Raw genomic sequence first — 144,179 nt, forward strand, 5'->3', positions numbered from 1 at the left:
ACAGGGGCTTACACCTCCTTCCCTGGCAAACTCAGGCATATCCATTTGCCTTCCTTTGGATAGTGAAGTGTTTAACTCAAAGCATTTCCAATTTTATCTTTAAGTGTAATGGGTTGAGAATAATTTGCTCTCACACTTGTGTAATTCTCCATATTTTCTGGACTCTCTTGCTTTTTACTTCTGTTTGGGAAAAAGACAGCTCTGTTCTAAGCACATTTCTTAAAACCACTAAGTTATAAAATTTCCCCATTGGGAATTAACCCATGTTTCTCATCAGTTTTCCAACATTTTAACCCACCAGCCATCAGCTCATTGAAGTTACTTTTCCTCTCCCATCTTTCACAGGTAATAACTTCATAAAGTATTTGCCAATAAATAAAACAGAAATCATGTTTGCAACCTCCATAAAAAGTCTACTCAATGTCCATTGTCCAGCACAAAATGCAATGTCATCTATCTCATTACTTTTGTCACTTTTGTTACTATTTCTGACTCTAATTCCTGTAGCAGTCAGGATAGGCTAAGTTATGCTGTTGTAACAATTTACATCAAATCTCAGTGAAATTAAAAAAAAAAAAATTATTTCTCATTTATACACCATATCCAGCCCTGACTGGTTGTAGCTCTGATCCACTTTACCTGCATCCCAGGATACAGCTGACAGAGAAGATTCTACTGAAACACCGCTGATCCCATAGCAGAGAGACCAGAGAGCTTGCAAAAGTGCATACATGCTAGTTCATACAACTCCTGCTCAGAAATTACACTCGTCACTTATGCTCATTTCATTGGCCAAAGCTGGTCTTATGACCAAACTGAGTTCAGGAACTTAAGAAGGTACCACATAATACCCCACAGAGAGATGTTTTGGAGTGTGAAGAGTGGTAGAGTTTTTAGAGTTTTGGGTGTTTACATTTGACAAGTGAGGAAACAGAGTTAGGGAAATGCTGAGTGAGTTGTCCAAGTCAGCACTGTCCAGTAGAATTTCCTGCCACGGTGGAAACTTTCTAGCTCTGCCCTCTCAAATATGGTAACCATGAGCCTGACGAACCCATTAGGTAATGAAGTGCAGCTGGTGTAAGTGAGAAATAGAATTTTTAATTAACTTAAAAATTAACTTAATTTTAGACATAAATATCCACATCAAGCTCGTGGAGACTATACTGGACAGTGGAGATCCAAGGACCAAAATTTGAACAGAGCCAAAGGAAGGCAGAGCCAAAATTTGAACCCGACACTCTGGTGAAAGAAAGGACGTTATTATACACTCACCTATGCTGCTGTTCTTGTCTGTTTCTCATGCCCATCTTAAAAAGGAAACAGTACAGTTTGTATCTGACGCTTCAAAAGTACTCCCTGGGGGAATAAATGAAGAGGGATTTATTATGATTTCATGTGCTTTATATAAAGATTAATTACACACCTACTCTGGTCAAAATCACATTCTGCTCTTTGGTCAGATGCCATATGACTGGGTAGCAAGGTCTCTGACCTCTGAGCTTAGAATGTTATTCATCCATCAGGACAATCATCTGAGGCCTGTGCAACTGCTTTGTCTAACATATGGAACCCAGAAGCACAGAGATGACACATCTAGCCATCTGTCCAGCTGAGTGGCATATCAGGACTCAAAGCCAAAGCCTTTCTAATAGCTAAAAACATGCTCTTTTAGACTTGTAGTTCTGAAACAGGTGCTTTTGCCCTCCACTTCCCAGGGCAGATTTGCAAATGTCTGGAGTCTTTTTTGTGTGTCATGACTTTGAGAGTAGGGTTCAACTGATGTCTGATGTGTGGAGCCCCCCAAAGTGCCCTGACATCCCACAGGCGCAGAACAGCCCCCCCAAAAGAAATGACTCCATCCCCCTTTGTCAGTTTCTGACATTCAGAAACCCTGTTCTGAACTAAATCTTCACATGAAACGGTTGCAAAGGGAACAAGCGTTTATCCCTCAAGACGTGGCAGGGGAACTGGCATTTTTGGAAAGAAAATAGAGGAATTCAAGATAATTCGAACTCCAGCGTTCAAGCAGACGACAGGTAAGCGCACCCCTCCCTGGTGGGGTTGGGGGAGGGCAGATCCAGGACGGGGACACTCTGGGGAGTTTTGGTCGCACTTCCCCTTGGGCCTGAATTACTGTGCTTATTGTTGCTATCATAAGACTGACAGTAGTAGTCGGCCTCGTCCTCAGGCTGCAGCCCCGAGATGGTCAGGGAGGCGCTGTTGGAGGAGCTGTCGATGGAGCCAGAGAACCGATCGGGAACCCCGGATGGTCTTTCGTTATCCCTATAGATTACGGTGGTGGGGGCACCGCCCGCGCGCTGCTGGTACCAGTGCACATATTCACTCTCAATGTTGCCACTGCTGCGGGTGCAGGAGATGGTGACCTTCTGTCCCGGAGACCCAGACACAGAGCGGGGCTGAGTCAGCACAAACTCAGCCGAAGACCCTGAAAGGCAGGAGGGACACAGAGATCAGTGAGGACAGGACAGGCCCCCTTCCCAGGGAGGTCATCATCCCAGGGGACAAAGAGGTGCCCTCCCAAATTTCGCTGCAGGCACCACCTGTGCAGTAAGCGAGGAAGGTGAGGAGGAGTGGAGCCCAGCCCATAGTGGAGATGCTCCCAGGCTCTGCTTCCTGAGCCACACAGCCAGGCCTGAGCCTTCAACATTCTTTCTTATATGTCGCCCTGATCCTGAGAGAGGGAGGTCTCCATGCAAATCGTCCCCTTTCTAGAGGCTGTCAAACCCCATCGTGGGCCCACCTGAGAAAAAGAGAGACTGTAGGAGGGGGGCCGTCATTTACCATGTGAGCCACAGGCGCACCTTCAAGGGGATGGGGAAACTGCTGAGAAACTGGAGCTCCTCAATCAGGTGCTTAGGCCACAGCGCCCCCTGGTGGATGCAGGACACATGTCGACCTCGTGCAGGTGCTGGCGCTCAGGTCTCCTGCCCTCCCAAATCCACGTCCCTCCCAAATTCACACCCCTGACAATTCCAGCCACGAGTCCAAGGGCTTTCCACACACCATCCTATGATCACACAACATTTAAAGCTTTTTTCTCTCTAGGTGGATCAAAGCTCACTAATCTGGTCCAGATATTTTGAGTCGCTTTGTGTCATTGAAGGTGAGGAATATCACGATGAGAATGGGCTCTGTCTGAAAAGAGATGGAGGCAGGAGCTCTGCCTTCAGTGGAAGGGACTACATGGGGGGAGTTTCTGAGCCATTCACTGACAGGAAGCCCCGCTGATCAAGCAGGAAGAGGGAGGAATCCTGCGATCAGGACCAGATTTCATCATCAGAAAAAACCAGAGGAGCAGGAAGACCCAGGGGAGTCAGGGAGGGAAGGGGCAGATGTGAGTCAGGAGCCAATTCAGTCATAGCCACAATCAGTAAGTGCCAAGAAGTTTAAAATAAGATGTTAGAGTGGACAGTCAAAGGGCCGGATGAATTTGAAAGACGTTTAGAAAGAGAATGCACACGGTTAGTGATCAATTGGCTGCCTGGCTAGGGCAGAGAGAAGAGTTCAAATAAGTTTGAGGTTTCTCATTTTGTAGACCAGTTGGGTATTACTATTGTCATTTTTACATTGAATAGTTTAAGCCCAATTTGAGCCTCTTTATTAAGGTAATTGTGTTATTAGAATTAGTGATTCTGAAGTAGGATGTGGTTAAACGGTATCTGGAGATTCTATGACCACCATAACGTCCTACAAAACATCTGTGATTTCTATTAGTGGCACAGTCATGGCCAGTGCCATCACAGCTGTGGTTTGCTGCCAATATCCCGAGGGGATGCTCAGGCTATTCTGCAGCACAAGGTGGTATTTCCTTCCGTCAGAGTTCACACACCCTGACGTCCATCTCTGCACTCCATGCCTGTAGTTGGGCAGCTCCCCTCATTCTTGCCCAGCTTATTTTTATACTTTGCTAAAATGCACATATAACATTTATTATGTTAACCACTTTAAATGTACAGTTCAATAGTGTTAAGTATATTGACATTGTTGTGAAACACTCCTCACATTTTTCATCTTGAAAAACTGAAACTCTACATTCATTAAAAATCAATTCTCCATTGCCTTTTACCCCCGGTCCCTGACAACCACTGTTTTATTTTCTGTTTCTATGAATTTGACTGCTTTGAATACCTGGAATCACATATGAGTACTACTTGTCTTTTTGTAAGTGGTGTAAATCGCTTAGCATAGAGTCCTCAATAGTCATCCATGTTGTGCATATGACAGGATTTCTCTCCTTTTTAAGGCTGAAATATCTATATTTCACCTGTCGCATCGTGATGCTGGCGTTCACTTGATTAACGCCATCTTTTGCGTGAACATCACATTGCACACTGCTACCGTAATTCAATTCAATTTTGAAAATTAATACATAAATAACATCTCTTAAAATGTGTATGCATTTTTGGGCTCTCTCTCTATATATAAAATTATATATATATAAAATATGTATAATATATTAAAATTGTATACTCTATATACCGATAACAAAAGATGAATACAAGTCACATTTGACTTTGCAATTAGAAGAGGTAATCAAAGTGGTTACCATCAGTGTAATTTTAATACAATATTTTCTTTCCTTAAAATGTGTATATATTTTTTTGGCTATATATATATATATATATATATATATATATATATATATAGCCACATTTTGTTTATCCATTTATTTTCCAATGGACATTTCGGTTGCTTCCATTTCTTGGCTATTGCATATATTGCTTCTACGAACATGCATGTGTGAACATATCTTTGAGATCCCACTTTGAATTCTTGTAGATGTATACATAGTACTGGGATTGATGGATCATATAATAATTCTATTTTTAATCTTTGAGTAATTGCTATACTGTTTTCCATAGTGGCTGCACCATTTTACATTCCCACTAACAGTGCACAGGGTTACAATATCTCTACATCCTTGTCAACATTTGTTATTTTTCTGGGGATTGTTTTAGTAGCCATTCTAATAAGTATAAAATGATATCTTATTGGGACTTTGATTTCATTTCTTTCTCTAATGATAATAATGTGGAGCATTTTTTCATATGCTTGTTCGCCATTTGTGTATCATCTTTAGAGAAATGTCTACCCAAGACCTTTGCCCATTTTATAATGGGTTCTTTGTGTTGATTTTTGTTGTTGTTGTTCAGTTGTAGGAGTTCCTTACATATTCTGTATATTAACCTCTATCAGAGGTTAGAAAATTTGCAAACATTTTCTTCTATTCTGTGCATTGATTTTCCATTCTATTGATTCTGTCCTTTGATGGACAAAAGTTTTTAAGTTTGATATAATCCCTATATTTTTTGTTGCTCGTGCTTTAGGTGTCATATCCAAGAAATCATTGGCAAGTATACAATGTCATGAAGGTTTTCCTGTAGTATTTTTACTGTTTAAGGTTTTACTGTTAGGTCTTAAATACATTTTTAGTTAATTTTTATATGCGGTAAGAGTCTAATTTCATTCTTTTTCATGTGGGTATCCAATTTTCCCAATACCATTTATTAAAGAGACTGCTTTCTCCCCTATTGAATGGTCTTGGCATGCTTGTTGAAGATCATTTGACCATGTATGTGACAGTCTGTTTTATTATATTTGTCTATATGTCTGTCTTTTTCTTTTGACCTTCTTAACTATCTTTAATTACACAATTTAATATTGTTAAGTACATTAGCATTGTTGTGTAATGTGTCTACAGAACTCTTTCATCTTGCAAAACCTTAACTCTATACCCATGAAACACTAGCTCTCTATTCTCACTTTCCCCCAACCCCTGGCAACTAACATCCTACTTTCTGTCTCTATGAATTTGACTACTCTAGAGACCTCATAGAAGTAGAATCATACAGCATTTGTCTTTTTTTTTCTATTATTAGTTTCAGGTGTACTAAATAAACTAATGATAGATATTTACACACCTCACGAAGCTATAACCCCAGCAAGTCTACTATCCATCTGACAGGGTCCATAGCTATTACAATACCATTGACCATATTCCCCACTTTACTTTATATCCCGTGACTATATACAGAGTGTGCCGAAACAATGTATACGAGGTCTGACAAGCAAGTTTGTGCACTTCTGGCAAAGATATTGCTGACCTTCTTTTAATATCAGAGGGATTATTCATTATGAATTAATACCAACTGGACAAACAATTAACCAAGTTTACTACTTGGAAGTGCTGAAAAGGCTGTGTGAAAAAGTTAGACGACCTGAACTTTTTGCCCACAATTCATGACTCTTGCATCACGACAATGCACCAGCTCACACGGCACTGTCTGTGAGGGAGTTTTTAGCCAGTAAACAAATAACTGTACTGGAACACCCTCCCTACTCATTTGGTCTGGCCCCCAATGACTTCTTTCTTTACCCAAGATAAGGGAAATATTGAAAGGAAGACGTTGTAATGACATTTCGGACATCAAAAGTAATACAATGACAGCTGTGATGGCAACTCCAGAAAAAGAGTTTCAAAATTGCTTTGAAGGGTGCACTAGGCACAGGCATCGGTGCATAGCTTCCCAAGGGGAGTACTTCGAGGTGACCATAGTGATACTCGGCGATGAGGTATGTAGCACTTTTTCTAGGATGAGTTCGCAAACTTAATTGTCAGACTGCGTATACTTCTAGTACCCAAGCCCACTGGACCCCAAGTTTCTGTCACAGCTCCCATATCTGAGTCATCAAGAAGTGGGGGATAAAGGGGGAATGTATCCCTGAGGATCTGGGTTAGGACAGAATACTTTTGAGCAGAGGTCCCGTCCAGCCAACTGTCACTGGTGGTAACTGAATGAGTGACAACCCAGCCCTGAGAGCAGAGGGGAGGTTGTGACTTGTGTCCCCATGGACTGTGAGCACCGTGTGAGCAGCACCGAGGCTGCGGTCCCAGAATAAATGCAACAATGAGCCCCGTGTGCTGCCTGGAGCCAGACATGGTCAGGGGGCTGAGCTGCTGACGGAGCAGAGACTCGTCCTGGGATCCTGAGCATCAACTCATCCCAGCACAGCAGGTGTTCAGGGCATTTCCTGGTGGCCTGATAACGGGACCCCAGTTACACTCATGTCACTGGTGTTTCCTAATGCGGGAGACTCTGCCTCCTGAGACGCTGACCCTGAGGACGGCAGGGTCAGCAGAGGCCAAGCCCTGATTCTGGAGAGACAGAGAAGCCCGGAAACTACAGAGTCCAGACCATGTCCACTCAGAGAGAGGAGAGAGATTGGGGGCGGGGGGCAGTGTATCCAGGGAAATTTAGGCAGAAAAGAGGAATTGCAGCAGATTAGCTCTGATAACAATTCCAATTGGTCAGATCCAGGTTTTGTGGAGTGAGTTTTTTGGTCCATTTTCATCCTGCAGACACATGACCCTCAGCGGTGGGGTCTTAGGTCTCAGGAAGCACAGGGCAGGGTGAGTGTATAGCCCCTTCCCCTGACGTCACAGCCATGCCCCACAGTGCCCTGTGGCCCACAGATGCCTCCCTGAAGGTGACCTGGAAAGAGTGTTTACTTACAATTTGGAAAAAGCTAATGCATGGGACATAATTTCTGAGTAAATCGTGTGTGTGGCGAGCTAGTCCTGATGTTCTTAGGAAATAAACATTCGCGGGAACAAGATAAAAGCTGGCCTGTGTTGAATTATGCAGCCAATCCTTCCTTTGCTTATGACATCGACACTGACCGTGGGCCGGGCCTCAGTAATTCTTATGGAGGAAAAACAAATGATCAATAGGGCCTGTGTGCAAATACTAAACAGGCTGGATCCAAATACATTTTTAGAAAAAATCAGTAATTGTGTTGCCAAATTAAAGAGATTGACTGAGGGCGGTGGGGAGTAGAAAAATAGAATGCAGAGATCAAAGTAGGAATCAGATTAAGAAGGGATTTGATGCTGGTCTAATGGCTGCTAATCCTCCTCCCTAGAGGTGGTGCCCTGGGGGATGGAAACTACAGCAAAAACCTGTCAGTTTTCTGTGAAAACCTAACATGGAGATGGAGAGAAGACCTGAAGAGCCAGAGGGAGAGAATAGGAAGGTGAGGGTCGCCGCCTCAGAGGAGAGAAGAGGGATGGTGAGAGGGGGTGTCAGTGGGAGTCTGAACAATCGGGGTGCAAGTCGATGTGCAGCCCGGCTCAAAGAGAGAAAACCGTGTCTATGACCAGGGTGAGTATTCATATGTCACTGTGGATGTGTCACTAGTAACACAAGGTTCACACTTTATGGCGTTAGATCTGTGGATGAACGTGATTGTCTTTGGAGCCATTTGTAGCTGCAGACACAGCATTGATTCTTGTTAACTTACTCCTACCCTATGGGATGAAGAGCTGGACTCTGTTATCTCACCTGTGAGTTCCTGGGACACCTTGTGATGGCTCAGGTAACAGACATAACTGTTTGTTACATGTCCCTCCTCAAAGACAAGTCTGACCACAGAGAAGTCTCCCCTGCAGGTGTCTCCTCAAAAGTTTCTCAATAAAGAGGTTCAGAGCTAAGGTCTGGTGACCCAGGGGTTTGTGTCTCACTTCCTCCTCATCTGAGTCACTGTGAGTAAGTGTAGCTGCTCCCACTGCCATGAGCTATAGCACAGTAATAGTCAGCCTCGTCCTCAGGCTGCAGCCCAGAGATGAGCAGAAGCCCTGCATTGGCCGAGGTGTCTTTGGATCCAGAGAAGCGGCTGGGGACCCCGGAGCCCTGCCCTTTATCTGAGTCTGACTTGTAGTACAGGAGATACCGGGGAGGGCTCCCTGGCTTCTGCTGGTACCAGCGTACGGTATAGGTGCCCACATTGAAGCCACTGCTCAGGGTGCAGGTGAGTCTGGCTGATGCTCCCGGAGATGCAGAGAGGGAGGGCGGCTGAGTCAGCACGAGCTGGGAGAAGGAACCTGCAAACACAGACACAAATCGGAGATAGGGCAGGGACCAGGGTAAAGTTTCTCAGGTGCTGAGACAGAGAAAGAGAAGGAGGCCAGAGGGCGGCCTAGTCTCCAAGGCCTGTCCCCACCTGTGCAGTGAGAGAGGAGCACGAGGAGCACAGGAGTCCAGGCCATGGTGCACACAGCCCTGAGCCCACAGTGGGGCTGGGCCGCCCCAGGCCTCCTTTTCTTCTCCACCCTCTGCCAGAGGAGGGGCTGTCCATGCAAATGTGTGTCCATCCACTGACTGCCCAGCCCCTCCCTGAGCCCTGGTGCTGGAGCTCAGCTCACACCCCAGACTGAGGAGGATGGAGGTTGGCTTCACCCCTGGGAGAGCCCTGGGAGGAGGCACCTGCTGAGACCACACAAAGGTCCCTGCTCAGGGGCCTCTGCCCGACCTGAGAGGGCACAGCTGCTGAGTTCCCATCAGGAAGCACAGGGCTCAGCCCCCAGGTCCAGGCTCTTTTGAGTGACTGGTCCTCACTGAGCTACTGTGTAGGGACCAAGGTCATTCCCACAGCGCCCCCTCCTGGTCAAAGGGCGCACACCTCCTCCTTCCACAAAGCCCTGGGAGCCCAGCTGGTGTGTGCAGCTCACCTGGTCACCGTCTCTCTCTATTCACACATCCATGGCTGGTTCGTAGCACTGTGATCTCATACTTCTGGACTTGTCTACTATGGTTTCCTTTTGTCACAGGAGTTTTTATCTATAGAAGGTAGAAAAATGTACAGAAATAACCACTTAAGGTGTTAGCGTCCCAGAGCATGCCGGGTGAGACCGCCCCATGCCGTGTCCCACCTGATGCACCACAGAGCCCAGCACTGCTGTCCATGTGGTGCAGACCCCGTGACTTCATTTACTCTTAATCTGCTCCTTCACCTCTATCTCCAAATACAGTCACATAGGCGTCAGGTCTTCAACATATGAATCGTGGAGGGCACACAATTCAGTCAACAACAACCAACAATTATTTTTATTTTATTGTATTGTATTTTTTTAAGGAGGGTGCAACTCACAGTGGCCGATGTGGGGATTGAACCAGCAACCTTAGTGCTATCAGCACCGCACTCTAACTAACTGAGCTCACCAGGCACCCTCTATTATAAATTTTTAATGATGAAAATGAGTTTGAATAAGATAAAATATATAAGCATGGGAAAGACATTTTTGTGAGTGTCACTTTTACATGGTGTCCCCTATAGGCTAGTGTAACAATGTGTCCTGTGCAGGATGTCCGTCAATTCCATCTTTCTCTCCAAAGTGTGTCGGGAACCATAGCCAATAGCCCAAGACTCTCAAGGAGCATTTGCCATGAGTCTTACCTCTTCCTATCTGCGTTCTCTCCCTAATTCATTTGTTAGCTCTCCTCCAGGGAACGTGCAAATGCCCTGTATTCAGCCCAGTAGCTCTCTGGTGATCAGCGCAAATATTATGAAATGACTATGGATTCTTCTGGCTAATCTGCTGAAGAAGCTTTGCAACTATGCCAAAAATGTCTTATATATTTTATATCTAATACAGTTCATGCTTGGGTGTGTGCCATGGATTTTCTAGCATCAGATATGAGTTTGAGTATCATGCTCTTTATTTAAATAAAGTCTTGGGGAAATTTCCTTGCATGTTTGTTAGCACTGCCTTTGTGATGCCATCTGGCTTGGTCCCTGTGTGAGTGAAGATGTTTGATTACTTACAAAGGACCGGACCATGTTGGAGATTCCTCCAGAATCTAAGGATGCTAAGTATAGGATTTTGTGCACAGAGCTGTTGTTACCAGATACATTAATGTCACCTGACATTTGAGTTTGCTTATGCCAGGTGTCTGGTCTCATTACCAGTGTCCCATCTACACCAAGTTCATGGTCTACAGCTACCCAGTGTACATGTGGGTTCAAACCTGATAAAAATCTACATGAATTATCCTTATTTGACTAATTTTGTTGTTTTTATTTTTGCTGTTGTTATGAGGGTTTCCTGTTATATTCCATCACCCTCATTGTACAGGCCCTGGCATTTGACATCTGTATTAGTCACAAGAATAAAATGCTTTCAGCGAAAAGTGGCCACTGTTTATGCTTCTCATTCTCAGTTTTCATTTGCCCTTTATATTTAGCCTAGAAATTTGTTATTTCTTCTTGTGTCAGTATAGTATATTTACGAACACTTTCCATTTTTTTAGCCTAGTTTTACACTTGTTCTCAGTATGGGTGTTGACATAAATAAACCATTACTAGACAGGGACCTCCCTGTACTTAGAATTTCTTCCTCTACTCCTAAGATAAGGCGTTCACAGGACATGGCATCTCACCCATATTTGTTCTCTACCATGTTTGTTTTCTAAATACCCCTGAGTTGATGCTGAAAGAACAACAGAACTTTCTAGAAATTGTTCTGTGGTATTGGACTTGTATCTGATAACAAGGGTTAGGTTCTTGGCGCTGTTCCCGAAAGTAGTGAGATGAACTTCAGCATCATCTCGACCAAAGAGTCAGAGGAAACCAAAGAGGGAAAAGAATTATGAGACATGACATTCGACTTTTCTGGTCTCCTCTTAATTCATTACATCTACAACAACACAATGTTCAAATAAGGTCAAGTCCTAAGATATTGGGGTTTAAGACTCCATCACATAAATTTTTAGGGACCCAGTGAAAACCATAGCAATTAATTACCAAAGTTTATTCAGATTTCCCTAGTTTTACATGTCTTCTTTTTTTTCTGTTCTAAGGTCCCATCTAGGATGCTTTGTTAAATTTAGTCATCCTGTCTCCTGAGGCTTCTCTCCAGTGACAGTTTCTCAGACTCTCCTTGTTTTTGATGGCTTTGTCCACACTTAGTGAGAGGGAATTATTCCCAACATCCTTCAGGAGAATCATTTGCATATATGAATTGAAATTCTTCTGCACAGGAAGTGGGTCTCTTCTCTCTCATTTATTTCTTTATTCAACTACTTAACATCATTGATCATGAGCATCTATCTTATGTCTTGAACTATAATCCAATCTGATAACATTTATTTATTCCCAGAAATCATTCCAGTTTCACCCAACGGGGGGCCTTTTAATTTGGGTCATTTTTTCTTAGACAAACCCTGTCATTTTGTGTGTGTGTATTGTCCACACAACCATATACACTGATGTGTTTGTGTTTGTTTTGAATGATCCTCTACATTCTGGCACTGCAAGATGCTCTGTGCTCATCTTATGTATTCCCTGTTCTGAGAATTCAACAAGAATATTGCATCATTTTTTCGCAAATTTAATTGTCAGACTTCGTATACTTCTAGTACCCAAGCCCACTGGACCCTAAGTTTCTGTCACAGCCCCCATATCTGAGTCATCAAGAGGTGGGGATAAAGGCGGACTGTATCCCTGAGGATCTAGGTTAGGACAGAATACTTTTGAGCAGAGGTCCCGTCCAGCCAACTGTCACTGGTGGTAACTGAATGAGTGACAGCCCAGCCCTGAGAGCAGAGGGGAGGTTGTGTCTTGTGTGCCCTTGAAGTGTGACCACCGTGCGAGCGCTAGTCCTGATGTTCTTAGGAAATAAATATTCGCAGAACAAGATAAAAGCTGGCGTGTGTTGAATTATGCAGCCAATCTTTCCTTTGCTTATGACGTCGACACTGACCATGGGCCGGGCCTCAGTAATTCTGAAGGAGGAAAAACAAATCATCAATAGGGCCTCTGTGCAAATGCTAAACAGGCTGGATGCAAATATCATTTTTAGAAAAAATCAGTAATTGTGTTGGCAAATTAAAGAGATTGACTGAGGGCGGTGGGGAGTAGAAAAATAGAATGTAGAGATCAAAGGAGGAATCAGATTAAGAAGGGATTTGGTGCTGGTCTAATGGCTGCTAATCCTCCTCCCTAGAGGTGGTTCCCTGGGGGATGGAAACTACAGCAAGAACCTGGCACTTTTCTGTGAAAACCTAACGTGCAGGTGGAGTGAGGACCTGAAGAGCCAGAGGGAGAGATCAGGAAGGTGAGGGTCGCCACAGCAGAGGAGAGGAGAGGGACGGTGAGAGGGGCCGTCAGTGAGAGTCTGAACAATCGGGGTGCAAGTCGATGTGCAGCCCGGCTCAAAGAGAGAAAACCGTGTCTATGACCAGGGTGAGTATTCACATGTCACTGTGGATGTGTCACTAGTAACACAAGGTTCACACTGTATGGCGTTAGATCTGTGGATCAACGTGATTGTCTTTGGAGCCATTTGTAGCTGCAGACACAGCATTGATTCTTGTTAACTTACTCCTACCCTATGGGATGAACAGCTGGACACTGTTATCTCACCTGTGAGTTACTGGGACACTTTGTGCTGGTTCAGGTAACAGACATAACTGTTTGTTACATGTATCTCCTGAAGGATGAGTCTGACCACAGAGAAGTCTCCCCTGCAGGTGTCTCCTCAAAAGTTTCTCAATAAAGAGGCTCAGAGCCAAGGGCTGTGGACCAGGTGTTATTGTCTCACTTCCTCATCAGCTGAGTCACCGTGAGTAACTAACGCTGCTCCCACTGCCATGACCTGTGGCACAGTAATAGTCAGCCTCGTCCTCAGGCTGCAGCCCAGAGACGAGCAGAAGCCCTGCATTGGCCGAGGCGTCTTTGGATCCAGAGAAGCGGCTGGGGACCCCGGAGCCGTGCCCTTTATCTGAGTCTGATTTATAGCTCAGGAGATACCGGGGAGGGCTCCCTGGCTTCTGCTGGAACCAGTCTATCCAGTAGCCCTCAACATTGAAACCACTGCACAGGGTGCAGGTGAGTCTGGCTGATGCTCCCGGAGATGCAGAGAGGGAGGGCGGCTGAGTCAGCACAGGCTGGGAGAGGGAACCTGCAACACAGACACAAATGGGTGATGGGCAGGGACCAGGGTGAAGGTTCTCAGGTGCTGAGACAGAGAAACAGGCACAGACCAGAGGGCTTCCCTAGTGCCCCAGGCTTGTCCCTACCTGCGCAGTGACAGAGGAGCACGAGGAGGACAGGAGTCCAGGCCATGGTGCACACAGCCGTGAGCCCACAGTGGGGCTGGGCTGCCCCAGGCCTCCTTTTCTTCTCCACCCTCTGCCAGAGGAGGGGCTGTCCATGCAAATGTGTGTCCATCCAGTGAATGCCCAGCCCCTCCCTGAGCCCTGGTGCTGGAGCTCAGCTCACACCCCAGACTGAGGAGGATGGAGGTTGGCTTCACCCCTGGGAGAGCCCTGGGAGGAGGCACCTGCTGAGACCACACGAAGGTCCCTGTTCAGGGGACTCTGCCAGGCCTGAGAGGATACAGCTGCTGAGTCCCCATAGGGGAGCTCAGGGCCCAGACCCCAAGCCCAGGATCCTTTGAATGCCCCTCACTGAGCAGCTGTGTAGGGACCGCAGGGCAGTCCCACAGCGCCCCCTGCAGGTCACAGGGCACACAAGTCCCGTGGCCAAGTTGGTTTGTGCAGCTCACCAGGTCACTGTCTCTATTCATACAGCCATGATCTCCTTCCAGAAACTGTGATTTTGATACATTGTAGGTGACTGCTGTAGTATCTCACTCCCAGAAGGAGTTCTGTTCTGTGGGAGATAGATAGATAGATAGATAGATAGATAGATAGATAGATAGATAGAGATATACCTATATCTCTCTATATATAGAGAGAGAAAGAGACAGAGACAGAGAGACAAAGAGAGACAGAGAGACTTAAGTTGTCAATACCCAGCCCCATGCACACACACCCAATAGATTCTAGAAAATGCTAAATGACCCTTGTGTGAGTGAGGCCAGGTGTCATAGACCAGACGAGGGGGCAGGTGATCTGTTTTTGTAGGCTAAGATGTACCAGTGAACTGTGTAACACCCTTTTCCCCTATAATATGTAGCTGATTTTATCTGTAAGTAGAATCTTCAGCTTTGTGCATAGTTGTGTCATATGTTTTCTATGGGTGTTTTGACCTAGGTCTTATGCAATTTCTTTATATTGTAATTTTTTCCATCTTATTTTCTTGCTAGTTATTTTCAGTTTATTAGGAATATCAGTGTATATTTTAAGGTCATACTGCAGATATTTTGAATGCCCGAAAAGACAAGGTATAAACTTTTATTTCCTCAGTGTGCCTGGCATGTACACTTGCATTCACTGTGCAAATGGCTACGGACTTCTTGAGTCTCTAGTAAATAATCTAGGACCAGGGTTATCTGCTCCCTGAGGCACTGTCTGCTCACAGTATTCAGAAGGATCTTTCTCGTTCATATTCAGAAGGTCACCCAATGGCTTAAAATCCATGGGTTGTTCCTAATTCTTCTTGCATAAAATCCAACACACCAGCCCCACTAACCTGTCCTTTCACGGTCTGGCCCCACCCCCTCCACGCCTTCCTGGCAGCCCCTCCCCTTGCTCCTCCCCTGTCCTTGGAAACCCTGAGGTCAGTCCCTTCCTGGCCCCCCACACCAGCTCCTCCTCTGTCTGTTGGAAGAAGACGGACTTCAACATGAATTCACGCCAGAAACATGTCGGCAACGTGGAGCATCTGTTAAAAGATGGGTAGACACACATCATGCATACAGGTATAATTGTTAAACACATTTTCCATTGTGTTACACAAACTATAGAGAACAGCACAATGAACACCCTGCACCCATCATCCGACCTCAACCATTGTCGATAAATACTGTTCCAAATCTCTCGTGGATTGCAGGGTTTCTCCGTGTCTCTGAGCCCAGTCCCCTCATGTGCAGTGAGAGAGGAGCAGGAAGAGGACAGGAGTCCAGGCCATGGTGCACACAGCCCTCCTGAGACCTCTGAGCTGGAACTGGGCTGCTCCAGGCATCTGTCATCTCTCTTTCAGTGGCGTCAGGGAGGAGGGGGCTGTTCAAGTAAATTTGTTTCCCATAGTGGTGATCCTTGCCCCACCTGCAGACCAGCTGAGGTCTGCACTTGGTTCTTTGGACAGAGCGGGCTGATGGGTGTAGCTGAGTTTGCCCCATGGGAGGGTCCGGGAAGGAAGGCGCTGCTGGGACTTACACAGACCCGTGAGCAGGTGACTCTGGTCAGCCCAGAGAGGGCCCTAAAAATCAGCATAATAGCTACTTCACAACGTACTTAGCAAAATGTTTCCATCGTTTCAGAAATATTTATGAAAAGAATAGGACAAGCCAGATACCAGAGGGATATGAAAAGTGAAAACATACAAGGCCACTGTGGCTCACACCGGATGCAGAGAGAACAGAGGGGTGCAGATGTCCCCAGGGCCAATATCAGGCTTTGTCCTTGAGGATACAAGAGTTTATCAGTGCCCTGAATTCACAAGGTGAAAATTAACCAGTGTGATAGGACTTCCAACACCCCAGGCTCTCTCTTCCTTCCCCTTCCTTTGCAGTCACACTTTGCACAGGGTCTTCAATACCACATTCACTAAGAGCTAAAAAGTGTTCATGTTTTCCTCCTGTTACAGGCATTTTCTACCAAATCCCAAGTCTTGATCTGTTCTCATTAGGAAAACTGAAAGACAAATTCTCTTCTAAAGTGTGATATGGGAAGTTCACTTCCCTCCCCAGCTTTACTGAATTAGGACCTGTTATATATTTTTTCATTTTATTTTTATTAAGTATAACTCTTGGTAAAGCAACACCTCTATCTCTTAGTTAAGGGGCAGAAGTGTACACTGGTGCTATTTATTATTTAAAAGAATATGAAATGTGACTGATAAAGACGGGGTGGGTGAACAATAATGAAACTGAGGGCTCTTATGACTGATTAAATTTAGTTTTAAATCCTAGATCTAGAAATCTTATCACTCTCTCTATATATACGCCTCAGAGACCTAGCCTTTCCCCCAGATAATCAGGAATCCCCGAGGCAGCAGAAGACAGTGGCCCAGACCTGACTAATGGTCAGATGGTCTAGACCTCTACCAGGCTAATGACAACATCCTGACCTAAGTTATGTTTCAGTCCCTGAGCCCTAAGGGGAAACGACCACCGGGCTAGTTTCCCATAAGACCGGACAGAGGAACGCTGGAAAAGACCTCAGAATGGTCCTCAAGACCTGAAGAAATGATTCATTACCCTTACCTCCCCTCCAATCCATCAGCTCCCAATGTGACCCCGAGCCCCTAACCCATGGTGTCTATGATTTTGCCTGTATAATCTGTAGCAAGCTCATCTGTATTTCCGGGTTTGGTGCCATTTCCTTAAAGAAACCTCTACTTTGTTTGTTGCCAACTCCTGCTCCTTTCTTTATTGGCTTTGATGCATGCAGGCCAAATGAACCCCTTGGGCTCAGTAACAATAGGGAGGGTCAGGTACCTTGTAGTGAGGAATTCCATATTGAACATCATCAAGGCTTGGAAGAGGCCCTTGTCCTTTTGTTAATTTATACCCAAAGATTTACCCAGGGAAGCTTGACAAGGCATAATGAATGTGCGTAACTCCCACGAGACATTTATAATGAAGCCATGATTTTAAGGAAAGCTCCATTAGGCAATCCACAGAATAGGCCATTAGGGAATCCACAGAAATCACACGTGGTGGGGAGTTCCGTGAGGTCTCATCATCTTTTGCTAACGGTAGACATCAAGACCTACGTCACCAATGCGTACACCCTCTCTGTGTTGCCACTTCCCTCTCTTGACAATTCATCATTTATTTCTTCACATCAAATGTCTCCAACACTTAGAAGCTTAAAACAACAACATATATGATTCCACAGTTCCTGGGAGCCAGGGAATTGGGAACAGCCTAGAAGTGTGTCTCTGGCTCAGGATTGCTCAGGAGGTTCCAGTTAAGATTTGACCATGGCAGCAGCATACAAAGGCTTGACCGGGCTTGTGGATCAACTTCTAACATGGCTGAGTCACAAGGCCGGTGGCAGGAGGCCTCAGTTCCTTGACACTTGAACCTCTCTCCATAGGGCTCATTGAGGGTCTTCACAACATGGCAACTACCTTTCCCCAGAGCAAGTTATCTGAGAAAGCACAATGGAAGTCTTATGACCTGTCATGGGAAGTCACACACTGTCATTTCTTCAATGTCCTGTGGGCTACACAAGTCATCTCTATTCAACATGCACAAGGGTGTGAACACCAGGAGGCAGCGAGTGATCTTTAAGAATATCTTGGGGATCAGCTGCCACTCCAGTCAGTCCACGCGAGACACAAATCTGGGATGAAAGAACCTCACACAGACTGGGGTCCATCCTGAAGTCAGCAGGAGCCATGGAAATGCCACCTGTTCACCATAGAATAGTTGCCTCCTGGCCAGAATAGTCGGGATCCTTTACAGCCTGAACGTCCAGTTCTCTCTTTTATTCCTTTCACTACCATTACTCCGCAGTTTTAAAATTCGGTCACATAAATATTACACTCTAGAGGTGTATCCAAAAGCACCATGCTTCTCAGGACATAGAAGGGATTTTTCAAGAGGGCTTTTTCCAAATGGGCTTCTTTATCCCTGAGCCCCTGGCAAAGTGTGATGGGCCAATAGTTGCCTCTTGTGGTTAATGAGATGGCCTGGGCACGCCACGAGAGCTGTCAGTTCCTGGAGAGTTTTGGGAAGGAAACTATGCAGAAGACATCTCAGTCACCTGCATGTGAGATTTGCAGGCTGTAGCAAGAAAAGCCAGGTGGTCAGTGGGGAGTGACTGCCCTGCTGCCTGAGCACCCTCAGTGCATGTAGGAAAGGAATGAAGAGGGGATGCTCTATGGAAAAGCCCAGAGGTACCTGGAATGACAGCCACATGGGCAGTGATTTAGCAGCGAGCCTCACCTGTTGGAAGATGCAGCCCTGAGTCAGCACCAGGCACCTTATATCTCTTGACAAAGATGTCACACCTAATGGATCATTTGACTTTCACCACAAACAAGGAAGGCCCCTGCAGTCCTGTAGGATGACCATTAGGGGCCTGCCCTACACATCACAGAGCTAAGGAGTGTTAGGTCTGGCTTTCCCACCATGTGTGATTCAGGTGACCTCATGTATGCGAGTTCTGACAATTATGTTCGCAAACTAGTTGCAACAATGTTGCTAACCTATTTTTGATATCAGAGGGATTATTCATTATGGGCTTGTAAAAACTGGACAAACAGTTAACTAAGTTTACCATTTGGAAGTGCTGAAAAAGCTGTGTGAAAAAGTTAGACAACCTGAACTTTTCACCAACAACTCATGGCTCTTGCATCACAACAACGCACCAGCTCACACAGCACTGTCTGTGAGGGAGTTTTTAGCCAGTAAACAAATAACTGTATTGGAACACCCTCCCTACTCACCTGATCTGGCCTCCAATGACTTGTTTATTTACCCAAAGATAAAGAAAATATTGAAAGGAAGACATTTTGATGACATTCAGGACATCAAGGGTAATACGATGACAGCTCTGATGGCCATTCCAGAAAGAGTTCCAAAATTACTTTGAAGGGTGCACTAGGCGCTGGCATCGGTGCATAGCTTCCAAAGGGGAGTACTTTGAAGGTAACTGAAGTGACACTCAGCAATGAGGTATGTGGCACTTTTTCTAGGAAGAGTTCGCGCATTTCATTGTCTGACCTCGTACCTGCTTGTTCTCTGGGGATGCCTGTATAAGAAGTGGACACATGGCCATCTGGAGACCCTCTGACTGATCCACTCTTTACCTGGGAGGCCTCCACTCCCAGTTTAGGAGGGAGGCATGCAGAGGGCAGTAACTTTGGGGTCTCCCAAGGAAAGAGGAAACAAGCAAGGAATTGTTAACAAAGCCACAGAAGAAAAATTGATAATTTCCCAATTTTTCTAGTCCTGCTTCCTTTTTGCATAACAGTTCTTCTCTCAATTTATCTCTTTCCTCGCACATCTTACTACTCAAAACAAGAAGAATCCAGGCTGCACCTTCAACACTTTGCTTGGAAATCACCTTGGCTATATTTTCAGGTGTCTTGCTCACAAGCTATGCCTTTCGCACAACTGTAGGACACAATTCAGCCAAGCTCTGACACTAGATAACAATGATCGCCTTTCCTCCAGTTTCTATTAGCATTTTTCTCAATTCCCTCTGAGCTTTCACCAGCAGTACCTTTAATTTCCATATTTCTACACACTGTTTATGTCAGATTAGATATTCTCTAAAACAATACAGGTTTTCTCCACCATGCACCTCACGTCTCACTGAGCCCATCCCAGCAGTGTTTAACATCCAATGTCTACTAACAATACACTCAGAGCAATCTCCGCTTTTCCTAACATGTCCCTCAAAAATAATTCTAGCCAATCTGAAAAGGCTACATACTGAATGATTCAAACGATATGACATTCTGTAAAAGGAAAGATTATGGAGAGAGTAAAAAGATCAGTGGCTGTCAGAGGTAAGGAGAGAGGGAGAGGTAAATATACAGAGTGCAGAGGATTTTCCAGCTAGTGAAACTATTCTGTATGATGCTATCATGGTGGATACATTTCATTAAATACTTGTCAAAGCCCATAGAATATACCAAACCAAGAGTGGTGAATGTAAACTATGAACTTTGGATGATGGTGACGTGTCAGTGGAGGCTCATGGTTTGTGATACCACCAATGCCACTTGTAATGCAGGTGCTAATACTGGGGAGGGGAGGCTGTGCTGTGTAAGGACCGGGGGTATATGGGAACTCCGTACTTTCCACTCAGTGTTACTGTCAATCTAGAAATGCTGTAAAAAATAATGTGTTGAAATAAAAAAGCAGATACGTTGTATTAGAGGTGAGCACATTTGCAGATATAAGATAGTAATATGATTGGGAGATGAATATCGTGTTTGATTTTACAAGAATATGTTGTGTTTATTAAGAACTGACTCTGGAACATGTCAAGACAAGACAATTTCCCAAAGTTCCTCACCTTAAAGACAAGGTTGTTTTAGAGAGTATATGAACGGCTGTCACATCCACAATGAGAAGGCCATTCTGCTAAATTACTGAGCAGACAAATCTTTATTTGTTACATGTCTCGTTCACTGCAATTCCAACACCAATGATGAGATGGTTTAAAAAAAACAAAAACTTCCATTTCCTCTAAGTTGTGAAATTGAAATAACAGAGACTGGAAGTTCAACTACTACAATTTCCACCACTAGTGAAGTAGTGCAGAAGAAATCTATAACATTTTAGAATCATAATTTAGGTACAATATCACTCTGATGTTTTTATATCTTAAAAACCAAGGAGAAGAATGGATTTTATGTGAACAGCGACCTGCTGTTTCAACCCCATTCCTCACTTCATGGATCAAAATTTCAGCACTTTTCCATGGTGATTAATTTTAATGTATAGTTGAGTTTACAACAGAAGTAAGCTGTATTTCTCTGCTTTATGTGCTATGCTTTAATCTTGAACTTCATTCAATAACATGCATCATCAAGTTTTGACAGCAGGTAAAAGCCATAATTAGGGATTTATAGGCGTGCAGCTGTGGTATCCTCCATGCTTTACTAGACGTGGAAGACTTCCATCCACACTGGGCATCAGACTCGAGGAATAACCTCCTCGTCCTGCCCAGACTCTCCTTGACTCTGTAAACTAGTGGATGTCAAAATCTGTCGCTTCCAACCCCCATCACCACCCTGGGCGCAGCTCACTATTATGAATATTAATTGATTGTCCATGCTTTTGAGGTCATTGTGAATCAAAGGAATATCTTACAGGAGATCATTAACACGGTGAATATAAAAAGTACCATAAAGCAGAAGCATAGCCCTAGAAACTGTCATTTGCTCATTTTTGCTTCCTGTGCCCATTCTCACAACTGGAGTCTAGTCCTTAGTGTTGCATTTCCCAGAATGCCCTGAGCAAGGCCATCCCTAATGTGGTCACTCTGGAAGAAGAGCAGGGAGTTGTCCCTGGGGCTGCTGTGGGGTCTCTGAGACATGAAGGAGGCCCTGAGGGAATGACCACAGGTCTGCTCGCTCGCTGCCTGGACATGCTTCTTCACTGTAGGCTCCTCCCACATGCAAATGAACTTCAGGTCCACATGTAGCTTTGCAACAGAAATTCCTCTCAGATTCTGGCTATGGTGTAACCATGTTGATTTGAGACAATTTTCTGAGTCTTTATGTTTATTTGGTGGGGGGAAACAATCCTGGAGGAGAATTTGTGCATGGACTAGTAAGGGTTTGTTTGTTTTTTATAATAATAAGATGTGTGTATTTCAACTTCAACAAAATAAGAGTCATAAGCCACCACTGACGGTGTTTGAGGGTTTTGTCCCACTTCCCCATCTGTGTGTGTCACTGTGAGCAGCATTATTGTGATACGTAGCACAGTAATAGTCAGCCTCGTCCTCAGGCTGCAGCCCAGCGATGAGCAGAAGCCCTGCATTGGCCGAGGTGTCTTTGGATCCAGAGAAGCGGCTGGGGACCCCGGAGCCCTGGTGTTTCTCTGAGTCTGATTTAAACTGCAGCAGATACCGGGGAGGGCTCCCTGGCTTCTGCTGGAACCAGGCTATCCAGTAGCCCCCAACATTGAAGCCACTGCTCAGGGTGCAGGTGAGTCTGGCTGATGTTCCCGGAGATGCAGAGAGGGAGGGCGGCTGAGTCAGCACAGGCTGGGAGAGGGAACCTGCAAACACAGACACAAATGTGAGATGGGGCAGGGACCAGGGTAAAGTTTCATAAGCGAAAGGAGACAAAACAAGGGTGGTGACTCCCCTTTGCATGTCCCCACCTGTGCAGTGACAGAGGAGTGCGAGGAGGACAGGAGTCCAGGCCATGGTGCACACAGCCCTGAGCCCACAGTGGGGCTGGGCTGCCCCAGGCCTCTTTTATTCTCTACCCAATGACCTCACAGAGGAGGAGCAGTTCATGCAAATGTTTCGCTGCCTCAATGTGCCTTATAAGTGTTTGGGGTCTTGTCGATGGTTAATTCCCTGATAAACAGGACCTGGGATGGGATACGTGCTGGGTCCACACAGAGAGGATACAGCTGCTGGGTCTGCATCAATGATCTCAAGGTCCAACTCCCTCTGCCGCCCCACCCAGACCTGCAGTCTTAGGGGAATTTCTTCATCTGTGAATACACTTTGTGGGGCCTCTGGAAACTGTCCCATGATGCCCCCTGATGACCATAAGTAAAATTGCAATCTCTTCCACAGATCCTGAGTTCTGTCATTCACCTTTCAACTGTGATTCCACACATATTGATTGAAACATTGTGGGCTAAGCACTGGGCTTAGCTCACTAATGCAAATACTAATTGCTTGGTGATGTTTTTGAGGTGACTGTGATTCAACGGGGAATCTTAAAGGACATCAATCACGCAGTAGATATAAAAAGTACAGTAAAACACAAGGGTAGCCTTAGAAACTCTCATTATTTGGGTTTTTAGAGAAATCACCTTAGAAGGGACATCCTTCTCATTGTGGTCTTGAGGGAAGTTGGGAGTGGATCTCCCCAGGGTGGAAAGAGAAGGAGAGGCATTTGAAGAAGAGAAAGAGGGAACCAGTCTCAGAGCAGGAAAGGGTACAATAGGATCCCAGGATGACAGAGCCTGTGAGAGAATGATACAGAGGAGGTGTGCCCGGGCGGGAGAGCCCTGGCCAACATGGGAGGAGAGAAGGCTGGAAGGAAGGACTTAGATGGAAACTCGTAGGAAAGGATGAATGTGAAAGCTGTTTAGTAGACACTGCCTGCAGTGGAACCCTGGGGTCAGGACGTAAGAAGAGTGAAGAGGGCACAGGTGGACACAGTGCCCAGAAAGTGGACACCAGGGAACACAGGGGCTTACACCTCCCTTCCCTGGCAAACTCAGGCATATCCATTTGCCTTCCTTTGGATAGTGAAGTGTTTAACTCAAAGCATTTCCAATTTTATCTTTAAGTGTAGTGGGTTGAGAATAATTTGCTCTCACACTTGTGTAATTCTCCATATTTTCTGGACTCTCTTGCTTTTTACTTCTGTTTGGGAAAAAGACAGCTCTGTTCTTAGCACATTTCTTAAAACCACTAAGTTATAAAATTTCCCCATTGGGAATTAACCCATGTTTCTCATCAGTTTTCCAACATTTTAACCCACAGCCATCAGCTAATTGAGGTTACTTTTCCTCTCCCATCTTTCACAGGTAATAACTTAATAAAGTATTTGCCAATAAATAAAACAGAAACCATGTTTGCAACCTCCATATAAAGTCTACTCAATGTCCATTGTCCAGCACAAAATGCAATGTCATCTATCTCATTACTTTTGTTACTATTTCTGACTCTAATTCCTGTAGCAGTCAGGATAGGCTAAGTTATGCTATTGTAACAATTTACATCAAATCTCAGTGAAATAAAAAAACTAAAGTTTATTTCTCATTTATACACCATTTCCAGCCCTGACTGTTGTAGCTCTGATCCACTTTACCTGCATCCTAGGCTACAGCTGACAGAGAAGATTCTACTGAAACACCACTGATCCCATAGCAGAGAGACCAGAGAACTTGCAAAAGTGCATACATGCTAGTTCATACAACTCCTGCTCAGAAATTACACTCGTCACTTATGCTCATTTCATTGGCCAAAGCTGGTCTTATGACCAAACTGAGTTCAGGAACTTAAGAAGGTACCACATAATACCCCACAGAGAGATGTTTTGGAGCGTGAAGAGTGGTAGAGTTTTTAGAGTTTTGGGAGTTTACATTTCACAAGTGAGGAAACAGAGTTAGGGAAATGCTGAGTGAGTTGTCCAAGTCAGCACTGTCCAGTAGAATTTCCTGCCTCGGTGGAAATGTTCTAGCTCTGCCCTCTCAAATATGGTAACCATTCGGCAGATGAACCCATTAGGTAATGAAGTGCAGTTGGTGTAAGTGAGAAATAGAATTTTTAATTAACTTAATTTTAGACATAAATATCCACATCAAGTTCGTGGAGACTATACTGGACAGTGGAGGTCCAAGGACCAAAATTTGAACAGAGCCAAAAGAAGGCAGAGCCAAAATTTGAACCTGACACTCTGGTGAAAGAAAGGACGTTGTTATACACTCACCTATGCTGCTGTTCTTGTCTGTTTCTCACGCCCATCTTAAAAAGGAAACTGAGTACAGTTTGTGTCTCATGCTTAAAAAGTACTCCCTGGGGGAATAAATGAAGAGGGATTTATTATGATTTCATGTGCTTTATATAAAGATTAATTACACACCTAGTCTGGTCAAAATTGTACTCTGCTCTCTGGTCAGATGCCATATGACTGGGTAGCAAGTTCTCTGACCTCTGAGCTTAGAATGTTACTCATCCATCAGGACAATCATCTGAGGCCTGTGCAACTGCTTTGTCTAACATATGGAACCCAGAAGCACAGAGATGACACATCTAGCCATCTGTCCAGCTGAGTGGCATATCAGGACTCAAAGCCAAAGCCTTTCTAATAGCTGAAAACATGCTCTTTTAAACTTCTGGTTCTGAAACAGGTGCTTTTGCCCTCCACTTCCCAGGGCAGATTTGCAAATGTCTGGAGTCTTTTTTGTGTGTCATGACTTTGAGAGTAGGGTTCAACTGATGTCTGATGTGTGGAGCCCCTCAAAGTGCCCTGACATCCCACAGGCACAGAACAGCCCCCCCCAAAAGAAATGACTCCCTCCCCCTTTGTCAGTTTCTGACATTCAGAAACCCTGTTCTGAACTAAATCTTCACATGAAATGGTTGCAAAGGGAACAAGCGTTTATCCCTCAAGACGTGGCAGGGGAACTGGCATTTTTGGAAAGAAAATAGAGGAATTCAAGATAATTCGAACTCTAGCGTTCAAGCAGACGACAGGTAAGGGCACCCCTCCCTGGTGCGGGTGGGAGAGGGCAGACCCAGGACGGGGACACTCTGGGGAGTTTTGGTCGCACTTCCCCTTGGGCCTGAATTACTGTGCTTATTGCTGCTATCATAAGACTGACAGTAGTAGTCGGCCTCGTCCGCAGGCTGCAGCCCCGAGATGGTCAGGGAGGCGCTGTTGGAGGAGCTGTCGATGGAGCCAGAGAACCGATCGGGAACCCCGGATGGTCTTTCATTATCATCATAGATTACGGTGGTGGGGGCACCGCCCGCGCGCTGCTGGTACCACTGCACATAGTAACCCCCAATGTTGCCACTGCTGCGGGTGCAGGAGATGGTGACCTTCTGTCCCGGAGACCCAGACACAAAGCGGGGTTGAGTCAGCACAAACTCAGCCCAAGACCCTGAAAGGAAGGAGGGACACAGAGATCAGTGAGGACAGGACAGGCCCCCTTCCCAGGGAGGTCATCATCCCAGGGGACAAAGAGGTGCCCTCCCAAATTTCCCTGCAGGCACCACCTGTGCAGTAAGCGAGGACAGTCAGAAAGAGTGGAGCCCAGCCCATAGTGGAGACGCTCCCAGGCTCTGCTTCCTGAGCCACAAAGCCAGGCCTGAGCCTTCAGCATTCTTTCTTATATGTCACCCTGATTCTGAGAGAGGCAGGTCTCCATGCAAATCGTCCCCTTTCTAGAGGCTGTACAAACCCCATCGTGGCCCCACCTGAGAAAAAGAGAGACTGTAGGAGGGGGGCCGCAATTTACCATGTGAGCCACAGGCACACCTTCAAGGGGATGGGGAAACTGCTGAGAAACTGGAGCTCCTCAATCAGGTGCTTAGGCCACAGCGCCCCCTGGTGGATGCAGGACACAGGTCGACCTCGGGCAGGTGCTGGCGCTCAGGTCTCCTGCCCTCCCAAATCCACGCCCCTCCCAAATTCACACCCCTGACAATTCCAGCCACGAGTCCAGGGCTTTCCATACACCATCCTATGATCACACAACATTTAAAGCTTTTTTATCTCTAGGTGGATCAAAGCTCACTAATCTGGTCCAGATATTTTGAGTCGCTTTGTGTCATTGAAGGTGAGGAATATCACGATGAGAATGGGCTCTGTCTGAAAAGAGATGGAGGCAGGAGCTCTGCCTTCAGTGGAAGGGACTACATGGGGGGAGTTTCTGAACCATTCACTGACAGGAAGCCCCGCTGATCAAGCAGGAAAAGGGAGGAATCCTGCAATCAGGACCAGATTTCATCATCAGAAAAAACCAGAGGAGCAGGAAGACCCAGGGGAGTCAGGGAGGGAAGGGGCAGATGTGAGTCAGGAGCCAATTCAGTCATAGCCACAATCAGTAAGTGCCAAGAAGTTTAAAATAAGATGTTACAGTGGACAGTCAAAGGGCCAGATGAATTTGAAAGACGTTTAGAAAGAGAATGCACACGATAGTGATCAATTGGATGTCTGGCTAGGGCAGAGAGAAGAGCCTAAATGAGTGTGAGGTTTCTCATTTTGTGGACCAGTTGGGTATTACTATTGTCATTTTTACATTGAGTAGTTTAAGCCCAATTTGAGCCTCTTTATTAAGCAATTATGTTATTAGAATTAGTGATTTTGAAGTAGGATGTGGTTACACAGTATCTGGAGATTCTATGACCACCATGAGGTCCTACAAAAACATCTGTGATTTCTATTGGTGGCACAATCACGGCCAGTGCCATCAAGGCTATTCTGCAGCACAAGGTGGTATTTCCTCCCGTCAGAGTTCACACACCCTGACGTCCATCTCCGCACTCCACGCCTGTAGTTTGGCAGCTCCCCTCATTCTGGCCCAGCTTATTTTTAAACTTTTGCTAAAATGCACATATAACATTTATTATGTTAGTCACTTTAAGTGTACAGTTTAGTAGTGCTACGTTTATTGACATTGTTATGCAACACATTTGCACAATTTTTCATCTTGAAAAACTGAAATTCTATACACATTAAAAATCAATTCTCCATTTCCCTCTACCCCCAGTCCCTGACATCCACTATTCTATTTTCTGTTTCTATGAATTTGACTACTTTGAATCATATATGGGTACTATTTGTCTTTTTGTAAGTGGTCTAAATCACTTAGCATAGAGTCCTCAATATTCATCCATGGTGTGCATATGACAGGATTTCTCTCCTCTTTAAGGCTAAATTATACATATATATGATATGATATATATTTAGGTATATATCACATTTTTTAAATTAAAGCTTATTGGGGTGACAATACTTACTAAAATTACATAGGTTTCAGTTGTACAATTCTGTAATACATCATCTATAGATCACATTGTGTGTTCACCACCCAGTCAGTGCTCCTTCCATCACCATATATTTGATTCCTTTTACCTTCATCTACCACCTCCCTCCCCGCCTACCCTCTCGTAACCACTAAACTATTGTCTGTGTCTGTGAGATGGAGTGAAGACCTAAATAGACAGAGGGAGAGATGAGGAAGGTGAGGGACGCAGCAGCAGAGGAGAGAAGAGGGACGGTGAGAGGGGGTGTCAGTGGAAGTCTGAACAATCGAGGTGCAAGTTGATGTGCAGCCCGGCTCAAAGAGAGAAAAGCGTGTCTATGACCAGCGTGAGTATTCACATGTCGCTGTGGATGTGTCACTAGTAACACAAGGTTCACACTGTATGGCGTTAGATCTGTGGATGAACGTGATTGTCTTCGGAGCCATTTGTAGCTGCAGACACAGCATTGATTCTTGTTAAATTACTCATAACCTATGGGATGAACAGCTGGACTCTGTTATCTCACCTTTGAGTTCCTGGGACACTTGTGCTGGCTCAGGTAATGGACATAACTGTTTGTTACATGTCCCTCCTCAAGGACGAGTCTGACCACAGACAAGTCTCCCCTGCAGGTGTCTCCTCAAAAGTTTCTCAACAAAGAGGTTCAGAGCCAAGGGCTGTGGACCAGGGGTTATTGTGTCGCTTCCTCGTCATCTGAGTCACTGTGAGTAACTAAAGCTGCTCCCACTGCCATGACCTGTAGCACAGTAATAGTCAGCCTCGTCCTCAGGCTGCAGCCCAGAGATGAGCAGAAGCCCTGCATTGGCCGAGGTGTCTTTGGATCCAGAGAAGCAGCTGGGGACTCCGGAGCCCTGGTGTTTATCTGAGTCTGATTTAAAGCTCAGGAGATACCGGGGAGGGCTCCCTGGCTTCTGCTGGTACCAGGCTATCCAGTAGCCCTCAGCATTGAAGCCACTGCTCAGGGTACAAGTGAGTCTGGCTGATGCTCCCGGAGATGCAGAGGGCGGGCGGCTGAGTCAGCACAGGCTGGGAGAGGGAACCTGCAAACACAGATACAAATGGGAGATGGGGTTGGCCCAGGGTAGAGTTTCTCAGGGAATTACACACAGAAAGAGGCACAGTTCAGAGGGTTGCCCTAGTCCCTGAGTCCCGCCCCCACCTGCGCAGTGAGAGAGGAGCACGAGGAGGACAGGAGTCCAGGCCATGGTGCACACAGCCCTGAGCCCACAGTGGGGCTGGGCTGCCCCAGGCCTCCTTTTCTTCTCCACCCTCTGCCAGAGGAGGGGCTGTCCATGCAAATGTGTGTCCATCCAGTGACTGCCCAGCCCCTCCCTGAGCCCTGGTGCTGGAGCTCAGCTCACACCCCAGACTGAGGAGGATGGAGGTTGGCTTCACCCCTGGGAGAGCCCTGGGAGGAAGCACCTGCTGAGACCACACAAAGGTCGCTGCACAAGGGGACTCTGCCAGGCCTGAGAGGATACAGCTGCTGAGTCCCCATCGGGGAGCTCAGGGCCCAGACCCCAAGCCCAGGTTCCTTTGAGTGAATGCCCCTCACTGAGCAGCTGTGTAGGGACCGCAGGGCAGTCCCACAGCGCCCCCTGCAGGTCACAGGGCACACACGTCCCGTGGCCAAGATGGTTTGTGCAGCTCACCAGGTCACTATCTCTATTCATACAGCCATGATCTCCTTCCAGAAACTGTGATTTTGATACACTGTAGGTGATTGCTGTAGTATCTCACTCCCAGAATGAGTTCTGTTCTGCGGGATATAGATAGATAGATAGATAGATAGATAGATAGATAGATAGATAGATAGATAGATAGATAGATAGATACCTATATCTCTCTATATGTAGAGAGAGAAAGAGACAGAGACAGAGAGACAAAGAGAGACAGAGAGACTTAAGTTGTCAATACCCACCCCTATACACACACACCCAACAGATTCTAGAAAATGCTAAATGACCCTCGTGTGCATGAGGCCAGGTGTCATAGAACAGACAAGGGGGCAGGTGATCTGTTTTTGTAGGCTAATATGTACCAGTGAACTGTATAACACCTTTTCCCCTATAATATGTAGCTGATTTTATCTGTAAGTAGAATCTTCAGCTTTGTGCATAGTTGTGTCATATGTTTTCTATGGGTATTTTGTCCTAGATATTATACATTTTGTTTATATTGTAATTTTTCATCTTATTTTTCTTGCTAGTTATTTTCAGTTTATTAGGAATATCAGTATATATTTTAAGGTCATACAGCAGAGGTTTTGAATGCCCAAAAACACAAGGATAGAAACTTTCATTTCCTCAGTGTGCCTGGCATGTACACCTGCATTCACTGTGCAAATGGCTACGGACTCTAGAGTCTTTAGTAAACAATCTAGGACCAGGATTATCTTCTTCCTGAGGCACTGTCTGCTCACAGTATTCAGAGGGATCTTTCTTGTTCCTATTCAGAAGGTCACTCAATGGCTTAAAATCCTTGAGTTGTTTCTAATTCTTCTTGCATAAAATCCAACACACCAGCCCCACTAACCTACCCTTTCACAGTCTGGCCCCATCGTTATGAGGGAAGAGAATCCATGGAGAGTGTAGACAGAAGATAGGTTTCTGTTTTGACCCTGAATTTGGTCCTCACCTGACAGAGTGACAGGTGAAGGAGAAGTGCCCTGAAATAGTGGGCAAGTGGCCAACACTGGGGGTTCTTGAACCTTCTTTATCTTGTTACTATCTCTGACAAGCAAGGACATCTTTCTACCTCTCCTGAAACACCCTGAATTTCATATCTGGGAGTCAGCATGTCCTGGCCTGGAATTGATGTGTTGCAGGAATATGAGAATAGTCAGGGAGCAGAGCTACAGTTTATGAGACGGGAACAGCCTGGCCGGTGTCACCTGCCCAGATCCCAGTGTCCTCAGTACATGTCCCAACCTGAACTAAACATGAGGGTGGAGGAAGGAATGATGCACAGAGTGGGGACATATTTAGTAAACTTCCATCATTGTCTTATCCTATTTGGACTCCAAATCTCCCATCCCTGGGGTTAATCTGGGACTGACCCCCGTTTCAAATGGACAGGTCTTGTGTTCCCTAAATCTATCTGACAATCCCCTCCTTAGTCACCATGCTGGTGTCAGGATGACGTGAGTGAGCTGCTCCAGTCACCCTGAATCGTGGGGTCCCGATCAATGGGTCAGGGAAGGCAAGTCTTTCTCTTTCTGATGGGGGTGGGGGGTGTTGTGTGGCTGTGATACCTGGGACTGCAGACACCCTTCGTCCCCGTGTGGGAAATAAAGCATGGGCACAAGCCTTTGGCTTGATTGTCCTCTCTTCTCCAGACAACGTCAGCTCCCTGAGCAAGGGGAACCCTCCTGTGTTTTGCACAAAGTGTTCTTAGTCCCTAGACCCAAGTCAGGCACGTAGTAGGTGTTCAGTAAAAGGTGTGGACTCACATCATCTGGACAGTCAACTAAACTGAGTCAGACACACCTGGACCCTGTGTCCCTGTTTCTGTCCTGACCCTTGGTATGGACTGAACTGTGTCCCACCATCCTATGTTGTAATTCCAATCCACACTGTGACTGTCCCTGGATATCAGGCCTGGTAGGTGGTTATGAAGGTCACCAAGGTCATGAGGGTCGTGCCCTAATCAAGCAGGGCTGGTGTCTTTATAAGAAGAAGAAGAGAAACCAGGGTGAGCGCACACGGAGAACAGGCCATGTGGGGACTCAGGGAGAATGCAGCCGCCTGTAAGCCCAGGACAGAGGCCTCAGGAGAAGGCAACCTTGGACTTCTAGAATTTACCTCTGTGAGAACATACACTTCAGTTGTTTAAGCCGCCCAGTCTGTGTACTGTGTCATAGCAGCCCTGGCACTAACACACCCCTCACGGCCTCTGTCCCCAGGGCAGCATGTCCCAGCAACCAGGAATTTCTGTTCAATTTCAGAAAATCAGACAATGTACAGCCACCAAGGACAGGCTTTGGGGGCAGAATTCGTTAGGAGAAGGACACACTGTGCAGACAAAGTTTTCTGGAATGGGGCTAAGACCCAACTTTAGGCCAAACAAAACAGGAAGCAGCTGTCTTGTCAGTGGGTTTGCCCAGGGAAACCCCACAGCAGGAATGACAGCAGGTTTGTGTCTCACTTCCCCACAGGCCTGGAGCACTGTGCGAGCACTGAGACTTTTGTCATAGGTCTCACAGTAATAATCGGCCTCGTCCTCAGCCTGGAGCCCACTGATGGTCAGGGAGGCCGAGTTGCCAGACTTGGAACCAGAGAATCGGTTGGGGACCCCTGAGGGTCGTTTGCTGTTACCATAGATGAGGAGTTTGGGGGCCGTTCCTGGGAGCTGTTGGTACCAGTCCACACTGTAACTACCAATGTTGGAGCTGCTTCCAGTGCAGGAGATGGTGACACTCTGTCCCGGGGCCCCAGACATGGAGGGCGGCTGAGTCAGCACAGACTGGGCCCAGGATCCTGGAAGAGGGAGAGACACAGAGATGCTGATTCTGGGTCTAGAGACAAAGGGAGGAAGCAGGGCCCCATGTATCTTCCCAGGGTCCCTTCCCCTGTCCCCGTATCCAGTCACCTGTGCAGTGAGCGATGAGGGTGAGGAGGAGAGGGGACCAGGCCATGGTGGAGATGGTCACCGAGTCCTGCCTTCTGTGGCCCCACAGCTGAAGCAGAGCTTCCCCCAAATGTCTCCCTTCCCCTCTTCATACTCTGAGAGAGGGAGGGTCCACTCATGCAAATGAGACCCCCAGTTTTCTGATCCCTCACTGGGCCCCGGGTCAGGCCTCTCTGTCTGAGGATGTCAAGGGTGTGGACAGAGGAGGGGCTGTGTGGGGCCCAGGGTGTGGGGAGGTCACAGCTGTGAGCCCTGAGCAGAGGACACAAGCTGTGCCAGGAGGCTGGTCCCAGCTCTGGTCACCCCCAGATGATCAGGAATGGACCTTTACGACCCCCTGGTGCCCAGTCCAGACGCTCCACTGTGTGACATGGTGACGAGGGCCCATCAGCAGCTTCCACATCCCCAAAGCTCTGTCCTCTGCCCCTGCCTTAGGGTCAGCCCAGGTGTCTCCTCATGTGGCCCCCCATCACCTCAGGGCATCTTTATGCTCCACTCAGACTCCTCAGGGTGAGCCTGTCCATGGCTCCCTTGGCTTTTCAATGTTCAGGACTGAGGCGGTGTCTCTTATACAAACTGTTCTCACATCAGGATCAAGTCCAGAGCAGTGACAGTCCCCATGGAGCTATGTCCCCTTCCGTGCAGGACACAGGTTCTTCGTATGACTCCTCCCTGGTGCCCAGAGCTCTCTTCCCTGTGGATCCCCCACATCCCTGAGGAGAAAGGGGGCTCTTCTCTAGGGAGGGGAGGTTGTGGGGAGGAAGCCCCGTGTGCATTCCTTGTGAGTGACGCTCTGTGACTCTTTATTGTCTGTCAACATTTCCATCTGCTTCAAACAATTGTCATTCACACACTGTGAGCAGTGATTCAGTCCGAGGAGTCCATTTTCCAGCTGACAGTCACACGTGGGCACGGGCCTTGCCAAATGACGTTGTTTGTGGCCTTTACCTAAGAGCAGAAGGGACACACATGCAGAAGGTTCTAGGACGGAATGAGTTAAAATTCAAATTGGTTTAACAGAGACCTTTTATAAGATATTATATATTAGTCGCCACTTCCCCAACTGTGAACCAAAAATGTTTATTTTATAGGAAATTCACCTCAGTGGTACTGATTTAGAAACTCAGTGATGGTGAATATTGACGGGAAACACCATTAAAAACATGGATGTAAAAACAATGGAAAGGCCATCACCTTCTCTTCTCGGTGGAATAGGGGCATATAAAGTTTCCCCTAAAATCACTTTTTTTCTTTCTTTACTCATAAGTTTTGTATTTTCGGTCTGGATACAGATAGTAGAGCCCGACTTTGTGCCCAGTGAAACCCCGTAAGGGGTCTCTTCTTATAAACTTCAGAACTACCTTAGTGATGGAATTACCGACCATAGGCAAAGCTTCTAGAACAAAGCAATTTTGGTGTCAGACGTGTCTCTGTGGTGAGCACAGCTACAGCCCTGCCCCGTCTGCCCAGAATTTTCAAGAGGGAGGAATTGTTCGTTCAGCCACCCACTGACTACAAGAATGATTTTCTATTACCCAAAGCCAATGAACCCCAAAGTTCCCGTCCAAGGTCATGTCTGAGTCATGGAAAGATGGAGAAAAGAGGGACTATGTCCCTGAACTCACAAGCACTGTGGTCCTGGGGTTGGGACAAAGACTTCAACAAGCGTCAATCTGGATGGAGGTGTCATGGGTGGTGACTGAGTGAGTGCGGCCCAACTCTGAAAGCACAAGGGAGCTTGTGTCTCATGTGTGAGCGTGGTGGGAGTAGCACTGAGGCTGCTGTCCCAGATAAAGGCGATGATCAGCCCCGTGTGCTGACTGGGGACCAGACGTGGTCAGGGGGCTGAGCTGCTGACGGAGCAGAGACTCGTCCTGGGATCCTGAGCATCAACTCATCCCAGCACAGCGGGTGTTCAGGGCACTTCCTGGTGGCCCTGATAACAGGACCCCAGTTACACTCATGTCACTGATGATGGAGAGTCTTCCTCCTGGAGATTCTGACCCTGAGGACGGCTGGGTCAGCACATTGATCCCTGACTCCCGGAGAGACCAAGAAGCTCAAAAACTTCAGGTGAGGTTGTATGTGTGTGCATGGCGGGGGTGTATACTAATGCAAGCTCAGGAAGCCTTTTGCCCACAGACCAAGCGTGAGGACAAGTGGCTCCTGTCCCTCTTATGTCCTGTCCTCTCTATCCCCTGAGGGTGGTTGTCTGTGGAAAACCATCCCTGGGGCTGGTTCTCCGTAAGACCCTCCAGGGCCCTGGAGCCTAGAGCTAAAGAAGGTCCGTGTCTGGAAAGCCACTTCCCTTGGACCAGGGTGAATTTAGGCAGGAAGGAGGAATTTGGTGCAGATTAGCTCTGATTAACAATTCCACTTAATCAGGAGTCTTGTGGAGTGAGATAATCTGTCCGCTTTCATCCTGCAGGCACACGACCTACAGCTGTGGGGTCTTCAGGTCTCAGGAGGAACAGGGCAGGGGGTAGGCACACAGGCCCCCATCTTTCTGCCCCTAACATCATCGCTGTACCCCACAGTGCCCTGTGGTCCACAGACCCTCCCTCGGGTTGATCAGGAGAGAGTGTTTACTTGTATTTTGGAACAAAGCTAAATATGGGACTTCTTTAATTTGAGTAAACTGTGTATGGCTGAGTTAGTCACAATGTCCACAGGAAACAAATCTTCTCAGGACAAAGGAAAAAAGCTGGCCTGTGTTGAAATAGGCAGCCAATCCTTCCTTTGTCTATGACATCAATGCTGACTGTGGGCCGGGACTCAGGAATTCTGAAGGAGGAAAAACAAATACATCAATAGTTCCTATGTGCAAATACTAAAAAGGTTGGGTGAACACATCATTTTTAGAAAAAAAAAAAAAACATTTGCATTGTCGTATAAAAGAGAGTGACTGAGGATAGTGGGGAGTAGAAAAATACAATTTAGCGGGTAAAGCAGAAATGAGATGATGAAGGGATTTGATGCTGGTCTAATGTCTCGTCATCCTCCTCCCTAGAAATGGAGCCCTGAGGAATGGAATCTACAACAAGAACCTGTCAGTTTTCTGTGAAAACCTAATGTGCAGGTGGAGTGAGGACCTGAAGCTCCAGAGGGAGAGCTCAGGAAGGTGAGGGTCACCACAGCAGAGGAGAGAAGAGGGACGGTGAGAGGGGGTGTCAGTGGGAGTCTGAACAATCGGGGTGCAAGTCGATGTGCAGCCTGGCTCAAAGAGAGAAAACCGTGTCTATGACCAGGGTGAGTATTCACATGTCACTGTGGATGTGTCACTAGTAACACAAGGTTCACACTGTATGGCGTTAGATCTGTGGATGAACGTGATTGTCTTCGGAGCCATTTGTAGCTGCAGACACAGCATTGATTCTTGTTAACTTACTCATAACCTATGGGATGAACAGTTGGACTCTGTTATCTCACCTGTGAGTTCCTGGGACACTTGTGCTGGCTCAGGTAACAGACATAACTGTTTGTTACATGTCCCTCCTCAAGGACGAGTCTGACCACAGAGAAGTCTCCCCTGCAGGTGTCTCCTCAAAAGTTTCTCAACAAAGAGGCTCAGAGCCAAGGGCTGTGGACCAGGGGTTATTGTGTCGCTTCCTCGTCATCTGAGTCACTGTGAGTAACTAACGCTGCTCCCACTGACATGACCTGTAGCACAGTAATAGTCAGCCTCGTCCTCAGGCTGCAGCCCAGAGATGAGCAGAAGCCCTGCATTGGCCGAGGTGTCTTTGGATCCAGAGAAGCGGCTGGGGACCCCGGGGCCCTGGTGTTTCTGTGAGTCTGATTTAAAGGCCAGGAGATACCGGGGAGGGCTCCCTGGCTTCTGCTGGAACCAGGCTATGCCATAGCCCTCAACATTGAAGCCACTGCTCAGGGTGCAGGTGAGTCTGGCTGATGCTCCCGGAGATGCAGAGAGGGCGGGCGGCTGAGTCAGCACAGGCTGGGAGAGGGAACCTGCAAACACAGACACAAATGGGTGATGGGCAGCGACCAGGGTAAAGTTTCTCAGGTGCTGAGACAGAGAAACAGGCACAGGCCAGAGAGCTGCCCTAGTGCCCCAACCTGTCCCTACCTGTGCAGTGAGAGAGGAGCACGAGGAGGACAGGAGTCCAGGCCATGGTGCACACAGCCCAGAGCCCACAGTGGGGCTGGGCTGCCCCAGGCCTCCTTTTCTTCTCCACCCTCTGCCAGAGGAGGGGCTGTCCATGCAAATGTGTGTCCATCCAGTGACTGCCCTGCCCCTCCCTGAGCCCTGGTGGTGGAGCTCAGCTCACACCCTACACTGAGGAGGATGGAGGTTGACTTCACCCCTGAGAGAGCCCTGGGAGGAGGCACCTGCTGAGACCACACAAAGGTCCCTGCTCAGGGGCCTCTGCCAGGCATGAGAGGACACAGCTGCTGAGTCCGCATCAGGGAGCGCGGGGCCTAGCCCCCAGGTCCAAGCTCCTTTGAGGAAATGGTCCTCACTGAGCGTCTGTGCAAGGACCACAGGGCAGTCCCATAGCGCCCCCTGCTGGTCACAGGGCACACACCTCCCCATGGCCCAGCTGGTTTGTGGAGCTCACCAGGTCACTGTTTCTATTCATACAGCCATGATCTCCTTCCCAGAAACTGTGATTTTGATACATTGTAGGTAATTGCTGTAGTATCTCACTCCCAGAATGAGTTCTGTTCTGTGGGATATATATATATCGAGAGAGAGACAGACAGACAGAAAGTGACAGAGAGACAAAGAGAGAGACAGAGAGAGATTTAAGTTGTCAATAATCCCCCCACACACACACGCATACACACAATAGATTCTAGAAAATGCTAAATGACCCTAATGTGCGTGAGGCCAGGTGTCATAGAACAGACAAGGGGGCAGTTGATCTGTTTTTGTAGGCTAATATTTACCAGTGAACTGGATAACACCTTTTCCCCTATAATATGTAGCTGATTTTATCTCTAAGTAGAAACTTCAGTTTTCTGCATAGTTGTGTCATATGTTTTCTATGGGTATTTTGTCCTAGGTATTATGCATTTTGTTTATAGTGTGATTTTTCATCTTATTTTTCTTGCTAGTTATTTTCAGTTTATTAGGAATATCAGTATATATTTTAAGGTCATACTGCAGATGTTTTGAATGCCCAGAAAGACAAGGGTAGAAACTTTCATTTCCTCAGTGTGCCTGGCATGTACACTTGCATTCACTGTGCAAATGGCTACGGACTCTAGAGTCTTTAGTAAATAATCTAGGACCAGGATTATCTGCTCCCTGAGGCACTGTCTGCTCACAGTATTCAGAGGGATCTTTCTCGTTCATATTCAGAAGGTCACCCAATGGCTTAAAATCCTTCGGTTGCTCCTAATTCTTCTTGCATAAAATCCAACACATCAGCCCCACTAACATGCCCTTTCATGGTCTGGCCCCACCCCCTCCATGCCTTCCTGGCAGCCCCTCCCCTTGCTCCTCCTCTGTCCTTGGAAACCCTGAGGTCTGTCCCTTCCTGGCCCCCACACCAGCTCCTCCTCTGTCTGTTCGAAGAAGACGGACTTCAACTTGAATTCATGCCAGAAGCACACATGTTGGCAACTTGGAGCATCTGATAAAAGATGGGTCGACACACATCATCAAGCATACAGGTATAATTTTTAAACACATTTTTCGTTGTGGACTTTCTTGATTTTCTAAAAACTATAGAGAACAGTGCCATGAAAACCCTGCATCCATCATCTAATCTCTACCACTGTCAATACTCTTCCAAAACTCTTGTGGATTAAAGAAATGGATTCCAACTGCTCTCACATCGATTGATTTGTGTTTTGATTTCCCTAATGATTACCTGAACGAATAGTTCCGATGGAAAAAGTCAAGGGAGCCTAAAGGATCCCAAGTTTTGCAGCGGTGAGGTTCATCGAATGATATTTTTGTTTAGATTAAGCCCAGACCAGCACATACATCCTCAGATAATTATTTCTCAGGATCCTTCCTGCACTTTCCCTAGCAGAGAATCATCTCTTCTGTGAACACAGAGCTCATAAACCCATCACTCTTTCTTCATGAGTTTTCCCTCCAGGGTCCATAAAGGGATTTGTGGTTTAGGTGTTAAATATTAAGTTTCATTGATCACATGGTGGATTGTTGAGATACGTATCTGACATATTGTGAACAACTATCTCACAAACTCTTAGTTAAAAGTGAGCAGATGTTACCACAACTAATTTGCACTCAACAGTTTATTTACTCCTGAAAGTTATCTTTTGTCCTCAGACTTTGTTCCACCAACACCTTCTCCCTGTGGTTTCTGTTGTAACTATCTGGAGGTCAATTATCTCTTTCTCGACAGTTTCCACATGGACCCATGGAATCCAGTCCATTATACTAAACATCTTCCAGTCCTATAACTAATACTTTATAGACAGAGAATTAAACCATCGAGAGCTCAAGTTTATGACCCTCTCTTGCTCCCCAGACCCTGAGGTCAAAGCACTTAACAAGTTCATTCATCCTCTAGAGTGAACTCAAACCCCCAAATCAAAATGTTTAGAAAGCAAAAATCATTATTTTGGTCAACGATTTGCCCTGCTTTATTTTATTCTTTATACCATAGTCACAATATTTCAAACTAAAGTCCTATTAAGGCACCTCTCTGTTTAAAAATCTCCATGGATTCTTTCCCCTTGAAGAGTAAGTAAAAATGTTCGTATCTCATTCAAGAACTCTTTTGGGCATGACCATCATTTCCCCCTCAGCCTCTGGCCTCCCCTCTCCCTCATCTGCTCTGTACAAAAGCAAGTTCAGGTCCTAATTGCAAAACGATATTTAATCCCAAACCACGGTGTTGAGTTCCCTTTAAGCCCTTTTGGTCCTCTTGCCCTAGCCTTGTCCTTCTTCCTTCAGGACCAGACTTACGCGTCACCTGCTAGGAAATTTCTGACCATTGTGATATCAGTGAATATTTACTTTTATTAAACATAATTTAAAAGAAAAATGCAAGCATAAAACTATAACCATCTCTGTGTACAGTGTATTCCTAAAGATTTATCCTCGAGAAAGGAAAACATGTGCACACAAAAACTTGTATCTGATTTTTTCATAGCAGCTTTTTTTTTTAGTAAGCCATAACTGGAAACAACCAAAATGTCCTTCAGTGGATGAATGGTTAAACAACCTTTGGTACATTCATACCGTAGAATACTACTCAGCAATTAAAAAGAGAAAATTCTTGAATGGTCATCTAATAAGTGTACATTTAGTGTTTGTTTGTTTCTGAAACTGTCAAACTCTTTTCCAGAGTGGCCTTACCATTTGACATTCCCTGCTGCAATGGATAAGAAATCAAGTTTCTCCTTATTCACACTAGAATTCAGTACTATCATATATATTTTTCTCTCTAGTTGTTTGATAGGTATATACTGATCTCTCATCACAGTCTTAATTTGTATTTCTCTAATGACTAGTAACGTTGAACATCATTTCATGTGCTTGACTTTTGTATATCTTATTTAGTAAAATAGCACACGTCTTTTACACGCTTTCTAATTAAATTGTTTTTTTCTGTTGAGTTTTGAGAATTCTTTACATACTCCAGGTATATGGTGTACAACCACGTTTTCTTAGTTTGTAGCTTGTCTTTTCATTTCCTTAACGGACTCTTCACAAAGTAAAAGTTTTCTTTTTGATGAAGACCGATTTATCGATTTTTCTATTGTGGATTATGCTGTTGATGGCTTATCTAAGAATGTTTAGATAAATCCCAGATATAGATTTTTCCCTTTGTTTCTTCTCAAAGTTGCAAGATTTTGTGTTTCACATTTAGGTCTGTTCCATTTAAGTTATTTATTTTTATGATTCAGAGTTTTAGGTTGAGATTCGTTTACCTCAATGGGTATGCAATTGCTCTAGCACTATTTTTGTAAAGTCTAACCCTCCTCTGAAAGACTTTTGCACCTTGATCAAAAGTAAAAATCTCTATAATAGGGGACCTAGATACATCCTTGACAGCTATGGCTAGATCATCTAAACAGAAAATAAATAATGAAATAGCAGCCCTAAATGGCATATAGGATGAAATGGACATAATTGACATTTATAGAGCATTTCATCCTAAAATATAGACTATACATTTTTTTAGTGTACATGGAACATTCTCAAAGATAGACCATATATTGGGACATAAAACTAGCCTCAGCAAATTTAAGAAGATTGAAATCATATCAAGCATATTCTCTGATCACAAGGCTTTGAAATTGGATATCAACTGCAAAAAGAAAGCAGGAAAACCCACAAATACATGGAGATTAAACAACATACTTTTAAAGAACGACCAGGTCAAAGAAGAATTTGGAGGAGAGATTAAAAGATACATAGAAACAAATGAGAATGAAAATACATCCTACCAAAATTTTTGGGATGCAGTGAAAGCAGTTTTAAGTGGGAAATTTATATCATTACAGGCCTATCTCAAGAAACAAGAAAAATTCCAAATAAATAACCTCACGTTACACCTTAAAGAAATAGAAAAAAAAGAATAAATAAAATCCATGGTCAACAAAGGAAAGGAAATAATAAAACTCAGAGCAGAACTAAATGAAATAGAGAACAAAAAGACAATAGAAAAAATTAATGTGACAAAGAGCTGGTTTTTTGAAAAGATTAACAAAATTGACAAACCCTTGGCTAGACTCACTAAGATAAAAAGAGAAAAGATACTAATAAACAAAATCAGAAATGTAAAAGGGGAAGTTATCACGGATGCCACAGAAAAACACAGGATCATCCAAGAATACTATGAAGGACTATATGCCACCAAATTCAATAACCTAGAAGAAACGGACAAGTTCTTAGAAACATATAACCTTCCTAGGCTGAACCATGAAGAATTGGAAAATCTAAATAGACCGATCACCGGAAACGAAATTGAATCAGTCATCCAAAGCCTTCCCAAAAGCAAAAGTCCGGGACCAGATGGCTTCACTAGTGAATTCTACCAAACCTTCAAAGAGGATCTAATACCAGTCCTGCTCAAACTCTTCCAAAAAATTGAAGAAGATCAGTACTCCCTAATTCATTTTATGAGGCCAACTTTACCCTGGTACCAAAACCTGGTAAGGATAATACAAAGAAGGAAAACTACAGACCAATATCTCTGATGAATACAGATGCAAAAATCCTAAACAAAATTCTAGCAAATCAAATGCAGCAATACATTAAAAAGATTATTCATCACGACCAAGTGGGGTTCATCCCAGGGGCACAAGGATTGTTCAACATATGCAAATCCATCAATGTGATACATCACATAAACAAAAGAAAGGAAAAAAATCATATGATTATATAAACTGATGCAGAAAATGGATTTGACAAGATACAACATCCATTTATGATTAAAACACTTAATAAAATAGGTATAGAAGGAAAATACCTTAATGTAATAAAGGCCATATATGACAAACCCTCAGCTAATTTCCTAACTAATGGTGAAAAACTGAAGCCCTTTGCTCTATGTTCAGGAACATGGCAGGGCTGTCCCCTATCACCTTGCTTTTCAACATAGTGTTGGAAGTCCTCGCCAGAGTAATCAGGCAAGAGAAAGAAATAAAAGGCATCCAAATTGGGAACGAAGAAGTTAAATTATCAGTCTTTGCAGATGACATGATGCTATATATAGAAAACCCTAAAGACTCCACCAAAAAGCTATTAGAAACAATCAACGAATACAGTAAAGTTGCTGGCTACAAAATCAACGTACAAAAGTCCATTGCATTCCTATATTCTAACAATGAAATCTCAGAAAAAGAAATAATAATAAAAAAAAAAATTCCTTTTGCAATTGCAGCAAAAAGAATAAAATACCTAGGAATAAACTTAACCAAGAATGTGAAAGACCTATATACTGAAAACTATAAGAAGTTTTTTTAAAAGAAACTGAAGAAGACACAAAGAAATGGAAAGACATTCCGTGCTCATGGATTGGAAGAATCAACATAGTTAAAATGCCCATATTACCCAAAGCAATATACAGATTTAATGCAATCCCCATCAAAATCTCAATGGCATTTTTTAAAGAAATAGAACAAAAAACATCAGATTTGTTTGGAACCAAAAAGATCCCGAATAGCCAAAGCAATCTTAAGAAAAAAGAACAAGGCTGGATGTATCACACTCCCTGACTTTAGCTTGTACTACAGGGCTACTACAATCAAAACAGCATGGTGTTGGCAGAAAAATAGACATGTAGACCAATGGAATAGAATTGAGAACCCAGAAATCAACCCATATAAATATGGACAGTTAATTTATGACAAAGAAGCAAAAAACATACAATGGAGAAAAGGCAGTGTCTTCAGTAAATGGTGCTGGCAGAATTAGAAAGCCACTTACAAAAGAATGAAACTGGACTGCTATGTGTTACCATGTACCAAAATTAATTCAAAATGGATCAGAGACTTGAGCATAAGACCTGAAACAATAAACTGCATAGAAGAAAACATAGGTACTAAACTTATGGACTTTGGGTTCAAAGAGCATTTTATTAATTTGACTCCAAAGGCAAGGGAAATAAATGAATGGGACTATATCAAACTTTAAAGCTTCTGCACAGAAAAAGAAACCACAGACAAAATAAAGAGGCAACCAATTGAATGGGATAAGATTTTTGCAAACAGTGCCTCCGATAAGGGACTAATATCCAAAATATACAAGGAACTCATGCAACTCAATAACAACAACAAAAAATTGAAAAATGGGCAGAGGACCTGAAGAGACATTTCTCCAAAGAGGACATACAAATGGCAAATAGACATATGAAAAAATGCTCAACATCACTAATCATCAGAGAAATGCAAATAAAAACCACAATGAGATATCACCTCACCCCAGTTAGAATGGCTATCATCAACAAGACAAATAGTAACAAGTGTTGGAGAGGCTGTGGAGAAAAAGAAACCCTCATACACTGTTAGTGGGAATGCAGATTGGTTCAGCTGCTATGGAAGGCAGTGTGGAGGTTCTTCAAAAAATTACGAATAGAATTACCGTATGACCCAGCAACCCCTCTCCTGGGTATCTATCCCAAAAATCTGAAAACATTTATCCTTAAAGACACGTGTGCTCCAATGTTCATTGCAGCTTAATTTACGGTGGCCAAGACATGGAAACAACCAAAATGTCCTTCGATGGATGAATGGAAAAAACAAGTTGTGGTATATACACACAATGGAATACTATTCGGTGGTAAGAAAAGATGAAGTAGGACCATTTGTGACAACATGGATCGATCTTGAGAATATAATGCTAAGCGAAATAAGTCAGACAGAAAAAGCAGAGAACCATATGATTTCACTGATATGTGGTATATAAACCAAAAACAACAAAAGAACAAGACAAACAAATGAGAAACAAAAACTCATAGACACAGACAATAGCTTAGTGGTTACCAGAGGGTAAGGGGGGTGAGGGGTGGGAGATGAGGTTAAGGGGAATCAAATATATGGTGATGGAAGGAGAACTGACTCTGGGTGGTGAACACACAATGGGATTTATAGATGATGTAATACAGAATTGTACACCTGAAATCTATGTAATTTCACTAATAAATTGTCACCCCAATAAATTAAAAAAAACACGATCATATATGAAGAAACCCCTAAAAATTCTACAAAAATACTGTTAGACTACTAATTCAACAAATTTGCAGTATATAAAACCAACACACAAAATCAATTGCATTTCTATATACTAACAATGAGAAATCTCAAAAAGGAATTATGTAAATAATTCCATTATAGTAGCATTTAATGAGAATAAAATGCTTAAGTATAAGTTTAATCAAGGAGGTGAAAGACTTGTACAATAAATGCTAAAAAGCATTGCTGAAAGAAACAAAATCCTGTAATCATGGACTGGAAGACTTAATGCAAAGAACATTCAATGGACAAAGAATAGTCTTCAATAAATGGATCTTGAAAAACTGGATAATCACATGAAAATGAGTGAAGTTGGACCTTTACTTTATACCATATACAAAAGTTAACTCAAAATGGATGAGAGACCTGAACATAAGATGCTAAAACTATAAAATATAGTGTAAAATCTTTATGATATTGGATTTGGTGATGATTTTTTAATATGACACTAATCATACAAACAACAAAAGAAAAAATAGATAAATTGAACATTAAAATTAAAAATTGTATGCATCAAAAGACACTATTAAGAGAATGAAAATACAACCTACAGAATAAGAAAAAATATTTTCAAACTTCATCTCTGGTACGACATTAACATCCAGAAAAACTAAAGAACTACAAATCAAAAAAAACAACAACAAAACAATCCAGTTCTAAAATGAGCAAAGGACTTGAATAGACAGTTATCCAAATATATATACAAATAGCCAATATGCACAGGAAATACCATCATTAATCATTGAATTATAAAAGCCAAAAATGAAAACCACTTGAACACCTATGACGATGGCTACAATTTTAAAAACTGAAAATAGTAAGTGTTGGTGAATATGTGAAGAAACTGGAACCCTTGTGCATTGCTGGTGGGAAAGTACAATAGTGCAGCTTCTTAGAAAACAGTTTAATGCTTCTTTAAAATGTTAAACATGTTGTCATCTGACCCAGCAACTCTATTTCTAGATAGGTACACACAAGAGCTGAAAGCAGGCATTCAAACAGATATTTGTACACCAATGTTCATAGCAGCATTACTCACAATAGCTAACAGGTGGAAACAACCCAAGTGTCCATCGACAGATATATGAATACACAAAATGTGGTGTATACATGCAATGGAATATTATTCAGCCTTGAAAAGGAGTACAATTCTGATACATTCTACAACATGGATGCACCTTGAAAACATGCAAAGTGAAATAAACCCAACACATAAGGACAAATATTGTATGATCCCACTTATGGGAGATACCTAGAACAGGTTAATTCCGAGAAAGAATGTAGAATAGAGGTTACGAGAGGCTGGGAAGAGGGAGGAATGGGGAGTTATTGTGTATTGGGTACAAAACTTCTGTTAGGAATAACGACAAGGTTCTAAAAATGGATAGTGGTGATGGTCACACAATATTGCAAATGTACTAATGCCACCGAATTGTACACCTCAAAGTCGTGACAATAGTAAATTTTGTGTTATGTATATTTTACCACAATAAAAATATGGGGGGGAAAGAGTGTTGAGACTTCACTTTTAAGTTCAGGCGATGGGAAGGGTCATGGGCATTGAGTGCTAAAATCACTATCACAAGTTTTTAGGTTGATTCACCCATTGTAATTGTCAAAACATCTGGCCCAGCCCACTCCACAGCCCTGTCTGTCCCCTCTCCACATGCAACGCTTATAGAGCCACTTTCCTGTCCCGCATGGGCCACCACAGTCCTGAAGTGTCATAGGACGCCACCTTAGATTACCTGTTCCAGAAAAATATGGGGTTTTGGAACCCATGAAACACACGACTAACTTCACTTTCAAGGGATATAATTCCTTGGTCAGGAATCTTATCTGCTCTGTAAGAGACCCTCACCCCCTATCCCTCCTGACTCTTTTGTGGCCCTTTAACCTGTGTCCTCCCCTCATTGGACACATCATCTCTCCCTAATCTTCATTCAACCAGGTCAAATCTTCTTAAAGACCCTGTCTTTCCACACAGGGAACACCCCACCCTCCACCTCCAATTCTCACTCCATTTCTTGTCTCTCGGGCCTCATTCTCACATTCCCCTTAGACCAGCGCTGACTGCTGGAGGGCCAGGGTCTCAGGGTTGTAGAGAAAAGGTTTAAAGGTCCCTATGCTAAGGAGCTGGTACTGATAGCGTGCCCCACCTGCTTGAGGCTGATCATTAACCCAGAGCCTATATAAAGGAAAGGGCCATTCCTGGGATGGGGACAACATCACCTGCAGCCATGGCCAGCACGTTGAGCCCCAGCACTGGGACCCCAAGCCCTCCTGAGATGTCAGAGCGCATCCGAAACGCTGCTGACATCTCCGTCATCGTTGTCTATTTCGTGGTGGTGATGGCTGTCGGGCTGTGGGTATGTAGGAGCTCCATTGGGGCTTTTAGGGTGGGAACAAGGCTTGGGGGTAAACCATGTAAAGGAAGGAACCGTGTGGTGTGATAAGGCTGAGAGAACATTAACAACTGTCACAGATTTCATTGTCCTTCTGTCAGAATCATTTTCTTGTGTGTGGCGTCAATAATGCTTGCACTGACTTAACTGGTTCTCCTAACAACCGCAGCGAGTGAATGGAGCCAGCACTGGGAACTTCAGACATACTCTGTTCAGCATCTCCAGCATGTGGCATAACGAATAGACACATTATTTGTATCATCTCACTTCTTTTCTTTTCCTTTGTTATTTGCTCACTGTCTTAGTTGAGTTGGAGGCTTAATGCATTGGTGCTCCTTCTTTCCTTTCAGTAATGAGTTTGAGGCTGCAAATTTTCTTCCAAGCACAGCTTCGGTGATACCACACATTGTTTTCATAAATGAAAGTAAACAGGGCAATTAGGACAAAGATTGAGGAATACGATTTCCTAAAGTCCCTGAGTTCCTGTGAAACTACGATTTTGAGGCCCTTACAAATTGATGCTACATCACGGTTTCTAGGAAAATGTTTCTTCAGGAGAGCTGGAAGAGGTCACTTCCCTCAGCAGCATGGCCAGTCTCTGGGGGGTCTTGGCTGCGTCTGCTGTGCTTTGACTGTCACATGTCTTCCCTTCTGCTCAGGCCATGCTGAAGACCAACCGGGGCACTGTTGGAGGCTTCTTCCTGGCTGGTCGAGATGTGGCCTGGTGGCCGGTGAGTGGCTCAGAGTTTCCTGGAGAGAAGTGTCCTGTGTGTGTGTGTTTAAGAGTAAATGAAGGAAACCTTGGAAATGCTAATCATTTCTGATGTGCATTGGCTGTCCCCTTGCGGGTGTCTCTTTGCCTAAATCCCTGACCTCAGGGCTCTGCCCCACTCGTCCACTAAATGACTGTGTGTCACCAATTATGACAGCAGGTGTCGTGTGGCATTTGAGAAAACCCAAATCAGCTCTGCTTCAGTGTTCATTTGCCCTGGTCCTCATCGAGAATCTTCTGTCTTGGCCCCTGACGAGCCCCAGCAGACTCCTTCTCTGTTCCCAACCCTGAGCTAATGCTGCCCCTCTGCCCCTCTTGGGTGGATGCGTGTCCCCTGCTGCTTTCCTCCTTCAACAACCAGCTCAAGCCCTGCTTCATCTGAGAAGCCTTACCCTGCGCTGTCACCTGAATGTCTAGTCCTTTGTTCCGTGCAGCTGTCATAGTGGAAGTGTGTGCCCTGTGATGGTGCCAGTGGTGATGCCTCTTTGACTCTGGCCCAGTTGGTGTCTTCCTTGCTGGGTTCTGATGTCTGGTCTGCTTGGCAAGAGTCTCATTGCAACAGAGGGTACGTCTTCTTCTCTGAACCCAAGCACTGTCAGCTGTGCGCTGGGTATACAGTGAGTGCTCAATATATGCTTCCTTCATAGATCTGCTGACTAAATAAGATGAAGGGAAGTGGAGACCAGTAAATGACCTGGCCAGTATGGTTGAAGCAAACCAGTTGCAACCTTGACATGGGTGTCCGATCAATCCCATAGCCACAAATGAACTTAATCCCATCCCCTGGTCCCAAATGCCTGAAGAGAAAAGGTGATTTTTACAGAGGCTGAAAAGATGGGAACAGAAGAACAGGTGCTGCAAGGGTCTCACACCTCAATTCTGTTCAGTCAGCACAGGTGCTCATCAGTGCCCCCTCAACAGATCTCTCTTGATCTTTGAGATTTAAGAATAGTAGACAATACGATGGGAAGGCAGGTGAATTAAAAGAGGGTGCTTACAGCCATAAGGATGGAGAGGCACCCCCTTCTACCCAATTTTGGGTTCCTTGCGGCTGACTGAAAGAGCCGATGGCAGGTCTGGCAGTTCTCGGCCAAGGGCAGGCTGAACTCGGAGCGTTCAGATAGATAGATTCATGTTCCTCTAAAACAGGCATCAGCAAGCTCATCTGTAAAGTGGCAGATTGCAAGTACTTTAGAGTTTGTGGGCCAGCACAGCCCGTTGCAACCACACCACTGGGCCATTGTAGCACAGAAGCAGCCACAGTCAATACATAAAACCAGCGAGCATGGCTGTGTTCCAATAAAACAATTTCTGGGCACTGAAACTTGAATTTCATATAATTTCACAAGATATCATTCTTCTTTAGATTTTTTTAACCATTCAAAAATGTAAAAAGTACTCTTAGCTTACCAACCATGCAAAAAACTAGATTCAGCCCACAGGCCGTAGTTTGCTGACTCCCGCTCTAAGGAATAGAGATGGAAGCATCTCAATATTGACTTGCTTTCATGAAGTCTGATCTGAATCTTTTAATCCTGATCCTAGTGTGTTCTCTTGGATTCCAGATGGGTGCCTCTCTCTTTGCCAGTAACATCGGCAGTGGCCACTTTGTGGGGCTGGCAGGGACCGGAGCAGCTTCGGGAATCGCCACTGCAGCGTTTGAATGGAATGTAAGTGAGCGCATAAGCTTTATCTTTTCAATCAAAACTCTACCCACGTATGCTTTTCTGGGAATCTGTATAGGATAAATTCATGTTTGGTTTGATTTCCATTTTTCCTTTTCCTAACCCACCCATTGTTTGAAATTCAGGGCCTCCCCTGTGCGTCCCTATTCTACCTGGGCCATTCCAGTCACATCCCCCACCTCTGAGTCTTTGCTCAAGCAGTTATTGCCCTCAGGAGTGCCATGTCAATGACAAATGATTCAGTCTCTACTTTCACTTGACCTCCTTGATCATTTTAGCTCTCACTTCTACCTCTTCTCCCTGAGCAATTACACTCTGTGTCCAGCTCTGAATTGGATGCAGGCAATAGAAAAACGTGAAAGCAATGGCCCCTTCTTTTGGGAAGCTTACATCCCCGTGGGAGAGACAGGTGTGAATTCACTGCAGTGTAGACAGTACAGGGAGAGAGGCATGCATGGAGTCGTGAGAGATTTCACACAAGACAGGCATCCATCCGCGATGATGGGTGGGGTGTGACATGTGTCAAGGGAGTGCTGATGCCACATGGATGCATAGAAACTGACCGAGTGCCTCCGGATTCAGAAAGCGACAGCAGAGTAAGGAGTGAATGATTTAGAGATAGTAGGTAGAATCTACAAGACACTGTGATTGAGTTCCTAACTGGTCATTTTATCAGTAGAAGTTGTGTTCCCTTCATTAGACCTTACGTTTTTTAAGGACAGGGACCGTCTCCTCTTATGTCACTTATACTGCCTCCTCATTTAGCTCTTGGCTGAGCACATGCCATAACTATTCCTTGAGTTGCCTGAGGTGTTTTTTTTTCTCTGTTCTTTCCTCTTACCTTGTCTAGTGTTTGCATGTTCATATGTGTGTATATCAGTCAGCGGGAGATGCTTATATGGGAGAAAGTTGGATCATAGTCATTGTGTGAACAGACCATCCCAGGATGGACTCAGCAAGTAAGCTTGAGTCATCACCAATACCAGTGCCCCTCCCTTGCTGAAGATTTTGTCTCTGGTTTTACTTCAGCTGTATCAGGGACCAGAATGGACCCAGCCTCCAGACATGGCCTATGGTCTTAGTTTTGTCTTGATAGTGCCATGAACTCCAGAAAGGAGCCAGCCTCCAGAGGCCTGGACAAAATGTCCTATGACCCCAGTGGGTGTGATTATAAGGCTGCCAAGAGCCTGGCTTTTTTAGTTTGTGACCTTGGGCCTCTTTAATCTCCATGTGGCTCAGGTTCCCCCTTTATAAGACAGAAATAACTGTGCTTATCATATCTGCCTCACCTGTTTGTTGTGAGAATAGCATGAGTGATACATGGGGAGACTCTTTGTAAACATTAATATTAATACAAGATTATACTATTATCATTATTATAAGTGGCAAGACTTGGGGGATACTGGGAATAGCCTCGTATCTGCAAATTTCTTTCTCATTGCTTTGTCGCTCTGTATGTAATTCCTGCCAGGCAAGAATTTATTTTGGCAAAGATGGTACGACCTTCCAGTGGTCCAGTTGTGCTCAGATCTATTATTATCTTCTGTCCATTTTTCACCATGCATCTTTTGTCACATCCTCAGCCTCCAGAAATGGCAGGTCCTTGAATAACATTATTTCATTCAATGTCATTTTGTTATAATGTTGATAAGAAAACAAAATTCATTCCCAACCGAGGCCACTGTCTGGAGTTTGCACATTCTCTCCATGTTTGTGTGTGTTTTCTCTGGGTACTCCAATTTCCTGAGATGAACTAGCATGTCTAAATTTTCCCAGTCTAAGTGTGTGTGTGTGTGTGTGTGTGTGTGTGTGTGCAGCCTGCGCTGAAAGGGAGTCCTGTCCAGGCTTGATTTTCACCTTGCACCCTGAGCTGCCAGGAGAGGCTTCAGCCACCTCGACCCTGAACTGGAATAAGCAGGTTGGAAAATAATTATCTTACTTGTTTTAATTAATCTTTAAGGTCAAATGAATGTATAACTCACATTTATCTCAATGTTTAAGATTAGAAGTGTTTGGGGTCTTTATTTAGAAGCATGGTGATGTTTTTGTGATCAGAAATGTGCTGTGGGAACTTAACTCTAGTTTGTATCAATTAGCCTATGGGAAAATTCGTTTGGTTATACATCATTTTGTTTCAAGTTGCAGTTTCCCAGAACCTATCAACAACATTAAGTGAGGACTTACTGTATTTTATTTTCAAACTCAGAGATCATGAAGTGACAAGGCGCACAAGCCAAGGCTCTCTGACTTCACACTCTTTTCTTGGTTTCTTGTAGGCCCTGCTGCTGTTGCTGGTCCTAGGGTGGTTCTTTGTTCCCATATACATCAAGGCAGGGGTGAGTATACAGAGGTGTTCTCAGCACATCTGTCAGGCGTCTATGTATTCGCTCATTCTTTCTGCTCAGTCATGAAACCTGGGTAATATCACTTGTCCTAGGATTTCTGGGCTCACATTAACATCAGTCCATAAGTGCTGCCAGACTGCTTTTGCAAATGGCCACAGTCAGCTGTTCCCCGGCCATCACGATTGTAAGGGTTCCCGTTTTCCCACGTCCTTACCAACACATGGCATTTTCATTCATTCTAATTCTTGCCATTCTGACATTTGTAAAGTGGTATCTTTTTTTAATGAAGGGGTAGGATATACCATAGCTATGGTGGCTCCCCTTTAACCTGGGTGTTGTCAACTACTGTGTTTCCCCAAAAATAAGACCTAGCCAGACAATCAGCTCTAATGCGTCTTTTGGAGCAAAACTTAATATAAGACCTGGTCTTTTTTTATTATAATGTAAGGCCAGGTATATATAATATAATATAATATAATATAATATAATATAATATAATATAATATAATATAACCAGATCTTATATTAATTTTTGCTCCAAAAGATGCATTAGAGCTGATTGTCCGGTAGGTTTTATTTTCGGGGAAACAGGGTAACTGGGGCACTGGTTTGTCTCCCTGAGCCCTGTTTCCACTTTTATTCCTTTTGCTTCTGGTGCTCAGACCATGAGTGCTGCATTCTGAAATAATTCCTCGGAGGAGGGTGCTCAGGGGGCAAGCCTTCTGGCTAGGCCCTCTGCAAGTCACCATATAGTCCCCATTTGCCCATCCTGGGGTCCCTCTTGCTCCAGGCTTGAACAAGCTCTGTTGGATTATGCTGTCCTTGGTTCAAGGGCCCGTAAAAAATTAAAATAAATAACTGGAGCCACTTTAAAATGGAGCTGGAGCTGCCATCTCAGAGGAACTGCCTTGCGTGTCTTATGCCTCGCAAGGCATAAGCTCTGTTTGGAATGTTAAAACAGAGCAAAATAACCTTTGGCCTAAAGCGACCTTGTATCCTAAAGAATTGTTTACAAAAATAACAAGGAAGCAGAGATTCAGACTGCTGGACTAATGACTACCGTACAGGAAATTAAAAACATTGCTTAGAATTAACATCACTCTGTTAGCTTTTATTCACCAATAGAAATGCCTTCCTTCTATTGCTGTATTTGTTCTCCTTCCCTTTCTCATAAATACCCATTGCCTTTGTCTCCTAATCAGAACTCTACCTGGGCTTCTGTCTGAATCAGTGCTTCCCAAATTGCTATTCTTTGATCTCAAATAAATGCTCATCACCTCTTACTTTGAAAAGTCCTTTATGTTTAGGTTGGCAGACCCAGACCCATGCCACAAAGCTCATGCGTGCATTCTTGGATGTGCATTATCATCTTTCAGGGGCTCCTCACCGTTTCTGAGCCACCAAGAATTCCCCTTCTTGGAGCGGAGCGGAGACACGCCGCACCTGCGGCGGCGGTGGGGACGCGGGTTGGGATCGCGGTCCACACCTGTGGCGGTAGAAATTCGGCCCCCACCCTCGGGTTGTGGAAATCTGCTCCGCACCTGTGCCTGTGAAATTCCAGCCCACACCCACGGCTACAGATACGCAGGATATCCCAGGACGGAGGAGAGCCCGGAAGCCACGAGGTGGGCGTTTTGCCCTGCGTCCCACAGCGGTCCTCTCCCGCTGCAGGGGCAGCATATCCAGCATTAACTTCAGCTAATAACCTCAGTTGGTCCTTGGGCCGGACAAGGAACACAGACTCCGTGCCTGGGCACCTTCCCCCGCTCTTCTGACCCTACCCCCGCCTTTCTAGAGACTTGATCTAGCCCCTGCACTAAGGAGCAGCGGCAGATTACAGAGGCGCCTTGGAGCCCCGGCTCCGGGAAGACAGGCGGGCCCAGGGAGGAGGCTAGGAGCTGGGAATCTTCCGCCCCCAGCCACCACCTTTTCTGGCCTGCGGGAAGAGTGTTAAGACAGCGGGGCTGGGAAAGAGAAGACCCCTCCTTCCATCCCCAGCCCCCACCCTTTCTAGCCAGCCTAGAGCGGGGCAAACACATCCCCAGCTGCAGAGACGCAGGGGTTCCCAGGAAAAAAGAGAGAACACAAAAGCCAAGTGCCGGACTCTACTTTGCGTCCCACAGCAGACCTCTCCCTCCCGCAGAGGGAGGATATCTAGCATTTGAGACTATTAAACTCCATACCTGGGCCCCTCCCCCCGCTCTTCCAATCCTACCCCCACCCTTCCAGAGACTTAAACTGGCTCCTGATCTGAAGAGCAGTGTCAGATTACAGAGGAGCCTTGGGGTTTGGGCTAAGGGAAGACTGGCCGCTGGCTTTGGTCCAGGGAAGAGGCTGAGAAGAGTGTGGTTTGCCCTGGACTAGGAGACAGAAGACTCATCCACCCCCAGATACCACCGTTTCTGGCCTGTGGGTGGGGTGTGACACAGCTGGGCTGGGAAAGAGAAGACCCCTCTTTCCATCCCCAGCCCCCACCCTTTCTGGCCTGCCTAGGGCGTGGCAATTACATCGGCGGAGGCACTCCCAGGGATCAGCAGTAAGTGGTATATACAGCACTCAGCTTTCAGCAGCTGAGGAATTCCCTGCCGGCCACACACACACACAGGGAAGAGGTGCCCTAAGACTCAGGAGAGCTGGACACAGGGCTGGTGGTGCTATTCTCGGTGTGCATATGTGCCGGCAAGGGCAGAAACTGCACTGACTTTGTAAAACCTACTGTCCAGACCCCTCAGCCCCACGCATCTAAAGCTGCAGCCTCAGAGTCACTCTGGGCATCAGGTGACCGGCTCTACCTGCACAATACGCAGGGGATTACTTGGTGGGCTTAAGCCACAACTGGCGCTGTTTTTTTTTTTTTTTTTTTTTTTTTTTTTCTTTTTCTTTCTTTTCTTTCTGTTTTGATTTGTCTTTATATTTTTGACATCTTTGCCTGTGTCGAGTGGGGATTCTGTGCTACAGCAGAGAACAACTTGGAGATTACTTGGTGGGCTTAAGCCACAACTGGCGCTGTGTTTTTTGTTTGTTTGTTTGTTTGTTTGTTTTTTGTTTGTTTGTTTGTTTTTGTTCTGTGTTGATTTGTCTTTATATTTTTGACATCTTTGCCTGTGTCGAGTGGGGATTCTGTGCTACAGCAGAGAACAACTTGGAGATTACTTGGTGGGCTTAAGCCACAACTGGCGCTGTCTTTTTTTTTTTTTTTTCTTTTCTTTTCTTTCTGTTTTGATTTGTCTTTATATTTTTGACATCTTTGCCTGTGTCGAGTGGGGATTCTGTGCTACAGCAGAGAACAACTTGGAGATTACTTGGTGGGCTTAAGCCACAACTGGCGCTGTGTTTTTTGTTTGTTTGTTTTTTGTTTGTTTGTTTTTTGTTTGTTTGTTTGTTTTTGTTCTGTGTTGATTTGTCTTTATATTTTTGACATCTTTGCCTGTGTCGAGTGGGGATTCTGTGCTACAGCAGAGAACAACTTGGAGATTACTTGGTGGGCTTAAGCCACAACTGGCGCTGTGTTTTTTGTTTGTTTGTTTGTTTTTGTTCTGTGCTGATTTGTCTTTATATTTTTGACATCTTTGCCTGTGTCAGTGGGGACTCTATGCTATAGCAGAGAACAACCTGGAGATCACTTGGTGGGCTTAAGCCACAACTGGCGCTGTGGTTTTTGTTTGTTTGTTTGTTTGTTTACAGGCACATAGAGGCCAAAGGGCAAACCACATCTAAGCGGTCAATCCTCACGCAGCAGAATACCCTGCGCGGGCAAAGCCAAGTCTCACAACTAGTCAGCCTAGGAGTTAACTCCACCTACTCACAAGCGAAAAGCAATTAAGGATCTTCTTTAACAGGACAATATACACAACACAAGAGTCACTTTTAGAGCACACGCAGGAGGAGAACAAGTAGTGCAAGTCAAATATAAAGGACATTTATTATATACTAATCCAGCAAGAACTAAGAACTCCAGGGCACCTATCTAATACATCAAGCAAACACAGAGAGTCAGCCAGAATGAGGAAACAAAGAAACATATCCCAAATAAAAGAACAGAAGAAACCTTCAGAAATGGAACTAAATGAAGCAGAGGTAACCAAACTGTCAGAGACAGAGTTCAGAATACTGATGATAAGAATGTTTAAGGAACTTAGAGAGGACATCAAGAAGGATGTAGAAATCATAACGAACAACCAGTTAGAACTAAAGAACACAGTTACCGAAATAAAGAACTCACTTGAAGGAATTAACAGCAGGTTAGATGAAGCAGAGGATCGAATCAGCGACTTAGAAGACAAGTTAGCAGAGATCACCCAAACAGAACAACAGAAAGAAAAAGAATAAAAAACAATGAAGATGGTTTAAGAGACCTATGGGATAACATCAAGCGCAACAACATGCATCATAGGAATACCAGAAGGTGAAGAGAAGAAACAAGGGATTGAGAACATATTTGAAGTAATAATGTCTGAAAATTTCCCTAACCTGATGAAGGAAACCAACATACAAGTCCAGGAAGTGCAGAGAGTTCCAACCAGGATAAACCCAAACAGGTCCACTCCAAGACACATTATAGCTAAAATGGCAAAGATTAAAGACAAAGAGAGAATCCTAAAAGCAGCAAGAGAAAGACAGAGGGTTACATACAAGGGAACTCCCATAAGACTATCAAATGACTTTTCTGCAGAAACATTGAAGGCCAGGAGGGAGTGGCAGGAGATACTCAAAGTGATGGAAAACAAAGGCCTACAACCTAGGTTGCTTTATCCAGCAAGGCTATCATTTAAAATTGACGGGAGATAAAGAGCTTCCCAGAAAAGAATAAGCTAAAGGAATTCATTACCACCAAGCCAGCATTGCAAGAAATACTAAAAGGACTTCTGTAAATAGAAGAAAGACGAAAACAACTTATCCACAAATTTAAAAATGGCAATAACTATGTACTTATCAATAATCACTTTAAATGTAAATGGTTTAAATGCTCCAATCAAGAGACATAGGGTGGCTGAATGGATAAGAAAGCAAGACCCTTGTATATGCTGTATACAAGAGACTCACCTCAGATCAAAAGACACACACAGGCTAAAAGTGAAGGGTTGGAGTAAGATATTCCATGCAAATGGAAATGAGAAAAAAGCTGGAGTTGCAATACTTATCTCTGACAAAATAGACTTTAAAATGAAGAAAATATTAAAAGACAAAGATGGACACTATATAATAATAAAGGGATCAATTCGACAAGAGGATATAACCCTAGTAAACATCTATGCACCCAACATAGGAGCACCTAAATATATAAAACAGATATTGACTGACATAAAGATGGAGATCAACAGTAACACTATCATAGTAGGGGACTTCAACACACCTCTGACAACAAGGGACAGGTCTTCCAGACAGAAAATCAATATGGAAACAACAGCCTTAAATGACACATTGGACCACTTGGATTTAACCGATATTTTCAGAGCATTCCACCCCAATGCTGCAGAATACACGTTCTTCTCAAGCGCACATGGAACATTCTCCAAGATAGACCATATGTTAGGCCACAAAGCAAGTCTGGATAAATTTAAGAAAATTGAAATCATACCAATTGTCTTCTCTGACCACAGTGCTATGAAATTAGAAATGAACTACAGGAAAAAGACTGGAAGACACACAAATTCATGGAGGCTGAATAATATGTTACTAAACAATGAATGGGTCAAACAGGAGATCAAGGAAGAAATCAAAAGATATCTCGAGACAAACGAAAATGAAAATACAACGACCCAAAATCTATGGGATGCAGCGAAAGCAGTCCTAAGAGGGAAGTTCATAGCACTGCAGGCCTACCTAAAGAAACAAGAAACATCACTAATCAACAGTTTATCTTCACACTTAAGGGATCTGGAAAAAGAACAACAAAATAAGCCCAAAGGAGTACAAGGAAGGAGATAATAAAGATCAGAGCGGAAATAAATGAAATAGAAACCAGAAAAACAATACAAAAGATCAATGAATCCAAGAGTTGGTTCTTAGAGAAGATAAACAAAATTGACAAACCTTTAGCCAGACTCATTAAAAAAAGAGAGAGGACCCAAATTAATAAAATCAGTAATGAAAGAGGAGAAGTGACAACAGACACTGCAGAGATACAAAAATCCTAAGAAATTTCTATGAGCAACTGTATGCCAACAAATTTGACAACCTGGAAGAAATGGACAATTTCCTAGATGCATACAACCTCCCAAGGCTAACTCAAGAGGAGACAGAAAACCTGAATAGACTGATTACCACCAAGGAAATTGAATCAGTAATCAACAATCTCCCAACAAACAAAAGCCCTGGACCAGATGGCTTTACAGGTGAATTTTACAGAGCGTTCCAAAAAGAATTGTCACCTATTCTCCTCAAACTCTTCCAAAAATCCAGAGGAGGAAGACTCCCAAACACTTTTACGAAGCCACTATCACCCTGATCCCAAAATCAGACAAAGACACCACAAAAAAGAAAACTACAGGCCGATATCGCTAATGAACATAGATGCAAAAATCCTCAACAAAATACTAGCAAACAGAATTCAGCAATATATTAAAAAGATTATACACCATGATCAAGTGGGATTCATCCCTGGTATGCAAGGGTGGTTCAACATCCATAAATCAATTAATGTGATACACCACATTAACAAAATGAAAAATAAAAATCATATGATCATATCAATTGGCGAAAAAGCATTTGATAAAATTCAGCAGCCATTCATGATAAAAACCCTTAAGAAAGTGGGAATAGAGGATCATATCTCAACATAATAAAGGCCATATATGATAGACCCACAGCTAACATCATACTCAATGGGGAAAAACTAAAACCATTCCCCTTAAAATCAGGAACAAGGCAAGGCTGCCCACTTTCTCCACTTCTATTCAACATAGTGCTGGAAGTTCTAGCCACAGCAATCAGACAAGAAAAAGAAATAAAAGGCATCCAAATCGGTAAGGAGGAAGTAAAACTGTCATTATATGCAGATGATATGATACTATATTTAGAGAACCCTAAAGACTCCACCAAGAAACTATTAGAGCTGATAGATGAATTTAGTAAAGTAGCAGGATACAAAATTAATATTCAGAAATCAGTTGCATTTGTATATACCAATAATAAAACATCAGAAGGAGAAATTAAAAAAGCAATTCCATTTACAATTGCTCCAAAGACTATAAAATACCTGGGAATAAATTTAACCAAAGAAGTAAAAGATCTGTACTCAGAAAATTATAAGACACTGAAGAAAGAAATGAAAGAAGATACAAATAGATGGAAACACATACCATGTTCATGGATAGGAAGAATTAATATAGTTAAAATGTCCATACTGCCTAAGGCAATATATATATTCAACGCAATTCCTATCAAACTACCAACGACATTTTCACAGAAATAGAACATATAATCCTAAAATTTATATGGGATAACAAAAGACCCCGGATATCTTCAACAATCTTGAGAAATAAGAACAAAGTGGGAGGTATAACAATACCTGACTTCAAATTATACTACAAGGCTACAGTAATCAAAACAGCATGGTACTGGCATAAAAACAGACCCATAGATCAATGGAACAGAATAGAGAGTCCAGAAATAAATCCATGCCTATATGGCCACTTAATCTATGACAATGGAAGCAAGAATGTACGGTGGGGTAAAGACAGTCTATTCAATAAATGGTGCTGGGAAACTTGGACAGACACATGCAAAAAGATGAAGCTGGATCACCTCCTTACACCACATACAAAAATAAATTCAAAATGGCTTAAAGATTTAAATGTAAGATCTGAAACCATAAAATTCCTAGAAGAAAATATAGGAAGAAACTTCACAGACATTACCCGGAGTAAGATTTTTACTGATATATCCTCAGGAGAAGTAAGAGGAAAAATAAACATGTGGGATTACATCAAACTAAAAAGCTTTTTCACAGCAAAGGAAACCATCAATAAAACAAAAAGGGATCCTACTGATTGGGAAAAGATATTTGCCAATGATATATCTGATAAGGGGTTAATATCACAAATTTATAAAAACTCACTCAACTCAACTCCAAAAAACAAACAACCCAATTAAAAAATGGGCAGAGGACATGAAGAGACATTTTTCTAAAAAGGACACACAGATGGCAAACAGACATATGAAGAAATGTTCAACCTCACTAACCATTAGAGAAATGCAAATAAAAACCACAATGAGATACCACCTCACCCCAGTCAGGATGGCTATCATCAATAAATCAACAAACAACAAGTGCTGGCGTGGATGCGGAGAAAAGGGAACGCTGGTGCACTGTTGGTGGGAATGCAGATTGGTGCAGCCACTATGGAAAACAGTTTGGAGATATCTCAAAAATCTGAAAATGGAACTACCTTATGATCCAGCAATCCCACTCCTAGGTATCTATCCGGAGAAATCCAAAACTCCAATTCAAAAATCTTTATGCACTCCTATGTTTATTGCAGCACTATATACAATAGCCAAGACCTGGAAACAACCGAAATGCCCATCAGTAGATGACTGGATTAAGAAACTGTGGTACATTTATACAATGGAGTATTACGCAGCCATAAAGAAGAAAGAAATCTTACCATTTGCAACAACATGGATGGACCTAGAGAACATTATGTTAAGTGAAATAAGTCAGAAAGAGAAAGACAAATACCATATGATCTCACTTATATGTGGAATCTAAAGAAAAGAATAAGTGAATGAACTAATCAGAAACAGTTTTGGAAAAATGGAGGAAAAACTGAGGGTTGCTAGATGGGCAGGGGGGTGGGGATAAGGGGAAGGTGAGAGGTTTTGGGAACGTACAGAGGGATAGTGGATGGGGGGAGGGGGGTTCACACAGTGTGAGGGATATAAATGATAAATGTCTAAGTTTTGCTTTGTCTTGTGCACCTGAAACTAATTAATAAAAAAAAAAGGGGTATAAAAAAAAAAAAAAAAAATAAATAAATAAATAAATAAATAAATATTTATGTTGTTAAAAAAAAAAAAAAAAAAAAAGAATTCCCCTTCTTGTTTTTGAGAATATTATACAAATATTTATTTAACATTCTTTTGTACTGGAGGAGATTAAATCATGAGCTCAATCTGCTACGATGAAACCAGAAAGCTGCCTCTTTTATGCTACGCGTCACAGTTGATCTCATATTTCAGTAGAGATCGCCACGGGTTTTTCTCTAAGTAGAGATTTAGTATAATTCTCTTCTTTCCAATAATGATAATCACATAAATATATACCCAAATACATATTTGCATTTTGTTCAATTATCAATTTATTACGTACCACAATTGTGGTTCATCATTTACAATATTTTTAGTAGACTTCAACATCATTGGTAAAAATAATAAAAATTATTTGTTGAGTGCATTTGGTGGTGGTGTAGGTATTTTACATCTACTTTTTTTTTCAATTGACTGAAAAAGTTTCCATAAAGAGTTCCACTGAAAGGAGTATTGTGCTGGGACGATAAATTGGTACAGAATAGACTTTCTGAAAGACAATATGACAATAGCTATCAAAAACCTTAAAAATTTTCTTGTCCCAGACACAAAAGTCTATTTTTTATTAAAATTTGTTGAGGTGATGATAGTAAAATTATGTAGGTTTCAAGTGTACAACTCTGTAATTCATCATCTATATATCACATTGTGTGTTCCCCACCGAGAGTCAATTCTCCTTCCATCACCATATATTTGATCCCATTTACCCTCATCTACAAACCTCCTCCCTGCTTACCCTCTGGTAACCACTAAGCTATTGTCTATGTCTATGAGTTTTTGTTTCTTTGTTTGTCTTGTTCTTTTTTACATCTACCTTCATATGAAACACCCACTTTACAAAAGAAAAAAATGGAGTTTCAGGGAGATTGTCATTTGCTAAACGTCAGCCTTCTAGTAAATGTCAGTGCTGGGAACAACAGATCCCAAGACTGTCTGATTCCAACATCTGTGTTCATTCCAGCCTTGCTGCTCTTCCAAGGAACTGTGTCTTTTTCGCCTCTCTGATTTCCCAAGGTGCCACACATGAGCTTTCCCGCTCTTCGGTGCTTAGTAAATGTTGAATAATCTAAACATGCTGGGATCTCCAGGTGAGTCCCTGTTGCTGTTTGTCTCCCCAGGTGATGACCATGCCGGAATACCTGAGGAAGCGGTTTGGCGGGAAGCGACTCCAGATCTACCTGTCCGTCCTCTCCCTTTTCATCTGTGTGGCTTTGAGAATCTCAGTGAGTTCAGTGCTCCTGGCATTGCAGCTTCACCAGGTTGCTTTGATGGGGCTACAGTGCTAAGACCAGAGAACCGGGTGTGTGGCCTATCAACTATAAACAGGGTCAAGCCATCTGGATGTCTTAAACTACCTGGGGTTCTCTCTACCAAGGTTTTTATGGGATAAAAGGGCTTCAGAGACCCTGCGTTCATAGAGTAAAATAATTTCAAGTCATGAGAGGCTCCAGACTGTAATCTCACCCTTTTATTAACGATGTGAAAAAAAATGGATGTACAGGAAAAAACAAAAGGTCTCATTCAAGTAGCACAATTATTTAGTAGGAGAAAAGAGGAGGATTCTTTGGCCCCCTGCCTCTCCACTGCACAATAACCTCGTTATTCTCTTTGTCAGAGCCAGTCTATTTATTTTCAGCTTGATTATCGGACATGTGAACTAGAAGGAAAGTGCTATGTAGTATGATACTGACTTTTCTTAAATTTATTTTATCTAAGACCACCCCTATAAAACAGATGTCACAAATAAGTGTTAAAAGAATTCTAAAGTTTGTATAAAGTTAAATTTATTGGAGATAATCACTGAGGGAAGAAGAAAGGAATTTGAAGATTCAGCAGCACGTGTAGAAAACAAAGAGTAACTCGTTTGTTTCTCATGTTTGTTTCTCATGACTAATGAGTTAATCTCCTACAAGTTCATAGTCTAGGTAGTTCATGAGAGAATAAGCTGACCCCCACTATTGCTCTTCTGTTGAGCTGAGTCATTGGTGGAAGCAAACCAGCTGCTTAGATTAGATGGCATGAGCCTTCCTGACGCAATATGAGCATTTCCCAGCACTTACTGTGTATTATTGAGCTCCATGCTAGCGTTAACAAAGATTCCTGTGCACTAGAAGTTCACCATATGGTTAAGGAGATAAGAATTTAACTATGAAATTGTTCACACTTCATGACAATATCTGCAAACGTATTACAATGGGAACTGGAATCGAGTGGGTAGGCAAGTACAGCAGACGTGTCATGGACACCCAGGAAAGGGGGTGTTCCCTGCTGGATGAAAGTGGAGGTTGTCCTCATGGGGGTGGCTAGAAAGCACTTAAACAAGCCCCCTGGACTGGAAAATTAGGAGAGGCCAAGGGAAGCAGAGGAGCTTGCAATGTCCCACAAGTGGGTGGGACTCAATGATCTCCCAGTTCTCCTCTGTCTCTGATGTCTCCAGCTTTGTGGTCCTAAAGAGCATGAACAAGGTGCTGGAGCAGAATGACAGAGAGTCATAGGGGCCCCAAGGGATGCAGCGTCCTGCGGTGGAAGTTTCCTGGTGGTGGGGAGGAGATGGAACGATGAGGAGCTGAATGGACTGTGCAAAGTCTGTGGTCAGCTGGAAAGATACCATAGCAGGAGTCCATTCTTACCTACATGGTTATGTTTTAAGTGATGTTAATAATGATTAATCTCAGACGTGACCTTTTGTGCCCTATTACACTCTGATAACAGATTTTGTCTTGGTTACTCATTAAACAGATCATTATAAGGAGTTAGGACAGGACAGCTGTGACAATCCTCCCTGGCTACTGGTTTGAAAAAGATCGTCATGTTCACTGGTCTCACCCTCCAATAATACATACACTGAGAATCATTGTAGACACACTGCACCTTTACCCCTAAATATTTCAGTCCCTGTGCCTTAAAGACACTGGCGCTCTGTTAGAAAACCACACTGCAAACTGTTTAAATCAGAAAACTAAGTTTGATACAAACTAATATGTAACCTACAAACTTTGTTCAGATATTGAAAATGGTCCTAATGTCCTTCAAGAGCAAAAGAAAATCCTGGATCATGGAAAGCTTCCTTTTTATGAGAAATACTTTATAATCATTGTTAATATAATTAATTCATTGAATTGTACATGACAAAAAGTCAAGTTTTATGTATATATATATATATATATCCACAATAAAAAATCATTGTTAATATAAGCTACTTATATATAACTTCAAAATCATCAATTTAATGCCTTAATTGTGCTATATAAGAGAAACAAAAGTCAAGGAACTCATAATAAGATCACGTGTGTTTTAATAGGAAAATGATTAGGTGTGAATACGCAAGTCTTCATGCAGTGGTTAAATAATTGCCCGCCATCTAGGTCAGTATGAATGTCACAGCTATAAATGCAGACAGATGCAGGTATGTTTCATGGCCACTCAAACATGAGTGACATCTCAGTACACAATATCTTTTCTGAAATGGTAAATAATTGTTTAATAAATATTCAATTTTATAAAATGCCCAATCTTCCCTCAATTTGCACAGTAGTCACATTCCTTGAAAACCCAGGGATAACAAAGTGGCAGGAAACACTTTGTGTTTGTAACACAGAGTTAGGTGCTAGGCTCAGATAATCAAGTACAGGCTTTTCACCAACCTGAATGTCTGGCGAGATGATAACATGTCAAGTTTTATTTCAAATCTTAAGGAGGAAAAAACCACCATCTCCTGTGACACTCCTTCCAAACCAAAGTTCTATGAAGAAATCTCCCTCTAATTTTTCTGACTCTGAATCCTGCCACTTTATCCCTTTCCCTCGCCTCACTCATGCTTTCCTTTGCCTTAGTTTCCATGACCAATCCTAGTAACTACTCTTCAGCACATAGCCTCAATTTCTTTGCCAATCTCCCCTTTCATTGAAGTCCCCTAGCAAAATTCCAACCCTGAGTGAATCCAGCTTCCCACTTACTCTGTGCCTCCATCCAGGTAGTTTACTTCTGTGTTTCTAACTAGCACACTTGTATGTTATGCTTATATGCTATGTTTTGGTTTGGTTTTTTATTTTTGATGCGGAGCCTGGTGGCATCAGAGTTGAAGAGGCAGATCCAAAGGGGGCCAGCACAAGTTGTGTTGAGGAAACATCAGGGAAACTAGGAAGCACACTTGGGGTCCAGGAGTCCAGACAGAGCTGGGTGGACATGATCTTAGAGTCTCTCTGCACAACTCCCTGCTGACCTCTAAATCCCAACCAATAATCCTTTTGCCTGTGTTTTTAAAAATACTTTCCCTGGTCCTCTCAATGACTATTCCAAACTCTTCATAACTTTTTTAGCTCCTGGACCTCTGCCTCTTATCAGAAAGCCTCACCTCGCACTTTATGTAGAAAATTTAGACATGAACCATGTACACCCCACCCCCATCCCATTCAAATAGCCTACATTTGCCTCATTCTTTCCTTCTTTCCACCACTCTGCCTATGCCTACTCTTGATCCCATCTCCTCTCAATGTCTCTAACTATTTGCTTCATAATTACCACCCCCTCCATCATATTGTACCACTTGCTTTCTACCCAAACATGCTCAAGTACCTTCCTTTCTAACATAACCATTGCTTACTCTGGGACTCCTCTATCTACTTCCCTAGTTTTTGTTGTTGTTTCTCCACTGGCAATCATGAAAATGCAGTCTACACAAGCGGTAGTATTTTCCATTCATTCACTCATGGTTCTTCTCTAGGGTCAGTCTAATAATTAATCCTCTGAGGATGAGATCTGGCTTCCAAGGACTTCATAACTGGATCGCAGAGATGGCACGTGTAGCTACCGTAAAGATTAGTGGGAAGTCATCAGCGAACAGCTAAGTGATGGAATGTGTGTTTCTTTTCTATTATGACTGTTCCCTTTCTAGTTGGACATATTTTCAGGAGCCATATTCATCAAGCTGGCCCTGGGATTGGACCTTTACCTGGCGATCTTCATCCTCTTGGCCATCACTGCTATCTACACGATCACTGGTGAGTCCACTGCATGGGGAGCTCAGCCATGCTGTCTTCTGCTCCTCTCACCCCAACCTGCAATTAGCAACCTCAGTGTTAGTGCTGTCATCACCAAGATAAGGACATGCTTTTATTCCCATTCTGAGAGTCAGCACAGCCTGGAATCACAACTAGAAGGAAGGAGACAGAGTCCTCAGTATTAGGCATGGGCACCTTGATGGAGGATAGAGACACGGTGGGTGGGGGAAAATGCTCATTTGGCTCAGCTCTGTGTTCAGTACCTAGCTGGGCATTTGGAATCCAGAGTATCACACACATGGGAGGTCAGGATGAAATAACAACTCATACATGAGACTGGCAAATCCAAGGCAGGGCCCAAATGAATATAAGATGCCAGGGCATGGAAGTGGGCTCTGAGTGGCAGAATCAGGAGAGGAGGACGAGAGCAGTGGGTTGCTTGTGGGGAGAAGGTATGTGGGGAGAGTCCAAGTAGGCATTCATGAGCCAGCTACATTGGTATAGCGTCTCACGCACACTAACTTATGAAAAGTCAAGTACACCAGCTCAATTGGAAAAAAGAAAGAAAAATAAAATCTTGAATAATCAAGACAGTTCTGGAGCGATTTTCATACATGAAATAAGTGAGAGATGAATAAGCTGAATTCTTTCAGCTATACAGAGGGTCCTCAAAAAATGTATACACAGTTTAAGAGGGAAAACACTGTATTAAAATTGTAATACTCAATATATACCGATAACAAAAGATGAATACAAGTCACATTTGACATCAGCAATTATCAGGGGTGCTCAAAGTGGTTACCATCAGTGCAATTTTAATACAGTTTCTTCCTTTCTTAAAATATATATACATTTTTTGGCACCGTCTGTATTTAAATAAATTGAATAAATTATCATAATGCATTGATTAAGTGTCAGAATAAACGAGAGAAGAGGGCATGAATCACCTGTTTTCAGGATCACCCTTTTTCTGACATTCTCATGAAGGAGTCCTCTTATTGACTAAGTCTAGTGAGTCTAGAGTTAAAAGAGTAGTTGTTGTACGCACAGCATTGCAGCAAAACACAAATTAACAACTATATCTGGTACTCCACTATTGAAACAATGATATGTAACCACACTAGAGCAAAAACAACGTGACCAAGAGGAGCTTGTGGCCCATGCAGGAGCTTTTGATATATTCTCTGCTGAGTCATTTCCAGGGTTTGGGTAGAGGATAACCTAGAGGTAAAGGCAAATAGATGAAGGCACATGAATAAAATATCTGTTTTTTTCTTCCTCTCCACAGGGGGCTTGGCCTCGGTTATTTACACAGATACTTTGCAGACCATCGTCATGCTGATAGGTTCTTTTATTCTCATGGGGTTTGGTAAGCAAATCATGGCATTTGTGTCTGTTCAGGCTGTTCACTCTTTACTGCTGCCTCCCAGTTCTGTCTGGTCACATTTCCAATCATTTATGTAATTCACATCTTTGAAATGTCTGCCCAACTTCTTTCTTGCTGTACTATCTCAGCATGAAGAAATGAGGGAGGAACTTAACTTCCTTTACAAAAATTGTTGCTCGGGTCAATTATCTTGTTTCCTCTTACTACTTTGTGTTCAGAATGAACAAAATTAATATCCTTGGGCTGATAATTTTACAAAAATATTGGTGCTTTGGAGTCAATGCACAGAAACCCTTCGGTTACATAAAAGGTTCATAAAATAAAGGATTAAATATTAGGGAAAATTTAGGTAATTGAATATTATTTCATTATGACTGTTTTGGATGGAAATTATTAAAGTACATTCATTACTCCCTCTATTATTAGAATATACAAACACAGGTTGGAATTTCTTTTATGACTCTTACTTAGTATCATCAGTTCATTCTCTTCGGCAAGCACTATTGATGAATCAAATTTATAGCTCACTAATTTGGGGGGGCGGTTATTATAGTGTTTGTTTATCTTTGCATAGGAAATCCATGTACACTGTAAAAAGGATATAGGGTGAAAATAAATTTCTTCATCACTCTCCTGTCCTACAGCCACCATGCTGTACTACATATAACGTTATAACATATATAACATCCGCTCAAGCTGTCCTATATATAACATTTCTGAATATGTATGCACCTAATCACAAAGCTTGAAGATACATGAAGCAAAAAGCAACAGAATTGCAAAAACAGCAGTTGGTGATTTTAACACAATATGGCTGCCATTAGTCACATAAGGCTATTTCAGTTAAATTAATTAAAATTAAAAATTCAGTTTCTCATTTGCCTAGCCATTTTTCAAGTGCTTAATATATGGCTATTGGACAGCACAGATATAGAACAGTTTTATCATTGCAAAAAGTTCTGTTGCACAGTGCTGCTCCAGAGGCAATGATTGGTATCAATCCCTTGTGAACTTTCTATTTAGTTAGCCAGAACTCCCGTACTATTCCTGTTCATGGTTCTTTGGTTTCTCACCTTCATGATGCACTCCATAGCATCAGGCTCTCTAAGTCTCACTTCTTCCATTCTTAGGATAAGGAGTAGGGACTCTCTCATCCTCTAGGATCCCTCATGTATTTTTGTTACCAACCATGTTCCCCTTATCAGAACAATTTCCTTGTATTGTCTATATCCTTCACTAGGTTGAGTTCCTGCCTTGCAAATTCATTTTGCACAGGATCCCAGCACAATATTTGGCACATACAAACATTTTTGTTTGTTAAATTAGTATTCATTGTTAAATAAGTACTGACGAAGTAAATTAATGTCAACCTCAACTCTACAAACGCATAATACTCCAACGATTTTTGCATCATTTGAACCTAAGATGCCTGGGCTCATCTTTCTAGGCTTTCCATCTATTGTGGTTCTTTTCTACACCTGTCTAGACTTCCCACACCCCCAGTGGGCTGAGTCTAACCATTTCCTCTCACCACATATAATCTGCTTCCTCCAGTTTCTGCTTCTTATTTTCCCAATTTTTTATTGTAACATCAGTACAACATAGTAGTGCACCAGGAAACCAGACTGTGTGTAATAAGCTCAGACCAGCCAAGCTCTACGTCTGGAAGAGAGGCCATCACTTATGGGCCCTTTCAGAGAAGTTTGGGGCTTTCTGATGGCTGATTTTGTCAGGCTTACTCTGTTAGCTCACTTTTGGGTTTGTTTCTGCTCTGGGTGGTTATGAGACATCAATATCAGTCTGTTGGCTAACAGTTTTATCCTTACCATTAGGCTAGACACTAAATCAAAATTTTCAAGAGTACCATAAGAAGAAAAATGGAAGGGTAATTTGCTTTATAACATTGCAAAAATAAATCTGGTAGCATGGTTAATGCCCATGAGATACTATAATAGAAAGACATGGATCCTGGGAGAAGGACATTGAGGATTTGACGTGGCTGATTGGAGGTGCTTGGGTACCTCCACCATAAAGGAATAATTATGAACACTGGGTATCTTAGATGTCTGTGAGACATTTTATTTCGTACAATGCCTTTTCAGCATTCGCCGAAGTCGGAGGCTATGAGAGCTTTACAGAGAAGTACATGAATGCCATCCCATCCATAGTCGAGGGGGACAACCTGACAATTAGCTCCAAATGCTACACTCCTCAGGCAGACTCATTCCACATTTTTCGAGATCCCATCACCGGGGATATTCCATGGCCAGGAATGATAGTTGGAATGACCATCGTAGCTGCGTGGTACTGGTGCACAGATCAGGTAAAGTGCATGTGTGGTGTGTGAATATGTTTATGTTATTCTTTTTCCTCTCATAGGAAAACATCTAGTTTTTATTTTGCGTATACACATACATCATTTAAAGAGTCAGACTCTTCTAAAAGCTTGTGAAAAATAGCTATCTGGTGTCCCTGTCTCTACCCTATTTCTTATCTCTCAAAGGAAAATACCTTCAGCTCCTTTAATTACGTATTTTGGTGTGTATTAATATTTCTATTCTCCATAGCCTTGTACTCGATGTATGGCTTGTAAACCATTGGCATGGGTGTCACCTTGGAGCCCATTAGAAATAAACACTTTCAGATGCTACCCAGACCCACTGAATCAGAATTTGCGATAAATTTGATCCCCAGATTTTTCAAATGAAAGCTTCTCCATCTTGGTTTTCAAGTTTTGGGGTTTTTCTATTGGCTCCCCATAATGAGAGTTGAGGGTGTCCCTCTTTCAACTTTCCATTCTCAATCCCACACAAGCATACTTCCTGTCCTCCCACCCTCCCAGTAGATCTAATTCACAATTTTGGTGAGATCAGCATTGAGTGCTACCATTTGTGTGACTACACAATAATAATTCATAGCTGAGCCACATGAGAGTCTCTGATTTGTCTTTAGCTTTTTCTTTTCTCTAGGTAAATAATTTTTCTAGTAAATAATTATTAATTGTTTGGTTTAAATTTTCTTGGTAATTATTACTCGTTAAACAACGAGCCCTCTGCAAATTACCTAATTCTCCTCTAATACTTACAAACACATCAAGTACTCTACCAACTCTTTTCCTCATTTTCTCCCAGGGCCTTTGGCTTCTCACAAACTGTCAAGTTGTTCTCTATGCTTGGTGCCCATCCTAATCCAGGACCCCACTCACTACCATATTTGGGATTCCCTTTGCCTCCTTCTTGTGTTATATCTCCTATTTCTAGTATTCCACATCATCTTCTTTCTGGGTTTACTTCTTCTATCAGGACAATTGAATTATCCAGTAAATTCTTGTGAAAGACAGGAGACAAATTTATTGTGAATTTACATATTTGAACATGTCTTTATTCCAACTTTTCCTAAAATGATTCTCTGGCTATATGCATATTTCTAGATTGGAAATAATTTCCCAAAAGTCATAGATTCATTGTCTTCTGACTTCCACCATTACTGTTGAGAAGCCTGAAGTTATTCATGATTCTTTGGATGTGACCTGTCTTTTCTCTCTGGAAGCTTGTTTTTCCTTTGTTCAGTGTTCTGAAATTTCACCACAATGTACTACGGATGGGGAGATTATTTCTTTGATTACTTCCATTTTTCTTTCTTTTGGGGACCTTGTATTTTGGGGTATTCCTCGGCTGGTTCTCTGGTGTTCTTAGCTTTTCTTCCCATCTTCCATCTCTTGGTCTTTTGCTCTACTCTCTGGGAAACTTCCTCAAGTTTATCTTCAAGTTTTTCTGCCTTTGTATATATGACTTCCAAGATCTTGTTTATGTCTCCTGGATGTTCTTTCTTATAGTATTTGAGTTTGTTTTTATTATTTTTAAGTTTTCCTTACCGTAAATAGTCTCTGTCAGCTCAAATTTGTAATTTCACAATTTTAACCCATCTTGACTCAATGGTCACTTGTGATGTTAGAGTGGAATCAGTTTTCTTTTTCTTTATATAATAAACTGATTTTCTCAGCATATTTACCAAAGAATGCATACTTTCATCATTGACATGTAAAACCATCTTTATTATTTACATTTTGTGTCTGACCATCTGACTTGCCTCCTACAAGTGGCCTCACATTCACCCTAAGTTCTGACACCTGATATCTGCTCACAGGGATCCCCTCCTCACCTGTAATTTGCATTGTTCCTCCAACTGTCTGCTTGTAGCCTTCTATCTAAAAATATCACCTGCTCCCAAGCATTAAATGACACTGCTGCAATCCCTAACATATTTGTCTCTCCAAAGAGAATTAAGCAGGAAAAAAAAAAATCCCTATTTTTCTGACATTCCTTGAGAAGAAAAATGTCAAGAAGTTATGGCATTATGGGTAGAAATCCTGATTGGCTAGAAAATTCTTAGTCAAGAGATTACGTAATTTAAGTACAAATTATGAAATTATGTGAATTGGTTTTCCCGGGACCACCATATTTCATTCATAACTCAGTGAGGTCCTCAGAATAGTCTAAAGAAATCTAGAGATGAGTATCTCAGGATTCTATTCTGATGGCTCATTGGCTCTGTGGAAATGGGCTTGATTTCCCAATGGGACAATTGCTCCCCAATAGTAGAGAGATACTAATGAGTATGTTGCTTATTTAGTGCCTACAATATCAAAGGCACAACTTGTAGCAAAGATCAGTAGTGACAGCTTTATAGCTAGAGGAGCACATGGCCATTGTTGCAAGGCAGCCTGGGATCCGTAAACATATTTTAATAGCAGTGATGTGTAGTGAAGTTTATGTACCAAGAGTCTTACAAACATTATCTCAAATATTCAGAATGCCCTACAAGAGATAACCCTATCTAGAAATGAGAAACTTGAAACTCACAGAAGTCAAATACTCATGCAAGAGGAGCAAAGATTCTCTACTTTTTCAGTCTGACTGATTTCACATAGCATAATGATTTCACTGATATGTGGGATACAAAACTGAAAACAACAAAGGAACAAGACAAACAAATGAAGAAACAAAAACTCATAGACACAGACAATAGTTTAGTGGTTACCAGAGGGTAAGGGGGGAGAGGGGTGGTAGATGAGGGTGAAGGATCAAAAATACATGGTTGATGGAAGGAGAACTGACTCCAGGTGGCGAACACACAATGTGATATATAAATGATCTATTACAGAATTGTACACCTGAAACCTATGTAATTGTCACCCCAATAAACTTTAATTTTTTAAAAAAAAGAATAGCAAGGATTCAAGTCCTGATTTTACTCTGAAGCTCATTATTCTCCCCTAGTCAGGACCCCATTTTTCATTGTAACATTCATCCCTGAAAAGAGGCACTCCCCTTCTGTGACCTCAGCCACTGGTGGCTGCGTGACTAGGGCATGTTTTCCCTGACAGGTCATTGTGCAGCGCTGCCTGTCGGGCAAGGACATGTCTCACGTGAAGGCCGCCTGCATCATGTGTGGGTACCTGAAGCTGCTGCCCATGTTTCTCATGGTGATGCCGGGAATGATCAGCCGCATCCTGTACACAGGCAAGTCCTGAACCCATGAATCTTCTTGTTTTACACTTGAGTTCGGAGCAGTGGTTTTAAGATGTATTAAAACCTTCACAACTAGAAAACCCATTATGTAGGGAGGTAAAACCAGAATTCCCGGTGGAGATAACAGCTTGTGCAGAAGGTCAGAAGCAAAACAAAACAACGGTGTATTTGACATTCTGTTTCCTTATCCCTTTTTATACTGTGGGACTGTCTCCTTGTGTTCGTGTGAGACTGTTTTTGTTCTGTTTTCATGAGTAGCTTAGATTTGAGAAAGTCTAGAGGATAATGCAGGAGGATGAAGTAGAACTGGGGAAATGTGAGTTAGGTGAGCTGGGGTGTGAAGTCCAGGACGTCTCAGACTGACAAGGTCTTAGAGATGCTCTGTCCCTTCTTGCTCCCTCCATGATGGCTAGAGAACTGTACCCACTGTCACTGTTTTGGGGTTGTTTGAAGTGCTTTAATTTCTGAGTCAGCGGAGAGTAACTACTAAAATTGAAACTCTGCCTCAAAAATCAACTTTCTTTCTTTCTCATGAAAAGTGAAGGAAATATGGCAGAACATTTCTTGGCTAATTGAAACCTCTGGTTTTAATTGGGGCAACGCATCAGCTAACACTGAATCCACTTCATGTTTTCTCAATTAGACATCAGTTTATTTAGCTGAAATCTTGTTAAAATGAACATCGAGTAACCGACATCCCTTCTTATTGCAACATTCAGTGTTGTTTATAACAATAAAAAATGTAATGTATAGATTTCAGCAAGTAGGGAATGACCAAAGATATTATTATATATCATCTTTATGGAAAATTGCACACAAGAGACTAAAGACTATATCAAAACTTGGGAAAATGCTGAAATTATTATTATTATGTAGAAAAGCATACGACGTATTACCTCAACAATGACCATATCTATACAAAAAAAGACATTTCTCTGTGAAAAAAAGGATCAGAAGGAATAAAGACTAAAAGAAGCTATTGTGCTAACATGTTAGTATTCTGGGTGATGTTTTCAATTTTTGCTATCTGTTGTCATAATGTTGTAAGCAATAAAAAGGTATTGTAAACCTGTCAGGATGAAATGAGACATCATCCCACATCGGGCGTCATCCCAACAACCATTACAAGTGATACCTCTTCTTAGATGTTGATGGGGAAAATGGGCTAAATGACTGCATACAGGACTAACTTCCTGGGTAGTGGTGGTGGTGGTGGTGGTGGATTTATCTCTGGAGTTCTGTGCTTCTGGGAGGATTTATCCTCTTGCAGCTTTTCTGGAGGATGGAATCAGCTCCCTCTGTTTGGTCTAATGCTCTAGCTGGGCCACACCCCAAAGAAGAACCCTGCCCCTTAGGTAGTGCAAGGGGAACTACAGGTGTGAGAGACACTTAGCAAATCATGTTCTGGGCAAAGAAGGGCCAGGTCCATGGTATGGAATGCAAAGCTGACTCTCCAGTTTCTTCTCACTTACGACCTTACAACTTGTCTCTGTGCCCAGTGGTTGTCGATCTCACCTGTTTTGGCCCCACTTACTAAATCCACTTTTGTAAATCTATCCTCAGACAAGGTGGCCTGTGTCGTCCCTTCTGAATGTGTGAAACACTGTGGCACTGAAGTCGGCTGCACTAACTATGCCTACCCAATGCTGGTAATGGAACTGATGCCTGATGGTAAGATGTCCACGCTCAGATGAAGGAATGGATTTTTTAAAATGTGATGATAGACAGATAGATATACAAATATAGGTATAGATAATGGAACGTTATTCATCCTTAAAAAGGAAAGACATGCTGCCATTTGTGACAACACAGCTGAATGAACCTGAAGGACATTATGCTAAGTAAAATAAACCAGACACAAAATGACAAATACTTCATGACATCACTTCCACGTGGAACCTGAAGAAGTGGAACTCACAGAAGCAGAGAATAGGATGGTGGTTGCCAGGGCTAGGAGTGGCGGAGATGGAAAAATGTTGGTAAAAGGGTAAAAACATTCAGTTATAAGATAAGTAAGTTCTGGAGGCCTAATGTACAGTACGGAGATGATAGTTAATAATAATGTAGTGTATACTTGAAATTTACTAAGAGAATAGATCTCAAGTATTCTCACCACAAAACAAGAAAATGATAACTCTGTGAGGTGATAGCTATGGTAATTAGGTTGATTGTGGTAACCACTTCACAGTATAGACATGTATTAAATCATCACATATACAACTCAGGAGTGACCAGGTGATATCACAGCTTAGGCCCAGCAAAGGTTAGCTAACGCTTCTGTGACCTTTCTCCTCTCTGACATATACAAACATTGTCAGAAGGAAGGGGGCATGACCCACAAGTGACATCACCCATCCACCTCATTCCATGCTTTGTCCTATGAAATTTAAGGGCATTATTAACAGACAGAGGGAACTGCAGGACAAATTTGCCATAATATCTCAAAACTCTTTGTTTGGTCCACCAACACTTCTCCAACAGAACCACCAAGTAGGCTTTTTCCTCTCTGGTTTCCTAAGTCTTCAGAAAGCCAAGATTTCCTCCCCCCAAAAAGATGCTACAACATCGTTTCCTCTCTTCCACATTCAGGTTCTGGCAAACGGTCTCTAAATTTACATTTAGAACTAAAATTCTATACTTGATTATTCTCAAATCACTAGGACATATGCAGAAAACACCACATAATGGTATGTGTTGATAAGCACATCAATTAGTGAATGTTCCAGGTGACACTTTTACCTTCGAATGACTCTCTGGTTTGGCAAAACCCTTGTAGAGCATCCAGTTCCTAACCAGTTCTTGCACCTCTTCTGGCCCCAGGGCTGCGAGGCCTGATGCTGTCAGTCATGTTGGCCTCTCTCATGAGCTCCCTGACCTCCATCTTCAACAGCGCCAGCACCCTCTTCACCATGGACCTCTACACCAAGGTCAGGAAACACGCATCAGAGAGAGAGCTCCTTATAGCTGGACGGTGAGAGAATCCTAGTTTCTGTCTAAAATTTCTCTGGGAAAGCGGGGATACAGAAATGAAATAGCGCCTACTTATCTTTGGGTTCACAAAAACTAGCCATTGAATTTCACAATGGGAAAAGAGACATTAAAGGACATTTAAGCAAACTTTATGTACCTCTTTCCAGATACGAAACTTGGGACCATAATTTTAAATGAAATAGTTGCTTTTTTCAGACTTTCAAATGCCTCTGATTGTCTCTTATTCCTCCTCTCACACTCTCTCCTAACCGTGTCTTCCTGAAAGCCAACAATGTTTCCCATGGCGTATAACCTACTCTCATAGGTTAATGCGTCATCTCTAGAAGTTTCCATGAAGGAAGTAACAGATTAGGGCCATCCACGCGCTACTACAGAAGAGTTTACCAACTGCATTCTTTAGGAAATAGAGTGTCAGGAAAAACTGACCACCTATTTATAAGATCGTGCTTTGTTGAAGACAGTAGCAATTGCTTTGGTAAATTAAGCATTTAGGGAGAAATTCCAAGGGCTCAGTTGCTCCAGATCTTGACTCTAGACAAATGTTACAGGAGAGAAAGATCAGTAAGTCACCTGTGTTTCTTTATGTGGTGTAAAAAGTGTTGATCCAGAATTCAGTGGGTCCAAGATGCAGTAGTCCACTCTAACATAGGTTGAGATCCCCTTTAAGTCTCAATGATAATTGAATGAATTTTTCTTTTCCTCTCTCTCTTCTTAAATACCTACTATCTCCCAGAATACAAATATGAAAAAAGGACATGCATGTAAACAATAATTTCCTGCTTCATGGGATTTGCACTTTTGTGGGGAAGATAGACAATTAAATATATTCTGGGAAGAAAATTAAAGCAGGATTAAGAGGCTACTTAAGACAGGTGTTCAGGGAGCCCTCCCTGAGGAGGTGACATTTGAGCAGAGCCCTTAGAGACGTGTGGAGGGAGCCCCATGGCGCTGTGGGGAGGAACAGAAAGTGCCACATTCCTCCACAGTCACGTGTATGGTGTGTGTGAGGACAGCAAGGAGTGAAGTTGGCACATGAGGAGCAAGTAGAAAGTGATAGGAAACAAGGTCAGAAAGTTAGCGGAGATAAAATCATGCAGGATCATTTAAGCCATAACAGGACTTTGGATTTTCTTCCATGGGAGACAGAAAACAACTGAAGATAAGAGAGCAAAGGAGGCACATGATTTGCTTTCCAATGATAATAACAATAATGATAGCAGGTGTGTTATTTATTGAATCTTTACTGTGTTCTAGGCACTGTGCATGCTTGGACTTTCCATGGTTTATGACATTTAGTTATTGCGAGGTTGCAGAGGTTTTATAAAGGTTAAAGGGATCATTGAGCCTCAGTTTCCTGCCCAAATGCTTGTCCCCAGCTCTCCTGACTCCCACCTCTCTGTTTCAGGTGAGCACAGACAAGTAATGACCTTTAAGAGACAGTCCAATACATTATTATTGTTTGTTTATTCATACAAAGAGCACAGAATATTGTGAAGTTTTAAAAAGTGAATCAGTCATGCTCCCTGGACCCCAGGAGCATGATTTTTACTGTATATCAATATTTTAACCAATTCTTTCCACCTGCCAAAGTACTCAAGTAGTAAAATGCACAAACTAGATTTCTGGCCAATGGACTCAGCATTCTGGGAGAGAGTATATTTTCATTCTTACTTGTGCGAACTGACTCAGTTTCTCTCAGTCCAAGGAAAAAGACCAAAATGGGAGTCTGCTTTCTTTATCATGCAAATAATTACTTAGAAATAGTGTTGTGTTTTTTCTAACTGACATATTGCATTAGAGTGTTATTAATCAATTGCTGACATTTGAACTTTTTTATGAATGGGCATTTAATCTCACATTGGAAGCTATTATGACTAATTACAGACAAGCAATTGCTTTACTGGCGTTTCACTGACATAATCATTAAGCATGGCATGGCGTGAGGTCGAGGAGCTTGCTTTCCTTTGGAAAATCATTAAATGGCCTCAAGAATGAATTCAAAAACTAAAACACAATGGATGTACCAATAATGCTTTTGTTTAATATTCAAATCATATTGTTTTTCTCCCCAGGCTATTTATCATTCTATTAATTGTCATCAGCATTTTGTGGGTCCCATTAGTACAAGTGTCTCAAAATGGACAACTGTTCCATTACATGGAATCAATTTCTAGCTACCTGGGGCCTCCAATTGCAGCTGTCTTCCTGCTTGCCATCTTCTGTAAAAGAGTCAATGAACAGGTAAGTGAAAATTGGGAAACTTTTCCTGCTGGAATGAGAAAAATGTATTTCTTTCACTGGTAGAGAAATTCATTCTTTCCACCCAAGTTTTACAACTCAAGGTCCATCTAATTTCAATTGTGGTCAGCCACAATTCTTGATTGTCACTAACGTGTGGAAATATATAGTGCACACTCATAGTACAGACTTTATATCTCTTACAAAATATTATTACATACATGGCACCATGCTGAGGAACACAAGTTTTGAAGTAAGACTGCCAGGATCCATTCCTGGCTCTGCCACTTAATATTATTGTGATCTTATGCAAACTGTCTGACTTTCTGTGAAATGAAGACAATCACGGTGCCTACCTTATAGGATGGCTATGAGGATTAAAAGAGATTTTTAAAATGTGAAATGCTTAGAAAAAACACTACCACATTAGTAATGGTTCAAAATATGTTAAATCCCATTATATGTATATGTATATATGAGTTCTGACAATTAAGTTCGTGAGCTTGTTGCACCGATGTTGCTAACGCTTTTTTATATCAGAGGGATTATTCATTATGAATGTGTACCAACTGGACAAACAGTTAACCAAGTTGACTATTTGGAAGTGCTGAAAAGGCTGTGTGAAAAGTTAGATGACCTGAACTTTTTGCCAACAATTCATGGCTCATGTATCATGACAATGCACCAGCTCACAGGGCACTGTCTGCGAGGGAGTTTTTAGACAGTAAACAAATAACTGTATTGGAACACCCTCCCTATTCACCTGATCTTACCCCCAGTGATTTCTTTCTTTACCCGAAGATCAAGGAAATATTGAAAGGAAGACATTTTGATGATGTTCAGGACATCAAGCGTAATACAACGACAGCCCCAAAGGGTTCCAAAATTGCTTTGAGGGTGGATTAGGCACTGGCTACAGTGCAGAGCTTCCCAAGGGGAGTACTCCAAAGGAGACAGTAGTGATATTTAGCAATGAGGTATGTAGCACTTTTTCTAGGATGAATTCACGAACTTAATTGTCGGATCTCATATATATTGGATTATTATGGACCGTATATATTTAATCCCTAATTGCTCCCACGTGTTAGCTTTATTATTATAACTGTCAGATGGGGAACAGGTGCAGGACATTAGTATCATGTGCTTTCCACATGTCCACATGTTACTTAATATTAGTAAGTGGGATCTTGGGATTCAGACTCAGGTCTTTCTCCATCCAAATCTCATACTCTTAACCTCTATGTAATACTGTTTCCCTTAAACATAATATCTTGATCAGAGGAACCGGGAACACATGCTTCCACCCCCACACTTCTCAGAGAAAAATAAATGCTTTTAATTGTCAAAATCTGAATAGAGCTATCATAACTATATAATATCAACTCCGCAAATTGTATTAAATAAGTCATAGTTCTGTTTATTCTACAAAATAAATCACAAGTTTTTACATCTGTATAGAAAATAAGGTCAAGGTAAACTTAAGCTTGGGTCAGAGTAAACAGTACAGGTTTTCCCCGGCTATCCAAAAGTAGAATGTCTCTATGAAACATTTCCTAAGCCAAAAATGGCATAAAGTGAAGAAATATTTACCATTAATTTATATGGAAAAAAATGTTGAACGTTTCCAGACCCCCAAAAAATATCTTCTCTTAGACTTTTCTGATACATTAGGACACATGTTGCTAATGGGTGCACAAAATAAATCAAGATAAAGTGCAGATGGCTTGGTGCTAAGAAGGTGAGTGTGGTTCCCAGGAAAGGAGCTTGGTGGGGGCCACTCTCGTTGCTCTGGTGCACACTGCCTCTATAAAATGGCTTGCTGAAAAACACGCTGAACGCTATTTCGCTTTTTATTTTTCCGTAAAAGTGAAAATCTTCGGATTTCTTTCTGTTAGCAAAAACAGGTAGTAATGTAGGTCTTTCGTGAAAACCAAATGGTGCATAACACCAACTTTGGAAAAGCGGAGAATACTTGTCGTGTCCTGGAGCTGGAGAATCAATGGTGCAATGGTGTTTCAGGACCATGGAGAGCAACAGCCCACTAGCAAGCACACATATTGGCCCGTTTTCCCTGCGTTGGTGACCTTGTGGTCAAGGTTAGCCATTTGTTGGTTCCTAGTGGAGAAAGCCAACAGTATGATAATTATGACCTACTAGAACAAGCTTTTCTCCTTTTCTAAATACCCTGATTTTGTTCTTGTTTCTTTTGCAGGGAGCCTTCTGGGGTCTAATGACTGGACTGGTGATAGGCCTCATTCGTATGATTGCAGAGTTTGCCTATGGAACAGGGACTTGCTTGGCTGCCAGTGACTGTCCCAAAATCATCTGTGGAGTGCACTATCTGTACTTTGCCATTATTCTCTTTTTTGTTTCCATAATGGTCATCCTGGGAATTTCCCTGTTAACAAAACCCATTCCTGATATACATGTGAGTAATGAGTAGTAGATATATGCTCATTTCAAAATAAGAGTTCTTTGCCTTCTAAAACTTCAACTGTGTACAAGTCCCAGGTAACAGTATCCTAGCACCATGAGCGCTAGGACGAATTTAAGAGATTATCATGCAGTCATTTAACTAAACAACAGTTTGCACCTAATATGTGCAAAGCACTGGTGAATTAAGAAATATGGGATTAAGAAATGGGCTTCATCTTCAAATAACTCCGCAATGCATTTGGGAGGTAAATCTCTACCTCTGTTATAAGATATCGGAAATTGAGTAATTAGCATTGCTTAAGAGACTGGAAAATACTTCAAAGCAGAGCTGTCATCTGAGCTGGGCCTGTTTGGGGACAATAGAATTTCATGTACAGCACAGATGCTGACACAGAGATTTTTCAGAAAGCACATGGTATCAGGGTCAGAAAAAGAAAAATAGAACAATCAGATATACTTTTTTGCCTTTCAAATTGACAAAAAAGGTTTAATATGAATATGTCCAATTTTGGTAAGGATATTGAAAAATACCCCCTCTCCATAACTGATGGTGAGTGTATGAATTTTATAATTTGTAGGAAGACAATTGAGCAGTATTTATCAATTTTAAAATTATCATACCCTGTTAGTCAACAATCCTATTTCTAAGAGCTTATTATGTAGAAATACTTGTACAAGTAGGGAAAATGTAGGTATAAAGATTTTCTATGTAAAAGGCTTCTAATAGAAAAAAAGATGGAGACAACTCAAATTTCTATCACTAGTGTAATGGGTAAACAATAATAGTACATTGAATATTATGCTGTTCAAAACGCTGATAAGCTCTATTATTTGTTTTTTTAAATGTCCATGATATGGTTAAGTGGAGGAAAACACTTGCAGAATAATATAGTGTTGTATAATATCACTTCTTGATAATAAAGTACTTGTAAATAGATATATGCATATTTGTCAAAGAATAAAAAAAAAATCTTACAGCATATACACCAGAAATTTTCAATAAGAGTTGTCTCTCGGAGAGGCACTAAAAGATCTAAAAACTATCAGTCATTTTTTTTAATTTAAATATTGCTTACATACTAATATTGTTTGAGTTTATTACTAGCATGTATAACTTTTATTTATTTTGCATTTTTCACTCATAAGCTTTGAAACAATACTTATTTGTATATTTCCTTGAGGAGTGGCATATAGATTACAGGTGGATGGGAAACCTGAAGCACACAAGTGATTCAAATTACTTTACCAGAGACACATCACCAGAATTCATAACTAATAGTCATACTGAATATTAGAAGCTCAATGAAAGAATACTAGAAAACATATTACAATATTCAAAGAAGTAAATATAAATATTAAACTCATTTGTACCAATAGAAATAACCATAATTTATTATTAAGTTTTAGAAAAAAAATTGTCTGAAGGACCAGTGCAATCATTTATCTAATTTATGCTTATGTTTCATTAATATACTGTGAGGTGTGAACCTTCAAAATGGACTGATAAAAATCAACAGTCATTTCAGAGAAAGTTATGAGTAGTGTGAATATAACCTAACAGTGCAGTAAAGAGAAATCTCAGGATGATCTCTTTTGGGAAGACGAGAAAGTACTTGGAGTCCCAATAAAAGATTGTAACAAAAAAAAAGTGATGTAGTGTAAGAAATGCCATGAGTAAGAACCTTAGGAAGCTATAATTAAGAATCTTAGTGATTAAAAAAAAGAAGAATCTTAGTGATAAAGTGAAGCATATGCTTGTTAATGTCACACAACAATTCAACAACAAATAAGAAAGCCGATTACCAATTCTAGTAAGTTTGCACAAGAAAGTCATGGGTCAAATATGAGGCCAGTTAAAATGAAGCATGGCTTTAGGCATATAATGGATTATAATTTTAAAAACCCATTTGACACTTGGAACAATTTCCTTGGAATGACCTACAGCTGTTCTGGATCTAAGGCACACACAGAAAAATGTTATGTAATAACATGAATACTGTTTATCTTCAAAATTTTTAATCAACATACAGACTAAGCAGGGAAATCTTAATTATATTTCAGGAAAACAACTAGAATTCTATAAAATATTGATAAAGTTGACAGAAGTTTGGATGTAGGCTGGGAAACAGATGTGTAAGGGTATAAATCGCTATTGGAACTCAGTGATAGTACATAAATACTATCTAAACGTGATGGATCCAGAAATGGAACTTAAGAAAATATTTAGAGTTCTAAAAGTAACCAGTAAACAAACTGGAAGTAATAACGAAGTAGCTAATCTCAGTTGAATGATAAGGACAGTGAGTGAAGCCAGGCTATAGTGCAAGTTAGATAAATCTTTGATTTTTATGAAATTATAAATCCAGAAGTAGAAGTTTTAACCGTATTATTTAAGAGTTTTTAATAACTACCAGAAGAATTAAAAACAGAAGTAATTTAAAATGGTTAGTGTGTTTTCATGACTGAATGTGGTAGAAGACCTTGTCTTTGTTATCTATACTCTCTTGTGCTGTATGATTTTTTTTGCACTGTACAGTAAACAAACGTGCATTATTGTAAACATTTGCTCATCACTAATGCGCTTGTCAATGGTCTCTGGTTAGCTGTACCGGTTGTGCTGGACTCTTCGGAACAGTACAGAGGAACGCATTGATTTAGATGCAGAAGATAAAATACATGAAGAAGCTGATGATGGCATTGATGGAGGTAGTATCTGCTTTACATTTGGTTTTCAGGTAGAAACTCTATGTACCTGAATTGGTTTAGTGTTTTGTGTTTGTTTTCTTTACTGATAGTAAATTCAGTTTCTGAAAAAGCTGTTAGATCTGTGGCAAAATGAAACTTTAAAATTTTACCTTTGCAACAAGCAAGACAATTTGTTACATATGAAATCTCCTCATTCAATCTGCCTCTCCATCAGTCTGTCTACCCATCTATCATCCATTCATGGATTTGTGTGCCAGCTCAAGGAGAAAATCAATTCCAGTCTCTCCTGCTCATATTAAATGAGTCACATATTAAATGTTCAACAAATCAATCTTGATTGATTGTGATTAAGCATCTAGCCTCACCTTCTCCAACCTTATTTCTCACTATTCTCTCCAATACACGTTCCATTCCAACCAGGCAGATTTCTTCACTTTTTCCCCACATATACTAAGCTCCCTAGAATATTTCTACCTCTTCTCCAAGAGAAAAAAAAAACAAAAAACTTATTCTTTGTAACTAAATTCTAATCTCATTTACTTCATGAAAATTTCTCCAGCCTCTATCCCCATGGCTCTTTGTTTACCTGATATTTTTAGAACTGCTGACCAAGTTTAACACTTCAGGACATGTTGTGTTGAACTGTGCACTTATTGTTTTGTTTGGTTTGGGTTCTTCAAATTCAAGGAAGGAGCAATGCCTCCTACTCCTTTGGAGGTTTTTCTATCAGTGCTCCTGAGAAAAACTGGCCTATAATTTTCCCTTTTTGTACTTTGTCTGGTTTTGGTATTAAGATCATAGTGAGCTCATAAAATAAATGGGAAAATAGCCTTTTTTCCATTTTATGGAAATATTTTAGTAATATTGGAATGACATCTCTATCAAAATTGTGGTATTTTGTTAATAATATCATTAGAGCCTGGTGGATTTCTGTGTGTGAATGAGGGGAGGAATTTTAAACTATTAATTAAATTTATATAATGCCTATAGAACTATTTAGAGTTTTCATTTCTTCATTAATCAATTTTGGAAAATTATATATTTCTAGGATTGTGACCATTTAGTACACACAATAAATATATTGACATAAAGTTATTCATAATATCTATCGTCTTTTCCATCTCTACCTCTGTAATTATGTCTTCCCTTTAATTCCTAATGTAATTTCTTTGTGATTTTTCTTTTTTCTTGATAAATCTCACTAAAGACTTGTCTATTTTAGTTTTTTCAAAGAATCAACTTTTGGCTTTGTTATTTCTTTCCATTATTATCTTTCATTTCTATTACATCACTTTCTGGTCTCATATGTACACCCTACCATTTACATTATTTGGGTTTATTCTGTTATTACTTTCTCTAAGTTAAATTGAGTATTAGTTCATTGTTTTTCAGCTCTTCTTATAATGTAAATAACTAAGGCTACACATTTCCCTCAAAATAATGCTTTTGCTGCATCTCACAGGTTTGAATTTGTAGAGTTTTCTTTACCATTTATTTCTAAGTAGTCTTACTTTCATTATGGTTTTCCATGAACATTTGAGTTTGAAAGTATGTTTTAAATTTTCTAATACTGCAACAAAAAGCCTTATATTTAAAGCTTTTGTATTTTTGCCAGTATACCTTTGAGATAGATTTTTGAGAAGTTTGAGTTTTGGGTCAAAGGGTTAATGTCTGTGCAATTAGGCATTAACTACCAAATTTCCCTTCATGGGAGTTGAATGATATTTTCCTGGTAAACAATGTGTGAGAGTACCTGCTTCCACTTAGACTCACTAATATAGTATATTGTGAAACTTTTGAATTTTTGCTGCTCATAGATAAGTAGTAATATCTCAGTTTGGTTTAAATTTTTTTTTTTTTTAGTGAGTTTAAGAATTGTCTTTTTTCTTTGAACTCTTTGTTCATCTCTCTAGTATGTTTACATGGGTTTGTTTGTAGTCTTTTCTCTATTTCTAGAAACACATTAATATTAAGGATCTTGAACCCTTTGTGATATAAGATGCAACTGTTTGTCTCCAATTTATCACTTCCTTTTACTTTAGTTTTACTTTATGCCATGAAAAAGTTTTCTATTTTTCTATCATCAAAGTTGTCTATTTTTTCTCAGGGATTCCTCTAACATTTAGAAGTGGTTGTAATCATTCTTTACAGTCATCTGTACTACATTGACAGGAGTCCATTTCCCATGTTTTGTGATCATTTGTTTATCCTTCTTTGTTTTAGATAATCCTGAGGAAACTCGTGGATGTCTCAGGAAGGCTTATGACTTATTCTGCGGTTTGCAGAAGACAGGCCCCAAGCTGAGCAAAGAGGAGGAAGAAGCCCTGAAGAAGAAACTAACAGACACCTCTGAGAAGCCTTTATGGAGGACGGTAGTGAACATCAATGCCATACTCCTCCTGACAGTGGCAGTTTTTGTCCATGCCTATTTTGCCTGAACTCTATCTTAACCACTAGAATATTTATTAACCAAAAGATATTATTGATTTTTTGTCTTTAGTGTTTGTTGTGGTGCAAAAAGCAGATAAGCAGTTGGTAATTTGATCCAATGAGATGACTATGGAGCTCACTTTTTGGTTTTGTTGTTCCTTTGTGTCAAAAAATAAAGACAAAGAGAAAGTGAACTGACTTCATATGTGTGTATAAACTAGGAGCATTTGGGTCTTTTTTTAAAACTATCTCACCAAGTAGATTGCCCTATTTACAATTGATTTCTGTTATTTCCAAAGATTTCAACTTAGGAGAACTGCCTCTCCTTTTCTGTCTTACCTATTAACCTCCTCATTATAAAACAGTGACCTTCTCTTCCCATCTTCACATCACCGATCTCAATTCAGAAAATAGATATATTTCTAATAGTTGAGGGGAGGGGAGCTGGAAATGCCTATTGTGAATATTTTTATAAATTCACTGGGAATTATTAGCTTATGCCTTAAAGCCATTGTCCCCTAAATGCTAGCACATTAAGCCACTGATTTTTTTAAACTACTTTATTAAAATATAATTCATATACCATAAAATGCACATTTTTAAAGTGTACAATTCAGAGTATTTTAGGATAGTCACAGTTGTGCAACGATTACCCCAACCTAATTTTAGATATTAACATTAATTTATTTATTGGCATTGTCACTTGAATATATGTATTTCTCTGTCTTTATTTCTGTTATTTTGACATTCTAAGTGACAGTTGTCTCTATGTAGGATTATATATAGGTTTAAAACACACCATTTTAGAAGTAAATCAACAAATTAAAATGTTTTTGATAAATTTCATAAGACACACCTATCCATGATATTGTCATGAAAATTCAAACAGAAAATGCTATAGAATTAAATATAATACTCTCCAATGACAATTCATCTTTCCCATATGCTCCCACTAAATTCTCAGAGGAATAACTAAGTTTAAAGCCTATCTTAAAGTAAATTTTCTAGTCATTTGCATACATATATGAACTAGAACATACACATCTTTACATAATGCAATCTTACTTTATGTGTTGTTCCATGACTGTCTTTTCCATGTTAAATTTATCTTGGAGATTTTTGCCTATTAGTGCATATAGGTTTCCCTCCTTCTTTTTAATAGTCGAACATTATTCCACATAATTATTTACCATAATTTGACCATTTTTCCACTGAGAAACATTCACATTGTTTTCAATTATTTTCTATTTTCAACAATACTTGACTGACATACTGTATAATCACCTTTTGGCACATTAGATAATTTTGTTTTCTTTAATCATTGATTCCTATAAGTAAAACATTGAGTCAAAGGGTATGAACATTTAATACTTTGATAAAATTTAAAAATTTGTGCTCCAAAAAGGAGTCACCAATTTATAGTCTCACCATCACTGTATGTATGAAAGTTCCTATTTACTCACATCCTTAATTACAGAGGGTATTATAAATCTTCATTAATGTTTGCCAATTTGATGACTGGGAAGCAATTTTATTTTTTAAATTTGTGTTTTTCCAGTTAATGCGGAGAGCATATGTACTTACATAGCACTGCTTTTTCTGCAGTCTATAAGTTTTGTATGTTGTGTTTCCATTTTCATTTGTTTCAAGATATTTTTGATGTCCCTTTTGATTTCGTCTTTGACCCATTGGTTGCTCAGGAATGTATGGTTTAATTTCCACACATTTGTGAATTTTCCAATTTTCTTCATGTAGTTGGAAAAGATACTTGGTATAATTTCAATATTTTAAAATTTTCTGAAACTTGTTTTGTGACCTAACATATGATCTAACCTAGAGAATGTTCCATATGCACTTGAGAAAATGTATTTTCTGCTGCTGTTGGATAGAATGTTCTGTATATGTCTGTTATGTCTATTCAGTCTAAAGTGTTATTCAAGTCCATTTCCTGATTGATTTCTGATCTAGATGATCTATCCATTACCGAAAGTGGGATATTAAAGTCCTTTACTATTATTGTGTTTTTGTCTATTACTTCCTTCAGATCTGTTTGTATTTGCTTAATGTACATATTTAGGTCCTCCAATGTTGGATACATATATATTTACAATCATTATATCCTCTTGATGAATTGACCACGTTATCATTATATAATGAACTTCTTTGATTCTTGTTACAATTTTTGACACAGTCTATTTATCTGATATAAGTATAGCTACCTCTGCTTTCTTTGTGTTCCCATTTGCATGGAATATCTTTTTCCATCCCTTCACTTTGAGCCTATATCTTTCCTTGAAGCCGGAGTGAATCTCATATAGGCAGCATACAGTTGGGTCTCGTTTTTTATGCATTCAGCCACTCTATGCCTTTTGATCATAAAATTTAATCCATTTACATTAAAAGTAAAAACTACAGGCACACTGGCAACGGCAAGGGCCCTTGCTGCTGGCATACTCTATCATGGCTGCTGGGTCTTGCCACAGTAGCAAGGGAGTGGAAGCCAGTGCCAGGAGTCAGGCTAGGGGCATGCTGGTGCACAGCTGGAGGGGCGACCTGCAGGTAAGCCCAGTGGTGCATTTCTGCAACAGGAGACAGAGCTGGATCCAGGCCCACAATCAGTTGTGGGGGCCCTAACTATCAGCATGCATTTCTGTGGCTGCAGGATCTTGCCACAGGTGTGCACATGGCAATGGAGGCAGGTGATGGGCATTAGGCCAGCAGCATGCAAGTGCATAGCTAGAGGAGCTAACCCCAAGTGCACACATGGTAGTGGAGGTCAGCTGCCAGGATCTAGGCTGGTGTCTTGCACTCCTACACAGTAACAGAATACTGGGCTTACTGTCACTGCAGGTCCTGGGCTCCAACAGTGGTAGGTGAGGGCTGGGTGTTAGGGAGTCAGGAGGGATTAAAGTGGCTGTCATCAGTTAATATGAATACCTGTGGGGCAAAAACTGGTAAAATCTGCAGGGGGCCTTAGGCAGCTGCGCTGGTCATTCGTTTCTTCAGCATTAAAAGCTGCTGGGATCCTCTGCAGAGCAGGTCACTGGAAACCACAGTTGTTGCCATAGTGTGGCTGCAACTCGTAACCTCTGCTTTTCTTCTTCATTTTTTAATTGTTGAATATTGGGAAACAGTGTGTTTTTCCAGGGCCCATGAGCTCCAAGTCAAGTCGTTGTCCTTCAATCTAGTTGTGGAGGGCACAGCTCAGTTCCAAGTCCAGTCGCCATTTTCAATCTTAGTTGCAGGGTGCGCAGCCCACCATCCCATGTGGGAATTGAACTGGCAAGCGGCCACCCCACCAGCAGCTCAGTGGCAGCTCATTGTCTTCAATCTAGTTGTGGAGGACACAGCTCACTGGCCCATGTGGGAATCAAACTGGCAAACCTGTTGTTAAGAGCTCACACTCTAACCAACTGAGCCATCCAGGCCCCCTGCTTTTCTTTTTGGTTCCTAGCTGTCATGTCTCAGCTGTCCAGATCTCTGGATGAGATGCAAACAAAGCATCTGTTGATCTTTGTGAGGGGATTGGAAGCTGGGGTCTCCTACTCCACCATCTTAATGATGTCATTTTTTCCTCTTCTGTTCACTTTTCTTCATTTTTTTTCTTTCTTTTCCTCAAAGTTGACATTTGGTTAATAATTGTCTTATATGCAAGTTCACTGATTCTATCTTCTGCCCACTTAAATTTGCTGTTGGACCTCTTTAGTGAATTTTCCATTTTGACTATTGTGCTTTTCGGCTCCAGAATATCTGTTTGATTCCTTTTAATAATTTTGTCATGCAGAGTGTCATGCGAGGTCTCAGCTCCCGCTCCCCACATAAGAACATAGGATATGGTGAGGTCAAAAAGGAACACCCACAGAGTCATAGATAGGGGAGTCACACCACTATATTCTCGCTGGTGACTGGGCGAGACACAAGAAGCAGGATCCACACAATCCGCTGTCCGCTTTTTTGCATGCCAAACAGCCAACCCACCAACGCCGTCACGGCAGTTACCTCAGCAGCCAGTTGGCCAACTGGTTACAGCCGACAGCCAACCAGTCACAGCCAACGACCATCCAATCACAGTTGATGGTCATTTACTACCCGAGCCCGCACCTTTCCACGTGAGGCCGAGAGCCTGGAAACTACACTCTGTCCCCACAAATTTCTATCCCTTAATTGATGTTCTCATTTTGTTCATGCATTGTTTTCATAATTTCCTTTGGGTTTTTTATTTGTCCATGTTTTCCTTACCTCTTTGAGTGTATTTAAGGCAGTTATTTTAAAGTTTTCATCTATAATTCCAATTGACAGACCTCCTCAGGGACAGTTTTTGTCCATTTTCTTTCCCTTTGAATGGGTCATACTTTCCTCTTTATTTGTATGTCTTGGGATTTTATTTTTTTTTACGAAAATTAGACATTTGACTATTATATTGTTGTAACTCTGAAAATCATATTCTCCCCCTTCCCTGGAGTTTGCTCTTTTATTGGTCATTGAATGCTGTCATAGTCCATTTGTTTAGTGACCATCTCAAAATACTATTATAAAGACCATATTCCTTGTCGATGTAATCATAGAACCCTGTGTTCCTTAGCTTTCATTCCTCTGTTCCTCAGATACTGTTTTGATTGTGATTTCCTTGAATGCCAGGAGCTTTCCCAGTCTTTGAAAATTGACTGTGTTCTGGGGCCCTCCTTCAACTCTTACCCAGGGTTGAACTTAGCCTAGGGGTCACATGAAAGCTTAGGGTCTTCTCAGGTCTTTTCTGAGCATGTGTCTTGCCTGGTCATGCACATGACTTTCTAAATTCTGAAGCATATATGACTGCTTTGGGGTGTCCCAATTTCCCGAAGATACTTTACCCTGATTTTGCCTGAAGCGGTCTATTGTATGTTTTGACTGTAATCTTTTGCCTTGGGTGTCTGAGGCTTGTTAGTTTGGTTTGCATTGTTTTCAAGAAGATTTTCCCATCTGAGTTCAAAGTTAGGTGAAACATGGAGGAGCATCTTATGTTAATCCTTCATGTACCCCCCAGACAGGTTAGAACAAGCATATACAATAATTTGTAAATATGATCTGCTCCAAGCCTTGTAGAACCAGGGAAATAGTTCCACACGGGGAACACAGGCTACCCCTATGACTGCTGCTGCTTTAACATGGCCACCACACAAGGGAGAGGCTGACAGTCATGGATTGGCACCATTTTGTAGTGACTTCTTCTTGATTTAGCACTTTGGTTGGTTGCTGTAAACTTTTGACTGATTTCTAGAGTTCTCACAAAACTGGTTTTGACAGTTTCTACTCATTTTTCAATGTTTCTGTCAGGGGTGAGAGCTTGGAGAGGCCCACACCACAATTTTTCTGATGTCACTATGTTATGATCTGTTCCTGATTTTCTTTCCTTTGAAGACATTTTCTATCCTTTGTCCATTTTTTCCTAATGAGTTCCTCCTGTCTTTTTCTTGTTGCTTCACAGGAATCCCTTGAATATTCTGGTTATCAATTGCTTGCTATTCTTTGTATCATTCCTCTCTTCATGTCTGCTTACTGTTGGTCTGGAGCTCCAATAAGATGGATGTTGGACTTCCTGGATTATGTATTTTGAGTTTTATTTCAGTTGCCAGCACTTTACCTCTTCTTAGTACATTTTAGGATAATTTCTGGCCTCCATATTTCCACCCACTAAGTTAAATTCTGTCCGTTCTGCTATGTATCCCATCATTCAAGTATTTTATTTCAGCAAGTTAAATTTCCTTTTTCAATATTTTTGAGTAGACAGTATAGTGAAGTATTTAAGAACTAGAACTCTGGAGTCAGGACGCTGGCCCTGGGGTGGTCAAAGTTGGGGTGTAAGAATGAGAGGCAAGGAGTATGACCCTGTAAAAACAGCTGGACATGGAGCTGAAAACTTGTTCTCTAAAATCATAGACTAAGAAACTTGGCTATTTGAAACCACGCCAGTGAGAATGAAATGTCTCACTCATATCTGAAGGCTCTGAGTCATGTGGTTCTATAACAGAGAAGCAGCCTCAATTTCCAATCCAGGCGCAGAGCTTCAAATAAGGGGTTTCCAGACATAACATTTCATATTTATCTTAACTTGGAATTTCCATGATAACAAGAACCATAGGTCTGCTTCTTATACCAGACTGGATGTTAACCCCTTTACATACACTCTGCTTTATTTTAAGCCTAACAAAACATGTCCTCAAGCAAATTTTCCCTAAACTCCACCATTCCTCAAAAATCCCTAATGACCCTAACTCTTTCCCTGTTTGATGAGAAGCTACATTTCTGCTTAACTTTCTCCCTTGCTGTAGCAAGTTGAATCAACCTAGATTTGTGGGACCACAGGTGTGTTCCTGGCGGCTCCAGTTAATGGGCTTCAAGAGGGGTCAGAAAGAGATGAAAAGTGATGGTAGAGACTAGCGATGATAGGTTCACTGAGTAGAAAAATGGAGGTGGTAAGACGGCTGGACCAGGCCACTGAGGAGAGAAGAATGGAGAAAAAGAAAGAAGACAAGAGAAGGTGAAGGGGCCAGAAGAAAGGTTGAGAAGGAGACAGATGGTCTTTTAAGAAAACAGTGGTGTGATACCTGATCGAGACCCTGTCTGATGGCATCCTGTAGACTTTTGAGATGGCTATGAGAAGCGGAAGGAACATATTGTAAGAATGTAGGTGTTGAGGGTGCTGTAACGAAGTTGGTACGGCCACAAGAGAAAAGAACCATGTTTAAAAGGAAGTTTATTATATTCACAGGTCCCACAGAGGGGGTTAACACATGCCATGCAGGGCCACAGGGGAAAGTGCCAGTGTTGGTAAGGAGGCAGAAAGGAACAAGGGGGAGGCTTAGGCCACAGACTTTATGGGGGTTTCTTCAGGAAATGAAAGGCATGGCAGGGTAAACAGCTTGGAATTGGTCGATTTGAATAATTCTGGTGGGCTTGGGAGTATTGAGGTGATCTATAGTTGTCTGGTACCTGGCCTGGGGATGATTTAGGGCAGGGGAAATATCGGCTTGGTGTGTGAAAGTTAGATAAGGATGTGGTTGGGGCTATAGCTTTGGATTGGTTGGTTTGTATATGACAGATGTGCTCCCAGACAAGCCCTTTCCTAACAATAAAAAAGAGCCAGCCATTGGAGGGGGAGTTTCCCCCCCCCAGTCCGCAAGGACTCCCAGCTGTCAGAGCATCAAGAATAAAGAAAATAAGAAAAATATTAATATAATTGTCACTGTGGTTAATGGATATCAAATAGACAAATAGAGAATCTAAGAAAACAAGGAACAGGATCTAACTCCCTTACAGATTGTATTATTAATAGTTTGCTAAGGCTGCCGTAACAAAGCACCACAGACTGGGTGGCTTAAACAGAAGAAATGTATTTTCTTGCAGTGCTGGAAGCTAGAAGTCCAAGATCAAGGTGTCAGTTAGGTTGGTTTCTTCTAAGGTTTTGCTCCGTGGCTTACAGATGGCCGTCTTCTCCCTGTGCCTTCACATAGTCTTTCCTCTGTGTGTGTCTGTGTCCTAATCTTTTCTTATAAGGACGCCCATCATATTGGATTACAGAACACCCTAGTAATCTTATTTTAACTTAATTACCTCTTTAAAGACCCTATGTCCAAATATAACCACATCCTGAGATATTGGGGGTTAGACTTCAATTAGTGAATTGGGGAGGACACAATTAAGCCCATAACACAGAGCTAATTTTGCATCTTGTGGAAACAAGGACCACCTTCTCTCATCCTGGGGGTGAAGTAGAACCAGAAAGCATCATTATCCACATCCTGGGGGTCTTGAAAGAGCCCTCATGGAAGAGTAGAAGCTGCTTTGACCGAAAAGGTATTCCTATCACTATTTGGTCATGAGAAGATATCCACCCAAACCAAAAGTAAGAGTACAGGTTCTAGAGACAGGCCCACCTTGAGCAAAGCAACCAACTTCCCTGAACCTTCACTGCTCATCTGAAAACAGAGACAGGAATGCTTAACTCACACATTCAAATGTTACAAACTTCTAACACTTCTCCATATTAATAAATAGGTGCTCAATAGATATCGGTCTCCTCACTTGTCCACACCCCACCCCATTCCAGGGTCTTCGGAATTGAAGGAGAAACATTGTATCACTGTTGGAAGGCTGCTCTGAGAAATTATGTGGCCGGGGGAAGGGACTGTCAACCCCTAGACCATGAATACCAAGGTCTTTATCTTGGGTACATCCCTGAATCTCTGAACCTTGATTTCTTCTAAATGTAATGCAGACTTCATGGAACTGGAGTAAAGATTAGGTGAGGTCATTTCATATCGCTTAAAAGCTTTGGCCAAGAGAAGATGCCCAATAAATATTAGGGCTTTCTGCTCTCACCTCACCCCTATCTGCAAAGCATTCCACCTATGAGACTGACTTTTAGGACCAGTGTATACTATGATACATGATAAGTACCAAATTAAAATAGAAGTCAAGCTGGTAAAGTGTCAGGCATTGGACATCTCAGTGGGGTGAAGTCAGACTTAAGCAGATGGGTCCTAAAGGTAAGTAGGGTGGGATTTTTCTGTGCTTTGACATTGTAATGTGCCTTGGCCATACCTACATACCTTTGGTTTCAGAAAAGAATTTTGGTCCTGGGACATCACTAAAAGTCTCAAAATAGGGCCTGGGAAAGAGGTTCTCTTGGTTCTGTCTGCCTTGGTGATGAAATGAAGCCTCTGTGAGTTAATTCTAAGTAGTTGTTTTCAGAGTGTGCTCCCCAAATCAGCAGCATCAACATGGTCTGTAAACTTGTTAGAAATGCAAATTTTCAGGCCCTATTCCAGACCTACTGATTGAGAAACTCTGAGGGTGGATCCCCACAACCTCTGTTTTAGCGAGTCCTCCAGGGTTTCTGATACAGCTGTAATGTGCAAACCAACCACTGTTCTAAGCCACTGTTTGATTCTGAAATGCATGTGTATATGCTGCCATCACTTATGTATAAAGAAGGTCCCATTAGCAGGTGGACATTTGCCACCAGTTCTCCAGGCATGGGATGAATTGTGTCCAATCACATGTTCTTTGAGTTGCTCTTAGGACTACAAAAGCTGACTGAGCCAGGGGTGCAATGCGGAGCTTTTGGACTGAACAACATTGGTTCTGAGTCCTCCGGAACCAAACAACGCTGCTCCATTAACCTCATCCACACACCCCTAATCCCATCCCCACCAACCTACCAAGGCAACAGAACCTCATTCAAACAGTTCCCTTTGCCTAAATCCAATGAGAAGGTTAGAAGGCGTTTTCTTGGGGTGGGGTTGGAGGTCAATGTTAAGAAACCTCTCTCCTCCAACTGAACCCATATGTGTTTTTCTCCCAAGATTTGCTTTTGTGACACAGGACAAGCTGCAGTGCATCTTTTAGGAGATGGTGACTTCAGCACTAGCAAAGAGTGGTCACAGTGCATTCCAAAGGTAGAAATTTCTCTAAGTAAACACTAATGCCTGGCTTAGCTACACAGAAGTAATGAATGCTCCCAGGTAAATCAAACGTCCCTGAACCAACCTCATTCTGCAGGGTGAGGCTTTCCATTTTGAGTGTCATCCATATTTAAAGAAGCTTTATTTTTCTTGTGTGTGTGTGTGTGTGTGTGTGTGTGTGTGTGTGTGTGTGTGTGATAGGGCATGATTTTTTCAGTTCTATAAACTGAGCATTAATAAGCAATCACTCTGTCCCAAAGGACCCATCTTCCATTTGAGGAAAAGAATTGCCCTTCCCTGCACCCCTGCAATTATTCTAGTACAGTTTATCACTTACTGGGCCCTGGTTACCCAAGTGGCTCAGTCTGTTCTGACAGGACATTATGCATTAAAGGTAGAGCTACTCACCTCATGTTTACTAGCGATTTTAAAATCATTTCCAAACTTTACTATATTTTGTTCAAGTGGCTATATTCTATTCTCAACTCTCTTGGCTCTTGCTTCCTAGTCCATATATTGTGCCCACTAAAGCTCACCACAGGCATGGTCAGTATTTGTCTAAAATCTCTAAAAACAGGAAATCTGGATGTTACAGTTTTTCAATGTGTTTATTTTTATCAAAGTAATACATTTCAATGTATGGGACTAAATGAAGCTTAATATAACATCTGTATGGCATCCATCAATGTATATATCTCCCCTCCTCTTCACAAAGTGACTCTGTCACACCCAGAGGAGGTAAGTAGATGCTATAAGCACCAAGGTCCCCATTTTTCAAAGAGAAAAATACACAGTTGAGACAAAATTATTTACCACAATATACAAAGTGAATCATTGGCAAAGCCAGAAACAGAATGCAAAACAATTTAGATACTTTGTGCCCACTCCTTCCACCAACTTCCAATGCTCTCCCTTTATCCTCTCAAAGCTCAAAAATATCACAAACTCCATATAAAACTGAGGAGGCTGAGTAACGCTAACCAAGTGAAATTCTCCACTTTTCCCTCTTCTCTGCCTAGCTGAAGGGGAATATGAGGGCACATCACATAGTGTTCTCTGGGTTTCCTTCCTTCCACAAGAATAAGCCATTCCTTCACCTGTTGAGCCATTTTTCCATCCAGGAACTACTCTCAGCTCCACAGAACCCCAGGTCTCAGCTCTTTTCTAAGCTAGAACTGAAATCAGTCAATATTAACATTGTGACTTTTTCTTCACTTCAGTGAGATTATATTACAATATCATTGGGATTTCACAGGCGGAGTTAAAAGAGTTAAATTTAATTATTTAAATTTAAGTTAAATTTTAAAAATTTATCCCTAGGAAACAAACAGGCTTAACAAGAAATACACTTCTCTCAGCTAAAAGTGTTGAGTGCTACCACCAGGAACAGAAACCACCTACCTTGACCTTGGTCAATGGATGATCACCAATCTAGACACCTGAGAAGAGGAAGGGCTGTGGTCACATGAACTCCTGGACAGGAGGCTCTCAGGCTAATTGTCTCAGTGTTTCAGGAGAGGGCTGCTGTTTCGAGATGAGAGATGCCCCCCAAGAGGCACGTTTGCTCTTTGATGTGAAACACAGTCGGCTTCTAAGCCTGTGTGCCAACATCCATACCATGAGGAAGAGTGGCCTCTGGAAAATCCATTGCAATTCATAATAGTCACCAGAGGGTGTACTTTGTGTCACCACAAGAAAAGCTTGGCCACGGGCCAGGTTTACACAAAAATAAAGCAAGTGTTTATAAATAAATGCTACGTCATTCATTCAGGCCACAAACATAGCAGAGTGGCTAAGACATTCTGGGCACAGCAACTGTCAAAATGAGTGAAATCCCAAACACGAGGAACCCCCAAAGGACACTTTTATGAAGACCAGAAAATCCCCTGAACTCCAGATTATCTGTTTTCTCCACTGGCCTGAGGCTGGTGCCTGGGTCCCTAGCTTTGGGGTAAGTATGTATTAGTATCCCTGGGGATCTCCTTCAAAGAACTAACATCCAGGGCAGGGACCCCAACAAACTCCCATTCTCAGCTTCAATGTGTTCATCAGTTTATCAGAATGATCTTTCTTGTGCCAGGAAGAACTTGACAGGGATATGATGAGCGGTGACATTTTTTTTCTTAAAAAAGAAAAATCGAGAGAGATGAGGAAGATCAGATAGGGAAAGTGACCAGAATCAAAAAGGACACAACTCAAAATAATAGTCAAGAGTCGCAATGTTAACACGTTGACTCTGCCAACTGGCATCAGACATCATGGGGCTTCTGTTTCTTAGTCTGCCTTCTCATGAATGAGTCGACTATTCTTCTGAAGCTCTAATATGTACAGCTAACGGTGTCACACTGGCCTCAAATACATAAGTTAACAACAAATTAATGATTTTCCTCCAACTATCCTGTAATTACACATGTACACATTTATCCGCTGGGCGACATTTACACCTGGTTCTCCTACATGACAGAATGAGACTAAAGGGAGGCAGAGTAAAGGGTCTGGCCTTTAGGAGCGCAGTCTCCAGCCAAAGGCAGGACTCAGGCAAAATAAGCGTGGCAGAAGACGGCCACCGCCAGCAGGATGATGCCATTGATGTTCACTACTGTCCGCCATAAAGGCTTCTCAGAGGTGTCTGTCAATTTCAGCTTCATGGCGGCCTCCTCTTCCTTTGTCATTTTGGGGCCCTTCTGCTGGTCCAAGCCACAAAACAGGTCATAGGCCTTCTTGAAGCATCCTCTTTTCTTCTCAGGAACTTCTGTATCAGGGGAAAGGCATAAAAGGATTGTTGAACACAGAAGCAGGAGGGACTAGAAAAGGTTTCCAGGGGGACATCTGCCATTCTGCAGACATTTCCCAATCTTCTTCATTACAGGAATGGAAACGGTACAAAATATCTGAGTGAACTTAATTAATGACAAGATGATGTTAAGAGACATATTTTACATGCTTCTGATCAGCTAGCCTACGTTTTATCTCTATCCGGCCCAATGCAACCACGTTTTTTTATTTAGAACAGTCAGAATCAAACAGGCAATAATAGTTTATGAGAGACACACGTTAACCATGGGCCGGGGAGCTGTGACACATAAACACATAAACATATCTGTTTGCTACATTACTGGAAAGCAATGAGAAATGCATGACTCAGGATTTCACAGGCTACATCTGAAAATTCCAAGGCCTCACAATATATTCAGCCATGTGGTAAGAATTGATCTGAACAGTTCCAGGAAAACAGGAAGGGGCTGCCTTTTCAGCACTATGGTCAGCTGCCCGTGGCTCCAGCCTCCTTCCAGCACTTATGGAGTCACGGGTTTCAGAACTGAAAGGTCTTTAGAGATCAAAAGCAGACTGTATCAGAGCTGGGACCATAGGCAAAGCCTCTCCATTCCAGGACCTCAATTTACAAGTCTACAATGAGGTGACAAGACCAAATGATCTTAGGGCCCTTTCTAGATCTAGGATTCTATGATATTCCTGATGGCCAGATTCAGAACTTGTTCTGATGTGTCTGTGCTCCCCTTCAGATGGAATGATGAGAGCTTCAGCCCAGCACCAGGCAAATAACGTATGACTTTGAGCTCCCACACCTCTGTACACTACACATCTCCACCACCATCCTCCACATAGAGAAAAAAATGCTGCAACACAGAAGTTGAGGAAAGCATTTCTCCATGATCAGGTAAGCAGTATCTCACTGAACTTCCAGAGAAATTCAATTTTCTAAATCTGATGTGGTAAACCGATGAGACATAAGATCCCAGAGCCTCTACTCCATCCCCCTAATGTTAGTTTTGGATGCTAGACTTGGCCATAGCTTTGGTTCCAGCTGCTTTCACAGGCTATGTCAGAAGACCTTGAATTCTTTCCTTGTCGCTGGCCATGCCCCAACTCAAGTCAAGGTGACACATTTCTCACCCACACTTAATCACTGAGCACTGTAAACTATAAGTGGTGAGGGGGTTGTGATGATTCTGTACCTCTCTCCTCCCCTTGACCAGGCTTCAGAGGGAACATCCCAAAACTCATTTATTCATCTCACCCCCTCCCCACCCTGCTCCCCACTCCCTTTAGGAGAGAGGTCTGAGCTTAGATGAAGGCATTTAGTGAACACTTCAGTAAAGTGATCTAGCTGTTGTAGGAATAAATTTTTAGGGCTCAGGGATAGGCTCTGAGTCACAAATCACCTATTTCAATGGTCTCCTCTGGGGCTTCCTGGATGTCCTCCTGTCCTGCATCCAGGTCAATACGTTCCTCTTTGCTGTTGCGCAGGCTCCAACACAGGCGGTAGAGCTGTGGAGAAAGCAGCACAGGTTAGCAGAAGGATCCAAACAGTGTCGGAGGCCGAGAAGTTAGGAGAACAAAGAAGGAAAAAGGAATGTAGTTTCTCAGTACCAACAAGAACATAGAGAACAGTTTCCATCCATCTCATTATATCTAAATCTGTTAGGAACTTAGATGTAAACCATACACATGTGAACATTAGCCCCTATGGTATATGCATAGTCTGAGGCTAAGAGGCTGCCTAGAATATAGAAATGTTTTGAATGAAAGAACTCTTGCTACATATGATAAGTGAATGTTTTCCTTTTAGCACTGGAGCTCTGAAACAAGACTAGACACCCACTGGTCCAGATCAGCAGTGTAAGATCAGATTTTTGTATATGTGTTTACTGTATTATGGGGGAGAGTTTGTAGAAGAAGGAGCCACTTAGAACAGAGAAGAGCTGGAGGCACAGTCTCGGTTGCCATGACACCAGAAATTTGAAGTCTAAAAATCAATGCAGTGTGTACATCCCAGCCATGCCCTCTCTGGTGACTACCTTGCTTTCTCTACTCCAAGAGGATGCATGGAACTAAATGTGTTTGGGGCTGCCATTCAAAACAGACATCAGGAAGCAATTAATACAACACAAAGAAGTTTTGTGACAGAGTTGGCCAATAAACATGATGGTGGTTCTGCTGCTATAAAAGCAGTTTTTGTTTGACATTTACCGTAGGTTGGTCACAGCTTTGAAAATTTAGCAATGAGGTCGAACGTCTCTTAGGGATTTCTTAAGTCCCTGTATTGGTCTGTGTGTAATGGGTTAACAAAACCCTTTCTCTTTCTCTATGGACAAATATGATGACCATGGGTTAACTCTTCAGCTCTGTTCCTTGGAAAGCTGGAAAGGGCGGGATGTCAATTTGCAGCATTAGCAGACTATATTGCTTATGGTAAAAATGGCCCATAGTTGGTCTTCACCTGCACTGGGAAGGCTGTGAATGAATATACCCTAAACCAAGGGCGACATCTAGAGCTAAATAAGAATACTTGCAGAGCTAAATAAGAATAGTTGCCATTTTTGAAGTCTTGAGGACTTTGATATTGTTTGAAATTTTTTGACTTCTATGGGCAACTGTTTAGATGCTTAATTGGGAAAAAATAAAGGGCAAATGATACTTCAGATTTTCCTGTCTGTGGTGATTTTTGTAACTAGGGATGCACCTTCCTGAAATCCCTGTACATTCTGACCATGAGACTGTTACAAGAAATATAAGTTCCTATTACGGACGTGAGCATCTAAGCCAGGGTATGTGATCTCATTGCCTTTTACGTGAGCTGTCACTTGGGGAGCATGACTCAGAAAATATCCCCTGTGTGGGGAGCCATGGTTACAGGAAACTCTGAGCCTGTTTCCACCCCCTAAAGCATTATCTCTGCCTGCACCTGGAGAGTGCTTGCAGGCTGCTAAGGAATGTGGTGGGAGCGGCCAGTTCCCGGACACAGAAGACTGATGGCTACTTCAAGGCAATTGATAAGGATAATTGCTTTTGGGAGTTTTAGTTATTTTGTATCCTCTATGTAAAAGAAAAAAAGTTACAGTTGCTAAGGTGATGCATACTTTCTTTGATAAGTTGCATGTACTCAAACTGTATAAATTAGTGAAAAATAATAAACTCGGAGCTTCAGGATCACTGAAGACCGGCCGCATTAGCATTTGTATGAGTGTCTTTTATTCATTCCCACTCCCCCATTCAGGTACTGCTCGACTTGTGGCGGCTGGCCCATCACACCCCTGGACTTCAATGTGGGCTGCTGTGAGGACTCCTGCAGAAGACACATGCTTGATACTGCCCTGCTGGCACTCGGAGCCTCCTATCCTGTATCCTACGTGGCACCAAGGGCAAGTATGGCCTATTTTAGTCACATGAGTGTGAGATGTCTAATCGGGCCAAGGACAACCAAGATGGGTGTTGCAGCATGAACATGACCAGGGCAGGATGGGTGTCCCAAATGGATACTCACATGCACATCTGGAATGGGCTTGGTGAAGAGGGAGATGAGCACAATGATGATGACAGAAATGACAAAGAGGATGATGGCAAAGTACAGATAGTGCACACCACAGATAATCGTGGGACAGTTGCTGGGCTCCATGCAGCTCCCGGTTCCAAAAGCAAACTCAGCAATCATACGGGACACCCCGATCAGAAATCCTATGATCAGTCCCCAAAAGGCTCCCTGTGGAAGAAAACTTAGGGTTAATGAGGCCGAACACAAAAAACAGCTGTGCCCTCCTGAGGGACAGAGGCAAAAGAATAAAGGTGAGAGAAATGATAGCTCCTGGAGTTCAATATATGACTAGAAGTGTTATGTCAGGCCTTCAATGGGTGTCATGTCTATCGTGTGTCAATGGTGTGACTTTACCTGGGTCAGAAGATAAGGATTCATAATAGAATGGGGTAAAGTGTCTAATAACTTGTTAGACTATCAACCCAGAGACTTAATGGCAAAAATTCCTTTTAACTGTAACAATAATTTGAATCTCTCTGCCTGCAGCTACTATTCCCTTCCGATTTAGGCACATTCAGGTATAAAGTAACTACTTGTGAAGTAATTTGTCTTCCTCGAAGACATAGAAAAAGAAATGGGATCTTTTGGGGATAGAGGAGAAAGGAACTATTCCATCAGCAACTTTTATAACTCCAAAGTCACTGTTTTTAATTTGAGAACATAAAATTAGGTTATGTGTTTTTATACTAAATTTTGGGTTTCCATATTAGAACGATGGAAGACTTTAAGAGACTAGAAACATTGGGGAACAATTTCTCAGGATTTTTTAAGCTCCTTCCTTCCTTCTTTTTTTCTTTCTTTCTCTCTTTCTTGTCAGTCTTCACCTAGAGGACCGGGTCTGAGTCTAGAGGCCACATTTTAAAAGGACCAGTGACAAAGTAGAGTGAGTTTATAAAAGGGTGGCCAAAAAGAACCTTCATGATTTTGTCAAGGGCTGATCTGAATAGCTCCCTTGTTAGCCATCAGTACCCCTACACTTGATATTCCTGGTGCACTAAATTACCAGCCATTCTTCAATGTGTCATCTATGTTCATGTCCCAGGTCTTGCACAGGTCACTCGCTCTACCTGGTAGAGCACAGGCTCTTCCCTTCTTGGTAATCTTGTTCTAACTTGAAAGTCCTCTCTCCTCCCCAGACAGAAGTGAGTGGACACATCCTCCTGGCCGTGGCCACAGCACTGTGGACACACCTCCATGCCAGCGCCGACCACACTGCTGTGTCATCATGCACTTACTTCTCTGCCTCCCCATCTGAACTGGGAGCTGGCCCAAGGAAGGAACCAGTATTAATTCCCTTTGTGCTGCTAGTGCCTGGCCCTATATCTGGCATCGGGAAGTGTCTGCTAGATGAATAAATGAACAAAGAAAAAGGAAAAGCTGAGTGTTCCCCATTCATCCCCCACGCACTTATTCAGTCAAAAGATTATTTCTTGACTTGAGTTTGTGTGAATAGTATCACTATAACTTGCTAAGGCTGTCCTTCTTTTTTGGCAATTAGCCTCTTCCTTTCCTTTAGTCTTCATTATGGAGAAGCTCTTAAAATCTGAGCAACTTTAAGATTTTGCTCAAGACTTAGAGCTATCCCCCCACCCCCGACCCCCAGGAAATGCAGTGCTTGACCATTCCTGACAATCACTTTGCAGTCTACATGCTACTCTCTGAAGATTCTAGATCAGTGTTTTTCACCCTCCGTATTGTGACGTTTGGGCTGGATAATTCTTTGTTGGGGGAGAAGGGCTGTCTTGCATATTACAGAATGTTTAGTAGCATTCCTGGGCTCCACCCAGTAGCATTACCCAAATTCCCCAAATCAACAATCAAAAATGTTCCCAGACATCGTCAAATGTCCCCAGGGGAGGGCAAAATCACCCCTGGTTGAGAACATCTACAGTCTATCCTATTTCTTAGCCTTGTTTTTTGAAAGCCCTGGGCCATTGCTGAATCTGCTTGTGGCTCACTGCAATACCCAGCTGGGCTTCTGGCCCCGTTCCCAACTTGTATTTTAGAAATCTCTCAGTGAACCAGTCTCTGCCAATCCCTACTGAAACTTATCCCATTGTATGCCCATTTCTCTAACCTGTAGATATCACTTTCAGGTTCCATTCTGATCTCTCAGTGGTGTTTATACACTGTGTTTTGTGTCACCAGCGAATCTGGACTATCTTCCTAATGGCAAATGTTGAATGAAGAGAGACACATAATGATGTGTGCAGCTCAAAGCTGGGTCGCTCCATGGAGCTATTTCCCTGGTATGTATTTGTGTCTGTCCTATTGGGAGAAAGTCATTGTCTCCAACAAAATATATGTGGTCATTTACATTGCTTCAGACAATGAAATGCGCAGGCAACATCCCCACCCCTTCTCAACCCTCCTGAGGCATGTAGATGGTTGGATACAGAGACAGCTGAGCAAAACCCCAGTCAGAAGACACATTCAAAGGAATCCTTTTCGTGGTGCTTCAAAACCTGTGATGGCACCCCCACTGATGACCCAAAGTCTTTAACCTGGCTTTCAAAGGGGCCAGGCCTAATCTAACCTTAACCTGCCTCTCCAGCTGTGTCTTTCATTATCCACACACACAAACTCCCTCTCAAGCCAGGTAAGATTTCTGACAAGTCCTTCACCTTCATCTCTGTCCTACTTCCACCACCAAGTTGTGGGCAGTGCTGTTCTCTCTGCCTTGAATGCCCTCCCTTCCCTCTCAGCTTCAACCCATGTGGATGTAGCCTTTCTAGAAACCCCTCTCTCTTAGTATTTTCTGCCACATTTTATCCAATTGTTATTTACCTTACACTGATTTGCATATAAACTGCTTGAGCACCAGGAGTTGGTCCTTCAGAGGACCCTGAAAATGCAGTGTGGAGAGTGGAGCTCACTGCAGAACCACAGGAGGTGACCTGTGCTCGACTGTCCTCTGGAGCGGCTCCCCCAGAGGCTACACACTTCCCAAGGCATATCATGCAGTTGGGAAAACTCACCAAGACTGGATGGAAAATGTACGTCACTGGTTAGGAATTAGTTTGGAGCCTGCAGCAAGGAGGAGGGGCGTCCAAGAGAACGTGAACCCATCAGAGTCCCATGTTCCCTGGACAAACCCTAAGAAGTACATCCGTTCCAGCCTGAGACCTCTGGGAAATACAACCCCTCCCACAGAGAATATGCAAATGCAGGTGGGAATTTCTGTGCCAGAATGGGCTTTTCTGAACATACATGAATGATACCTACCGGCTCATTGACTCTCTTGCAGAAAATAGCAAGCAGGAAGACAGCTGCGATGGGTGGTCCCAAGTAACTGGTGATGGACTGGATGTAATCGAAGAGCTGCCCACTTTGTGCTGACTGCACAACGGGCACCCAGGCGATGCTGATGCCAATCAATACCAGGATGAACAACCTGAAATCAAAGCCCCCACAACGGAGCGTCAATAGACGGCTCAGCAATGATAAATATATATAGCTATACATCACACACACACACACACACAACTAGCAAATGTATACACATAAATGTGTATATGCTATGACCACAGCAAGGAAACATAATTAGCAAATTCATTCTTAAGGCTTGTTTCTTCCATATTCTGCCTCCTCGGGAATGTCATCGGTGCCTATGAGTAAGTGAAATGCACTTGACTTTCAGCAGTAACCTAGCCCTGTCAGTACCAGAACAGAATCCCACTTTGAGAGACAGGAGAGTGGAGGAACAAGGGTGTGGACGTCGGCTCGAGGAAGTCGTGGGTTCAAACTTTTATTCTCTCTGTGTGATATAGGACACCGTGCTTTACTGCTCAGAGTCTCAATTTCTCCACCTGTAAACTGGGAATAACATGACTGATCTTGCAAGGTTGCAATTAGGATTAGCTATAGTAAAACAGCTAGCAAATAGTAGGCACTCAATAAATAGTAAAAACTATCTATTATTTTCCTCTCCTCCTACTGCCCCTCCTCCTTCTTTTAAGTCATAACAAAGTTAAAATTGTAGACCTAGAAGAGTTTATAAAGGAACCATCTAGATAGAAAGGGACACTACCAGGTATTTCTATCTCTTCTCCTCTTGAGTTTTACTTCAAATCCTGAAAAGATTGGAGGGTTCCCTTACTAGGCCTCTCATATGTGCTCTTGATTTAATTAGAAAGAAGGCTGTGATTCCCTGGCCTCATTTACCTCAATTTAAGGCAAAAAAAAGTCTGAAACTAACCTTCACAAAGCAGTGTTTTCACTCACATATTTTTCCTTCTGGAACATCCTTCCCACTGCCCGCCACTTACCTACATCCTACCCACCATTTTGGACTCAGCTCGGGGTCTCCTTCCCCCAGGAGCCTTCCCCAACTACTGCATGCCATGCTCACCTCTCCCTTCTCTGAGCTCTTGATCGCTCTTACAGTCCCACAGCAAAGTTTGGGATTGTTTTACGTAACTGTAAGCTTATCTAGGGAAGGGATAAGCCCCAGGGCAGCAGTCGTGGGATGCACAAAAATGCTAGCTCAACATAATCTCAGGGCCAAGGAGTCCAGCCCTGAGCAGAGCCACAAAATGGTTCCCTTCCTGTGTTGCATCCTAAGCTTTATAAACTACAGGAAAACCCAGTAAACTCCTTCCTAAGGAAAAATTAGTCAGGGTAATGGTGCTGCTTCCTGTGAGGCAAGGTAGTAGACTCTTACCTGGTCAGACCTCTCCTGAACGTCAGACGTCTTGTCACCTAAGAGTGACCTGTCAGTTTTTCCTTCCTTCCGTTGCCCTAATCTTGATCATGAGACCTGTGAGGTAGCATACCCTTCCTGCACTCACTGGGAACCTCTCCTCAGACTGACATCCCAGGGATTTGTTCCACCTGCCCTGAGGAGGTTGACCTGCCATAGCCCCAGGGAGAGACATAGCAGAGCTTCTGCTGGTTTTCAGTCCAGACCATCTGCTCCATGGATAACCACGATGATTAGCACACCTGAGCCAGGTGTCAATGCTTCCTGCTCTCCGTATCCTATTGTGTCCATTAGGCCATGGACAATTACATGTGCACATAGCCTGGTGTTTTAGACCACAGAGTGTGTTCCCAAGCAAAAGATCGCTTGATCCTCACAATGGTCCTGCAAAATGTTTCAGCCAAGGGTCAAGGCATCAGAGGTATCTCGGCCTCAGAGATGGCCAGTGAGAAGAGCCGCAGTGTGAAGTGCAGAAGGGGACAGCATGGGACGGTATACATGGCCTTGGACAAGGTCTCGGTTGGCTCTGAGTTCCAGTCCGGGCTCTGCCATTGTCCCAGCTGCCTGTCTTTAGGCAGGATGAGTCTCATTTTTCTTATTGATAAACTGAGGGTTAGATTTGATGATCACTGATGTCACTTCTCACTCCAGAGAGGCATTGTTTGATGATCTCCATTCAAAGTCAATGCCACTAACGAGTAGTAATAATAATAGTAATAAAGTTAATGCTACTGAAGGGCAAATATAACTAGCCACAGAGGTTATTCCCACTCTACCCAAGCAGCTGCCAGTCTTCCTTAGCTTGAGGGAACCTCTCTGATCATTCAAGCTGCCATGGTGCGTGGCAGGGGGAAGCTGCATTTACCTTCCTGCAATCATGAGCTCTTTCTCGGTTGCCCTCTTCCGGATCTTGGTATAGATGTCCATGGTGAAGAGGGTGCTGGCGCTGTTGAAGATGGAGGTCAAGGAGCTCATGAGAGAGGCCAACATGACTGATAGCATCAGACCTCGCAGTCCTGGAAGAGAAGGAGGTTCTGAGTGGCACACACAGCGCCTCAGCTCTTTTGTGCTTGGAAAGTGTGAGGACTCAAGATTTGTTTGGCTTCTGAAACCATGCCATGGTCTTCAATTTATCTCTCCAAAAAGACTGGACATTTTAAGGAATGGACTGTGGCTTTACATTATATTGTAAACTCACAGCAGTCAACAAAGATCTAAGGAGAAAATACATATGAGGTAAATACTTTGTAGTTGGATCGTGATGCTGCTGCTGCTGATGATGGTGGTGATGGTGATGGTGGTGATGGTGGTGATGGGGTATGTGTGTGTGTTTCCATCTGAGGGGACTTTTATAAGGTCTCTTACTCAAAAGATTAATAATATAGCAGAAATATTTAAACTAAACTTCAAAAGATGATATTCTCAAGAAAATGAAAATGTAACCCATTGCATGGGACAAAATTTTTGCAAATCATATATATCTAATAAGGGTCTAGTATACAGAATATATAAAGAACTCCTATAACTCAATAAAAAAAAGACAACCTGATTAAAAATGGGCAAAGGGTCTGAGTAGACATTTCTCCAAAGAAGAGAACAAGTGGCCTAATAATCACATGAAAATATGCTCAACATCAGGAAAATTCAAATCAAAACTACAATGAGATATTACTTTGCACCCACTAGGGTAGCTATAATAATAAAAAAAGACACAACAGCAAATGTGGGTGGAGATGTGGAGAAATAGGAACCCGCATACATTGCTGACAGTCATGTAAAATGGTACATGCACTGTGGAAAATAGTCTGGCATTTCCTCAAATAGTTAAACATACAGTTACCATATGACCCATTAATTCCACTCCTACCTCTTGGACAGTTCTGACTAATCTGATATCTCTGTAGCCTCGGATGCAGTCCTAATGCTACCCAACAGATGAAGTCTTCCCCTTTACCACTTTACCACCTTTCACATATCCAAAGAAAACTCGTGTCCTCTTGAACTCTCTCTTCTCCAAGCTAAACATCTTCCGTTTCTTGCAATATTCCTGTACAATTGGGTTTGAGGGACCCAAGTACATAAAATTTGACATAGATCTCTATTAAACTTCACCTTGTTAGATTTGAGTCAACATGTCTGCCTTTTGAGATCTTTTTGGAACATGATTCTACCATTCCTCTAGGTTTTGTATCTGTGAATAATTCTATAGTTTCATCTACAGCCTTGCAAGATGAGTGATAAAGGCTACCCATTCCAATTATTTTGTCATCTGTCAGGAAGTTTTTTTACATGGTCCCTCCTGAGTTTACATAACATAGATCACAGACTACTGGAGATGTAGAAGGAGTTATAAAGATCATCTAATCAAACTCCCTCATTTTTCAGTTGATAAACAAAGGTCCATTTTTAAGGAGTTAGTAGGTAGGGCTTCGAGCCCTGCCTCTGCCCTTTGCTTCACCAGTTAATTGTTGAGCTGGGATACAGCTCTGCCCTTCCGTACTATACTCTTATCAAACTCTCATTCATTTATTTACTCAACAAATATTTGTTGAATGTAATTTTACAGCAGTCCAGGCAAGAAATAATGGTATGTCAGAGTAGGATGATGAAGGTAAAAAATAGAGATGGATGGATATAAGAGATATTTAGGAGGCAAAATGGACAGAATTTGGTGACAGATTGGTGGGGGCACATTTACTGGCTGAGTGGAGGAGGCTGAATCTACAAGACAGACAAAAGGAGCAGCTGAAAAGAGTACGGGGAAAAAGTCAAACAGGAGCAAATCCTAGTATGGAATCCAAGAGAAGAAAATAACTCAAGAAAGAGGAATAATCAATAATGCTGAATGCTACTGAGGGGTCAAATAAAATGAGGAATGGAAAACATGTATTTGATCCAGCATCAGGAGGTCATTGGGGAATTTGGTGTTTACAGACTCCGGATTCCAGCTGATAAGAGAGTGGCAATGGCACAGATAACACAGCGTTTCATTGTCCTGTGTGCCATGTCTCTTTCTATCATGCACAAGCCACTCTCGCACAGGGTCTGTCTGCCAATCTAAAGAAATAGCATAAACACCCCACAGAGGCTAGTGCAATCCAAGCCAGAACTCGAAAAGAGCCATGTGACTCTTACTAATTGCAACCTCAATTAATAAGCAGCCCAACTCAATAGAATAGTTAACTATTACTCCCATGTTTATAAAATTTGAATACAAATGGTTTGTCCAAGGTCATGCATCCAGTCTGTGGTTTAAAACGTTTTTTTAAGACCATCCCAAATTCCTCACTTCCGGCCTTGAGCAGAGTTATGTAAGCCAGACATTGAGTTGCTGTGTGACTTGGAAAAGACACTTTCCTTCTGCAGGCCTCAGTTTCCCTAACTGTAAAATGAAATGGTTTGACTAGATGATCTCTATGTTTCCCTTCAGTAATAAAATTTTATATAAGTTCATTCTAAGTTTTCCTGATCAATACCTTTGAATTTTTGCTCTCTTGAGACCCCCTAACCTAATGAGATTTGCAGAATTATATTTTTCTTCAACATGAAATCTGAACAGTAACCTCAAAAATCTCTCTACCCCAAAACCCTAACTAAACCCTAAGTCCTCAATCTCCATGAATAACATATTCTCTACAGTGAGAAGCCCCCATGGATTCCATCCATCGACTGCCTCAAACATCCTCATTCTAGAGCTAAAACCACTCTTTGCTTTTTCTCCATGTTTTTCCTTGAAACAGTCTAGAAGTCAATTCCTTCTCCAGGTAAAACTCCACGTAGTTCAAGCCACCCTGTTAATGTCTGTTGGAGAGTTACAAAAGACCTTCCAGATGAGCATGGAAAAGTCATGTTTTTCCTAACGCATTTCAGATCATTCCCTTCCCAGGCCTGACTAATGGACAAGTGCCAGATCTCAGAATGCCCCACCAAGTCCTATGTCTCCTTCCCACTGAGGGAAGACATGGTCAAAAACTGAGGACACCTGAAGCTTTCCCTACAAGAAAGACAAGAAAGTGGGGACGACTCTCACCGTTGGGCATGAGCTCCACCACCAGGGTCGGGTAGGCGATGTTGGTACAGCCAACCTTGGTGCCGCAATATTTCTCACATTCTGAGGGGAGGACGCAGGCAATTTTATCTGAGGAGAGATAAAGAGCCACGTCAGCAAGCAGACATCAGGGAAATGTTTTCAAGATTCATTTTCTTAAGACAAGACTTCAAACGAGACATTCCTGCCCGAGGCCCTGAAATGGTTCCACAAAGAGTACAGCTCCTTCGATGCCAGGCCCCTGCTCCCACTGGTCCTGACCATTCCCAAGCTTTGACTGGGGAGGAAAGACAGTTCCTAGGCAGGGGAACAGGAAGCACAGAAATGCTCAGAGTGGGAAGGGAGTTGAGCACAGTAATTAGACTTTAGCCAGAAACCCTGCAGCTCAGCAGTAACTATAGTCTTGTTTGCCTGAAGATCACAGTGACTTGTGGCTCCTCATTTTGAGGCTTATTTGAGGCTTAAGCAGCTCTTGTAAGTCGGGTTGAAGGCCCAGACAACGGAGGGAATTCCCCAGTGGGAGAGCTGTTGGGTATTTCTTCCAAGATGTGGAAAATCTGGAGTAGAGATAGAAAGGAAGTAGTCTGAGAGGGGAAAGGGACATGATCTAGAGACTTGGAGAAACATCTAGAAACTTCTATAGAATTCTATAAAATTCAGATCGACAAACATTTATTAGGTACCTACTACAGGTATCTCATTTAGTGCTGCCCTTATAGCACTGATTCATCTCAAATATTTTTGTGTGTGTTCTAGCCATTGTAATGCAAACTATTCGGTTAGATGTACTTATTTCATGATAGGCAAGCCTGTAGAAGAGTGTGAGAGCACTGTTAGGAGCATGCAGCTGATGGCAACAAGCGCCCCGAGACTGTCTTCTCGTCATTGCAGAGAGTGCTCACCAAACTTTCACTCTGTGGTGCCCTCTTTTTTGCCATCATTCTATATTCCATGAAAGTTTTGACCTACAATGGCTGACCCCAAAATTGCATGCAACTGGCAATGCTGGAGAGGCCACAAAAGGGCCAAGGAAGAATCTGTCACCCTACAGAAGAGCAAAGTGCAAGACTCGGGGCTCCTTCAAGGAAACTGTCCAGGAAACAGGGCTCAGAGCAGAAGATATTTAGAGACTGGCTGGGGTCCTCTGACATTAAGGCCCTGAGTGAGACTAAGCAAGAAGTGAGCAAGTATTAGCTGGAAGAAGCCACAGCTGGAGGCATATCATGACTTCAGAGAATCTGCAAAAGGAAAGAAAGCAGTTGGCAACGTAAGAAACCAGAGAAGGCAACTCCACATGTTCTGTGACCTCAAGTTGCCCACACTCCAGAGGGAGAACAATAATGCTTGGTCATTGTAGCAAGAAAAGAACAAGGGCACAGAAAGGAAGGAGCAGGGAGCAGCAGGGCTTTAGAAGTAACTCGGAGGCAGGAGAAGGGGAGAGAGCAGCCACTGGGTGCAGCAGAAGCATCACCTGTGTACAGGATGCGGCTGATCATTCCCGGCATCACCATGAGAAACATGGGCAGCAGCTTCAGGTACCCACACATGATGCAGCCGGCCTTCACGTGAGACATGTTTTTGGCTGAGAGGCAGCGCTGCACAATGACCTGTGAGGGAAAGCCCCATGAGGGAGGGGTGCAGGCTGTGACATACCTTCTGGCCACTCCTGCTCCCCTCCCCCATATCCTCAGCCTGGCACTCCTATGTCACCAAGGTTCAGTGACCCCCCCAGACCAAGTGAGCCCTGCCCTACCTTTCCCAACCCTGCAAGCCACAGCCTGGAGTCCCTGTCGCGCCCCAGAGAAGACCCTGCCCACACTGTACGCCCAGTGTGGGTACCTGATCGGTGCACCAGTACCACAGGGCAAGAATGGACAGCCCAAAGATGAGCCCAGGCCATGGCAGGTCTCCCTTGAGGGGATCTCGGAAGATGTGGAAGGAGTCATCCCTCGGGGTGTAGCATTCCTCCTTGATAGTGGTGTTTCCATCAGAAACCACGGTTGGAATGGCTTTCATGTACTTAGCCACGAAGGCTTCATAGCCTCCCACTTCGTGAAAAGCTGGAAAACATCGGTAACAAAAATCAACATCCCGAAACTCTCAACTCTTCGTAGTGGTTTCCTCCTGTGGATGCCTGAGAAACTGAGAGGACCCAACCCACAGCCAAAGCCCTCACTGTGTGGTCTTGGGCAAGTCACTTTCCCATTCTGGGCTTCGGCTTTCCCATCCATACAATGGCATTATTAACCCTACCCAGACCCCTCAGGGGCTACAGTGAGGACACAAAGCAATAATCTGTGAAAGGCCTCCAACCATAGACCTCTTTACAAAGGAAAGGAATTTGAATCACCACAACAAAGATCTTGGTTTCAAACCAGGTTCAAAAACTGTCTTTCCCTTCGACCCTTGCTATCAGCAGCAGCCTTTGGGAACCCGGACACACAGACTAGGCCGTAGCACCCCTGGTCCCAGTCGTGTGGTGGGGTGGACAGAGAATGGGGGAGGGGCCTGGAGCCCTGCCACCTGTTAACTGTGTATCCTTGAAAAAGTCATTTCAGCCTTTTTTATTTTGAAATTTTATTTTGTCTATGAAATCCTGAAGTTAAGACTGGAAACCCTAAGTCTAGAGGTACTTGTTAAGGGAGGATATAAAATGCATTTTATTTTAAGGGGGTCAAGGCATCCACAGGAGGAAACCGCTTAAAAATAAAGCATTTATCTTCCCCAGACCCTCAGGGACCCCTGGGGAAAACTGAATGGAAACTCTTAGAAAATAGAGTGTAGAGAGCAGATATGAGGTGTCACAAGACACACAGAGCAGGGACCCCCTTAAAAATAAAATGCATTTTATATCCTCCCTTAACAAGTACCTCTAGACTTAGGGTTTCCAGTCTTAACTTCAGGATTTCATAGACAAAATAAAATTTTAAAAAATTGGGGTGAGGGGATAACACAGAAGGATTGATTTTCTTTAATTTTGTCAAATAACAACATACACAAGAAAATGATCACTTATTGTTATCAATTCATAAAAGAAAGGACATTTAACATCAAAATGTAGACAAGACAAAAATCTGAAATTTAAGACACAACATTTGAATATATTTAGCCTTGGATATTTAGCCTTATTCCTTTTTTTGTCCAGTTTCTCTGTGGAGAGAAAATCATGTCATCAGAGGCCCACACTGGGGACCACTGGCCCAGACTATCTAGAGGACAGCAGAGAATGCAGGTGTTGTCTGGGCCAGGCCCAGCCTGAGAACTCCAGGGCAGAGGAAGGCACCCCCTGCACACCCGTAGTGATGGCCAGTCTGGGTTGGACCACTCACCTGGGGAAGGCAGAGTACGCCCAGCTCACTGCTGGAGCAGGTGAAGGACAGAGATACTGGACTTGCTTTTTTCTCCCTGGGCCTCTCTCTACCTTTGCCTCCCCACCTCCTCAGCCTGTCCAGGCCCCACTTACCAAACCCAGTCAGGATAAAAGACCCCACCAGCATGATCGCCGTCTGCAAGGTGTCCGTGTAAATCACAGCTGCCAGGCCCCCTAAGCAGACAAGGAGACAGTCAACTGACTTCGCATAGGAGGACGACCTGTCAGCCCGCTTCCTGTCTCCACCACTGTCCCTCCCCCTCTGCACACCTGAGCACACCCCTCAGTCACCTGCCTGCCTTTCCTTCCTTCCCTCCCTGTCCCGTTACAGCAGTCTGCTACCCAGCATGATAGCACCACCACTGTTCACAGAAGTGCTGGGAAGACCTTGAGAAAAGGAAAACTGTTTCTCCCTATTTGAGGAGGAAGAGCTCGATGTGATCCTTTTAAGCCAGGAGATGGCTTCTCTGTGGTAAGAAGAAGCATCTTCCACAAATGAAGGCAGGAAAAGCAAAGAGCTGACATCGCTACAGGATGTCTGCTGACATTGCCACGTCAATACACTGCAAAAGGCTACATGTATGTCGACTCTCTTTTCTCAAACCATCTAAGTAACTTCTTGTCCCCAAAGCTATGGGGCTCCAGCTGAGCTGCAAGTTCCATCACTGACCCTGGCCCCCCTAAGTGGGGCAGAGTACCACCTCTGCAAATGTGCCCCCAATTGTTATTTGTGTCAGCAGATTCTCCAGCCATCTCTTGAGTCTTCCTCTAAAGTCTCTTTGTATGTGTCACTCTCTCCCTTTCTCCCCACAGTGCCTTCCAGTGCCTGTCACATCAAATCCAAGACCTCTGTATGGATTCCCAGGCCCTGTCCTGTGACCTTGTTTGAATTATCAGGCCTTATCACTCCCACACACACACCCCCAACTACCTCCTATTGACCACTGTCCTCCAGCCAAGCTCACCTGCTGCTCACCCCATGCCATGCCCGTTCCTACCTCCATTCCTTGCTCTCACCTGTCCCTGCACCCAGCACACCCTTCCTGATTCTTTCCACTCAGCCAAGTTCTCTCCACAGTCTGCCAGGCCAAGCCCTGCCCCACCTCCAGGAAGAAGCTGTCCTGACTATTCCAGCCCACACTGGAGTTTTCGGGGGCCACCTATGTAACTTGTTAGGGTCTGTGAGTTGGGGCCAAGCAAATACCCCATCTTCTAACTATTTCCTGGGTGTACCTGTCTTCCTTGAGAGGAGAAGCCATGTCTCCTACTTCCTTGCATTCTTTCCAAGAGCCTAACCCGGGCCTGGGCTTGAGCCAAGTCATCTGAATGGACTCACTCACCTGTGATTGTGTAAATGCCAGTGATGGCCAATAAGAGAAAGATGGCCAGGTACAGATCCAGGCCCAAGGCCAAGTTGATGAATATGGCCCCGGAGAAGATGTCTGCCTGGAAGGAGAGGAGAGGTGAACTAGGGGTGACAGAGGCCAGCTGGCACACGGGCTGCAGGCCAGGGAGACAAACTTAAAAAGGTTAGCAGAAGCCATCTCCTGTGTATGTAGTGTCTATGCCTATGATTTTTTTAGGGCCCAATGTTGGCCCACACCTCTTTGTCCCTTGGCTGAAATACCACAATTAGAGATTTATATTTTTATCCCCAGAATAGGAAAGCTAAGTACTACCCAATTCCACAAATATGAGACATCTAAAATAGTCAAGCTCATAAAATCAAAGCCTGGAATGGTGGTTACCAGGGGCTGGAGAGGATGGGGAGATGGGGAGTTATTAATCAATGGGCATAAAGTTTCAGTTAAGTAAGAGGAACAAGCGCTAGAGATCGGCCACACGACATGGTCCCTATAAATCAATAATAATGTAGTCTTGTACACTTAACATTTGTCAAGAGACTAGATCGCATGCTAAGTGTTCTTCTCACAATAAAATAAAAATCAAAAATAGAAGGATACAAATACCTGAGAGTCCTGCTCTATTTCTAAGCTTCCCAATAAGCTTTATTTAAGAGAAAAAAATAGGTATTCTATAAAAGAAAAGGAGCCTGTGGTGCAAGAGGCTGTGAAACACTGAATGAAACAAAGTTAAGGCAGTTTCTTTACCAAACCACCTCTCTGAGCCTTTACTATACAGTACGTACAGCGAATCTCCAGGAGGGGAGCATGGTCAACGACCCTTCACAAACTTATTTACCTATGGAATTCTGTTTCCCAACGTGAGGTTCCTCCAAACCCACCAATGGACTGCTGCTTCAACTGTTTACACTTCGGTGTGCAAAGGTTTATCAGATCTATTCCCAAAAGTAAGTTTGAGTGCTGGAGAGTCCCATGGGAGGGAAGCCCCAGCCCCACCCGAAAGTGGAGAGAAACTTTTACATCATAACTTTATCTCCCCGCCCAGGAGGAGGCCATCTTGACATAACGCAACCAGAACACAGCAAAGAACCCCTTGCATGGCAGGCTGGGTGTTAGGTGGTTTGATGTAAATTAGCTCATGTAATTTGAGGGAGAATTATTCTCTCTTCACCCCTGAATTCACCAGTTCTTCATGCAATTCTTTTTCCCTTCCCTACTTCCTTGAGCCCCATAAAGAAGGATACCTGACTGGATGGTGCAGTTGCTAATATAAACCAACAGAGGGCGCTGGAGTCACCCAAAATGAATTTTCACGGCATCTCCAAAAAAAACGCTACTACCAGGAAGGGTAGGATTAAGGGATGATCATGCGAATCTTTTGTTTTCAAATCTCTCGATAGGAAAGAAATTAGACTTCCCCTAGATGCAATGCACGAGCTGTTTTATTGCATAAAACCTAATATGTTTCAGGGCACGTACGGGGCTGCCCAGTCAGAGCCCTGGGGAATGGTGCCCTTGCAGCTCCTCTCTATTCTTATCTTCCCCTCTCTGCCCCCTTGCAGCTCTCAGGGTCCTCCAATGACTCGGATGCCCACCAACCAAATCTCGCATTCTCTGCCTCTTTGTTGGCAGAGAGCTTGTTTCACACCAACTCCAAGCTTATGTGCTAATGCATGACCCCCTCCCCTAAGATGGGCCTCCTGAGGACTCTGTACCTTGGCTCCCCTACAGATTCTTTAGCCCCAGGGGACCTAATGTCATAGTCTTTCTGGTGGGAGAGAAGAGGCAGCACCAGATGTGGGGAGAGAGGTAATGACAAAAAGAGACACCCCACGCCACCCCCAGGGCTGGTGGTGAGAGGACCTGGGTTTTAACAGCAGTGCTGCCACTCTAGGCCTGAGTGAGGGACCGGATAAAACATTTCGCCTCTCTCTGACTCAGTGTTCCCAACTGTAAAGTGGGGCTTGTGATTCTCAGTGGCTGGAGGTGGGAAAGTTCTACTGTTGAGGAGAGCATTTCCTTCCCAGACTGTGGACCTGTTCCACTTTGCCCTCTGCAGCAGCCAAAGAAGACAGAGTCCCCAACTGCACCTTAGCCTGACTAAGGGTGAAATGGCCACTCCTTCCTGATTCTGCACACTGGGTCATTTGGATGAGTAATCCTATTGCCCGTCCCTCCCCTCCCATGCCTCTAAAAAGTCACATAAAGTTATTTCAGTTGAAGGGCCCCATTTGTTGATTACAATGGAATGCTGTTAAGTATGCACATTTTTTATTCAGTAGATTAGCTAATAAGCATAAGTGAGCAAATATACATATATATTCCAAGGCTGCCACTGCCCGTAAAATGCCCTTGGTTGCTTTACTTTTCAGAGTAGTTAATTTGTAATGCTTTATGACAACATGTCACAGTAGACTGTGATACCCTCATTAATATTTGCCTGGCTGTTATTAGTCACAAATAAGTAACACACAACTCCTAAGACAATGCTATAAACAAAGTCTATAAACATTTATGGGAAGTGTTGGGCTAATAGAAATCTAGTTTTTATAATACTCTATTTCCAGCTAACAGGGCAGATAAAGTATTCTAAGAAAAACTCCCTCATGAATAGAAGAAACCTAGGACAAATTCTTCCCCCCAGGAGTCACTTCTAACTTCAGGGATGAATTATTTCTGCCCTTGGGACCCCAAAAGCCAACAGGAGTGCCTGAGGATACCACAGCCAAGCTCACGTTAGTCTAAGTACCCTGACATTAGTCTTTAAATCTCCTACGTGCCCAAACTTGATCCTGCTTCACTAGTGTATTTTGTTCCTCCACATCCAGCACGTTCTGACACGTGCATTGTTTGGATCCTCAAAACAAAGTGATAGAACAGGCAAATTGGTTCCACTTTTCAGATGAGAAAAACAAAGCCAAGGACTTGCTCAAGGGCTAAAATCTAGGTTTTCTGTCTCCAAGTTTAATGACCTTCCTACAATATTGAAAAGTAAGGGTCCTCCTTTCTGGGATATTTTCTGCAGAGAGCAAGGTCTTTTATTATTAAAAAAATAATAAAATAATTTATGTGTATAGTTTAACAATAAACAGCACAGAAAGTTATACATTGAGAAATGCAAGTGGCCTCACTTCCATCACTTAGCCCAAAGGTAACTATCATTGAGAGGTTTTTGTCTACCAGAGCTTTTAAATGGCTTGCTGAAAATTATACATAAACAAGTACCGTGTTTCCCCGAAAATAAGACATAGCCTGACCATCAGCAATAATGCATCTTTTAGAGCAAAAATTAATATAAGACCCGGTATTGTATTATATTATATTATATTATATTATATTATATTATATTATATACCGGGTCTTATATTATATAAGATCCAGTATTATATTATATTATATTATATTATATTATATTATATTATATTATATTATATTATATTATATTATATTAAAGACCCGGTCTTATATTATATTAAAATAAGACCAGGTCTTATATTAATTTTTTCTCCAAAAGATGCATTAGAGCTGATGGTCTGGCTAGGTGTTATTTTCAGGGAAACACAGTATGTTCCACAGCACCTAAAAAATAATAATTCTGAAGATGAAAATATGGAAAAATGTTTACAGTTTGATGCAAAGAGTCGGGGGAAAGACCACAAAATGGTATGATATTCTGATTGCAACTTTGCAAAAGTACGCACACCATACAGGCAAGGCCACAATATGAAAATGTACAAATGTACTAGAGTTATAGAATTCTGGGTGCTTTCCCCTCCAGATTTTCTTCAATACCATTGTTACTTTTTGTTTTTTACAGTTTCAAAGGTGGGGAAGCAGAAATTTAAAAACACAATATATTCCTTATGGACATAAGGATATACATATATATGTAGTAAAAATATAAAAACATAGACCAGCAGAATACGTACAAAGTTCAAGACAGTGTTTACCTTTTAAAAAGGAAGGAAATAGGTCAAGAGCGGTACGGATAAGCCTTTGGTCATATCTATAATATTTTGTTTCTTTTTTTAAAAAATGGTGAACTTGGAGTGGCCGGTTGGCTCAGTTGGTTAGAGCGCAGTACTCATAACACCAAGGTCGTCGGTTCGATTCCCACATGGGCCAGTGAGCTGCACCCTCCACAACTAGATTGAAGGACAATGACTTGGAGCTGATGGGCCCTGGAGAAACACACTGTTCCCCAATATTCCCCAATAAAAAAAATGTTTTTAAATGGTGAACTGTTTAGATCTATGGACTCTATATGATGGCATATGCTATATTATTCTTTGTACTTTTCTGTATGTTTGAAGCACGTCATTACTTTTCTTGCTCTTTATTTTTTATTTTTCAATTAAAGTTGATAGTCATTACTTTTTTATTTGTAAAAACAGGGGACTGAATAGGGAATATACCACTAGCTTTGATATAAAAGTACTTTCCTATAATCCTATGAGACTATTTGTTTCACAACTCATCCCAGATTGTTCCTTCTCTAAACTATTAGCCTTTAATAAAGAAAAATGAGGAAGGAAGGAAGGAAGGAAGGAAGGAAGGAAGGAAGGAAGGAAGGAAGGAAGGAAGCAAGCAAAGAAGGGAGGGAGGAAATTTCCCCAATAATTCTAAGCAAAACTAACTTGAAGTGGATTAGAAAATTATGGTTCTCTAGACAGGAATCAGCAAACCTTTTCTGTAAAGGATCAGATAATAAATGCTTTAGGCTTTGCAGACCATACAGTCTCTTTCCAACCTACTTAACTCTGCCTTTGAAGCATGAAAGCAGCCATAGACAATATCGCAACAAATGGGCATAGCTGTGTTCCAATAAAACTTTATTTACAAAATAGGAAGTTGGATTTAGCCAAGAGCTTTGTTCCCATCATTTTGAAAGTCTGGATGAACAATATCCATGGGACTCATGGGGAACAATAAAAAAATACAGACCCAGTTGGAACACTTCTTAGAGTAATGGAGTCTCTGACTGAGAGCCTTGGGTAGATTGATTTGTGTCAACTCTGATGCTTTGAGATCCTATAGTTTTATATGTGTGTGTGTGTTGCCCATTCTGGTCTTAGTTGTATTTGAGCACCCAATAAATCCTGCCTGGCAATGAGGTTTGAAATGGAGAGCCCCATTGCTCAAATTTCTCTTTTTATTTATGAAAGTGAATAGCCCAAGAGTTGAGCATTCAAACTTTAAGCAGAAGCCAAACCTCTTATTTTCACCTAAGGATCTAAAATGCACAATGAAGTTGCTGTAAAAGTTTATTGCAGTTATGATCTGTGATAATAGCCCTAGGAAACGTAAATGGGGACATTTGGTCATCATGTGTAATTCATAAACTCTTAGGCTTTAGCTCATGGTTATGCACATTTGAATAAGATACAAAACGCTAGGAAATTTTACAGATCAGAATGCTTCTCAGAACGCGATAAGGCAGGGTGCTCAAGTGGAGTCAATAAAATTCAGAGGAGTACAAGGAGGAATTATCAAGTCGGAGTCTCAGAGCTCAAAAGGACTTGGGCCACAAGTCGGCAGCCATAGTCACGACCCCCTACCACCACTGCCTAATGGCCTGGGTCACATCTGGGCCCTGCACTTGAAACGCATTTCAGTTTTCTCTCCCATTAATTACACACCCACTGGATCCCCCCAAGCCTTCCTAGCACATCCCTGGTTGTTCCCTGTCTGGACATGGCTCTCACAAGGCCACTCTTCTCACCCATCGTAAATGCCTCTCCACACATACAACAACATTGATTAATCCTTGTGCGTAATGTAAATACCTGACTTCCTTACTTTGTTAACTAACAGTTCTTTTATTTTGTCCATGAACCCTGAACTCATGTGTATCTTAATGTGAGCTCGTGGCAGGTAAATCTTTTACAGATTTCATGCTCTCTATATGACCCACGGTGAACCTGAAGTCAGCCAAATTTATAAAGATAAAGCCTTGTCTGTCTGACCTTTCTCTGTGCTTCTCTGCCACCTAGATGTCCCACTATCAGATCCGCCAGCGTGCCGCTGATGTTTTCTCCTCACAGTCCCCTCAAGTCCCACTCCCAGCAACGCGTTCATATTGCAAGGTCCTTTAACTGGCTATCCAAATTTTCCCCAACATCTTGAATTTTAATTGACTCTCGACTAAAGACTGAAAGCCTTAGAAGGCAAGGGTGGGGGTGGAGGGGGTGGGAGGAGTGGTGCGTAACGTCCAAAGGTTTGGGTTCCCTCAGAGACCCCGCTTCTCATCCTAGTTCTGCTACGTTTTAACCCCGAAAGTCCCTCCCCCAATCTGGACCTCAGTTTCCCCACCTCTAAAATGACAGCATAGGACATAGGAGTAGACAATCTATCCCATTCTGTCATCCTGTGCCTTCATTCCATCCAAGCACAGAGCAGAATGTGAGGAGAACACAGACTTTGGGACAAGAGACACTCGGGTTTCGATCCTGGCTTTGCAATACACTAGCTGTGTGATTTGGGACAAATTACCTAACTTCTTTGAGGCTCAGGTTCCTCTTCCAGGAAGTGGAAAATAAAATTAAAATATCTACCTGTGCAGTTCTACTATGAGAACTGGAGAGAGAATAAATAAAGCCCCTATTGGAGACCAAGTAGAGACTGGCACTGAGCCAAGGGCAGCTAGCATCCTTCTTGTGCATTATTCAAGGGATTGTTGGCTCTGGGGAGCAGGTAGGACACTGGGCAGGGCCTCCAGTAAGGAGCCCCAGAAATCACACCGAGAGGGAGCAGCCTACACCAAGTACTATTTAAAAACAAAATTCAGGAAAAGCTGGCTGCTGGAGGATGGGCTTCATCAGGACCTGAGCTGAGGGAAGCTGCCCCTCAGCTACCTGGGAGCTCCCAAGTCCACGGAGGTTTAATCAGTAACCTGAGCAATAGGTGAGGTGATGAGGAAGGCAGGGAGTGAGGTTGGCACTTCATTTATTTATGTGACTGCCCCTACACCAGTTTTGAGGGCAAAAAGTGCCCTTTCCATGGCAACTGTAGTCAACAGACTTTCACCTGCATGAACTGTGGACTTGGAGAAGTCTTGCTTCCAAAGAAAGGGAGTCTGAATTCCATCTTCTACATGTCGTTAGACAAGTGCCACCTCACAAGCTGAACCAAGGAGCCATTCTCTCACGAATTTCCCGCAATTCCAGGGTGACCTCGGCACCCTCCAGGCTTACGTTCCTTTTTCTCCTCTTGCCTCCCTCAGGAAAACTGATTTCTCCACCACTCCCAGCCCTTCCCAGTGCAGGCTCTGCACACTGACCTCTAATGAAGCAGGGCTGTAAAACCCAGGGTTTTCATCTTGTAACTATAACTAACCCTGAAGGAGGGGAGGAGAAAGTGAAGGAGGTGGAAGCATCACATTGGCAGAGAAAGAATGAAGGCCCCAGTGGGGCAGAAGCAATTTGAACCAGGAAGCTGGGCAGGGAGGGAGCAGTAATCCTGGGCGTTAGTCCTGACTCCAAGACAAAGTCCTATCGGCCCACTGGGTGAGAACATGTTTTCATTGAGTTGTGTAACAAACATATGTGCAAGACTGCTCAGTGCGGAAATGATAGTCTCTTCCTCAAATGGTGCTGGGAGAACTGAATATCCACATGCCAAAGAATGGAGCTGGACCCCTATCTCACATCATACACAAAAATTAATTCAAAATGGATCAAAGACCTAAATAAAAGAGCTAAGACTATAAAACTCTTAGGAGCAAATATAGGAGTCAATCTTTATGACCTTGGTTTTGGCAGTGGATTCTTTAGTGTCACTGAAGCAATGAATTCAATGACAACAAAAGCATGAGCAACAAAAGATAAAATGAACTTCAAGATTTAAAACTTTTGTACACCAAAGGATACTATCTAGAAAGTAAAAAGACAATCTACAGAATGGGAGAAAATATTTGCAAATCATATATCTGATCAGGGTGTATTATCCAGAATATTTAAAAAAAAAAATACTCAACAGCAAAGAAGACAAACAACCCAATTTAAAAAAAAAAAAAATTGTGCATTTTGGCCAGGACTGGAAAGTAATAATATAAAAGGAAAAATAATTGTGGTAGGCTAAAGATTATATATATATATATATATATATATATATATATATATATATATATATATATATATATATAAAATTTCCTTTAAAGAAAATACAATTAAATACAATATATACACCTCATTTGGATCCTGATTCAAATAAATCAACAGTAAGAAGACATTTTTGAGATAATCAGGAATATCTGGACATGGACCAGATATTAAATTACCCAAGTTAAGAAATTACAAAATTTTGTTGTGATAATTACACAATAGTTAAGGTTTTTAAATGCAAAAGGTGCATTCTCGGGTGGCTCAAGTGGTTTGAGCTCCATGCTCCTAACTCCGAAGGCTGCCAGTTCGATTCCCACATGGGCCAGTGGGCTCTCAACCACAAGGTTGCCGGTTCAACTCCTCGAGTCCCGCAAGGGATGGTGGGCAGCGCCCCCTGCAACTAAGATTGAACACAGCACCTTGACCTGAGCTGCCACTGAGCAACCTGATGGCTCAGTTGGTTGGAATGCGTCCTCTCAACCACAAGGTTGACAGTTCGATTCCTTGACTCCCGCAAGGGATGATGGGCTGTGCCTCCTGCAACTAGAAAAAAACGGCAACTGGACCTGGAGCTGAGCTGTGCCCTCCACAACTAAGACTGAAAGGACAACAACTTGACTTGGAAAAACAGCCTGAAAGTACACACTGTTCCCCAATAAAGTCCTGTTCAAAAAAATAATAATAATAATAAATAAATTTTTTAAAAAGGTGCATTCTGAAGAATTTGCAGTGAATTGACATGATGTCTGGGATTTGGTTTAAAATACGGCTGGGGGAAAAAATTGTGGAAGGGGATAGATGTACGAAGAATGGCAAAATGTTGATCATTATTAAAGCAGAGTGATGAATGTTAGGTCCACGAGTGCTTGTTCTGCTATTCTGTCTCTGCTTGTATGTGTCTGAAATTCTCCAAAATAAAAAAATGGCAAATGTTATTTGATATTGTTGTGTCAGCTTTAAGTGAGCAGGAAAACAAAAGTACAAGCAGCTATTTTTCAGCACCCTACCTAGGAAGAGCAGAAGCCTCAAATCAGATCCAACCTGACTCAGATTTCTGCCAGGGCAGATCTTTTGCAAGATGCTGATATTGGTCCCATCTCACCTTTGGTGCTGGGTGGATAAAGACAAGAAAAAAGGAGGAAAACTGACCACAGCCAATGAGATAACCCCTGATAGAGCAGTGAGCGTTTTGTAGCTGCTGGCTAAGGTGGAAAGCTGGAGTCACTCCCTATGTGATCTCAGAAAATGCCACTTCTCTCCCTGCCCTTGGATTTGGCAGTGGATTCTTAGAACTAGCACCAAAAGTATGAGCAACAAATGAAAAAAAAAAGATAAATTGAACTTCATCAAGATTTAATACTTCTGTGCCTCAAAGGACACTACCAAGAAAGTGAAAAGACAACCTCCAGAATGAGAGACCATATTTGCAAATCGTATCTCTGACAAGGGTCTAGCATCCAAAATGCATAACCTCCTTCGCTAGCTAGGTCAGGGTGCGAAAGCAACCAGGGGGCTTCTCACAGAGACTGTAAAGGGTTCTCATGTTTGTCACCATCTCTTCTTACATTCCAATGACACTTCAGGTTTTCAAATAAATCTCCTTGATCCTCACTACCACCCGGTGAGGTAGACAAGGCAGCAATTCTTATCCCCATCTTACCCGTGAAGAAGCTAAGCTCTGGAGAGGTAAAGCAATATGCCCTTTGCCCCAGGTCACCTGCTGGTGAGCAGTGGTTCACCTGGAGCCCAGATTCCTCCACAACCCCATATTTCCTCCAATTATTCTCCTATGTAGTTTTCTTAACAAGACCCTATTTTCTTTCTGTTATGCGTTATCATTCACATTGTCCTTCCTTCTTTCTTCTTTTTTTCACTGTTGTTTTAGCCTTTATTAGACTGACAATCACCTTGGGGATTTAAAAAAAAAAAAAAAGCCAGGCAAAATCTATCAGCGAACTTTTTCTCCCCGCCATCTTTTGGACTGTACGGGCGACTATCTCAGAATGTCAGCGGTCTCCTGGCTCTTCTGCTTTGCTTTGTTTTACCAGCAAAAAGAGTTGACGTGCACACTTTTAAGGAAGGAAAAGTGAAGAAGGAATACGAGACTTGCTCCAGTGGGTCAGCGCAGAGTTCTGCACAGCTCTCAGATACACCCCAATGGCCAGCCAATCCCTGAGAAATCCCAGCATTACAAATTGGGGCCGGCCACTTCAGGTTAGCAGGGAAACAGTCTAAATAGTAGACAGGAGCAACCCCAGTGGTTGGGTTCAGAGAGAGTGGGAATTCCCCTGAAGGTTAGAGACCAAAGGGAATAGATTCCAAGCGAATACAGTGCAGTGAAAAGGGCAGTGAGCTGGAGCCAGAGGTCTGGGTTCTATTCCTGATTCAGGATCCTGAGCAAGTATTTTCCATGCCCAGGTTTTTCATTTCCCTGTCCATAAAGAAAAAGGGAGAACTGACTGCTCAAGGTTAAGTCCATCAGAAATGTCACCTGGAAGCAGAATCTGACACTGATGGCACAAAGGCCCACTGCTACCTCTGAATTTGGGACCAGCCCTCAGACATCCTGAAATCCCTTCTGATCTATTAAGAACAGCTTTCACTGAACTTTTGTGAACTTGTTTTGTCAACCTCCCTCACAATGGAGGATAACGAATTCCATGGGCTGGCTCCTCGAAGCATGAAACAGGACTTTACCCTAAGGAGCAAGAAGACTTACGGAACCAAGTTCATGGAAACATACAGCACTTCCCCTGGGTGGGCCAGCATGTGCCGAGGTATGAGAGCGGGCAGGTTCTGAGACAGCCAGGCCCCAGCCTCGCCAGGCAGTGGACTCACCGAGATCTTGGTGAAAATGTAGAGCAACAGGGACAGAATTGAGAGGTAGATCTGGATCCTCTTGCCTCCAAATCGCTTCCTCAGGTACTCTGGCATTGTCACCACCTGCACGGGATGCAAGGGAGGTCACCACCAGCCAGAGTGACAGAACCTCTCAGAGCAAGCAGAGCAGTGGCATCCACCGTGGTGTCAGAGGTGTGATCAAGGCTTAACCTTCATTGGTAGAGAAGTCGGCAGTGTCATTAGGGGGCTGCCCTCTAGCCATTTGTTCATCTCGATCCCACATGTTTTACCACTGCAGAGGTATTATCCCAGGACACAGAAGGCACCCAATGGACATTTTTTTAATGAACATATGACTGGACATAACCAAGAAGGCAGATCTTCTCCGTGGGAAGAGGGGATATATAGATAGATTGATATTCCTATAAAAAGCACCTACTGTGAGCAAGACATCATACCAGTGGTAGCATCTCTTCAGTGCACCAAACAAGGTGGGCAGGCTGGGTGTGTGCTTCACCCTGCTCTGCACACAGGCCTTGCCAAGGATTGCCGCTGCAGGCCTGCTCGACGGTTCTCCCACTTTCTTTCTGAAAATTCCAGCCTACTCTGTCTGGTTCTCTCAACCCTGAGCCTGTGGTCTGCTGGGATCAGGCATGTGTCACCAACAGCCTCCAGAAGATGCAGCGTCTGCCCGGTGTTTCTTCCATATTCCTTTCAATAGACTTGCACATAGTAGGTACTTATTAGAGCTCACTGAAGAGATGCCACCAAAGGTGTCTTAGGTAAAATGTCAGAGAGCTTTCTTCAAGAGACCAAGCCTGCATTCGATAGTTGAGTACCAGATTCTCAGTAAACAAGACCTGCTGAGATATGCAAAGGAAGGGGAAATATGGTTCTTTTTCTCATGCTACTTACCACCCAGGGCCAGAGGCACACAGTTATGTATCATGAGCAAATGCATGGCAGTGCCTCGTAAATACACACCCAGCATGAGAGGACGTGATGCTTCAAAAGGCTCTGAATAGAGTAAGGTTGCTTAGGAGGGCTTCCTAGACGGACAAGTCATGGCTGGGTGGATCTGTTAACACCCCTAAGAGCAGTAAGGAACTTTACAACCTGGGAAAGAAAGCCAAAGCACAGGCTTTCTCTGCCATTTACCCCCTAAAGTCTCCTCCTCCTTCCAGGAGGACCGAGCTCATGTATATATAATATTTGTCAGGAGGAAAAGGGCATAACAGAGCACATACTTACCCCAGCCTTAATGTAAATGGGGACAAACACCCAGCCCAGGACAACCACCAAAATCAGGGCCTGAAACCAAAAAAGAGGTGGAGTTAAACCAGGAGCTATCTTATCCCTTCCTGCTGCCTGCAGAGGCCTGAGCTGCTACAGAACAGTCACCACCTAGCCTTTTCTCTTTGGGCTCTCAGGACAGCTCCCTAGATGGCCATCAGAGCCTGGAGGGGGTTTGCTGCCTGGCTGGTCCACAGAAATGGCAGCTGGGCAACCATGGAGGGGACCACACACAGCTGCCCACCGATGCTACAACTCCTTTTGTTTCTTCCCTGATTTATAAGAAGTAAAATACCATTGAGAGACCTTTTCAAAAATGATAATAACAATAATAATGGCATTCTGGTGGTAAGCATTTCCCAACCTCCAATATGGCTGAAAGGGTACCAGAGGGCTGGGCATTTTAACAGAAGGAAAAAACACTGTTGCTGTCATGTCAGTCAGTGGTTTTCTCATGCTATTCTGATGGAAGGGGAGCAGGACTGTGGGGCTCCTGAAACTGTGTCCCTCCTTCATCTGCATCGTGGGTGGCCCTGAGAGGTTCCCTAAGACTTAGAGCATCTTGAAGCACAGATAGAACTGGATGACTGCTAACGTTCCTTCAAGCTCCAGAACACAGTCTGTGGTGTTACTCACGTTCCATTCAAAGCCCCCAGTGGCGATGCCTGCAGCTGCTCCGGTCCCCGCCAGCCCCACAAAGTGGCCACTTCCAATGTTACTGGCGAAGAGAGAAGCTCCGATCTGGAAACACAAAGATAAAGGAGGGTGAGGACTCTATGCTCCACCAGGACACTTAAGGGTGGGCTAAAGAGAGGAGGGATATGTCATCCAAGAGAAGCGCAAGAAAGGGCAGAGCAGGCCAGGAACTTGGCTGCACAGGAGTCTGTTGGGACTGCTGGTTCAGAAGGCAGGTGTGGGTAATAATAGTGAAGATGAAAAGAGAAAAATTAGGGGAGGGACAGAAGGAGGTATCCCCAGATCAGAGCATCTGTGAGTCCTTTGTAAGCCCAGTGCTCAATAGTGAAGAGACCTGGGAAGCCCCACAGCCTGCCCCACGCCCCTAAAAGTCTCCCACGAGGGTGTGGGTTCAGGAGCAGGGCATATGCCATTTGGCTTTATGTCCTCAGCACTCCTGGCTTGCTGGCTTGGGACCTTGATTAATACAGGCTCTCAGTACATGGGGACAGTTTGATAAAGGAACCATTTACACGGAAGCCTCTGGGCCTCAGTCCTGTCACCTGTCAGAGAAGTCAGGTGGCAGAGCCAATGATTCCCCAGTGACTCCTAGCTGTTAAATTCTGTGATGCCAGGTGCTCCCAAGTAATAAGAGATGATAATAATAATAATAATTCTCTAATTTGAGATAGTTTGTTTTTACAAAGGTCCCAGAGACCCCACAGACTCATGCATAAAACAGGGCATTTTTCAAGGATATACATATGTCTCAATACATAAGCTAGAAGACAGATTGGAAAAACATATATTAAATACTCAAGAGTGGAAACCTAGAATGGGAAAGGAGAATAGGATTGTGAATGGAAGGTGAAGGGGAAAATATCAGGTGAAACAAGAAAGGGATCTTGCACTCACCGGTGATGATACTGTGCCATCAACCCCATTGCATCTGAGGTCCAAGAGAATTCCAGAAAGTTCTAGAGTCCTTTTATACCCAGGAGGAGAAGCCATAGCAGTATTTGATAAATATCAAACTAGTATAATTATCCTCATTCTTGTTCAGTGGATGGAGGTGGGAGAGGATTTAGAGTTTTTTATCTAATGTCCCTAAGATGGTCCAAATCTGGAACAAAACACTTATTTCCCAAAAGACAGGTTAAGAAACTCTCCTAACACTACCAGACGCTACCCCCAATACAAGGCAGTGGGTGCTGAGTGCCAAGTCAGAGGACAGGGAAAACCCTGAAGGCAGGGCTGAAAGGAGGTCCCGGAATAATGAGGAAATAGTTGTGTAAGTGCCTTTATTCATTCATTCAACAAATATTAACCTTAGCATCTACTCAATATGTCAAACACTATTTTAGACACTGGGGATTCCCAGTGTCTTATATTCTAACAGAGGAAACGTAAATAAATGAACCAAAAAAAAGAAGAAGAAGAAAGAAAAATGATCCAAGAGTGGCAAGTGCTACGAAGAAAACAGAGGTGTGATACCGTGTTTCCCAGAAGATAAGACCTAGCCAGACAATCAGCTCTAATGTGTCTTTTGGAGCAAAAATTAATATAAGACCCAGTATTATATTATATTATCTTATGTAAGACCCGATCTTATATTATAGTAAAATAAGACCAGGTCTTATATTAATTTTTGCTTCAAAAGATGCATTAGAGCTGATTGTCCAACGAGGTCTTATTTTAGGGGAAACAGTAGAGTGACTACTTTAGATTGGAGGTTGGGGGAAGTTCCCTCTGTAGGGGTAGGAAAAGCATTCCAGCAAAGCAAACACACACACACACACACACACACACACACACACACACACACTGGAAGGTTATCATGGTTGAGAAGCAGATAGAAGGCCAGAGCGGCTGGAGGATGGTGAGAAAGGAAGAGGATGGTGTGAGATGAGGCTGGAAAGCTGGGCTGGGATACATTAGGTTGGTTACTTTTGCACCAACCTAATATAACATAGGTGCGAGCAAGCCAGGACAGGAAGTGTGGATGTTATTCCAAGTGTGACAGGAAGCCACTGGAGAGTTTCAAGCAGAGGAGGGACAGGATCTAATGTGCTGTCCCTGTGTAGAGAGTAGTGTTAGGGAAGAAAGAAAGAAAACAGAGACACACGTAGGGCGCGACTGCTGCCTCTGGATGAGTGAGGATGGCGGCTTGGTCTCAGGCGGTGCCGTCCAAACAACCACAGGCAGAGAGAGTGGGGTCTGTTTCAGAAACAAAGTTGGCAGGCCCTGTGATTGGGTCAGATATGGGAAATGAGGGCAAGAGTGGTCAGGGGTAACTCTTAGATTCGGGACTTGGGTAACTTGGGAGGGCACCATTCATTCAGAAGGGGAAACTGTATACTTTAATTATTGCCACTTATGAATTTTAATCTTTTGTTACCTGTACTTTAAAATGGTGCACACCATAGGCATGCTCGTCTTGTTAAAAGAATAGGACCCAGTAAACTTTGCATAAAGAAGGAAATTACCGTTGCCTCCACCTGTAAGTGGAATTCTCACGGTGTGAGTTCTTCTATTGCCCTAGACTGCCTCTTGTCCTCCTTATAACATAAACATTAAAATGCTTTGTGAGCTGAAAGGAGGAGGAGGAGGAGGAGGAGGAGGAAAGCAGGTTCTTTAGAGACCTCCCCCTTTTTGTCCTCGAAGCTTGATGGGAATGACAGCCCATTTTAAATCAAAATCCCCTTCTGCCCGCAGCCTGCCTGTCCTGACCCATTATCGTTTCATTTATCATCTCACATTTGATAAATTATTAAGCCTAATGTTGTACTATTAAGGACATAATTATCAGTAATGATTAACTGCATTAGATTAACCTTAAGTTCAAGTAGTCCTCTCCAGCATCTCCTCAAATGGGGATATTGGACTTTTAGCAGTTTTAACCTTTCCTGGGATACCTCCTTACCACCTGATGGAATGAGGGCCAGGAGAGCTTTGGGGTACCGGTGTGCTCTGGACTCGGGTTCATTTCTGTCAAGGGCACTGCTAACCTCCCAGTCACTCACCTTGGCCTCATCCTGGACTCCTTCCCTTTACCCCATGACCTGCACTCATTTACCAAAACCTGAGTCTGTCTTCACCATGTCATGGGACTCTAGCACTTTTTGTATTGTCCTGCACTGGCTGCCATTATCTCTCAACAGGACCAGTGAGACAGGCTTCTAGATGATCTCCAGTCACCTCCCACCCACATGACCAGTTATCTCCCTAAAGCACAACTCTGATCACATCACCTCCCTATTCAGAGACCCTCCCGGGCCCCCAAAGGGACCTGCCAAGCAGTCTTCTTGGAAACTCCAAATTTAAAGACATAGTCCTTGGAATTCAGCAAGATTTCAAGTTCAAGTCCCCTCCAGTGATATGGTAGTGTGAGCTTATAAATTAGAGTTTGAATGCTTTCTTGACCTCTTACTATCTGGATGACCATAACATCTGCGAGCTTCAATCTTCTCTCATGACAGGACTGTGCAAGACTCAAATGAGATCATGAATGACTGACACTCAGCTGGCCCTCAGTCAGAGTCCTTTCTCTCCTCCAAGAGGACAATCACGTCACCCTCAAAGACAATTTGTAAGAACTACAGTGAACACTATTTTGGTCTGAATTATGTTTCCCCCAAATTTATATGTTGAAGCTTTAATGGCTCATGTGACTGTTATTTAGAGATAGGGTCTTTAGGGAGATAATTAAGGTTAAATTAGGTCATAATGTGATAGGACTGGTCCTTATAAGATGACACCAGTCTCTTTCTCTCTCTCTCTCCACATGCGCACAGAGAAGAGGCCATGTAAGCACATAGAAAGGAGACAGCCACCTACAAGTCAGGAAAAGTCTCACCAGAAACCAACCCTGACAACACCTTGATCTTGGAGTTACAGCCTCCAGAATTGTGGAAAAAAATGTATTTCTGTTGTTTAAGCCCCCTGGTCTATGATATTTTGTTATAGCAGCCCACGCAGGCTAATATAGACATTATTGCTTTATCACCTACACTCCCATGCCAGGTTTTCACACTGCCCTTCCTCTCGCTGGAGCTCATTAGCAATGCTTTTCATCAGCCTGATTTCCCAAACACATTCCCTGTCCACTCTTCACCCACATTCATGCCCATTTGGGAATCGTGGCCCATTCAGGGAGTGATCCAGTGTCACGAATCATCACGGTCTTCTCTGTAATCTCCTCCCACATTCCTTCTGAGTGCTGCATTTTAGGCTTTATCTAAAATTTCTCCAGCTTGACCTTGCTTCTAACTAACTTCTTTCCAACACCCCCTGATGGGGCCCAAGAAGCCATTATAAGTATTAATATGGTTGTGCTGTCCCTGAGCAAGATGACCGGGTTCCAACCAAACCCAAAAAGTTTGATAGCGTGGACATAATGTCACATCACTGTTTTCCTCGGACTTTAGGGAATTCACTGCCACATTTTACTGCCTACATGTCTAATCCTAGAAAGTTGACAGGAAGGAAAACATACAGAGGAATTATAGAATGGCAGAATCTTTCAGAGCTGGATAGACCCACAGATATCACAGCTTAAATCCTCCCCCCACCACCACCATGTGACGGTCAGCATCTGGATGCATACCCCTAGTGACAGAGAGCTCCCCACCTTATGAAGCAACTGAATCCATAATGGAACAACTCTCATGGTTAAAAAGTGCTTCTTTAATCTTGAGCCAAAATCGACCCATTAGTCCTACTTCTGCCCTCTGGAATGATACAGAACAAGTGAAATCTCTCTCCCACAAGCTAGCCTTTCTAGTATCTGAGGACAGGGGTTGTGCCACTCTCACATCTTCTCCAGGCTAAGCTTTTTCTTCTCGTGTGTCTGCTCCTCACTGGGCTTGAATCCACATGGACTTGTATCTCACCATCCTTGTTGCTCTTTGCTGCCCTCAGCTCCGACTATGTCCCCTAGTGGGCCTCTGATCCAAATGGACACTCCAGACACAAGCTGTCCAGAGCAAGTCAGGCTGCCCTTTTTGACTTCCCATCTGATTTTAACATCATGTGGCTTCCAATCCTCTTTTTAAACCCGCTACTCAGCCATGGGTCTTTGGCCGTGGTGAGGACCAAGCCAGTGCCTCTCATTCCCATCACCGTCAGAGAATCTGCCTCTAAATTATGTGGGCCATTTAACAAGAACAGATTTCCTCTCATTGCAGTTTAGATTCCTGATAATGCTAATTTGGTCTGCCTTAATAATACAGTGGTGGGCCGGCCCGGTGGCTCAAGCGGTTAGGGCTCCATGCTCCTAACGCCGAAGGCTGCCAGTTCGATTCCCACATGGGCCAGCGGCTCTCAACCACAAGGTTGCCAGTTCAACTCCTCCAGCCCCACAAGGGATGGTGGGCTCTGCCCCCTGCAACTAAGATTGAACACGGCACCTTGAGCTGAGCTGCCTCCCGAATGCCTCAGTTGGTTGGAGCTCATCCTCTCAACCACAACGTTGCGAGTTCGATTCCTTGACTCCCACAAGGGATGGTGGGCAGTGCCCCCTGCAACTAAAATTGAACACGGCACCTTGAGCTGAGCTGCCACTGAGCTCCCTGATGGCTCAGTTGGTTGGAATGCGTCCTCTCAACCACAAGGTTGCCAGTTCGACTCCGTCAAGGGATGGTGGGCTGTGCCCCCTGTAACTAGAAACGGCAACTGGACCTGGAGCTGAGCTGCGCCCTCCACAACTACGACTGAAAGGACAACAACTTGAAGCTGAACGTCACCCTCCACAACTAAGATTGAAAGGACAACAACTTGACTTGGAAAAAAAGGCCTGGAAGTACACAGTTCCCCAATAAAGTCCTGTTCCCCCTCCCCCCCCAAAAAAAGTGTCAAAGTTCAAACTCTGAAAGTAGATGCTAATTAAAAGTGGGAATGAAATTTAAAAATAATAATAATAATAATAATACAGTGGCTCTATCACTGACAATTTTTTTCACTTCAATCTCTCCAGGGTTTGGCACAAATGTGATGTTTTCCCATCAACCTTCTCTAAAGGGAAAACTGCTTAAACCACTTACTACACAAAACTACTTAAAACTACTTAAACCTGTTTTTAAAGGCAAACATCTGGCCAAGTGCATTTCTCTCTATAGACTATTAATGTTTGAAGTCAGAAGCTGGCAAGGATTGCATCTATCTCTTGAGCCAAAGGCAGATATTAGACTATTTAACGATCACTCCTTCAGTGCTTAACTCAGCCCTTGGAATGGGCTCCCCGAAGCAATGCTACTCCCTGAGTGTCTGTGGGCCAGGAGCATCAGCTTCACCTGGGAGCTTATGAGAAATGCAAACCCTCTTTCCCCACCCCAGACCTACTAACAGAGTCATCAGCGCTCCAGCTGATTCTTCCGCACAATAGTGTGAGAAGCCTGCCGGGACTGGACTGAAAGTCACTGTTCCCCCTGAAACTTGCTTTGTCCTCTTTTCCAGAACAGAAGTACAGTGATTGGGCGGCTAAGATGGGGGGGACAAAAGGTTTGGGGAGAAAGAGGTTCTCTCTCCAAAATCCCCTACGTAACCTCCAGAGTTTTAAAGGTCTGTGAAATCGTGGCATTCATGCTACCCATTTTTCCACAATGAGTTCGTGTGATCATATAATCAGAACACAGATTTTTGCAGCAAGTCCAGAGCTGTCTCCATCACTCACACAGCCTGAGGTCTGAGAACAAAACATGCTGGGAAGTTATCTGTTTGGCTAGGGGGTGGGGAGGTATAGAAAAAGACATGAAAATGTCATTGAATACTAACTAAAATTATGTTTTGTGTGACAGGAAATAGAAAATAGACACCTTAGCCCAAGCACCTGGTGTGAGAGCAGGGATTACCTTGGAAATAATTAAGGTCAACCTTTCATTTTCAAATAAAAACAACACTATAGCCCAGAGGAAGAAAGTAATTCAAGTTTACACGCTAATTTTATCTTTACTTCCACACCCTTGGAAAAAAAAAGTAAGATAGCATGAGTACACACAGGACCACTAACTCAGGAGAACTGCCAAAGACAACAGACAAGGGCTGTGTGTGTCTTCCTAGCTTCACAATCAGAAGCAGCCAATGGATTTGGGAAAAGTACCTGATATCAATACTCATGCTCGAAAGCATAATTAACTTGTGGGAACCTCTTCTCTTTCTAAGCACTGGAAGCTTTCTGACCTGGTTCTAATCTTGGCTCTGCCGGAGCAAATTATTTGACTGTGAGCCAATCACTTTACTGCCTTGAGCCTCAGTTTCCTCCACTTTAAACCCAGGATAAGAATCCTTCTTAGCCTACCTCTCAAGGGCGTTCCTGGGCTTAAAGGAGGTGACAAATAGGAGAAACCTTTAAGAAACGTTTGCCACACAAAAGCATGCTATTCTGAAGAAATACTGATGATGCTTTTACACGGCCCATGTTTTTATGGAGTGCCCTGAATTTGCTGTAAGAGACAGAGTGGTCATTTTCTCTTGGAGAGAGCAAGATCTTCACAATTCAAATGGAAAAGCACTCAGTTAATTTCAGGAAACTGCGTTGTTAATAGACCATATCATACCCAGATTGTCCATCACTCTGGAGATGGTTTTCTACTCCCAGCTTCTGTCTTCCCTTTCAGGGATTGATACCAGGATATCCCGGGGCCTCCTCTTCTGGATTGTGCTAGACACCTCCATTGAGATATCCTCAGAGAGCGGTTCTCAGACTTTAGCATACATCAAAATGTAGACACCCAGTTAAATCTGAATTTCAGATAAACAAATACATTCTTAGTACAAGTATGTCCCAATATTACATGGGATATACTTATACCTAAAAAATTATTCACTGTTTGTCTGAAATTGAAATTTAACTGGCCACCCTGTACTTTTATCTGCTATATCCTAATCAGAATCACCTGGAGAGCTTGTTAAAACCGATTTCTGAACCCCATCCCCTCCAGTCTCTGATTCAGTAGGTCTGGGTTGGCACTGGACAGTTTGCATTTCTAACAAGAGCCCAGGTCTTGCTGAGGCTGCTGGTGTGGGTACCACCCTTTGAGAGCCATGTCCTGGGAGAATAAGAAAGGGAGAGAGGATGACTAACTTTTACAGAGCCTCCTTCAGGCCAAGTGTGGAGCCACGCACTTCATTCACTTTATCTTATTTCATTCTCACCACAACCTGTGGGATAGGTATTACTCTTATCTTAATTTTACAGGTGAGAAAACTAAGGACCAGAGCAGTGCTGTGAACTGCACAAGGTCTCACATCCCAACATGACCAACGTCCAAGGGACAGAAGCGGAGACCACAGCACCACACTGACTTTCCTCCTTCCCCAGGCGTTCTCCTTTGAATTTCCTTGAAGGGACATAGTAGAGTCAGACCCCCACCTCTACCCATCTCACTGTAAATTCAGGAACAGCATGTGCATGCCTGCATCACACTTGTATTTCAGATTCCTCCCTTCTCCTCTGGGGAACTGGTCGTTAATCTGAATTAGCATTTTGATTCCCTTCCTAAGGTATCTTTTTATAGGGGAAGTTTGGAAAGGCTTCAACATTGACCTTTGCCATCTCTCAGGGATCACACTTCCTGGGTTGGGACAGAGGAGGTGGGGCTTGTATATTCAGACTTTTATTTCTGGGTCTCCGGTAAATATTTAGATACAGGCCTTGCTCCAGAGTCATCATAATTTCTGTTTAATATATGTCAGCTCGTGTCCCTCCATGGACAATAGGTACCTTTCACTCGTGATCTTCACCAATGCCTCTCCTTGTCCCAAGAACCAAAGAGGCAGGAAATCAGGAAACCACTGTCAAAGCTGGCATTTTCCCACAGATGGTTGGCACAAGAGGCAGATAAGTTCTTCTGTTGGTATTTGTAGGTCAAGGAGGTTAGAGACTAACCCTCTTACCAATTCAGATGAGCTCAGCTTCAGGAACATTATCAATGTGGGGGGTCCTCGGCCAAATGGCCTGATCAATACCTACGATCTCTCCCCCAGGCTGGCCCCCTTTCAGTTCTTCAGGTATCCCAAGCTCCTCCCTGCCTCAGGCCTTTGACCATCTGTTCCTTCTGCTTGGATTTCTCTTCCCCCAATCTTCACGTGGCTGCCTCCTTCTAGGTCTCAGTCTAAATGCTCAATCCTCAGAAAGGCCTTCCCTGACCCTCTTCTATAGGTTCAGAAAGACCCCTCTCCTTCCTTCCCACCCTTGATCAAATACATTTCCTGTTTAACACTTCGCATTATTTGTAATTTTGGATATATTTTGTATCTCTCTCTCTCTCTCTCTCTCTCTCTCTCTCTCTCTCTCTCTCTCTCTCTCACACACACGCACACACACACGCCAGCACCTAACACAGACTGTGGCACATAGTAGGTAATCAACATGTAGATGTAGAAAGAATAGCAATGCATAAATGGATAAATGACTGAATTCACAGCTTAAGAAGGAGGATCTAGAGATGAGATACAGTAATAATGAAGATGATGATAATACGTAAGCATAGCCACCTTTGGGAGTACTAACTGTACACTGTTCTAAGAGATTTACATGTAGTAAGGAATTTAATCCTCAAAACAACTCTATGAGGTAGGTGCTATGATCTCTATTTTGCAGTTGAGAAAACTGAGGCTCGGAGATATTATGTAACTCACCCAAGACTGCAAAGCTAGCAATGGGTGGAATTGGGGTTCAAATCAAGGTAGCCTGGCTCCAGAGTCCATACGCTTAACTCCAGCTCTAAATCATCTCCCTGATATTAAGTTCACCCCCAAAAAAGATACATACAACTGACTCAAAATGTACCATGTCAGTGGTAGACAGAGAAAGCCCGGATGCATTTCTAACATGAATAAACCAAAGAATTCATCTTAACTGATAGATTCTGCTTGGTTTTTTGTTTCTTTCTTTCTTTTTTTAACTGACAGTTTCTGAACTCTTCTGCCTTCAGCCAATTAGGAATGTTTATTACACAGTCACACACCTCAGAACAATGTTCGGTCAACGACAGACCACATAAGATGGCTGTCCCATAAGATAATAATGGAGTTGAAAAGTTCCTACCACCGAGTGACACCGGAGCTATCTTAATTCCGTAGCACATTACACACGTGTTTATGGCGATGCTGGTGTAAACAAACCTACTGCACTGTCAATCATATAAAAATATAGCACGTCCAATTATGCACAGTACATAATACTTGATAATGATAACAAATGACTATGTTACTGGTTTATGTATTTACTACACTATACATTTTATTGTTATTTTAGAGTGTACTCTTTCTACTTATTAAAAAAACGTTGGCTGTAAAAGAGTATGCTATGGTATACTGGCAAAGCAGCCTCCTGTTTACTGTGTCTCTCGATTGAATCATTTTTCTCTTGTGCTTGATTTGATCTCATGTTGTTTTATCAATTTAGTGCAGCCTAAGTGTAGAGTGTTTATAGAGTCTACAGAAGTGGACAGTCGTGTCCTGGGCCTTCACATTCACTCCCCACTCACTCACTGACTCACCCAGAGCGGCTTCCAGTCCTGTAAGCTCCATTCATGGGAAGTGCCCTGTACGGGCGGACCATATCTTCTATACTGTATATTTACTGTAGCTTTTCTATGTTTAGATATGTTTAGGTACACAGATACTTACCATTGTGTTACAGTTACCTACAGTATTCAGTACAGTAACAGGCTGTCCAGGCTTGTAGCCTAGGAGCAATCGTCTAGAGCAGGGGTGTCCAAACTGCGGCCCGTGGGCCAACTGCGGCCCATGATCCATTGTTAATTGGCCCGCAGCAAATTCCAAAAATATATTTAGTTTACTTAAATAAACCAGGTGAGGCAATACGTACTTCACCTCGAGTGAGTGGCCTGGCTATTTGTGTATTTTACCGCATATGGCCCTTGGTGAAAAACACTGAAAAAAGTTTGGACAGCCCTGGCCTAGATCATACAGCCTAGGTGTGCAGTGGGCTAGACCATCTAGGTTTGTGTAAGTCATGCTACGGTGTCCACACAAGGACAAAATCACTAACAGCACATTTCTCAGAACATATCCATGTCGTCAAGTGGTACATGACTGTAATATATTTTTTCCCTTCTCTGTCTGCATTAGTGCTCATGTGTTAGAAGATGGTGGGAGGGCAGCCAGAGGGAAAGGAGAAGGCGGGAGCTTAGGTACTAACTAGATGGCAGGAACTTGGCTACACACCCATCAGCTGACGCCTAGGAACACAAGTTGCACAGGGGGTGGTGAGTGGCTGTGCATTAATCAGAGAAACTCTGAGGAGGAGACTAAGCCGTGAAGAACGGGAAGGAAATGACTCCATCACAGAGAGAGAGGAGAGAGAGAGACAGAAGGGGAGAAAGAAAGAGAAGGATGAGGGGGAGAAGAGCAGAGGGGAGAAAGAGGAAGAGAAGGAAGAGAAGGAGGGGAAGAAAAGAAAGGTGAGGAGGAGGAGGAGGAGGAGGAGGAGGAGGAGGAGGAGGAGGAAGAAGAGGAAAAGGAGGAGATGAGAGGTCATTCAAGAGCAAGGCAGTAGTAACTGGCATACTGAGCAAAATACTCTCGCCACAAAAGAGATTCATATCTATGGAACTGCCAAGTTTTACAAAAGCTTGACTCACACTGAAAAAAATAAAATAGTTTAGGGAGTGAAGAAGCATGGCCACCCCAGATTTTACCAAGGGGTCTAACGTGGGCTGAAATTGGGCACTCTGATTCTGGCCAGGCTTGCATTTCCAGTTTTACTATCATGAGCAAAACAAAAATTCTCTGTGCATAAGAACAGAGATGTGGAGCGCTGCTGAAGGCAGGCTTCACTCGGACCCGGTCCTCTCCTAACCTCCTGAATTCTTACCACTGCCTATGCTGTGCGGCCGCTGCACCAGGGAACAGAATGCAGCTGAGGCTTCCAGTGACATCAACAAGGGGTTTCCAGCATGAGGGTCTGGGGACATGGGTCTCTCCTCCCTCCCATTCTTTAATTCAGAACATATTTGTCAAGTGGCTGCTAGATGCAAGGTGCTGGACTAGTTGTTGAAAGAGATTTTTTAAAAAACATTAAGAAAAACACAGGCTTGGGGTGGCCAGACAGCTCAGTTGGTTAGTGCATGAGCTCTGAACAACAGGGTTGCCAGTTCGATTCCCACATGGGATTGTGGGCTGCGCCCCCTGCAACTAAAAATTGAAAAACGGCAACTGGACTTGGAGCTGAGCTGTGCCCTCCACAACTAGATTGAAGGACAACGACTTGGAGCTGATGGGCCCTGGAGAAACACACTGTTCCCCAATATTCCCCAATTTGAAAAAAAAAGAAAGAAAGAAAAGAGAAACACAGGCTTGGCCCTAGGATAAAGGAAAGCACACATAGCTACATGCAAGTGGAAAGCAAACAGAGCAGGAAGAGAAGGCCACGGGACTTGGTGGTCACTTCCACCCAAGCTCGTGAAGGCCAAGTGCTTGTCTACCTTCCGTCTCACACCTTCCTTCCTGCTCCCTTGGTGAGCTCGCTGCCTCCCTGTGTCCATTTGCCTTGTTCCTGCTTTCTATCTCATGTATGAGTTCCCAGTTCTGTCTCCGGCCTATCAGGCTGTTGCAGGACTCCCAATGGCCACTCCTATAGCATCCGAAGTGGCTGAACTTTGAGTCGATCATTGGGTTTTAGAGACTTAAAAATACAGTCAGATACATTTACTCAAGAGAGTTTAAGAAGTGTGAGAAGCTGTCCTCTTTCCTCAGGGAAAAGTCCCATCACCGTCTCTGGTCAGCCCTAAAGGAAAGAATGTCTTGGTTTTCAGATACACCTTTAGACCATACCTACTGATCTCATACATTTCCATCTCAAAAGATAAGGAGAACGAGGCCTGAGTAACCAGAAAAACAGAGAGAGTCTGGCTCTGTTGTTATCTTGTGTGAACTTGGGCAACCCATGGGGTTCATCACGGTTGTTGCTAGATCACTGAGGATTCAATCAGATAGGGGATATGACAGTCCTTCAAAATCTTTCTTCAAAAACTTCCAGTTGAAATAAGGAGAACAAGAACTAAACCGGAGAGTTTACTGTGTGCCAGACACTGTTCTGAGGCTGTACACGTGTCCTCACAACAACTTCGAGTAAGTGCTGTTATTCCTGTTATAGAGATAACAAACAGTAAGGCTCAGAGATGTTTAGTAACTCATCCAGGGTCACACAGCTGGTAAGGGACAGAAGTTGGATTTGGACTCTCGCAGCCTGACTCCAAAGCCCAGGCCTAAAGAAAGAGTTGACAAGCGAGGGTCTACTGGCCAAATCTGGCCCTCCACCTGTTTTTGTAGATAAAGCTTTATTGGAACATATCTACACGCATCTATTTATGTATTATCCATGGCTGCTTTCATGCTACAGCAGCAGTTGTGACAGAAATTGCAGAGCCTCTTTAAAAATGTACTAACTGACCCTCTACAAAGAAAGTTTGTCAACCCTTGCTCTGAACCACATTGATACACTCCTCTCTAGTGATTCTCTACTAATAAAGGAAGGAAAGAAACTGTGGCTATTGAGAGACACACAGTCATTCCATTTTCAAGACCTTTGCTAGCAATAAACTGCCTAGCATGCCCACACCCATTTCCCTCAAGCTTATTCCTGCCTCTGTGGTGTGGAATCAGAATTTTATTCCTGGGAGATCCTCAATTGGACTGTCTCCCAAAACAGAGGAGACTCTTTGGGGTTCAGAGAGGTTAATGATTTGCCTGATGTCACTCGGTCCTTTGTGAGATCCCCACTCCCTTTGGAATGCTTATTTCTGTGTTGGAAGGGCTTTGAAGGGTTGGCTCAACCCCATTGTATCCAGCTGGCTCTGGTATGTGTGACCAAACTCTCCTCCAAAACAAGAGTCCTCCACTGGGCTGTGTACCTGGAGCCCCACCTCTCTGAGTAAGTTCTGGTACCACTAGCCAAGGAGTGGGGAATTTCCCCTTCCAGACTCATGTTCCTGCTTTCACATCTCCCTCTTGCCCAAATAATCATTACAACACAGCACACAGGCAGCTGTGTGTTAAAGGTGCCAAACCATGATGGCATAGAGAAAGGGAATCCTGGGCCATGAACCAGCCCACGGTTACAAAAGGTATAGCTTCATGGTTTCATGTTACTCAGCTACTCAGACGGCGTGGCTTGCCTCACGTGTGACTCAGGCTTCTGTGAGCCTACCTGCCTGGTTCCCTGTGTAAGCTGACTCTTCTTGTAACGCAGCCCTGGAGTCCTAGCTCTTCCTCTCCAATTGTCCCTCACTTCTATCCCCAGGCCAAGGCACAAACCATTTCTCTCTCTTCGCCTCATTGATGTTTTTGGGAACAGGGTCTTTTTCTAGAGCTCCTGATTCTTTACCTATTACAGGTTACAACCGCTCCTTTCAAAGTCCCCGAAGTCCCCAGGAATACCCTCAACTGGCCTCTCCTCTGTCCAATCTCCTTTCAGGCTTTACAAGCTCTGATTTCCTCCTTTTATCAGGATGTATCAATCCAAGGTCAACGCAAGTCTTCCCTTCCTAAAATTCCGGTACTTTCTTTCCGAAGCTTCTTGGGTTGCTCACTCCTCCGACAGCACAAAGTAGGAGGCCAAAGCAGGTGGAGGGGGCAAAAGGTCCCATTGGACGGTTTCTGGCTCAGTCACAGGCTGAGAGAGATGTCAACTTTAGAAAGACTGTGGCCCTGTGATGCTCTCCTTAAGCCAGCACATTTGAGAGCTGCTTTCCCAGTCATGAGCTTCCAGGCCAACAAACAGGCTTAAACTGAATTTGCATTTTGATACAAAGGGAAATTTAGAAGTATAGGTTTGATACAATTGAAACTATTTTCCAATTTTGGAGAGAACCTACTTAGATTTGCATTTTCTTGCCTGCCGAGTTTTCCTTCAACTTTTTCTTTGAAGTGTGCATGGCAATAGTGTTTTAAAACCATGTTAAATTTTAGTATAGAAATCACCGTGCTTATTTGTCTTCTAAACTAACAGTTTCTAAACTTTTTAAGTCAGCAGAAACGCGTACTCAAATAAAGTCTTAGCAGATTGCCCTTTTATAAAATAAATGAAAGTCGGGTTGCTGGGAAGGAGGGGGCGAGCAGCCCCTGAGGCATTTCTGCAGCGCTTAGGAAACACATTTTTAAAACCACTACTTTAGAATGTAACCATACTTGACAGAATCTAAGACACCAACTATTGTAAGACACACCATGTAATACGAAGAAAGAGAAAACACTGCCACTTAAACCATAGCATGCCAACTGATAGATCATAATACATGAGCCAATTTCAAAGATGTTAAAACGTGGTCAATGTGTAGCTGGTATTGATGGTTTATAGTACTATAAATAAATATACATATAAATCACGTTCATTTATTCACACAGTCAATCTGAAAGTTAAATATAAGTGAAGAGGCAATAACAGCTTCACATAAATTCTAGTTTCCATTTACTGACCAATACTACGTGCTGTCTGTGCACCACACAAATGCCAACTGGGGGCTGGCCTTGGCACTCCTGGTGTTTCTTCCATATTGCAATATTCCCATTTATTGAGCCCTTGCCAAGCGCAGTGCTGAGTGTTGTACATTTAATTATCTCATTTAATCCTGGCAAAACCCTCCAAAGCAGGTATTATTATCTCCTATTTTATAGAGGTAGTAATTAAAGCTCAGGGAAGTTCATTGATTTGCCCAAAAATCACACAACTAATAAATGTAGCAGGTCAAATATGTTGACTTCAAAGCCCATGCTCGTTCTACTATAGAATTTTCTAGAATACTCTAATTCTAGAAAATTCTAGAGTTGGGAGAGACTTAGAGGACACTGCTTCCTCATTCAAGAACCCCCCTCCCCAGCATCCCTAACAGATGGAGGTATTTTCAGTATATTTGACCAAACAGATAAGAGTCTACTCAAATCAGTACTTATCAAGCATCTGGGAAACAACGTTAAAATGCAGATTCCTGGGGCCCTCTTCCAAGGTTTTTTTTATTTCATAGGTCTGGAGCGGGGCCCAGGAATTTGTATTTTTAAGAAGCACACTCAGGTGACTCTGATACATGAGCAGGTTTAGAAACCATTGATGTGATCTCATAAAGCCTTAGATGGAAACTGTTGTTGGAGGAAGAAAAGTTGAATTTCAGCCTCATCAAGGAAGCAGTGACTTCTGCACAAGAGAAGAATGATGGCATGTTTCTCTGTTGGATTAGAATAATCCAATACTGAGACGTGAGTAAGGCAAACACCACTCACAGGAAACCCTACATGAGCCATTGAACCCTGCCTGTTTTGGGTGGGGCTAATCCCTCTCACTAACCAACTCTCAGCCCAGACCCACACCTGGGCATTATCAGGAAGAGAGCCATCACTTCTGGTTAAGGTGTGAGGTGTCCCCAGGCCTAGCCTAAAATGCGTATCTCCTAAGGATGGTTCTACCCCATGCTTCTTCCCCTTTCCCATTGGCTTCCCCAAGACTCAGAGCTTGGAGGCCAAGACCTTATCCCTAATAAATCAGCGCTAGAAATTTTACATGAAGAGATATGAGTTTCTTGTCAAAGCAGAGGTGAGGGGAGTAGAAAAGGTGGTTGGATGCAAACTGAGGCTAGATAAGCAAGCGCTTGGCACGTTTACTGTAGGGGACACTGAAGCATTAGATGGGGTGGGGGGTGCACTGTTTTCAAAATAACTAAAGTGAACTACAAGGTCTTATTCAGCTAGCTAATTCAGCAAATCTCAAGTCTGCTAAGATTTCATGCCAGCCTTGGCTCTGAGAGCTGTAGAGCAGCATTATCCAACAGAACTGTCTGCGATGATGGAAATGTTCTAGA

General features: G+C 42.9%; 3 protein-coding genes across 3 annotated transcripts in view; 1 reads left to right on the plus strand and 2 right to left on the minus strand.

The window, feature by feature from the left end:
* Positions 1 to 36,177: 36,177 nt before the first annotated feature.
* Positions 36,178 to 36,685, minus strand: LOC109459617 (putative non-functional immunoglobulin lambda variable 5-48). Its single transcript, XM_074321801.1, has 2 exons — positions 36,640 to 36,685; positions 36,178 to 36,521 (listed from the first exon to the last, which is right to left on the minus strand). The coding sequence occupies exons 1-2, from the start codon at positions 36,683 to 36,685 to the stop codon at positions 36,178 to 36,180; spliced, it is 390 nt and encodes a 129-aa protein (XP_074177902.1).
* Positions 36,686 to 46,477: 9,792 nt separating this feature from the next.
* LOC109459619 (solute carrier family 5 member 4) lies at positions 46,478 to 85,353 on the plus strand. Its single transcript, XM_019754234.2, has 15 exons — positions 46,478 to 46,606; positions 47,302 to 47,373; positions 48,980 to 49,084; positions 51,376 to 51,435; positions 61,593 to 61,697; positions 65,369 to 65,474; positions 66,763 to 66,843; positions 68,964 to 69,184; positions 72,248 to 72,383; positions 73,956 to 74,063; positions 75,213 to 75,363; positions 77,456 to 77,624; positions 79,834 to 80,049; positions 82,661 to 82,763; positions 84,987 to 85,353. The coding sequence occupies exons 1-15, from the start codon at positions 46,478 to 46,480 to the stop codon at positions 85,199 to 85,201; spliced, it is 1,977 nt and encodes a 658-aa protein (XP_019609793.2). The 3' UTR covers positions 85,202 to 85,353.
* A 9,872-nt stretch (positions 85,354 to 95,225) lies between these two features.
* Positions 95,226 to 144,179, minus strand: part of SLC5A1 (solute carrier family 5 member 1) — a 57,024-nt gene continuing 8,070 nt past the window's right edge. The window contains exons 3-15 of the mRNA XM_019754304.2: positions 127,327 to 127,431; positions 126,649 to 126,708; positions 125,395 to 125,499; positions 114,431 to 114,536; positions 113,184 to 113,264; positions 111,560 to 111,780; positions 111,192 to 111,327; positions 109,703 to 109,810; positions 106,538 to 106,688; positions 104,196 to 104,364; positions 100,923 to 101,138; positions 98,821 to 98,926; positions 95,226 to 97,388 (exon numbers count right to left, since the gene is read on the minus strand). Coding sequence (XP_019609863.1) covers positions 97,171 to 97,388; positions 98,821 to 98,926; positions 100,923 to 101,138; positions 104,196 to 104,364; positions 106,538 to 106,688; positions 109,703 to 109,810; positions 111,192 to 111,327; positions 111,560 to 111,780; positions 113,184 to 113,264; positions 114,431 to 114,536; positions 125,395 to 125,499; positions 126,649 to 126,708; positions 127,327 to 127,431 — 1,782 coding nt within the window. The 3' untranslated portion in view covers positions 95,226 to 97,170. The remainder of the gene's footprint in view (positions 97,389 to 98,820; positions 98,927 to 100,922; positions 101,139 to 104,195; positions 104,365 to 106,537; positions 106,689 to 109,702; positions 109,811 to 111,191; positions 111,328 to 111,559; positions 111,781 to 113,183; positions 113,265 to 114,430; positions 114,537 to 125,394; positions 125,500 to 126,648; positions 126,709 to 127,326; positions 127,432 to 144,179) is intronic.

This window comes from Rhinolophus sinicus, linkage group LG16 (genome assembly GCF_036562045.2).
Source record: "Rhinolophus sinicus isolate RSC01 linkage group LG16, ASM3656204v1, whole genome shotgun sequence".
Classification (NCBI taxonomy): domain Eukaryota; kingdom Metazoa; phylum Chordata; class Mammalia; order Chiroptera; family Rhinolophidae; genus Rhinolophus; species Rhinolophus sinicus.

Bases quoted from the DNA above. Each gene is read 5' to 3' on its own strand.
- LOC109459617 (XM_074321801.1), bottom strand. From the start codon at position 36,685: ATGGCCTGGACTCCTGTCCTCCTCGTGCTCCTCTCTCACTGCACAG. The intron at 36,522-36,639 runs GTAGGGACAGGT...CTGTGTTTGCAG, and splicing joins GCTCCTCTCTCACTGCACAG to GTTCCCTCTCCCAGCCTGTG.
- LOC109459619 (XM_019754234.2), top strand. From the start codon at position 46,478: ATGGCCAGCACGTTGAGCCCCAGCACTGGGACCCCAAGCCCTCCTGAG. The intron at 65,475-66,762 runs GTGAGTCCACTG...TCCTCTCCACAG, and splicing joins TGCTATCTACACGATCACTG to GGGGCTTGGCCTCGGTTATT. The intron at 80,050-82,660 runs GTGAGTAATGAG...GTCTCTGGTTAG, and splicing joins AACCCATTCCTGATATACAT to CTGTACCGGTTGTGCTGGAC.